Here is a 144179-nt window from a genome sequence, read left to right on the forward strand (position 1 = left end):
CCTCCATGGGCGATTCTGTAAAAGAAAATTAAACAATGTACAAGGATTGATCTCTTGCTTTGATGTCAAAGTGAACTAATGATTTTCACATTTAGGACATTTATTCTGTTTATTCTAGGCTACTGATGAGTAAACACCATACAATACTCTCAAGCTTATTCAATAGTACTGATGAAGTGGAGAAAAAAGGCGCAACGCCTCACTCTTTGTAAATATAATCCAAGGTACGTCACCACTGTAGGGATACTCATCCAAGTGAATGAAAAAAGGAATAGGTGAGACCTCCCTTTAAAGTTTAGGAGGGTGAGTATGCCTTAGAGCTCGTACCCAGCCCAATATGGAGCCACAGTTCTGATCGCTCCAAGACTGTATGGTCACCCAAACACTGGGCGAACGCATGATGGGCAGAGGAAGAGCATCAGGAAGAGACTGATGCAACAGCACTCTTTTTCTCACTATATCATAGTTGGGCAATCAGAAAATTGCAGCTATCACCCTAGGCTACAGCTGGGCTTATAAGTGAACCCACAATGCCGGTAGATAATGTTTTGGTGCTTTTATTGCACATAATGCAGTTTGCACATCCTGCCTCAAGCATTTTAGCCCACTCTGAAAATTCTGGTGAATGCCAATTGTGTTTTGCCTTCCCTGAACTTCATGAGATAATGTGTAGCAGTAGGGAACATATATATATTGCCATATAAAGGTCTTGTTTTTCAAAACATGTACTTCTGCATATTTGAGCAAAAACATTCTTTCCCTGAGGCTGACCCAGCATACTAGATTGTGTTCTCAACCTAGACGCTAAGGATTTCTACATGTATTTCTGTTTCCTGTGGCTTTGGCAGTGTAGTGCAGTTTGAGTTCCTAAGCTCAACAAGCCAAACTGCTCCTTTTGGAGTCATGGCATACTCAGTAGCCTATAGGAGTTTCTCTCTATCGTAATGCTGAGTGATAAAAAAGGGTTTGAACATAGCACAGAGGCTATAACTAAAGTAGCCTAAATGCAAAGCTGGAAGCTTATCCCCTAACAAATTTAGAATGTTCTTATAACCCTAAAAGAGCTGGCAGGTGGATTATTCAGTTGTGGGGCTGTGAGCTTGCTGCCCTTAAGAAATAAATAAACACGAAGGCCAAAGAGGTAAAATTATATTTGGGTTTGTTTGTGCTAGATAGAGGATGAGGACTGAGCTGATCTTTTGTAGGAGGGTCAGTCTTATTTCCATTTGGTTGGTTTTCTGCCTTTAAAGCTGTACCATGTGCCAAATACCTTATAATGCACTGGTTCACAACTTTTGGATTTTGTTTTATTGGCTATCCCTGGCACACAGGATGGCAAGAGTTTTGAATTTGATGCCAGATATTTTGGTTCTGTTGCGTTGTTTACTGACATGGATATGTACTGTCATGGCACAGGATTTAAAAGTAGTTAGATGTTTCCTGGCACAGGATTTATACAGGCTATTTTTCTTCTGGGGCACAGTGCAACAGATAGGGCCTTATTACGATGCCGGTCGGACATGCGTCGACTGACATTGTTTTTAAATAGAAACCGCCCGACTAGTAGTCAGATGTTCCATCCCACAAATTAGGATGCAACCTCACATGAGGCGGTAGAAACATCCATTTTCTACTGCAGTTTGTGTTGTAGTCGGAAAAGGGCTACAGCACAAGCTGCATTGGAAAAGTGGATGTTTTCAGACATGGATGTTTAGGGGTGCACCACAGTTGCCCCCGAGGCCTTATAGCGGAGGCTGTGGGTGGATGGGGGCCCTGCTAGGGGCCCCCGAAGTCCGTTGCTGACAGCCTTTCTATGCAGGTCGGACCGCCAATGGAAGGCTGTCTTAAAGGGACATCGTAATCACTATGGTGGTGCCTGAGCAGACACAGTTCCATTGTAGGGTACTTCATTCCGATTGACGGTCGGACGGGCTGCTTGCGCCCATCGGAAGCGTCGGTTGGTCCCTCCGCCTGCTTCCTCCAACCACAGCACATCATAATACGCCTGTCGGACCGTGCCACCAGTTGTCGGTCGGATCGCAACCGATGGCCTGTCATTTGCAATCCGACCAACATCGCAATGAGGCCCATAGTGTAAGAAATATTCCTCTTTTACATAATCCCTCCCAATTGCTTCATTTTACTGATGCTGTTAATGTTTGGGCTCGGTCTACTGGGACCCAGCTATCTAGGCCCTTGCATGAGCTCTGACACCTGACAATTTGGTGAACTGACTATAAAACTATGATTGGCACATTTAACTTACCTGTAAGTCCCTAATACTTGGTATTCAGTGTACCCAGGGTCACGAGTGAACTGCAGCATCTATTGTGCCACCACAAAAGTGACATTACAGGGTCAGTAGGGCTCGAAGTGGAGGAGGGTCTTTTGGCTTTAACCAGTGGCGTAGCAAGGTCAAGTGGCACCCGGTGCGAAAAATTTATTGTCACCCCCGGCTTGACAAAATGGCAAAAAATATGTGATTAAAACACATATTTTTGCGATTTTGTGACCCCCTCCCCTCAGTGATGACACTTGTCACCCCCGTTTTGACAAAATGGCAAAAATAGCACATATTTTTGCCATTTTGTCACCCCCCTCAGTGATGACAACCGGGGAGGCCCGCACCCACCGCACCCCCCTTCCTATGCCACTGGCTTTAACATGGACATGCTGCAGAATGCTCTCCCACTGGAATTGTGTTCCCTGAAAAATTAGCTGGGCTTCCCAAAATCCCTTAAGACTTGGTTCTTTAGCAATAGATTGACAGATATTGCTTTTTTTCCTGGTGTAGTGGTCTATGTGTCCGCCAGCGCTGAGATGCCTTCGGGTCGCCATGCACTTTATAAATCAGAGCATTGCATGGGATGTCTTCAGGCCTGCCCCTTCAGCCTGTGTGCAGTTTTAAAACTGAAAATTCAGCTGGCAAAGTAAAGCCTTTCCGAGGCCTAACTCTTCCTTTTTAATAATTATAAGTCACCTCTAAGGTAGACCCTGAATGCTCATAGGTCAGGGCGCATGATATTTAAAAGGTAGGGCATGTGTACTTATGTGTTATATCTCCTGCCAGTGAAAAGATAAAAAAAAAAACGTTTTTCGTTGTGTCCCATAAAAAAGCAATGGATTATATTACAACACCTTATTATGCATATCTTCATTTTAGGAATAGCTTGAACAATGATTTAAGGACTCAAAAATTCCTAGTAATTTAAAATCCAACCTAAAGGGCAAGTCAGTTTTTCTTTTTTTTCTTTTACTAAAATGCTGCTTTCAGAAAGTTGGCATTTTCTTGCTCACCCCAAAGGTGCCTTTTTGCCAGTGTTCAGTATCACTTGACAGTTAAAGACTTTCCTTGGATGAGATGTATATTTCTAGTAGACAGTGGGCAAAGACATTGGGTGTGGAGATATGTTTACCCACTGACAGGATGACCATCTGGGCTGCCGCCCAGGAACTTAATTACACTTCAAAAGGTGCCTACCTGTCACAGGCAGATGTAACTCACACCTAGGCCTGCCCCCTGCATCGTCCTGCAAGTGGTCCGGCATCAATTCCAGTGGGAAAATTCCAGTGCGAAAAGGGCTGCCCGAACCTCTTTCAGAGCCCCCAAAGGGGGGTGGTGTGGTTTGCCCATTATCATAGCCAAACCACCAGGTAGGAAGAGGGAAAAAAGGTCTCACCATATTGGTTTTAGGTGGAGAGGGGCATTGTGCCTGTATAAATCCTGTTCCAGTTTACAGTTCATAACACTGGAAGTGCTATAAATGTGGTTGGGGCACCCCTGAGAACTTTTACCCCATTGATTAGGGAGTGGCCAGGAGTTTCCCCCACCCACAGGCTGTCACCGGGCATAAATGTGGCACCCTCTGTACCCCCTTTGGGACACCTCTGGACCTATGGAAGACAGAAGAAAGACTGCACCTGCTATTGAACCCGTGGAGAGAGACCTCAATAGTAGGACCTGCTCCAACATGTTCCCAGTACCCGAGAAGAGAATCCAAGAGTCAGTTTTCTGACCTCTTGTGTGAACTAAAGGGACACTACACGTTTTCAGAGGCCTTTGCTGCTTCCCAGCTGCCCGACCCAACTGTACCTGACCTGATACTTTCTGTTGGCCTCTGCACGAGTGCGTCCTGACACCCAGGTTTTGTCCTCAATGTCCTGGACCTTTGGCTGACTCAGAGTGCAGTTCTCCCTGCCTAACAGATGGTTTCAGCAGAGCGACACAGAACCCCACAGAGCTTTTTCACGCACCTCCTCACTGAAGGCTTTACAGGATCCGATGCTGAGTGATGCAGAGCCACACCACACAGTCCTCACATTGTAGTCAGAAGGTGAACGCAGGACAAACCTGGTCTCCATCGTGGGTGAGCTGAACTTGTGACTCTGTCCTGGTCCGGTGCAACTAGATACCCGCAGTTGGTGCCTTGAGCTTTTTTGTACTTAAACTAAATTCATACTTTAAATAATCGTATCTCCAGTTCCCCTTATTATAGTTGTCATTTTGGTATCCGTTGTTCATTAAAATTTCCTCTATTTTTATAAATTGGAGTGGGATTTTTATTTCCTTTTGTTTTTTACTTTTTAACGGTTTTGGTACTGATAAATGCTTTACACATTAAAAGGTACACTAATAATCCTGAAGAAATGTAGCATAGCTCAAAGGAAGTTCAATGAACGGTTTATTCATGTAGAAAGTGAAAGAAACAGCTCAGCCCCCAAACAGCTCTGACTCAAGACTCGTTTGAAACTCCACATTCTATGACCAGCACAAGCTGGAAAGCATTCTGCAGTCGTTACAAATGGCATCACGGGAAGATCAGAAGAATGTAGATTACCACACTTTTGTTTTTTACTTTTAACTATTATGGTACTGTTAAATGCTGTACACATTTCTTCTCAAATAAGCCTGTCTGCTTTGTGCTACCACTACGAAGGGTTGAGCTCAGGTGTATTATTGAGATCTAACTGAACCTAGAGCAGTATGATGACATTATTACTTAGTAAGGACTCACATCACCTCCAATTCATAATCCACATTATCACATTATCATAGATACTATTTTTGTAGTGGCAAAAAACACACCAGGCAGTGCTGTAGACAATACGCTTGTCTATAAGCTTAGAAATGACTCAAAAAAGTTTCCAACTCCTAACGTTTTTGAACAAAATGCTACGGAAAAGTATTTTACTCTGTCCATTGTGAGCTCCACATATTCCCTGAGGTTTCCTTAAAATGCTTCTGAAGTTAGTTAATATACTAATCAAACCTTGAAAGAACTCCGGTTTACAAGGGACAAGGCACTGTTCTTGTTGATTCTCAATCGAACATTTCGGTGGACCCTCATTTGGAAGGTTCCACAACCCACAATCGAACCAATGCAAGTTATAGTTACAAGGCTGAAGGTCTTAACAATTGACACTCATGCAGAGCCTCTTCCTCTGGAAAAACACACAATCTGCTAATGGCAGCCTACACCCAACTACTTGCTACAGCGCCAAGATTCCAAGGAATTGATGAACCTGTGCTGGACTAAATCTATGTAACATATGGAAAGCATCAACACAGTAAAACATCCTAAAAGTGAAGTTGAGTTCCGAGCTAACCCCTCACCATAGATATCTACTGCAGTTAAGAAGTTTCTGTGTGGCTTGTCTTCAGAAAAATGTGCACACCGACCTAAAATACACAAAATAGTAGTACAATGTAATGACCAAGACTGTGGAGGAAGTGACCAGATTAGGGTCACCCGAGTCACTTGTATCCACCTCTCACCCTCCACAAAATGAAGAGTAGGTCAGTCAGTAGAGAATGCTAACCAAGTATTTTATTAGTATAGTGCTGCAGTGGAGCCCAGTCTGACCAGCCTCTTTCGATGGCTGCAGACAGACTGATCCCCTCCCAACATGACATAAGATATTATACATTTCCAAATCTTCTAAGAACATGCCCAAACTGGAAAATTCCAGTCCAGGCACTAGCAAACAAAGGGGCACAGAAGGATGAGCTACAGTCCCGGGACCAGGTATATGTTATCTTCACTCCATTGCCACCTCACTCATGCTCACCATTAGAGTGAAGGTGGGAACGAGCCTATCTAACAGCTAAGGTATGCAACAATTGAGAGTACATTCATTAGTGCAACTGAAATCAGCCTTGGAAAAACACGAGTAAAAGGGCATGGAGACAGTTTTCTGCTGAGGCAAGCAGCACGAGGCAGGAGCTTAGCTTCAATCATGAAACAGAATGGAGGTTACTAATAAAATGGCGCCATGAACGCTAACTTAACACAGAATAAAACATGAGCAAGGGGACAATAACATTTTCAATTCTAAAAGATCCTCCTTTTAGCATTTGTGCTAAATTTTAGGATTGCCACCAGGTAAGGGTCTTTACAATGCTAAAGATAAGACGAACATTCAATCAGAGGCAATTGTTGCTACCTTAAAGACTATTGATTGAGACTAAAATACTCTGTAAGGCTAGACACATATAATCAATATTCAACAATGCCCTCGTCAATACTCATCAAATCTTAGATGCCCTGCATCATCATGCTTTGCTCTGAGAGTCACGCTCTGGAGGCTTTGGGTGAGGAGTCGGCATTGATAGACAGCAGGCACAACTAGCAGGAAGGCAGTGGATGCACAGACAACATGCCAAGATTATACCAGCGATGGCAATCTGGAAGATGATAATCTTCCACCCCCAAGATGCAAAGGAACCCCAAAATCACTCTGTGAGAGACCATGTGCCATTCGCCTGGTGTTTGTTAGAAGAAAGCTCATGGAGCATCTGTATAGTGGCATATACATTTCTGAGCATGGTACGGTATGTATACACAGCAACTACTTCTGATGATGCGGCAGGCCCCACCCCTATCAGCAAGGATGACGTCTAACACCATCTGGTTTTGAAGGGCAACAAGTCTCGTAGCCTGGACCTTACTGTGATATTGGTCAAAAACCCTGCAGTGGTGTTAATGACCCCTTCTACAACCCTATTGAGTCGCCTAATATTAAGACTATTGGCCATGGGGCCCCAGAAAGGTATTATACCTTTCACAGCATCAGTAAACTGCTGCAAGGTGGTGTTCCTCTGATCTATGTCGTCTGTGCTAATCATTCTCTTAAACCTAAGCGCAAGGGCATTTCAACGCTGTAATTGATGGTCTTTATGGTAATTGGGTGGGGCGAGTAGACATTGGGTGGCGGTATTAGGGGCGGACTATCCACTTGTCTCAAATTATAAGTGACATTGCATCTGCTCTCCCCTACCTCTATTTTCCAAGCCCCCTCGACACTGAAAGCAGCTGTAACATTAACCACTGACAGGGGTATCAGCGTATCTTCAGTAACATTACATGCCTGAAAGGACTAGAATTATTCTGATGTATTGAACGGCAGGAAATGATCTATTTCGGTATTGGACCTTGTTCCGTTTCTCAGTCCCCTATATCCCTGCATACAGGAGCTTAGGAAAAATCTGCCAGACGGTTCTTAGCAAATAGGAGCACCAGGAGGTGCTCTATGCTGGAAACGTACATTTTGTTTTAGGGTGAGAGAATCAGTACTCTTTTGTTCTAATGTAGCAGCCTGGGGAAATGAACCTACCATACTAAGCAATGCAAACTACCCCTCACAGCTTTTAACATATGACAATGGCATGGACAACAAATTATCACTCCTATGAGTCACAGAGGGCAGCAACACACATACCCAGCATTCTGTCGTGTTATAAGCCTTATGGGGCAGATTTACAAGCCCCTTGCGCCACTTTTGCGTCACTTTTAACATGGTAAAAATGGCGCAAAAGTGGCGCAAGGGGCTTGTAAATAAGCCCCTATGTGTTTGTTGCAGAGTCTAGATGAACACATTATCTATATAGGACTGTTGGTCCTCCTCCTTGTGAGGTGCCAAAGTGACAAAAATATGTTCAGGGGAAACAGGCGTAGGACCAATCAAAGAATGCAGATGATATTTCTCCTCAAGGGAATATGCTATTCCAAGTAATATTACTAGAGAGATCTGAATAATAGTTACAAAAACTATTTTGCTTTTCACAGAGCAAGTGGACCAAACAGGCCCGTTCCATTTAGAACTCAGAGAAGCAAAGGGCTGTTCTTCCTCCTGAATGGGGCGACCAAAGGGATAAAAAAAAAGTTTTACTACTATTACCAGAGGAAGACTTATGATTGAAGCCAACTGGAGGGAAAACAAGGAAAGGGGGCAGTGTTCTCAGCGTCCATCTGAGTCTCGCTGACGGACTCCTATTATTCATCAGACATAGGCGCTGTTGAGCATCGGCTGTGGAACTGCTCGTCTAGCTCAGATCCAAAAGACCGAACGAAGATCAGTGACCGATCTTTTACCATCTCAACGGCCAAGCTCTGGAACAGCTTACCCTACCAAATCAAGACCAGCACATCCTTGCTAACCTTTCGCAAACAGCTAAAGACGTGGTTTTTCAATCAATAATCTCAACTTTGCAGGCAATTCTATTCATAAGCGCCGAGACACCTACGGGTATTTGTTGTGCTCAATAAATCTCCCAAATAAATAAATAAATCCCACATTGCAGGGCAAGGTATTTCTGTCTTGAGAATCACAGTCCTTTAGCCCTCATCATTCACTGTCCAAAACAATTCACCAAACTCCCTTTCCCTAAGCTACCATTGGTACCACAAGCAAGGTATTCTTCAGCAATGCAGTCCATCCCTACTAATCTGACTTTTCCTTTGGTGCACTGTTCCTCCGTCGGGGCGTAAATTGTACCTTGTCACTCCAGGCACAGCGGGGTCAGGAAAAAGGGGATCAGGCTCAAACGGACCAAGGGGCAGAGGCTCAACCACTGACGAGCCAGCAGGCTGGGGCTCAACGGGCTGGGACTCAGGCACAGGTGGACCAACAGGCTGGGGCTCGCTGATGGCCTTAATCTCAGGTGGCACCGCCTCATTGCTCTCTTCCTCAGTTGGTGCCCACGTCTGCCGTGCATCCGAAAAGGGAATGAAGCACAGTACCTGCTCCGTCTCATAGTAGACAAACCCATCCAGCACCCACTGGCCGTAAGGCAACGGCAGGGGTACCCTCTTGCAGTTGGTACAGTGTATCCAATTCTTTTGGCCTTCGACCTTCACAGCTGTTCTGGTGGCGAGGAGGACTTGGAGCGGTCCCTTCCAGCGCGGCTCCAAGCTGCTTTTCCTCTAGAAATTGAGCACAAGAACCCAGTCTCTGGGTCGTACCTCGTGGCCTGCCCCCTCGGGAGTTTGTGGTAAGGCTTCAGATATTTGTTGGTGAATAGAACGCAAACCTTTAGTCAAATCAGCAAAAGGTATTCTGTATCAGAAAAACAGCAATGTCGCGGGACGCCCCAGACATTTGCCGGGCGGCCGAACACAATCTCATAGTCCTGTTCTAGAGTGAGCAGTTGTTCTTGTGGACAGCAACGCTAAAGGTAAAGCATCTGGCCACTGGAATCCTGTGCTCTCCTTGATTTTTGCCAGTTTTAGTTTGAGAGTACCATTGTACTTCTCAACTAAACCTGCTGATTGGGGGTGGTTCGCTGCATGAAACTTTTGCTTGATGTGCAACCCATCACACACTAGCTGTCTAACCTTTGAATTTAAATTACTTCCATTGTCACTCCAAATCAAACGTGGCATGCCGAAGTGTGGGAAGAACTCTTTCAATAGTGCCTTCGTCGTTGCCATGGCTGTATTCTCTTTAGTGGGGTAAGCCTCAATCCATTTGCTAAATGCACAGACAACCACTAACACATATTTCAGGTTATTAACTCGTTCCTTTCCCACATCATCCTTAATTGCCTTGTGGGCACTCCACTTCCTTGGGAAATGTCAAGGCTGACAAGAGCCTCTGTATCAATGGGCCATTCTGAATTTTTTACCCATGTGAAGTTAGGAATCCTCTCTCTGCCCTGAGCCGCCCAAAATTATGAGCGACTCCAAAGGCGTACTGGCTGTCAGTATAAATATTGACAGACAGTCCCTCACTCAACCCACAGGCTCGAAGAAGGGCAACTGACTCTGCAGCTTGGGCCGATTGGTAGGAAACCTGTGATGTCTCAACTATTGTGTTTAAAGTTGTTTTGGCATAAGCCGCTGTTGTGGTGCCCGCTGTTGTGGTGCCATCTGGTAATCTGAAACAAGAGCCATCGACATATAGCTCCCCTTGGGGATCAGATAGGGGAACATCAGTCAGGTCTACCCATCCCTTCGTCTCCTCCTCTATATGGAAAATGCAATCATGCACGTCCATGTCCTCACTCTCAGAAGGAAAGGGTAGTAGCGTGACTGGATTCAGAGTGGCCCATCTTTTGATGGTGATGTGTGGTGCAAACAGGGTCAGCTCATAGCCAGTCAGACATGCACTGGTAAGGTGCTGCATTTCGTTCTGATCAAAAGTGTGTCCACAGCACGCGGTACCATGAGTGTCAGGTCAGTATCATGAACGAGCCCTGCCGATTGTTGAATGCAGACGGCCAAGGCTGCGACCACTCTTAGACAGCTCGGGAGGCTCTCTCGACAATGTCAAGAAGCTCAGAAAAATAAGCACAGGACCTCTGCTTACCTCCAAAGGCCTGTGTTAAGACAGAGAGCACGCAGCCAGCTGTCTCGTGTACATACAACACAAACGGCTTCTGGTAGTTAGGCGTGCCAAGCACAGGTGCAGAACAAAGCATGACTTGTAGTTGTTCAAAAGCTTGTTGACATTCATGCGTTCAAGGCAAGGGTTCATGCACATCTTTAGTGGTTAGTTGCAATAAAGGCTTTGTTAGTAGGGAGTAGTTAGGAATCCAGTGGCGACAATACGAGGTAATACCTATAAAAGCATGCACATCCCTTTGAGTCTTAGGTATGGGCATTTTAACAGTGGTGCTAATGCGTTCAGGTGTTAGTCTCCTTCCTTCCTTCGACAGTAGGTGACCTAGGGAGGTGACCTCCTGTCGATAATACTGACATTTTGAGAGGGACACTTTGTGTCCATGTTGGGCAAAATGTAGCAACAATTTAAACGTAGCAGCCTTGCAACCGCCTTCAGTGTCAAAAGCGATCAAGAGATTGTCTACATACTGCAATAACACATTACCGGTGGGAAGTATGAGGGAGTCCAACTGGCTTTTTAAAGCTTGACTATAGATACTTGGGCTTTTAGTATATCCCTGAAGAGCCTGACAGAATTTAAAGCTTCTGCCGGCAAGGGCAAATCCAAACAGATATATATTATCTCGATGTATCGGGATGCTAAAGAATGCATTTTTTAAATCGATGACAGAAAATTAATTGGCAGAGGAAGGAATCAATGTCAGGAGGGCAGTGATGTCGGGGACAACTGGGAACTGACAGACCACAACCTTATTAACCTCACACAAATCAATCACAAAACGATAGACAGCTTAATGATCATCAAAGGAACCCAAGGGTGTCCTCTTAAGAATAGTAAGAATAGGGCTATTACACACATTCGCAGACATCTCTTCAACAACCCCTGATGTAATCAAATCCTATATAATCTGCATAAGCTCTCGCTCCCTTGCTTGCAGTATTTTGTACTGAGGGATATGGGGAAGAGCAACATTATCCTTAACTGTATTAGAGACCGGTGGTATCTGCAAGAGCCCCATGTCTGTATCACTTGTAATCCATAATGTTGTCTGCACATCCTTGAACTCGGCGGGAAGGGGCTCATCCTTTGACAGATATTGCTTAGAATTCACTACATTGGGTCCTATTGTCATATAGACACCATCCGGAGAGCAAGAAATAGTCGCGTGAAACTTCTTGAACAAATCCAAACCCATCAAATTTTCTCCACAATTAAATATCAATAGGAAAGGCTAATCTAAGGCAAAAGGACCAATAGTCGAGGCAAATGGCTCGGAAATTGGGCTCACAACCGGTATACCTGAAAAGCCTACCGACCATTATTTTGGCAGGACAGGGCTGCCCCGGGGACCAGTGAACCAGAAACAGAGCTATTCATTGCACCTGTATCCACCAAGATTTTTTTAGCTGAGCCCAACAAATTAGCTGTAACATAAGGTCCGCGCTGATCCACAGGGATCTGAACTGATCCCTCACCCTGCCCCTAGCTGTCCTAGCCATGCATTAGCCCCGTCACTTTATCCAAATTGTAGTCATCATGGTAATGCTGTCGCCCCCTAGTGTCATCAAAATAGTTCTCATTGGAGCACCCCAGCTGTTCCTCACCTGTCTGGCCTCCATCATGGCTGCCTGCTCCACGACCCATCCTTGAGAACCCCGTCCTCTAGGGACAGCGACTTTCTGTAACAATGCCGGACACGCACTCCGCCAGTGTCCCTCCTCCTTACAGTATGCACACTGGTTTGGCCCCAGAGGCGCATCGTTTCTGCAAGTGCGAGGCAGCTGTCGAGCTGGGGCAATGCCTTGTCCCCTACCGTTCACCCTGAACGCCTGCTGCATCAACACCTTTGTCTTCAACTCTCCATTTTTCTTCTCTACCTTCTCCTTCTCCTCGTTCTCTCTATGCTCATAGTACTGTTTCATGCTCAAAATCACTGATGGGGAGTACGTAGTCCGAATGCTCTCCGAAGCCTGTAACCGAGCTGCGATCTCGGAAAGCAGGTTCGTAACTAATCTGTTAACGAGCAATCGGACACCCTCTTCCATTGACAAATCCTGCCCACTAAAATCCAAAAACATTCCTTCGAACTTAGTAAAAAAATCAGACACACTTTCATCTGTCTTCTGACGACATGCTGCTGACTTGTCCCAATCTACTCTTCTGGGTGGAATAAAAGAGTGCATGTATGTATCAATACGTCCTGGCAAAGCTAGTATCTCCGCCCATGGCTTCTCACCAGGCTTCCTCTCTTTATCCCATGTCCTGATCTCATCCCAAGTGCCACCCAACTCCACAACATGTTTCTGTGTATGCACTTGCCGCCAAATTTCCACGGGCACCATTAACCCCAAAAAATCTTAATGTCTGCCAACGTCATCACTGTCGACAACGCGGCCTCTGTTATTTCTTTATGACATGAAGTGGGATTTTTCCTAGGGTCAGGTAACTGAGTCTTAAGAGACAAAACCTCACTCCTTTTCCAAGGAGTATAAACACATTGCTCCTGGAAACGGTCCTCTGTTCGCTGTCTGACAACAGCATCATGCTGATCTCGCAGCTCCGGTATCTCAGGATGAAAAATAGGGTGCACCTCCCTCATCGGAAACTGGGACGCTGTTGTTGGACTCTTCTGGTGCATCCTACCTTGGTATCCAATCAACGTTGCAACATTACTAAAAACGTCAATAGGGGCCATGCCAGCAGCAAACACACGGTCCTGGATGTCATAAATAATCTGGGGTGCACCACCAATGACACACTGCTCCCACAACCCAATCAGAGTAGCTGACATATTCTTGAGGGCATGCTGCTGTACAAACGGCTCATACTCTTTCAACACACTCCACACATCTTCTACCCTGTAAATTGGATTCCGAGTCCACTGAGCAGCCTAGTAAGCCATATTTTTTCTCTGCATCTCCCACATCAGACCGAATCAACACCCACCCCATTCCCTCCCGTGCAGTCACCCAATCCCCATCATCCAATCCACGCACAGGCATCCCCATGCTCAACGAGGTCAGGGAGAGGAAATGTGAGGCAGGTGCAATAATCGAAGGGGCAGGCACCAGTGTTATTAATGATTGTGTCGTAGGTGTAAGTGATAGGGAGAGGGAAGAAGTTGGAGCCACAGGCATAGCAGAAAGACCTGCAGTCGCTGTAGGTGTGACAGATGAAGCCAAAGAAGACAAAGGAGGCGCTGTAGCCGAGGCAGCCAGATCAATAGCAGGAGAATCAGAGACAGGGGCAGGCGAGGCAGAGGACTGGTGTTGCTGGACATCACAATATACTTTCTATGGGGCATATGGAGGAGGAGGTCGAGTATCTAACAGGTCCTCTACAAAGGCATTGCCTTCCTGTCAAAGCCCAGCTCACCTGAGTTTCTGTTCAGTTCTGATGGAGGTTGAAGACAGTCCGACCCCACCCTGAAACTGCTTGTTCCAGCACACTAGTTTTAAACAGTGCACTAAGAACCAGGAGCTCAAGGAAAGGGGGAAGTGGATAAAATAAAAAATAGAGAGACAACACCGTTCTTGCGTTTCCACTGTTGAAGTGCTGCTAAAATCTGCGTCCCTCTCTGACTTCTGTAGAAACTGGTGCCTAATGAAACATAAACAAAGAACAGATAAGTGCAACCGATCCCTAAATGTGTTCCTGACTAACCCTTAATCTATTAGAAATTCTCTTTTAAAAGTACCTCTTGGATCCTGGTCTCTAGCTTCCTGGTTTGGAATGTGTTACTGTTCTGGGATGTGCTTTCTATTACTGTAAAACTTCTGTAAAATCAAACGAATATCATTATCAGAATTACCAACATCTAACATTCACCTTAATATAACTAAAGCCTAAATTCTTATTAGCAAACTCACTTTTCACACATTTCCAGTCTTTTTATAAAACAAATACTGTATTTTTACATCAAAATACAGCAGGTAATTTGTGCAAGTCCTTGATTTACTGTTTGCCTTGCTGTCAATGGTTTCCTCTGTTCGATTCTTAAAAGTTCCATGTAAAACAATGTTTATTTCACAAAGTTCCACAAAGTATTCTTGTAACAAAGGGTTTGATCCACAAAGTTCGTGGGAGATATCTTGTTCTAAATTGTCTTTACATGAATCCAGAAATCGCCGTCAAAGTTCTTTTAGGTAATAAAAAGTGTTGCACTTACTTGTTGCTGAAAAGGGATACTGATCAGTCTAACCTTGTCCTCTTTCTCTTTTGCAGGTCGATTGCAGTGGACAGAAGAGGGGCGGAGGCAAGAAGGAGCCGGAAACCGGAAGAAGGAACAGCCAGCAGCCGCGCCCGTTGAAGACAATGAAGGTCTGGAGAGAGCAGGAGTGCCAGCGCCGAGGGATCTGTTCTCAGGTAAGTGGGAGGTAGATGACCATAAGCACTGGGTTAGGCTCAGGGGCTGCCTTTTATAGACAGGGCTGGGTGAGGTTCGAAGAGCTGGGTGTGGTTTGAAGAACTGGGTGTGGTTCTCACAAGCAGGTGTGCAGAGCTTCAGTTATTATGCTAATGAGTTGAAGTAACACATGGCCTAGGGAGGAGTGCTCTAAATAAGCCTTGGTAAAAGCAAGGTCCAATGTGTAAACAAGGCAGCAATGTCCAAACTTGTGAATACATTGAGCAACATACACAGAAGTCTTAGGGAGGGGCTGAGATAACAAGAAACGATTCAGAAAAGGGGGGGTGGTGATGAACAGAGTGTCTGAATTAAGCAGACCACTCTTACCCAGTCCAAAGATCAGGGCTTGATCCATCACCGTTATTTATCTCACTGCACCATCCCAGCTCAGAACCTGGCTATATGCAAATCAGTCTGTCCCTGGCCCAGTGCATCATGGGAACAGGGCAGACTAAACTACCAAGCCAATTCTTCACCAGAAAGGAGACAAGCTACCGGGGACCGGTTTCTGGCATTTCAGCCGTCGTCGGCCCGGCTTGCTTGAATCCTGATGGTGCAGTGAGAAAGGGACTCATGTCTGAGTATATCCTGCCACACCTATAGTGGCCAAAAACGATTCAGAAAAGGGGGTGGTGATGAACAGAGTGTCTGAATTAAGCAGACCACTCTTACCCAGTCCAAAGATCAGAGCTTGATCCATCACCGTTATTTATCTCACTGCACCATCCCAGCTCAGAACCTGGCTATATGCAAATCAGTCTGTCCCTGGCCCAGTGCATCATGGGAACAGGGCAGACTAAACTACCAAGCCAATTCTTCACCAGAAAGGAGACAAGCTACCGGGGACCGGTTTCTGGCATTTCAGCCGTCGTCGGCCCGGCTTGCTTGAATCCTGATGGTGCAGTGAGAAAGGGACTCATGTCTGAGCATACCCTGCCACACCTATAGTGGCCAAAAACGATTCAGAAAAGGGGGTGGTGATGAACAGAACCTTAAGTGTGGAAGGGTATACTCAGATGTGAGTCCCTAGCTCATTGCACCATCAGGATTCAAGCAAGCCGGGCCGAAGACGGCTGAAATGCCAGAAACCGGTCCCCGGTAGCTTGTTTCCTTCCCAGCATAAGAATTGGCTTGGTAGTTTGGTCTGCCCTGTTCCCATGATGCACTGGGCCAGGGTCAGACTAATTTGCATATAGCCAAGTTCTGAGCTGGGATGGTGCAGTGAGCTAAAAAACGGTGATGGATCAAGCCCTGATCTTTGGACTGGGTAAGAGTGGTCTGCTTAATTCAGACACTCTGTTCATCACCACCCCCTTTTCTGAATCATTTTTGTCCACCATAAGCGTGGAAGGGTATACTCAGATGTGAGTCCCTAGCTCATTGCACCATCAGGATTCAAGCAAGCCGGGCCGAAGACGGCTGAAATGCCAGAAACCGGTCCCCGGTAGCTTGTTTCCTTCCCAGTATAAGAATTGGCTTGGTAGTTTGGTCTGCCCTGTTCCCATGATGCACTGGACCAGGGTCAGACTAATTTGCATATAGCCAAGTTCTGAGCTGGGATGGTGCAGTGAGCTAAAAAACGGTGATGGATCAAGCCCTGATCTTTGGACTGGGTAAGAGTGGCCTGCTTAATTCAGACACTCTGTTCATCGCCACCCCCTTTTCTGAATCGAGATAACAAGAAAGGCTTTCAATAGTATGTTTAAAGAGAGCTTTTACAGAGACCCCTAGTGCAATGAGAGGGGACATGCTCTTTGCTGTGCACAAACCCTAACACTTCCTCTCGGGCAACATAGGATTTGTCACATTGCAACCTGAACTTCTGGTGAGCACATTCTATGCCCTTCTCTATTTTCTCTCTATCATTCGCTATTGCCTTCTGTGTTATCGTCTGCATCTTTCCCCTCCTAGCCTCCTTTTCTGCTCTAATTTGCCTTTGCTTAGCTTCCTTTCCCCATACCTGAAGATAATCAAACATTGACTGACTACTCCATTTTGCAAACAATTTATCCTGCAAGAAATTAAAGTTCTGTTCATCAAAGGTACATGTTAATGGTCACTGTAACTCTGCATTGCCCCTTGTATATATGTGTCATAAATCATAATGTACTAAATATAATAGGGCCAAGGCTGTGATTAACGTCCATGTCATAGATTGGAGTGCCTTCCGAAGGCGCAGGTTGCCTCTCCTCCAATCGAGCATCAGCAGAATAGCAGTGGCAGCTCAAACAGCACAACTTACTAAAACATGGCATTTTGACAGGGGGAACAAATGTACTATTCATATGAGACAAATAACTAACCAATCAAATATTTTTCAGAAAATCGTTCCTCGGATCGTACAAAGAAAAGACAAACCAAGAGTCAGTCCTCAGACTGCACCAAAATTAAAAAAACAGAAGCAACAGCACAAAAGCCAAAGACTAGTCAAACCCCAGGCGTTGTCAAAAGTAAGCCAAATCCATTACGTTGCCTGAAAGAATATCCGCAGACACTCTGTACCCAAATTGGTCAGCAGACCTACCAAGTGCAATCAAAAGGTCTGCAGACCATACCAAATACTCCTCAAAATTGCACCAAACACACAAAGAACCAAAGCAAACTCACCTGGGGGAACAGGTCGAACAAATGTATTCTCCACTGCCGACCCATTGGACCAAACGGTCAACTCCAAGGGTTTCGCCTTTCAGGACCCCAGCCGGGATGACTACTGGGCAGGGCACTGCACGATCCGTCAGGCGAGGCACCTGCGAGAACTAAGCTCTGTCGTATGGGGATTCCCGATCCGCCCATCCGACCAGGGACCCATCCGACGCGGTCCCGTCCTCCCCACCTGCCTGTGGGCAAGGATGGACCACCCGGTGGGTCCCTGTTCGGGCACCAAACGAAGGAAGTGACCCGATTAGGTGACCACCTCCCACCTTCCACAAAATGAAGAGTCAGTCAGTCAGTAGAGAATGCCAACCAAGTATTTTATTAGTATAGCGTTGCAGCGGAGCCCAGTCTGACCAGGCTCTTGGGATGGCTGCAGAGGGACTGACTCCCCCAACAGGACATAAGATATTATAAATTTCCAAATCTTCTGAGAACACGCTCAAGCTGGAAAATTCCAGTCCAGGCACTAGCAAACAAAGAGGCACAGAAAGATGAGCTACAGTCCTGGGACTGGGTATATGTTATCTTCATTCCAAGGCAACCTCACTCATGCTCACCATTAGAGTGAAGGTGGGAACGAGCCTATCTAACAGCTAAGGTATGCAACAATACAAAGTACATTCATTAGTGCAGCTGAAATCAGCAACGGAAAAGCACGAGCAAAGGGGCATGGAGACAGTTTTCTGCTGAGGCAAGCAGCACGAGGCAGTAGCTTAGCTTCAATCATGAAACAGAATGGCTGTTACTAATAAAATGGTGCCATGAATGCTAACTTAACACAGAATAAAACATGAGCAAAGGGACAATAACATTTTCAATTCTAACAACTGTGAGAACTAGAAATAGTTTTTTTGAAATATTTAGCAGAATAGAAGTTGTTCTCACATGTACAAAATACGTAACAAAATACAATTAATAGTAGTGAATATACATTATGAGATTTTCAAGTAACAGGTACCAAAAGAGTAGAGCAACCTTTTTTTTTTTTTAAGCAATTAAACCAAGTAAAATATACTGGCTAGCAGATGGCACATGCATCTGAACATTGCGGTAAATCTTGTTTTCCTTGTCAGAGTTATTCACATAAAGCTTTTGGAAAATAAAGATGAAATTCAAAACCAGGCTGTCAGACCTGGCTTCTTTTGGCGTGTTTCCTCAGTCTTTTTGCTTTCTGACATCCCGGTTTTGGCTCTGTTTTTGCTGGTTTATTGTCTCTGTGCACTTTCTCACTGCTGTTCATTGTTAAAGTACAAATGCTCCTATTGTAAATTGTGTTATCGATTGGTGTCACCATGATTGGCATATTTGATTTACTAGCAAGTCCTTAGTAAAGTGCACTGAGGGTGCTACGGCCTGTATATCAAATGCTGCTTGTGGGCCTGCAGCACTGGTTGTGCCACTCACACCAACAGCCCAGAAAAGGGTTCTCAGACCTGCCACTGCAGTGTCTGCGCACAGTTTGTAACTGCCATGTCAACCTGGCAAGTGCACCCACTTGCCTGGCCCTAATCTTTCATTTGTTTACATATAAGTCACTCCTAAGGTAGGCCAAAGGTACATCTGTGGGCAGGGTGCCGGTATATTAAAGGTAGGACATGTACTGGTGTGTATGACATGTCCTGATAGTGAATTACAGCGTAATTCATTTTTAACTATAGAAAGACCCATAGGATTCAACGGGAGTTCATTTATAACATCTTACAAGCATACCTTCCCACTGGGACAAGATTGAGAAATGGGATTTAGTATGCCTGAACTCCGAATTTTAAAATGTATCTTTTAGTAAAGATGATTTTTGTGTTCTGTGTTTGAAAATACCACTTTTAGAAAGTAGGTATTTTCTTGCTTAGCCATCCTGCGTGCCTCTGCTGGGTTGTGGACTGACTGATTTGGAGTGACAGGGGCTGGGGATGTGTATTCTCTTCAGACAACCACTGGGAGGGTTGAAGTGCATCCTGCCTTTCCTGGATGAGTTAGGGCTGGGCTGAATAGACCCGGGCTGCCTTTAGAGTAGTGGGAGGAGATTTCCTTGCACCTGAATGGGCCTGTTATGTTATGTTGTTATGTTAGTTAAATTTGTAAGGCGCTAACAGCTACCCAAAAGGTTTCCTGGTGCCAGCCTGAAAGGAACAGAAAGGGAGAGGAGAAATGATTGGTTAAACAGCCAAGTTTTTAGGCATTTGCGGAAGTTCTCATAACAGTTTTGTTGCGGAGCGGCATGGGAAGAGAGTTCCATAAAGAGGGACCTAAGCAGGGAAAAGATCGACCACCCATACATGACAGTCTTATTCTAGGGACCGAGAATTTCGCCTGAGTGGCAGACCGAAGGCAAGTAAGGGTGGACCAGAACTTGCAGGTATTGAGGAGCCACTCCAGATTTAATCTTAAACATATAGCCCAGGGCTTTGAATTTAATTTGGTTTTCTACCCTGAGCCAATGAAGGTCACGCAGTGACAGAGATAGAAGCACCTCTGGGGACCTGACAGAGCACTCTGGCGGTGGAGTTCTCCAACACCCGCAGCTTGCGTGTCACATTCTTGTTAGTCCCCAGATAAAGAACGTTGCCGTAATCCAGTCTGGAGGTGACAAGAGCCTGGACTACGGTTCTCTGAGTAGGCTGGGCAACATCCATAAAATCTTTTTAAGCCATTTCAGGATGGTGAAACAGATTGCAACTATCTTCATGGCTTGTTGTCTCATAGATAAGAAAGTCACCAATGATGAAGCCTAAATTGCGAACTTGGCGTGAGGGCAGAGGAAGAACACCCATTTCAGTAGCCCAGTGTTGGGGACCCTAAAGATCTTTATTCTTCCCCAGAATCAGAACCTCAGTTTTCTCACCACTGAGTTTGAGAAAATTGGCCTCCATCCAGGAAGTAATTTTACTCAATCCCAACTGGAGAGCAGATGTCTCAGGCACCCTCTCAGTAGAGAGAGAGAAGATAATCTGGGTATCATCGGCATAGAAGAACAGGGACAAACCAGCCTTCTCTGTAATATCAGCCAGAGGCCTGATATACAAATTGAATAGCAAAGGGCTAAGAATGGAGCCTTGGGTTACCCCTTTGGGACTGCCTTAGACAATGCTGTCTCTATCTCCTGCTGGGAATCTGGGTCGGAGAGGACCAAACTGGTTTGGACTAAGTACAGACACTCTGCCTGAGAGAACAAAGAGAAATACAGTATAAATGTTGGGGCCCAGACCCAAGAACTTTAGAATTCGCTGGAATCAAGGAACCTGCCAAGTGGAAGAGCTAGAATAACTGCCAGGTGGAGTACTGCCCCTTTGCTGTGTTGTTGCTTTGCTGGGTTGGCCTGCAGTTGCTACTTCTCCCTTGGACAGTGAAAGGACTGGACTGAACTTTCTCAACTTGTTGCTGAGTATCTCCAAGGGCTTGAAGTAGAGCTTGCCTCCTGTTCTGAAGTCTCAGGGGCAGCAAAGTGAAAAGAAGTACGAATTTGTAAGTAGGGCACTTTATTTATTCTGTCCCATCTACACAGCTCCCCGGCAGCAACTGCCGTAACCCCACGTTCTGTGTTCCACGCGGGGAACAACCACGAGCAGGCAACAACCTGATGTGGAACATTCCAGATCCTCAACACTCCCCCCCTTCCTTCACAAGGAAAAGAAAACATAACAATGTAAAGTAACAAACAAAAAGATGAGCAACAGAGCAAACAAAACAAACAATGCATGACATAATCTCGAAACTTGACAGGAGCAACTCTTACCCTGGTGGGAATCGTCCTGGAAGTGGTGCGATCCAGACAGACACCTCTTCCGGAATGAAATGCATCAGCGGTAGTGTAACCAGAATGAACACCCATCTTCTCACCAACATACACAACTTTGGATTGATGTGCCACGGAGACAGCACAGTTGTTCACTGTTTTCCCATTCTCTAGTACCACCACTTGGTCTTTCACCTCAATCATTTTTACCGGAGCTGAGAACCGAGAGGTCATATTGCGAACAAAACCGTGCCTCTTGATTCTCACCCAGTCACCAACACAGACAGGGGAAACTCTCATTGAAACAGTTGCATACTTAGATTGCACTGCCGCTCTCACATCAGCTGCTTTGCATAATTTACACTGATCAACCTCCTTTCTAGACATCCAGTCTTTGTTTAACTTGGAACCCGCAACTCTCCCCCTGAGAAGAGGGAAAGGGGACATGCCAGTACTGATATGACGGGTAGTCCTCACTGCCCACAGCATGGCAGCAATGGCCATTTTCCAGTGCAAACCATTCACCAAAGCCAACTCAATTGGTCTTTAATAACACAGTTCAGGCGCTCAACAAGACCATTGCTGCAGGGGTGATAAAGAGAAGTCAAAACAGGTTTGATACCATGTTCCCTAAGAAAGTTTTGCATTTACAAGGAAATCAACTGGGTGCCATTGTCAGTCACCAGTTCCTCCAGAAACCCTTCACGAAGGAACACTTATTTGAAAGAATTGATGATGGACGAAGAATTGACACACTCCACAAACCTCACCTCGGGCCATTTGGACATGTGATTACACCAAGACTAATACATACAAAGAAGAATTCCCAGTGATTCCAAAAGGACCAGCCACATAAAAAGCTAGTTTGCACCTAGGTCAATCCTTCACAACAATAGGATTAATCGAAGAGGGATATGTTACTTGAGTTTTGTCACTCAGGACACATGCACAACACTCCCAACCATAATGCTCAATGTATCTGTCCAACCCAGCCCACCAGAAGTCCTCCCTAACCCTGGGTTTCATGGCATGGATACCTAAATGACCCTCGTGGGCCAGGTCTAAAATCTTCTTGCGCATGCATACTGGAACAACTAAAAGACCACCCATGAATAAAATTCCATCCAATAAAGACAACTCTTCATGACCTCTTTTAAACGGAATTAATTCAGGGGCCAACCATGTGCCACAAAATCAACCACCATCTTGATCTCATCATCCTCGGATAGAGCTTGCAACTACTCCTGCTCGGAAAGTGCACCCTTCACAGTGTCCACAACAGCACCAACAGCACACACTATGTCAAGATCATCTACAGGAGAATCTCTAACGTTCTCAATGAGGGGTAGCCACGATAAACAGTCAGCTATATGGTTCTTTACACCTGCCACATACACCAAACGATAACTACATTCTTGTAATCTGTACTGCCATTTAGCTATGCATGGAGTAGCCCTACTGCCACCCTTGGTGGGAAAAAGGTCAACTAAGGGCTTATGATCAGTTCTAAGGATAAATGTGTTCCCCCACAGAAAATTCCAAAAGTACTGAACACCCCACCACAAAGCTATGGCCTCTTTCTCAATGGTTGAGTAAGTGTTTTCAGCACCTCGATGAGTCCTGGAGGCAAATGCAATTGTCTCCTCACAACTGTCACCTCTCTTTTTCAAAAGGACAGCACCCAAACCAACATTGCTAGCATCTGTAGAAACAATGCACAGGTCATTGATGTTGTGTAACTTAAGAGGGCGTGGTTGCACAATTTCCTTTTTTAGAAGTATAAAATGATCATCACACTCATCACACCACACATACCTGGCGTTTTTCCTAAGGAGTTTGCTCAAACAGGCAGTTTTGTCAGCAAAATTGCTCACAAATTTGACATAGTATTCCACTAACCCTAGAAAGGAGCAAAGCTGATCTTTGTAGGTGCAGGCGCATTCTGAATAGCATCTAAAATTTTCACCTTGGGTTCCACTCCTTTGCTGGAAATGTGGTGACCCAGGTAATCCACACTCTCCTGAAAGAACTTACACTTGTACTTCCTTAAAGGCAAGCCAAGCGATTTCACAATCTCCAATACGTGTTTGACCCTGCAGTAATGCTCTGACTCCCGTAGATGAGAATGCCATCTTGAAAGAACATGACGCCCACAGTGTTCTTAAATAAATTGCCCATTATGCGTTGAAACACTGTGGAGGCCCACGCCAAACCAAACGGCATGCGTTTGTAACAGAAAGCACCTTCAGGTGTCACGAATGAGGAGAGGTGTCAGGAGTCTTTGCTCAACTCAACTTGGCGATAGTCTGAGGAAATGTCAAATGAAGAAAAATACCTGGCTCCCTCTAATTTTGCAAGCATCTCATTGATGTTAGGTAGAGGCTGGAGATCCACCCAGATGTTAGAATTAAGATCATGCAAGTCCACACACATCCTAAGGGATTTATCAGACGTGCATGCCAAACCTATAGGGGCCAACCATTCAGACCCCTCAATGGGCTCAACCACATCCATGACACACAAACGTTCCAGTTCTTGCTTTAGCTCACTACGCAAACTCAGGGGTACCTTTCGCACCTAATGTGTAACTGCCTTTGCACCATTTTTAAGGATGATACAGTGCTGAAAACCCTTCAGCGGGTAACATGTCCTTTCTTAACATATTTAAAACAAGTTTGGTTTAAGGCACAACAAAACTCAGTGTTTCCTAAATGGGATTTGCTCACATAGTGAAAACATGAGAGTTGTATCCTCTCAGTCTTGGGCAACACAGGTGCGGATGTGGAACTCCACGTGAAATTATAATTGGTAACCTTGGCAGGCTTGGGATTGTGCTTTGCAGATAGCAGTTTGACTTCACCAGGTTGCACAGGTCCAATCATTTCCTTCATGTAGAATTGGGAATGTTAGATACTTCAGGCAAGAGTGAGAGCTGTTTCTAGGTCAGGATCTTCCGATGATAGAAGTTTTTCTTGGATTTTCTTATTGCATGTGCGTTCAATAAGCTGATCACGAATAAATTTGTCTCTGAATTCTCTGTAATTACAAGTGGTGGCAAGAGTTCTGAGTGCAGCTACAAAATCATCGATGAATTCACCAGGAACTTGAGCACGTTGCAAAAATTTGTGGCCGTCTAGCACTACATTTTTCTTGGGATTAAATCTTTTGTCCAAAGTTTTGATGACAGATGCATAGTCATCGACAATTAAAGAATCACCCTCATCACCACCACCTACATGGGTACCTACGAGTTCAGGAGGTAACGTTTTCAAAATGTTTCTACCTTCGGCCCCTAAATTGTTAATTAAGAGTGCTTTCTTTTTCTTTGAAGTGTAAGTATCACCATCGATGGCTTCAAGATAGTCTTCAAATTTGTCCTTTCACTATTTGCCAAATAAGTGGAGGAGTGCCGGGAGATTGTAAAAAGGGTGGTGGAGCTAAAAACTCGATCCATAGTGTGCGTGCGTGGGTGAGCTGCTGCCCACACAAATGTGATAAATGTAACTAAGCTGAGTGTAAGATCAGAAATTACGGTACAAGCTATGATTCCTGTAGCAAAAAGATTTGTACAAAACACAGCTGTGAACACAAAAAAAATTGTGCCACCAAAAAATGCCTGCAAAGGGAATGAGTTGAAGTAGACAAAATGCTTTTATAGCAATTGATAGGATGAAATCATAAATAAAGTGTATATAAATATGAGTTCTTGTGTAAGGTGTGCACGTCACTGTGTATGCAGCGTTATGCACAATCAGAAGGCCAAAATTAATCACAGAAAAATGGAATTCAATTTGCTATAATTGTGAGTGCATCACAGAAAATGTGGGCTCCCTTAGTGCGCACCGCCAATTGTGAGCGCACCACAGAAGATGAGTAGAGCGTGTTGCTTAAGGAATTCATTAAAGCTGATGTGCGCGTCACAATTGTGAGCGCATCACAGAGGAGTCAAAAGTGCGCATCACATTTAAGAAATTGACCAGAAGAGTCAAAGTGTGTGTCGCGTTTAAGCAATTGAAAACAGTGCAGTGCATCTCTTGCGGGATGACGTCACTAGCAGGGCAAAGCGCGAATAGGGAAACTGCCACAGGAATCGCACGAGGTGTCTCCCCCAAATGACAAAACAACCAAAATTCACTTGAGTAGGGGGAAAAGCTCTCCTTCTGAGAGTCGTCGGGTGACTCCAGCGATGATCCTGAACTGACTGTAAACAGCTCCATCAAGCACAAGGGCCACGGTCGAAGGTTCAACCCGCCCACACAGGAAACTCCATATTCGGCAAGTCAAGATGCAGACTGACTGGCAGCATGGATCTTTGCAATGGTGGGGAAGCTGGAGATGGGACAACTCGTCGCCAATGAATGAATGAATGAATCAATCAATCAGAGTACTTGTAAAGCGCGCTACTTACCCGTGAGGGTCTCAAGGCGCTGAGGGGAGGGAGTGCCGCTACTGCTTGAAGAGCCAGGTCTTGAGGAGTCTTCTGAAGGCGAGTAGGTATTGGGTCTGCCGTAGCTGGGTAGGGAGGGTGTTCCAAGTCTTGGCGGCGAGGTAGGAGAAGGATCTGCTGCCGGAGGTTGTTCGTTGGATGCGGGGAACAGCGGCGAGGGTGAGGCTGGTGGATCGGATCTGGCGGGTGGGGGTGTAGAAGCTGAGTCTGCTGTTCAGGTAGGCTGGTCCGGCGTTGTGGAGTGCTTTGTGTACGTGGGTGAGGAGCTTGAAGGTGATCCTCTTGTCGACGGGGAGCCAGTGTACATCTCTCAGGTGGGGGGTGATGTGGGTGCGGTGGGAGACGTTGCCGATCAGTCGGGCAGAGGCGTTTTGGATGCGTTGTAGTTGTCGTAGGTGTTTGGCTGGGATTCCTGCGTAGAATGCGTTGCCGTAGTCCAGTCTGCTGCTGACGAGGGCCTGTGTCACCGTTCTTCTTGTTTCCGTCAGGATCCACTTGTAGATCCTGCGGAGCATGCAGAGGGTGTTGTAGCAGGAGGAGGAGACGGTGTTGACCTGTTTAGACATGGAGAGGGAGGCGTCGAGGATGAATCCTAGGTTGCGTGCATGGTCGGTGGGTGTTGGTGCTGTTCCCAGTGTGGTTGGCCACGACGGCCACCAGGAGTCGTCCCAGGCTGAGGGGATGGGTCCGAGGATGAGTACCTCCGTCTTGTCCGAGTTCAGCGTCAGACGGCTGTTCCTCACCCAGTTGGAGACGGCCTTCATTCCCTCGTGGAGGTTGGTTTTGGCGGTGTGCCGGTCCTTGGTGAGGGAGAGGATGAGCGGGGTTTCGTCAGCATAGGAGATGATATTGAGGTCATGTTGGCGGGCCACTTGTGTGAGGGGGGCCATGTAGACGTTGAACAGCGTTGGGCTGATGGATGAGCCCTGCGGGATGCCGCAGATGATGTCGGTGGCCTCAGATCGGAAGGGCGGGAGGCGGGCGCTCTGGGTTCTGCCGGAGAGGAAGGACACGGTCCAGTCAAGGGCCTTCTCTTGGATTCCGGCTTCTAGGAGGAGTGTCTTTAGAGTGCGATGGCAGACCGTGTCGAAGGTGGCTGACAGGTCCAGGAGGATGAGGGCTGATGTTTCGCCGTTGTCTAGTTGGCGCCTGATGTCGTCTGTGACGGCGAAGAGGGCTGTCTCGGTGCTGTGGTTTCGTCTGAACCCGGTCTGGGACAGGTCCAAGATGTTGTTGTCTTCCAGGTGGCGGGCCAGTTGCATGTTGATGATTTTCCCGATGACCTTCGCCGGGAACGGGAGCAGGGAGATGGGCTGGAAGTTCTTGAGGTCCTTGGGGTCCGGCTTGGGCTTCTTGAGGAGGGCGTTGATTTTGGCGAGTTTCCAGCTTTCCGGGAATGTCGCTGTTTCGAAGGAGATGTTGATGACCTTCCGTAGTTGGGGTGCCATGACAGCGTCTGCTTTGTTGAATACGTGGTGTCGGCACGGGTCTGACGGAGATCCTGAGTGAATGAAGTTCATGACCTTGCGTGTCTCATCGTTATTGACGTTGGACCAGGAGGTCAGGCAGTTGGCGCTGGTGGTGTTCACAGGGGAGGTGGGGTCTGGTGTAGTCGGGCGGTCATGGTGTTGAAGCTGTCATGGATGTCAGCGATCTTGCGGTGGAAGAAGATGGCCAGTGAGTTGCACAGTTCTTGTGAGGGCGGTATGTCGTTGGCGTTGGCGCTGGGGTTGGAGAGTTCCTTTACGATGCTGAAAAGGTCTTTGCTGTCGTGTGCATTGTTATCCAGGCGTTCTTTGAAGGAGGATCTCTTGGCTAATCTGATGAGGTGGTGATGTCTGCGGGTGGTGTCCTTGTGGGCTGCGTGGTTGTCCGGAGTGCGTTTGTGGAGCCAAATCTTCTCCAGTTTCCGGCATGGGCGTTTGGAGGTCTGCAGCTGGTCGGTGATCCAGGTGGATCTCTTGCTGGCGTGGTTGTTGGAGGGTTTCTTGAGTGGGGCGAGGGTGTTGGCGCAGTCGTCGATCCACTGTCTGAGGTTGCGGGCTGCGGTGTCTGGGTTGGTGGAGTCGGTGGGTGGGCGGGCTTTGGGTGAGGGTGGTGATCAGCTGGTCTTCGGTGACTTTGCTCCAGCAGCGGCGAGGTAGCTGTTGGGTGCGGTGGTGCTTGGTTGGTTTATTGAAGGTGAAATGGATGCATCAGTGGCCCAGTGGTGTTTGGTGGTGTGGTCGAAGGTGACGTGGGTGCCTGTGGAGAAGACGGGGTCCAGCGTGTGGCCAGCGGCGTGGCTGGGTGCGGTGACGAGCTGTGTGAGGCCGAGGTTGGCGAGGTTGTCGATCAGGGTGGCTGAGTTGGCGTCGTTTTTGTTCTTGAGGTGTAAATTCAGGTCCCCGAGGAGGATGTAGTCTGTGGAGGCGAGTGCGTAGGTGCTGGCGAAGTCCGCGATGGAGTCACTAAATTGAGCTCGGGGTCCGGGGGGGTCTGTAGATGAGTGTTCCTCTGAGGGTGGTGTTGGGGTCGGTGTGGATCCGGAAGTGCAGGTGTTCAACGGTGTTGAGGGTGTCGTCTGCGTGGGTGGCGACCTTGAGGGTGGACTTGTGGACGATGGCTATTCCTACTCCGATTCCGCTGGCGCGATCCCTGCAGGTGATCTTGTAGCCGTCCGGGATGGCTATGGCGATGTCGGGCGCAGAGGAGTCGTTCCACCAGGTCTCGTTCAGGAAGGCCATGTCTGGGGCGGAGGTGTCGAGCAGATCCCAGAGCTCGATGGCGTGGGTGTTGAGGAGTATGCAGCTCTGTCGCAGGTGAAGGTTTGGTGGCTCTGTCGCAGGTGAAGCTGCAGGTGTGGCAGGAGAAAGGTCCGTGAGTCCCTTTCGGGGCGATTTGGAAGCAGGTGTGGTTTCAGCCGGCGTTGAGTGAGTGGAGGGTGCTGGTGTCGTAGCGGAGTCTAGTGTTGTGGCATTCGCAGGGTCCAGGGGTTCTGGCACTGGGCGCGGTCCAGGCGCGGACGGGTTTGCCTTTGGCGCGCCAGCGGTGCACCGCTATGCGCAGCCACTGCACGGCCTCCATAAGAGGGGGATAGGGAGGGAGGAGCAGCTGGGAGGCGGGAGCGAAGTGTCCAAAGGGGAGCAGGGGGGCAGCGCCGCAGGGACGCAGCAGCGGGAAGGAGCGGGAAATGGCGGGAAAACAGGCGGGTGGCAGGGAGCAGGCACGAGGCAGCTGGCGGCCGTGTGGTGGCGTGGAGAGCGACCTGCCTGCGAGCAGGGTCAGAAGTAAGTAAGTACAAAGTCGTAAGTAGGGCAATTTGTTTATTCCCATCTACACAGTTCCCCGGCAGCAACTGCCGTAACCCCACGTTCTGTGTTCCACGCAGGGAGCAACCATGAGCAGGGAACAACCGGAGGCGGTACATTCCAGATACCCAATACAAAGACTTCACCGACCTCTGGTACCGTCACTGGAACAGTGGTTTCATTTGCCATAGAGAGGGGAATGCAACTGACTCCTTTGCTGTCTCCGTGTTCACAAGGCACCACAGAGGGCACCACCGCATCTCGCACCGCAACCCTGGTCTCACTGACAATGACAACTGCTGCCACGGAGCTACTGCTTGCACAGTGACTTGTGGGTACCACACTCCGCAACACCTCGCTTCACTTCGCCGCCCTGGTCTCACCAATGCCGTCGCTGCCCGCTGACTTTGACACCCATGACTGCTCCTTGGCTTGGGGGCACTGCTCGTAAGTCTCACGACGCACCACCCCATCCCACACTGCAGTCCAGACCGGCCGACGCCAGCTCCCCGCAGCCCACACTGTCACCTGCACCGTGATCTGTCAGCACATGCAAAACAAACAATTGATGGACAGAATGTAGAAAAATGTCATACATTCACCCCAGTACAGAGATCTAAGCCTAAATCCATTGTTTGTTTGCTCACCATGCCATTCCAGTTTGGACCCAGCCATAGGCAAATCAGTCTTGACCCTGCTTCCAATGGGAACAGTCCTCCCTGAACTGGAAACAAGCATCATAGGAACCTGGCCCTCATCAGCCAGGATAGCTTGACTCCAGTGGCATGGAGAGCACAGGATCCTTGTGACTGGGGGTGAATGTTTGCATTGTCCAGCATTCTGTCCATCAATTGTTTCTTTTACTTATGTCACCCTAAGTGGGAAGGGTATACTGAGACGTGGGTCCCGTGTTCACTACACCACTGTATTCAATCTAGCCTGGCTGATAAAGGGTGATGGCCTGAAACCAGTCCCAGGATGACCCTGTTCCCATAAGAAACAGGGTCAAAACTGATTTGCATATGGCTAGGTTCAAACTGGGGTGGTGTGGTGAGCAAAAGAATGATGGATTAAACCCAGATCCTTGAGACTGGGGGTGAATGTTTGCATTGCATTGTTCAGCATTCCGTCCATCAATTGCCTCTTTTGCTTATGTCACCCTAAGTGGAAAGGGTATGCCCAGACGTGTGTCCCATGCTCACTACACCACTGGATTCAAGCTAGCCTGGTTGATGAAGGGTGATGCCTTGAAACCGGTCCCAGGATGCTTGTTTTCGGTCCATGGAGGATCTAGCTTGGCAATTCGGGCTGGACTGTTCCCATAAGGAACCGGGTCAAGACTGATTTGCATATGGCTGGGTCCAAACTGGGGTGGTGAGCAAAAGATCGATGGATTAAACCCAGATCCTTGTGACTGGGGGTGAATGTTTGCATTGTCCAGCATTCCGTCCATCAATTGTTTCTTTTGCTTATGTCACCCTAAGTGGGAAGGGTATGTCCAGACATGGGTCCCGTGCTCACTACACCACTGGATTCAAGATAGCCTGGCTGATGAAGGGTGAAGCCCTGACACCGGTCCCAGGATGCTTGTTTCCTGTCCAGGGAGAATCTGGCTTGGCAGTTTGGGCTGGACTGTTCCCATAAGGAACAGGGTCAAGACTGATTTGCATATGGCTGGGTCCAAACTGGGGTGGTGTGGTGAGCAAAAGAATGATGGATTAAACCCAGATCCTTTTGACTGGGGTGAATGTTTGCATTGTCCAACATTCCGTCCATCAATCGTTTCTTTTGCTTGTGATCTGTCAGCACAGCAATGAGCACTGCCTTCACTACGCACCGCAGCCCTGGTCTCACCGATGTCGCTGGATGACTGTCACCGATCCACTGCCTGCACGTGACTTGAGGGTACCGCTCCGCTTCACCTCGCAACCGCAACGGTTGCCACAACCAGTCCACACCAACGTGATCGGCCGCAACGAAAAGGTTCTGTTTACTGGGCTGCTGACACTACAACTGATGCGGTCGGGCGGAACTGTTGGAGTGTGGTGTTCTCAGCACCGCGGTAGCACCGGATGGAGCTACCGACTTCAAGGAACTGCATTTTTAAGGTTATTCTTGCAAAGTGCATATTTTTTAAGTACTGTATGTTGGATTTCAATAGTTTTGGTCTTGCTTTGAATATATAAGTTATTGGATATTTTTCTAAACTGGTGTGGTGTCCTTTTGTAGTGTTTACACTGTTTTACTCTTGGTTATGTGCAAATGTTTTACACACTGCCTCTGAGATAAACCTGACTGCTCGTGCCAAGCTATCAAAGGGGTGAGTAGGGATTATTTCAGTAGTGTATTCCCTTTATCTTGACCAGGAAGAAGGGTCCCTACTTTGACAAAGGTGCAAACTATTGCCAACTAGAGACCTCCATTTCTAACACAGGCACACTTGGTTTATCCAGGCCCCTGGTCCTGTCCATGCAGCTATCTACCTTTTTTTTCTCAGGGCATAAGTGCGCAGTGATTTGTGGGCTACAAAAGGCCTGACTTGCATACTAACCATGTTGTGTGGAACAAATTCAATTAATAAATGTGGTTTAAATTACTGCTTCCAGTCACTAATGCTGGAAGCCTAAAAAAGTTGTAGAGATTTTTACAAAACTTGGTTAAAATATTTCCGCAGAGAATTTGTCTATCCAAGGCTTCCTTTCTTTTTGGGGTTAATTTTATGATTTTTATTAATCGAAATAAAGTGCTATTGACTTGACTTGACTTGAATTCACCCTTTCTGGTAAAAGGACCTTGCAGACTGTGGCTGAAAAACGTGTACATTTGTTCATTTGTATTTAGTTGTGGACATATGTTGTTTTTGGGGCTGTTGTTCTTTTGTGTTGAATAACTGCATTGAGCTGTGCTGAGCCTGTTGTGTTCTGATTTGACTATTTCGCTGCATTGTACACGGTTTGTGTTACGTCACTGTGTCTTGTTCTGTTTGTTACTGTAGAGATGTCGACAAATGTTGCTCCATGACCCTATTGTCAGGCAACTGTTTCCAAGAAGCTGAATGGAGTCTGATTGTAGGAGGATGATCCAATACACAATGGAACCACTTGGTGGCAGTAACTAGTAATTTAAGAAAATGACTTAAAATGTATTTATATTTATGGCTCTATAGGCATGGCCTTTATTTGTGAGACACCTGTCTGATTTATCCTTATTTACGTTTTTTTCATACTAATCACATGTATTGCCATTTGTCTTGTTTTGTGGAGAATATAAGTTCAGCGTGTATATTTCAACTTTGGTTTATCCCATAGATGAACGCTTACGCTTGGATACTTGAAGCATTTAAATGCTACAAGTAGACTTGTACAAAAAAACACACCAGCACATGTCATATCTTTTACATATACTACACTCTGCCCATGAGGGTAACTTACATGTGAGAAAAAGGAAGGTGGGGGCTTTTCAAATGGGTGCACTTGCCGGGTCAACATGGCAGTTACAAACAGTGCGTGCAGACACTACAGTGGTAGGTCTGATATAGATTTAAAGGGATACTCTTGTGGGTGGAACAACCAGTCATGCTGGGCCATTAGTAGGATTTGATTTACAGGCCTGGCATACTCATTGCACTTTACTAGGGACTTGCCTGCAAATTAAATATGCCAATCATAGACAACCAATTATAATAAAAATGTACAGAGAGTGTGTGCACTTTTGCACTGATTAACAGTGGCAAAGTGTTTATAACTACTTATACCTCGGCACTCCAAAGTTTAATATTATACAAGCATTCGCTTTCTGGGGAGTCAATTCCCAAGCATGCCCTGTTTAGAGTGTCCTGATTACAGAACTATAGAGCAAAACACTACCTAGGTCTATGAGTAGAAAGAGAACATCAAAATATTGCATTCGTTCAGTGATTTAATGTCCCATTTGAAAAAAGTTCCTCTCAATACAATTCTTATTAATAAGACATAGTACACTGTGGGAGCGCGGGCCGGATAAACATAAGAGGAGGCTGTATATAGTGTGCCAGTTTGACTGTTTTATTTAACAATTTAAACAAGGGTATTAATCTTGGGGTTCCGCGGCTTGGATCCTGTGTGCTCTTCTTTGGGGGGGTTGGCTTCGGGTCTCCTCGGTGGTCAAAATGGAGTAGCCTACAAGCTGGGTGGTCCTTCCCCAGGAGGCTCAGAAGAGAAAAGAAGAACAAGGAGCCATCAGTTCCAGGGTTCCCTTCCTTATATAATTGTCACTGTCACCACACCCAGTAGGTGATATGTACACAAAGGGATTGAGAGAGTGAAAGGACGGGCTGGTAATGTGAGGGGTATCGGTGCAGGGTTTGGCTAGGTCGGGGAAGTGAACAAGATTTAGAAAAGTGAAAGGTGGCAAAAACGTGGATGTTCTAGTAATTTGAGCAACCTGCCTACAGTTTGTCAGGATTCGTTTTACTAACACGGATAATAAGGAGAATATAAACGCTAGATTCCCAAAGAGAAAAGAACCATTTTAAGCAACCCTCTCTTTATCAGAAACCTCTCACCACCCTCCTGTACACCTGCGCACCTCACGCTACCCTACTCCCCTCTTCCCAGGTACCCAACACTCACCGGCTCTGCTACAACTCTCCTGAGTTGCGGCCACTCTTCAGCCACCTCCTGTGGGGACCACCAGTCATCGCACCAAGTCTCGTCTTCTTCTTCTCGTTCTCCTACGTCGCCTCCTTTCACGACTCCTCTCTCCTCGGCTTCTTCTTGCTGCTCCCGATCGTCTCGGCGTTCCACCTTCCTTCCGGTTTCTTTGCGCCTGTTGTTTGTTTCCTTCCCCTTTTTCATTTCCTTCGTGGGCCTACTTCCGAGGTTAGCCCTGCCCTCTTCTTCTTTGCTGTGTGAGAGTTCCGGACGCTGCACAAACAAAGGACATGGGGGCGTTACTGTTGTCCTTCTATCTTGGAGCCGCGTTACATCCCCGCCAGGTAAGGCATGGTGCTGGTGAATGCGCTCCGGTCGTGGCACTCGGCATGACGGGCTCGGCAACCCCTCACATACACTATATGGACAGTGTTGTTGCAGGTTCTTCTTTTCTTTAATCCCGAAGAACTGATGCGATGCAGGCATCCGACACGTGTTTCGTTACTGAGCCTAACTTCCTCAAGGCTTATTTTTCTTGTAATTGATAGACATCTGCGGCGTCTCGTGAAGGTTCTCAGAACATATATGTTCCTAGACCTGGTTTTAAAAGAACACGTGGTTTCCTTATTCTTATTATTGGTAGACATCTATAGAGTGTCGTAAAAATTCGTAGAGCGACTGAGTTTTTGGACCTTATTTTGAAAGACACTTATTTTCTAAATTGACGAAAACGGCTGATTGTACCCCCAAGGCCAGAAAGTATAATTCTTTCTTGGAGATTTAAGTATCTGAGCAATATTTATTTCTTCAGATATATTTAATTTGGAAGAGAGGTACATTTCAGGTCCTCTCAAAGCGGCAGCATGCTTATTTGGCAGTTATCTCAGAGATGTCTCTTCGGATCTGCGGTTTACGTGACAACTCCCCAAGAACCTATCAAAGTTCCCTGTATGTTGACTTAAGGACCCCTACCTTAGGCATGGACCAACCACGACTTTAGACTTGTTTTCCATGCCCGATCGCCGCGTGCTGCAATCATTGGACCTAATATTGTCCTGATCTCAGAGATAACTGCCAACTTATAATTGTAGAGATGAAGAGCACTTTTGCCTACTGGTATAGAGAATCCGAGGAAGCAGTAATGGACTGTGGGGGCGCTAAAAATTATTTTGGCACTGGGCGCCACCAGCGATAAAGTCGGCCCTGTCCAGGAGTGAGGGGAGTCAGAAAGCCCAAGAACATCAGCCTAATATTTCGAACTCCTTCACCCCTTCTTTGAATGAAAGTCTGGTTAGGCCTGCTCCACCTCAGTCCCTGTCTCAATGTGTCTGTTAAGGGTGCAGGGTGCCCTTAGTTATAAGCTGGCATCAAAAACTATTTGTCCCACTTGTGTCTCTTTATTATTTTTACTATAATTCTTTACTGAAGAATTATAGTAATAATAGAAATTTTTCTCTCTCTTTTTCTGTAATGTAGTCTTGACTATATTGCGAATTTGTCGACAATATTTTATTTGTTGTAAAGGATTGCTTATGAGTTTTTATTGAAGAACAAGAGAATTTTTAATAAAGGAATAAGATATTTTTGCAAGAAACAGGTCTCACAACATGATTGATAGTATGGATGATAATGGATTACATGATAGAAAATGGATAAGGAAGGAGACACAAGTGGGACAAATAGTTTTTGTTGATAGGTTCTGTAACCCTGTCCCTTTGTTGTTTAAAGGGTTGCTCTCTTATTTTTTATAAAAGCCCTTACTGATAAGGCCTGTGACAAGGAAGAGTAAGATTCAGGGTAACGGAGATTATGGGTAAGCGCTCAGGACGTGTCTTGTTCACCTGCCTTAGCCTCTGAACTCCAAAGAATTCAGGGGCATATTAGCAACAACTAGTGATATTTATTGCTAAATAAGCTTAGCGAAAAAAATTTTATCACCGCGCATCGCCGGATTTTATCGCAGAGATAACGTGCTATTAGCAACATTTATCTCCAATGCGATAACATTTCCGGCGATAGCTGCGAAATGCGTGAATATCGCTGGAAATCCAGCGATATTCAGGCATTAACGCCAATAGGTTCTTAACCTGAATATCCACCTTCCATTGGATATACAGGTTAAGAACTGGTCTGAGCAGGCGTTCGTTTTCAGCGATATTCGCGCTTAGCGCGAATATTTTAATCGCTACGCCTGCGTTGATAATAGGCGATAGCGATGTTAGCGACTGCTTTCAGTCGCTAACAGGTTGGGTACGCCCACTTTGCATGTCATTAGCGATAAATATCGCTGAAATGCAAAAGTGGGACGCAAACCGCTCGCTATCACCTAAAAGCTGTTGCTAACTGATGTTAGCGACAGCTTGCTAATAGGGCGATGAAATTATCGCCGCTTTACGGCCGAAACCAGCTGCAAAAGCGGCGATAATTTCATCCCGCCTGCTTTGGTAATACGCCCCTCAGTCACTCCTTGGAAGAGAGCTTTGCACCTCCAATTCCTTGCATGACACATCTACTCATCATGCTGACCATATGTTCCACTTAAAGAAAGAGGAGGTCCTCTCCTGGCTCTCTGCATGCAACCCAGGATGTGGTACAGCAATGAAGGAACTTTTCCTTGGCATTTCCTGACAGTCCGTGTCCATCTGGAGAAGTCCAGGGTCCCAAGGTGAAGAATAACTCATTCAGAGCAACAGGACAGGAAACGAGCAACCTGAGAGTCAGCACAGCTATTATTAACTGCCAACAAGAGAAGAAAAAAAACATGGCTGTGCTTCAATGCGATCGAAACACATTCCGTTTACATGTTCGCTCTTTTATTTTACAAATAGAATTGAAAAAAAACAAGAGATACTTCAGGCGAGGTATCCTACATTTCATTTGTAGCATTTAAAAACATCCAGCTGTGGTGTAGCAAGGGAGCCGTGGGCTCTAATATAAGAAAGGGAATTATCCCACTAAAGGTTTTATTGCAAAAAACTGCCACTAATTGGGTGAGGAGGGTGTTTCACACCTCTGGGCCATGGTACCACTGCACCTGCTGCGCAATTGTTAGCCCCGACCCTGATATCCAGTGCTGAAAATTAACTAGCCCAAGAGTCTCAGCAGGCAAAAGAGCATTTTTTTCAGAATATAGATAAATGAGAAAATAACATACTTTCTTTTTCATTTCTCCACATTGTGCAAAAGATGCTCCAAAGTGCAAGGAATTTCCTCTTTAAGGTTTAGCTAGTAGCCCAAGTATAATTAGACTAGCATCCTCCTTTGTTCACAATGCTTGACTACTAACTGGCCTCCTCTTAGGCTGGTAAATTGACATTTATCAGTTACTGTGTCAGTTTCACTCGTCCAATCTCAGTAATGGTATCATTTTTTAAAAAAATGCAAGGTATCCAATACTGTATCCCGGAAGCCGTCCTTGTTTCACCTTCATATTTGTTTCACTCCTAAGTAACAGGGGAGCGCAGCAGTCTGACGCATGTTTTTTTCTGGACTGTGTACACAAGATGTAGAATTGAGATACATTTTACAAACTAACAATAGCATCCATTCAGCATTCTTTCAAACCCGCCGATTTTCATGATTAAAAAATATAAACAAGGGGCCAATTAGTATGACAGACAAAAGGGCAAGTTATTGTTTTCGGGAACTCGGAAGTGAATTTGCTGTAAGCAGCAATTAAGCATATCCGGGTGGTGTGAACAACATCTCCTGTCCACGGACATGTTTTTACGCACATGCACTTCCTACATTTGTGTCTTTTAAGGCTGCACAGCACACAGAGGTGGGCACGGCCGCCCTCACTCAGTCAGCACCACGTTTTCCAACTGCCTACGCATACGTAGCGGAACAGTTTTACAACATGAACGTCAATTCACGATAAAGCCAGGGACAGAGGAAGTGACATCGCTCACCTTTTCATCTTGACATATAGCAGGTGTGACCTCTTTTTCCACCCCTTAGCTCACCAATACCAGCCCATTTGGAGCCAAGGGGCTTGAGCACAGAATACAAATTATAGGACGTAAATCGCTCAACAAAACGTGTCTGTTTTCTATTCCTACTGCTACGTAGCCCCTGAATGACGAGGAATAACAAGGGCAGCGTATATGGTGGCAAAGGGCAAGAATTGTAGTAACCGCTACCCCTGGGCACTCTCAGTTGATGTTCAGGGGTTACAAGGTCATTTGATCTTAGCTTTTTAGCCCTCCCCCCAAGCCCCCACGAGAACCTTCTCCACCTCTAGATACAGAGTAAAAAGAGAAGAGAGCCGTATTATCCGTCTGAATAAGAGTTATGCACACTTAGGCCCTCAGTGTGAGTTGCCTGGAGCTGCACCCCAGGGAATACTACTTCGGTCAACTGCAGATTTAGCGGTGTATCCGGGCCCGAAATCATAGGACTTTTCAGCTCTAGGCTCGACAATTACGGGCCCGGATACAACGGACCCTGGATCCATCAGTGGAGCTGGGGGCTTGAGGGACGTGCTGCTGTGCCAGCTCCTGCCAACCTACATATTTCAGCACGAAGTAGAAGAAACTCCTTCCAGCTGAATACAAATAATCAAATCAAATTTCAAAGCTTTATTCGACAGCATGTCATAAAAGCAATTATTCATCATAAGACTACACTATAAATACTACAAAGTTAAATTCATCATTTTTAAAAACTCATCAAACCATGGTGCTGTCGCTTACAAGGATTAAGAACAATTTATACAAAATGGATTAAAACAATTCAATTAAACATTGGTTAAAAAATTGATCGTACATTACTCGATGTGATAAAATTCATTGGCTAGCCTCTAGGGACTGCAAGGAGCGGGTGCGTATTATCCAGGCCCACCCTAGGAATTTTGCAACGGCTATCGCCATGGAGGGTGTGCAATCTGATGCGAGTATTCTTAAAGCCTCTACAAAACTGCGTGTCCCCAGGTTTGTACACACAGGTTTTATCCACTTACGATGAGGGCTTATATAAAGGGGACATACAAACAACAGGTGGGGTACATTCTCAATCATATGTTTACAATAATGTCATTTGTCATTCTGGTTTATCGACCATTTATAAGTAAACGCTTTTACTGGAAGGGTCCCAATTCTGAATTGAAAATACAATTTTCTTTCATAGGGCCTTTCTATAATGTCCCAGTAAGACTCACACAATGGTAGGGATTTAATATCAAGAAAACAACCAGTTAACTAACTCTGTGTTAGATCCAGTACTAAGGGCAGACAACCAAACCATGTTCCAGTAAATTTTTTTCAGGGTTATCTTTGACGGGAAACTTGAAGCATTTGGATCGACCCATAGGTGATCTAGTTCCAACTTTGTTAATAAGCCCCTTATTTCTTTGAGCCACGGGATAGAATGAAATCGATCTGCCCTAGTGATGTCCTTCAGGGCAGTGGCATAGTGAACTAGTTCAGGAGTTGTCATGATCCGTCTCCAATATAATAAGGGAAGTAACCGTGCCAAATCCTCTATTTTTTTCCTGCCAAGATCATATACAAGCGGTACAGTGGGGGTACTTTGGGGGACCCCAACTAGACGACGTAGAAACCTATTCTCCGCTAATTTTAATTGATTCGAATTGGAAAATCCCTACAGTTCCGAACCGTACAAAGAGGCACTTATCACCTTCATGTTATATATTTCTAGGGCTGGGGTGATTGGCTTGGTCAGAGAAGCTTTATATTTAAGGGCTATTACACCCGCCAGCTGGTGAAATTTTAAAACGGCAATATCAATGTGGTTTTTCCAGCTCATGTTACTCTGAAGGGATATTCCTAAATACGTAAAAGCCTCAACCTGTTCCAGTGGAATACCATTAAAATAAATGATGCCTTTGAATGTTTTCCGCTGATTCAGGGACATGAACTTGGTTTTGGAGGTGTTTATCTCAAGTCCACGCATCTGGCAGAACTCTCCAAATGCATTTACTGCCTTCTGGAGCCCACTGGGAGTCCGAGAAACTATCAGCGTGTCGTCCGCAAACATGAGAACTGGCACGCGTGCCCTGGCCAATACAGGAGCATCGGTGGGGGAGCGGCTTAGATGGTCTACTATGCGGTTGATGTATAGGGAAAACAGTGTGGGCGCCAGGACACATCCCTGCCGAACACCACGTTCAACAGGGAATGAGTCGTTCACCTCACCCTGTGCCCCCCATCTAATTCTTGCATAGTTGTTCTCATGCAAGCGGACAAGTAACGCTAACAGTTCCGGGGCCATCCCTGCTTCAGCTAGAACACTCCGAAGTTTGGGACGGGGAACTAAATCAAAAGCTGATTTCAGGTCTATGAACACCGCATAGAGTGTCCCGTTGGTTAAGGTCACATTCCTCCAATAGAAAGCTATGAAAAAAAAGACCTGGTCAACTGAACTAGTACAGGGTCGAATCCCAGCTTGGTAAGGGGACAAAATATCTTTTTCTTCTATCCAATATTGCAATTTGTTTTGCACTAAACGACCTATTATTTTTTGGGCCGAGTCAATAAGACTGATAGGTCTATAATTACTAGGTAGTGATTTGTCACCCTTTTTAAAAACCAGAATTATTTCCGCTCTCCATGAAGTGGGGATTGGCGCACCCCTAGCCACAGAATTGGCTAACCACTCAAAATACTGACACCAAGATGAACGATCACTTAAAAACACATCGGCAGGGATGCCATCCATTCCAGGGGCTCTGCCCCCCGACACACAGTCTAGCGCTAAACTGACATCTTTAATTGTGAATAGCTGACACTGATAAAAGACTGTAGGGGGTAGTGAGCACTCTCCTTCGGCAAGTTTACAGGCATATTGCGGTCTGGAGAATTCTACCCATTGGTGTTTGGCAACATTATTTTGCGGGGTTTGAGCTGTCCTTCCTCTATCCCACTTAACTATAGCCCAGAATTGCTTTTGATCCTTTGCTGTACAAGCAGTTTTCAGATCGCGCCACTGATCCTCATCCCACTGTTTTTTGGCTGCTTTCTGGGCTTTCCTATATATCTCCCTAGCCTTTCTCACGCCTAGGATATTCCTGGATCTGAGTTCAACACTTAGGTTCTGGCGGGCTAATTTACAAGATTGGTTGTACCACCCCACGTCAGGTAGATTTTTACCGACCTTATCTGATTTTGTGGTCTTCCTAAAGAACCCCTGGAGCTTAGTAAAGAAATGGGTATGAGCCTCTAGCATAATTTGGGGAAAATTTTGCTTGCTACTGTGGGTATTTATATTTCCCACTTCTTCGATTACCACTTTTTTAAGGTCCTCCAGCTTCTCTGGACTCTCAATTAATCTGCCCCCATTTAATATGGCGCAGGTTATACGAGGCAACAATATCTAGGGTGACTTAGCCTCCCCCCATGTTGGGATCTCTAGACCCCTTTTGTGCTTTGAATTCCATACAGAGTGGGTTGTGGTCGCTTTCCAACCTGTTTTTTACTGTCATATCGATCAATCGATCCCATCCTCTGACGTCCACCAGGAAGTAATCTATTCGACTGGAAGACCTGCCGTTGTCAAATGTTTTTTCCCCCTGGCGATCTGACTGGGTACCCCCATTGGCTGCTCTGAGTCCTCTCGCTAGGCATAAAGCCTTAAGTTGGATAGCTACAGCTGTCCACCTTCTAATTACAGGTAGATCAAGCTGAGGGACACCCCATTTACTGTCCTCCTCAGCAGCAAGAATTTGATCCTCCTGTCCAAGTGGTTCAAAGGTTGGTTGACATCACCTCCCACAATAATGGACAGCTGGGTTGGAAGCGCCTCAAGTTGGAGGTCAAGAGCAGATATTACTTCTGATGTTTGACCTCCCGCTACCCCCCTAGCATAAATGTCAAAGATTGCCACCCCATGGCCATTAGCCCATGTAATATTAACTGACAGTATGTCGTTTGACGGGGAATTAATTTGCTGAATTTTACAACATAGTGATTGGCGAATCCAAATTATCAGGCCCCCAGATGGGCGACCTTTGTTTTTTTTTGTAGCAAGTGCGTGAAAGTTAAGGAACCCCAAACGGTGTACTGGGATCACTGACCATGATTCCTGGAAAAGAATGATGTCAAACTGGTCAATAAAACGACACCATTCTGGAGATGTTAGCTTATTACTAATTCCTGCAAGGTTCCAGGAGAGAAAGGTCACCCCTGCCTCGACTGCCGAAAAGCGGAGAGGATCCTGTGGTGTTAAGATGCTTTGGGTAGTCTGGTGTGTCTGGTGGTGATACCTCACGTCCCGGGCTGTCACATATCTCTATTGAATTAGGGCAGATCAGTTGTTCAGGGTCAATGTTCTCTATCAACCTCACTGGGAACTTGGAGCCTCCCACCCTTTTTATTCGGGGCGTTGGAATGACATTGGTGAGAGGAATCCCCTGAATTATAGAAGCACACATTCTACCAGGCCCGGCTAGTTCCTTATACACAATGCTATCGGCCCACTCAAGTCAATCACATTCATTCAGGTCTGACAAAACCCCAAACCTATTTTCCAAGCTAATTCCCCAATCACTGGTTTGGGCACTAGTTTGGACATCCCTACCCCATTTATTTAACACTGGGTTCCACTTTGGCCTTAGTATGCTAGAATTCGCTGCACTTCCTTTTCTACAGTAGAAAAATTTAAGCGTAAGTGGAACTATGGTGCTACTCCTACGTTGCGGGGGGAATATGTTTGCCAGAACATTAGGGAATACATCTGAACTAGAGAAGTTCAAGACTACACAATCTCCCTTGAACTTTTTCGGATTGTTCCCTATCCAGGCTACCCTTCTTGCCATGTTAATTTCCCCAGCTAGCTGCTGTTTACCCCATGGGGACATCAACATATTGTTCGACAACCAATGCAGAGCTTTGCTAATCAAAGAGGTTGGAGATTCCACCTGGCCAGGCGCCAAAGGTGGTACGTTGGCCAGGACCAAGACCAGGGGAGAAGCTTCTACAATAAACTGGAATGAGCCTTTCTCTAGGCAAGATGCATTGGGTCTAGGTGGGGGATAGTCTTTGGCCACTACCTGGCCATCTTCACCTACTGGGTGTTGAGTGGTGGGAAGATTCAATGCTACTTTCACCCCATCCCCCACCACACTCCCAGGGTGCTACTCAATTGTTTCTGCTCTACTTGAAACTAGGGTTGATATATTGCCCACCTCCTCCACTGTCTTGTTTAGAAGTCCACCCAGTCTTTTTACCTCTGCCGTAAGCTGGTCGATTTTAGCCACCAGTGGTTTAATAATACCCTTGATCTTAGAGTCAACCATGCTAACTATTTTATTAATTTGCTCCTCCTCCATGACCACATTACCACCTTCCACCCCATCTACCTCATCATTGTCCACGATTTTGGGTGGAGAGGCTATCCTCTTTCTACTGGAGCGTGACCCACCATGTTTGGTCTGTGCTTTTCTGCATGTTCTAACTGCTCTGGTTACAGGCACAGGTGACAGGGTTTTGTCTGCTATGGTAACTACCTGAACCTCAGGATCAATTGCTAAGTCGACAGTTGGGGGTATGCTATGTTCAGTGATGTCTATTAAAGGGGGATCGATATCAGGGGCATCACTACTGATGACATGCAACGGGGGTTCTAACAGGGGGGATCTAACATAGGGCTCAACATAGGGCTTGACACGGGGGACGTGGGAGAGGGGCTCAATCCCAGTGACTGCCTTCTCTCGCTGTTGATTTTGCTCACAACCTGCACTAGGTAATTGTCTATGGTGTTAGACACAGAGGGAACCTTTTGTTTGGGCATGGCGCACCCAGTTGCTAGTGACACAATGGCAATCGATAGCGCTCAGCTAACCTTAAGCCAGATAGTGAATATCAATTTTAGCTGGCGCAGATAAGTCACAAGGTCGCAAGTAACCACGTTGCTAACAAGGAATAACTGGTCTTACTGCATAAATGTCACGGAAGTCCCACAGAACAAGGAGCAGAGTCCCTGGCCCAGTCCAGTCACGGACAGTCCCGGACTGTCTCAGACTGTCCGCCCTTTGTCCGGGCTTCGTCCGGGCGCTCCCGCGACGCGGGGCTGGACTTCAATTTAAAGCGCCTCCTGGCGCGTAGTGGTGGGCGGTGGCTTCCTGCCGCAGGTGTAGCTGGTCCTGGTGGTCCCCTCCCGTACTGCGGCCGTGCAGGATGACACAAGGCAACGGCGGCAGGGGGAGACCACAGGGCCGACAATTGCAGGAGCAGGAGGCAGGATTGCAGGGGCCCAAGAGTCTTCACAGCGTGTCCGGGAAAGGCAGCACCCGGTAAGTTTAGAAAAAGAAACACCCGCTCCACCAGGCTGGACTTCAATTTAAAGCGCCTCCTGGCGCGTAGTGGTGGGCGGCTGCTTCCTGCCGCAGGTGTAGCTGGTCCTGGTGGTCCCCTCCCGTACTGTGGCCGTGCAGGATGACACAAGGCAACGGCGGCAGGGGGAGACCACAGGGCCGACAATTGCAGGAGCAGGAGGCAGGATTGCAGGGGCCCAAGAGTCTTCACAGCGTGTCCGGGAAAGGCAGCACCCGGTAAGTTTAGAAAAAGAAACACCCGCTCCACCAGGCTGGACTTCAATTTAAAGCGCCTCCTGGCGCGTAGTGGTGGGCGGCTGCTTCCTGCCGCAGGTGTAGCTGGTCCTGGTAGTCCCCTCCCGTACTGCGGCTGTGCAGGATGACACAAGGCAACGGCGGCAGGTAGAGACCACAGGGCCGACAATTGCAGGAGCAGGAGGCGGGATTGCAGGGGCCCAAGAATCTTCACAGCGTGTCCGCGAAAGGCAGCACCCGGTAAGTTTAGAAAAAGAAACACCCGCTTCACCGGGCTGAACTTCAATCTAACCACTTGGATGCTAATGACAAGGGTAACTTGTCATGCACTGCCCATTCATTTCAATGGAAATCTCATTATATGGGCCTGATTCCGGTAGCGTCCAAGTGGTTAAAGCGCCTCCTGGCGCGTAGTGGTGGGCGGCGGCTTCCTGCCGCAGGTGTAGCTGGTCCTGGTGGTCCCCTCCCGTACTGCGGCCGTGCAGGATGACACAAGGCAACGGCGGCAGGGGTAGACCACAGGGCCGACAATTACAGGAGCAGGAGGCGGGATTGCAGGGGCCCAAGAGTCTTCACAGCGTGTCCGGGAAAGGCAGCACCCGGTAAGTTTAGAAAAAGAAACACCCGCTCCACCAGGCTGGACTTCAATTTAAAGCGCCTCGTGGCGCGTAGTGGTGGGCGGCGGCTTCCTGCCGCAGGTGTAGCTGGTCCTGGTGGTCCCCTCCCGTAATGCGGCCGTGCAGGATGACACAAGGCATCGGCGGCAGGGGGAGACCAAAGGGCCGACAATTGCAGGAGCAGGAGGCGGATTGCAGGGGCCGAAGAGTCTTCACAGCGTGTCCGGGAAACGCAGCACCCGGTAAGTTTAGAAAAAGAAACACCCGCTCCACCGGGCTGGACCTCAATTTAAAGCGCCTCCTGGCGCGTAGTGGTGGGCGGCAGCTTCCTGCCGCAGGTGTAGCTGGTCCTGGTGGTCCCCTCCTGTACTGCGGCCGTGCAGGATGACACAAGGCAACGGCGGCAGGGGGAGACCACAGGGCCGACAATTGCAGGAGAAGGAGGCGGGATTGCAGGGGCCCAAGAGTCTTCACAGCGTGTCCGGGAAAGGCAGCACCCAGTAAGTTTAGAAAAAGAAACACATAATACATTCCCTCCTGTCCGCCCAGACTCGTTTTGCCTGCCCCTGACATTTACCACCTCCTCAAAGCAGGTGGTAAATGCTCCCATATTTGGGCCTGTTGCTGGCTGTCAGCGTTTCACCCACATGATGAGCTTTGAATCACTTTGCCATTTTAAAAATCAAATCACGTGCAAGATTTTGTTCAAGTTATAATATGTTTTTGAAATCAGTTTTGTGGTAAAAGAGAATATTTACTTATGAAACAAATCAAAATGTTCTAATTTAAGATAGCTGTCTCCCTCAAAGTAGGCAGAAACAGACTCTCCTTTCAGACTACTTGTGTTTCCCCAGGTTAATGGTGAAGAACCTGGTGAGTGGAGTTGGCGGTTAGTACCCCAGCCCTGGGGTTTAAACGAATCTCCTGGTTGCTGCTAGTGTAGGATCCTATTTTTATGGTCAGAAAATCATGGCATATTAAGTGGAAGTTGCTGTCCCATCTTTATACCCTAATTACAGAATATCCTTGTGTATTCCAGTAGTTAACTTCTGTGGCTTGTTCTAGGCAGCTCTGGCCTTTTGCTATTTCCACTCAGACTGGTCAAGCCAGTGATTTTGTTACAAGTGTGAGCAGGGAGGCAATGAAGCTTAGATTAACTTCTCAGGAGCAACTCAAAGCAAGAGAAGAATGGCAAGGGGAGCTTCCCCACACCTATTAATGTTTGTGGGGTACCCTCATCCAGAGACAGTGGTCCAGGAAGGGGCAGAGGAGAACTCCATAGCCTCAAAGGGCCCCCCTGTCTCCCTACTGAACACTCCTCAGTCTGACTGTTAGACTTGGCATCTTTTGGTGTGTTTTTTCCCCGAGTTTTTGCTTTCTGCCCTCCCGGTTTTTACTCTGTTTTTGCTGGTATAACGTTTCTGCGTGCTTTTTGCACCGCTGATCAATGGTAAAGCACTGGTGCTCCTGTGGTAAATTGTGTTATGATTGGATGTGAGACTAACTTGTCAGCCCCCACTAACAGGCACTGCGAGTGCCGGGGCTTGTGAGTTAACCGCTGCTCGTGGGCCTGCAGCACGGATTGTGCCACCCACGTAAGTAGCCCGAAAAATATATAAGTGAATGAACTTTGGTACGCCTGAACTCAGCGTCTAAAGACGCAACCTTTAGCAAGTGTGCCCTTTTCATTCTGAGTTTATAAAGGCCACTTTTAGAAAGTGAGTATTATTTTGCTCGGTCATCCCGTGTGCCTCTATTGGAATGTAGATTGCCTGTCTGGTTTTTGGGACGACAGATGGCTGGGGAGCGGAGTGGCTCCTGATAGTCTAGGTAGATCAGGAAAGGGCTAACCAAACCTGGGTTACGAAGGGTGAAGAGGGAGGGAATCTCCTTGCACCTCAAAGGGCCTGGTCTGCCTCTGGCAAAGCCGTCTCCACCTCCTGCCAGGAATTCACGCCAGAGACGGTCCAACTGGTTCTGGCCGGACCCAGACTTTGTCTGCCCGAAAGATCAAAGGATTTTTGGATACAAATGCTGGGTCCCAGGCCCCTGAACTTTAGAACTCATCTGGAACAAGTACACTGCCAAGAAGAAGTGCCGGAGAAGCTGTGAAAGGAACAACTGCTTTGCTGGGTGCTTGGCTGGGCTTGGCTGACCTGCAGTGGCTGCTTCCGTCTTGGGCAGTGAAAGGCCTGGACTGGACTTTCTGCAACCGAATTGGTGAGACTCTCCAAGGGCTTGAGATAGAGCTTGCCCCCTGTTCACGAAGTCTCAGGAACAGCAAAGACTTCAGGTTCTTCAACCCGCAGCAGTGGGGACTGTGTGTTTTGTGGTGCAACCCGAAGAATGCCCCTCGACGACATCTACAACAACCCTGCCGAACCCATGTGAGGAACTGGCATCGATTTTCGACTATACAGTGTCTATAATCTATATTTCTGAATTTAGCATGATGTATCTAAATATTTTAGCATATGCACGCAAACATTAGCATAACTCCATTTGTCACATTTTAGAACTCTGGCTTGCACCACTCTCTGCATTTTACACTCCCTTGGCCTGACCGGAGCCAATTTGTGTCCTCATTCGGAGCCCTGCATTAACAGACCCCGTTCATTCCCTTTTTGCTAAAAGCGTTCTCCTGAGAAATAACCCAACTGTTGCAGAATTGCTGTTTCAGCTCGTTAGGCCTGTCAAGGTTGTAGGTAGCAGAAGGAGGCCAGATAAGCACATTCCAGGAGGGGAGCGGGCGGGTTGTCTCGAAGTTGGCAGAAGGGAGTCACCCGTCCGACCTTGCTAATCTGGGATGAGCTAAACCAAGAGTTCTTTGTGTGCCATATATGGCCTTTCCTTTCTGTACCAACCTGTACCAGTTTGTATTTTTCCATGTTAGGCCATGTTTTAGCAAATGCAACTGTATATATATGATGTCCTGACAGTGTGCCAGCAGTCTTCTTGGCAGACCTCGTGGGGTTAGGTCGCAAGGAGCTCCTCTGGCAGAGTTTGTTTTGTCTAATAAATGCTTGGACCTTCTACACTGCCAACTGACTGATTATTGGTAATGGGAATGGGATTGGTTGTGGATCTAACTATAATTGGGAAGTGATAAATACATTTTCGGTACTTCAGTTGGCGACTCCGCGTTGGGGTCGTCCCTCTGTAATTCAGAAATAATCGGGACATTGAAAGGGGTGCTCCAGATCGGGGGGTTGCAGAATAAACCAACGAGAATTTGGGGTTTTGCTTTACCCTCCCGGTTGCGAGGACCTCAGCTGCTAGTGGCCCCACGCCGGAGTCCTTCGGGTGTGACCCGAGACCCAGCCACATTGGCCCTATTGAGAGTTGGCAGTGGAGAACGTGCAACCAGACCTGTGTGCACCAGGTGAGTGTGTTGTCCTGTCTTGTGTTGGATTCTGGACTTGGTACTTGGTATTTGGTGACCTGTGGTCACGGAGATACTCTGAATAGGGGGTCTGACGGGGCAACATTGAAATTGCACGTGCAGACGCCCCTGGTTTGATTTTTTTGTGGAAACACTGGAGATAGCGACTATACGCCTTTCGTGGGAACTGCGTTCACTTGGCCGGATTGTTCTCGGGAACGCCGACAGTTGAGATTGGGTAGCACTCAGACAGATCTGGAGCGACGCTTGAAAAAGCGGGCTTAGCCAGCATAGTCCGGGAGGTGAACCATGAATACTGTCGGATGGCCTGTAGGTTGGTCTGTGGTTTAGAAACCTGTGTAAACTATCTCCAGGCAGTCTAAGGACAAGACTGTTGTTGAAAGGTGATCTTTGCAACTTTGGATATTTGGATAAAGGGTTCTCCATAGGTGGGAGTCGACGGGCTCCACCTTCTGTTTGCAGATTATTGATATTTCTTTCATTTTCGTCGTGTATAGAAACATTGTGTTTTGTTTTATGTCCAATTGAGAGTTTTGTTTCGCAAAACGTGTGTATGTCTATTGAATGAAAAACATGGCCATGTGTTTGAGAAGATTGTGACTGATGTAACCTGATTCTGTTGTTTTGCATAATAATACTTGATTCCTTTTCAGCTTACGTAGAATAGAGAAGGAAAATGCCGTGCTTTAGTAAATTATGCTTTGGTTGTATCCACCGAGAGAGCGTGAGGTTAGACGAAAGTCAACCTGCCCCTCCAGAAGGAACACCTAGCCATGATATGTATTGCAAACACGGTATTGGCCCCCTTCTCTTTAATTCCTTGTGGCATAAATACACCAAGGATAACGTAGAATTACAGTGGCCAAAAACTGGATCCTTCAATGAGAAAAAGATTCAGTATTTACAAGAGCGCCTCTTTGTTAAGCGTAGCCGACAGGCCATGTTTGACACGCTTAACAAATGGCAGAAAGAGGCAAAGAGAAGACGTATTCGGTCAGAAAAATTACTCAAGATACAGCAAGGGAAAACACTAACTCAGAAGGCCATTGCGCACGACAAAAATAGAACAGAAAAGAATATTGAAAAAGAAGATAGACGATTTAGGTTGCAAGTGGATAAGAGCTATGTAACACGAAATGAAGCTGAGGATGAGATTGAGGATCTGCTAGACAAAAGACCTCCTCCGCCATATGCCCCGCAGCGCATATATCCAGCGGTCCCTGTTCAAACGGCGGCTGCGCCCCAAGCATCCGCGCCGGAGGAACGAGGTTCTGTCACCCCTAGGCATGATGCCGGCATCCCATTCCCCTCCCCGGGGGACCTGGTTACCCTTGTCCCTGACCCTAGACAGACCCTACCATTTCCTCGCGTACAATTGAGCGTCCCGAGCCCCGTGGGGGTCTCCCATTCGGCCAGCACTACACCCGGTATGGCAGATCAGACCCCGAGAGGGGCAGCAGGAGGGTTGGATAGTAAACAACTATTCACTAGATCGTCTCTGGCATATGGTCAGAAGGAAGTGTTAGCATATCAGGCCGTCAAATGGATAAGGAGTGATGTATATACCGTGGAAGACGGATGTATAACTAAACAACTACCTCCTAAACCACGACTTCCTGAACCACGAAAGATAAACAACGAGCTATGCTAAACAACTACTGTTTTTTTCAACGACTTCCTAAACCACGGTAGTGCATTGTAAACATTACTTTTTTTTTTATACTGTGTTGGAAAGCGATAATAAATTATTAGATAAAGTGTCAATTTAAGCAGCACCACAGTTCCTAGTCTGATAAAGTTTACTCGCAAGGTACAGTTAAACACACTTTTGTGATGTAACAGAGTTCCTATCCCTCCTGAGTCTGGAACCCGAATGGTGTCTCTCTTGGATTCCTCATATAACGATATTAAAATGTATGTCATTTCAGAGATCCGGGCACACAAGGAATTTGCCATTATGTTTTGTAATAATATCGTACATAAATAAATGCTATTTTTTGTTAAACAATACTATATTTTATTTTATAGAAATGTCCACAAGGTAGAACCAGTGTACCAAATTTCCACAAGTGCACTTGCAAGATGCATTAAAGCATCGCTAGTGTGTTGTGAAAACATACCTGCACTATTGAGCACGGAACCCGAATATTGCCTCACATGGATTCCCCATGAAACTATAATGGAATACATTATGTTTGAAAAGTCCGTAGGGTCATAATCACGAGCCGTCTATTTACATTGAAATGTGGAGAGGGAGTGTTGCGAAGAATATATCTAAAAAAATGCGTAATAGGCTCTGTGCTTACTATGTTACTCGCCTGTTGCCGCTGACATTTCCTGCGTCTGTCCGTGTAGGGTTTCACACCCTCACCAATTGTACCCCATTAAAGTGCGCAATCACAGTGTTTGGGGTCATATTTGAAATTCCCTTAAAGTCACTTCGCCGAGATAAAAAATACAAAAACTTTATTTACACATTGTCCATTTATTTTCTTATTTGTCCTTTCTCTGTCGTGTCCCTATATATTATATTTTATTTATTATATTTATTTTATTTTGACCTGTGATGTCTTCGAACGCTCGAATGTGAAGTGAGCAGTGTGTGTTTGGCGGGAGGGGCTAGATTAATGTCCGGGGTGCAGCCAAGTCGTGGTTTAGTACTTCGTTGTTCAGGACTTCGTTGATCAGGATTTGTCGTTGTACGGACTTCGTTGTTCAGGTAAGTCGTAATTAAAACCTCGTTGTTTAGGATGTTTCCCGTGGAAGACATATGGAGTACAGTGAAAGATTTAGAACCGGTGATGCAGCAGCACGTGCTATTCCAAATGTCTAATTCCCTCATTTGGGCCTGGGAGGTGAGCTTCAATAACGGAAGGGCTCCTCAGATACTGTACGAGATTCGAGACTGGACTCATAGATTTAATTTGACCCCACAGGAAGTGTACAAAAACGTAGTCACCTTGGTCCAGTATCGAGGCAGACTGTTCCTAAAGAGCCCTCAATGGACTTTAGAGCATCCACTGTCTCAGTGGACTTCGCAGCACCCCATGCGTGAGGTCCATCCCATTTATCATCCCGAGGTCGCTGAACTGCGCGATGATAACCAACAGATCACCCGGGCACGGATAGACGCCCGATTCCAGGAACAATGGGTGTACACTCCATGGAAAAGAAGCGAGGTCCTTTCCCTAAAATCCCAACTGCCCGACCCCCGAAAGAACCCTACCGCCTATTACAAAGAGCTGACCGAAGCTGCAGCCTCTGCCGTAATGACGTTAGCAGATGTCGAGCTATTCTTTGGATTGCTTGTGCCTGTTGATATATGGCGGCAGGTGCATGATTCAGATCATGCGGAACTGGGAGGGACATGGGACGAGTTACGAGGGTGGGATCGGGACCGCAAACCGGGAGACAAGCCTAGAAATGACATAACATCCTTGCCCGCAAAAATTATTGCCTTTATGCACACCTTGATACCTCCGAGGAAGGTTGATTGGGACAAACTGACTGCGTGCCGACAGAAGAAGGATGAAAGTGTGTCCGACTTCTTCACTAGGTTTGAAGGAGTCTTTATTGACTTTAGTGGGCAGGATTAGGCTACGGAAGGTGGTATTAGGCTATTTGTGAATAGATTCGTTACAAACTTGGCTCCGGAAATCTCTGCACGTTTGCAAGCGGCAGAGAGTACTTGGACTACCTCCACCCCTTCTGTGATCTTAAGCATGGCGCAGTATTATGAACATAGAGAGAATGAATGTAAGGAGAAAGTAGAAAAGAAGGCAAAAGACCTTAAAACACGGGTATTGCTGCAACAGGTAGTCCGGGGACAAGGAGGGGGAAGAGGAGTTAGAGGGCACATGTCCAGAGGGGCGGGTACAGGCCGAGGCACGGGCGGGGCTCCGACTGTGGGTTTGAACCAGTGCTCCTATTGTAGAGAGGAGGGGCACTGGAAAGCACAGTGTCCGCTGTTGCTTGCCCAGAACGGAGCAGTCCGAGGGCGAGGACGTGGACGGGGAGGCCCCGACCAGAATAATATGCGCAGAGAAGAAGGATCAGGCAAGTCTGATTGTAATCATTTCGATAATCATCAGAGCAAACAGTACTATCACGATGACTACGAATACGAAGATCAGGATACATATGTGCAAGCATAGGACAGCCAGGGACAGAGTAGGGGCCAAGTGTCGATCCCGGTCAATCAAAAGGGACCCTATGTAAAAGGGGAAGTGATGGGGACTTCTGAGAATTTCCTAATTGACACGGGAGCAATGAATAGTTCTGTTGCTCGATCATTGGTTCCAGGGGCGGCTCTGTCCGGGCAAAATAATGTCTCAGTGGGATTCTCGGGAGTCCCGGTTGTCAGTCCCATCTCCAGACCTCTCCCCTTCTCGATCGGTCCCGCCACTATTGACACTCCTCTTTTACTGACCTCACATTGTGGAGAGAACTTGCTGGGTTTGGACATGGTGAAAGATTTAAATGCAACAATACATTGTTCTGCTGATGGCGTTTATTTGACAATTCGACCTTGCACTGCACACATGAAACAATGTTTTGCCAAAAATGAACCCCTTCCCCCGGAGTTCGATGGCATCCCAGCCACGCTTTGGGCGACAGGGGATGCTGATGTGGGTAAGTTGGATATTCCCCCGGTTCATATTACGCTGAAACAAGGTGCAAAAATGCCGCGCATCCCGCAGTATAAAATTGCACCTGCAGGGGAACGGGCTTTGCTGTCGATTATTCAAGATTTGATCGACAAGGGAGTAGTGGAGGAAACAGCTTGTAACGTTTGTAATAGCCCGATTCTTCCAGTCTTGAAAAGAAGTTCTGATTCTAGTGAACCGGGGCAGGATGCTGCTTATCGTTTTGTGATTGACCTTAGAGCTGTCAACAAAATTGTGGTGCCGCAGTATCCTGTGGTCACAGACATCACTACGATCCTTACCATGATTCCACCAACTGCCCAGTACTTTTCGGTCATTGATCTGAAGAACGCCTTCTTCAGTATTCCCATTCACCCTGATAGCAGGCAGATCTTCGGATTCTCGTTATCTGGACGCAGCTTCCGCTTCTGTCGCGCACCCCAAGGCTATACCGAAAGCCCGAGCATATATAGGCAAGCCCTTAAGGCTCTATTAGACTATTTGGACTTGCCGGAGGGTAATGTCCTACTGCAATACGTGAATGACTTACTGATTGCCTCGGACACGGAAGAAGGTTGCAAAACTGCGACCGTTAAACTGCTGCACCATTTGGCTGCTAGGGGGAACAAGGTGTCTCTGTCCAAATTTCAATACTGTCGACAGGAGGTGACCTACCTCGGTCATCTACTATCGAAGGAGGGTAGACGACTAACACCTGAACAAATTACTACCATTGCTAAAATGTCTGTTCCTTGCATGCAACGCGAAGTTCGCGCTTTTCTTGGCATAACCTCTTACTGTCGCCAATGGATACCTAACTTTTCCCTTCTCGCTAAACCTTTGCTGCATCTGACTACTAAGGACGTGCATGAACCCCTCCCCTGGACGGATGAATGTCAGCACTCTTTTGATTCCTTAAAAACTGCTTTATGTTCCGCTCCTGTCTTGGGCACTCCTGACTACCGTAAACCTTTTGTACTATACGTACATGAGGTCGACGGTTGCTCACTTTCGGTGTTAACGCAGGACTTTGGTGGTAAGCAAAGACCTTGCGCTTATCTGTCAGCCACATTGGATAATGTCGCAAGAGCACTTCCTAGCTGTCTGAGGGCCACGGCAGCTGTTGCGGTGGCAATCCGGCAGTCGGAAGGACTCGTCCTAAATTCTAATCTAACAGTGATGGTGCCGCATACTGTAGACACATTACTGAACAAAACAAAAACACAGCATCTTACAAGTGCACGCCTCACTGGATATGAACTTACATTGTTTGCACCACATATCACGATCACCCGATGTGCAACACTGAATCCTGCCACATTGTTACCACTCCCTATGAGTGAACTTACTGATGACATACATGATTGCATTTATCGCACTGAAGAAGAAACTAAGGGCAGGATCAACTTGACAGACACTCCTCTAGCTGAACCCCAAGGGGAGTTATATGTGGATGGGTCCTGTTTTAAACTAGCAGATGGAACAACAACAGCTGCATATGCAATTATGACTTTGAAGACAGTGGTCGAAACATTCCGAGTCCCTCACCGGTCAGCCCAAGCTGCTGAACTTATGGCCCTATTGCGAGCCTGTGAGCTGAGTGAGGGACTTGAAGTCAACATATACACAGACAGCCAATACGCCTTTGGCGTGGCCCAATGCTTTGGGCGGCTGTGGAGGGAGCGGGGTTTTCTTACTTCCCATGGTCAAAAGATACAAAACGGTCCCCTGGTTTTGCGGCTGCTAGATGCCCTCACCTTACCCAAGAAACTAGCCATCATCAAATGCAGTGCGCACAAAGTAATAGTGGACGAGGTGGGGGAGGGAAATGCCTTCGCAAACCAGGTGGCCAAACAGACAGCACAGTCCCCAATGTCAACGATGTTTGTGAACTCTTCCGCAAGGTGGGTGGAGGAATCTGAATTGTTTGATAACACCATGGAAAGTGTGCGAGTATTACAGAAGGAAGCTACACCCGCAGAATTAGAGAGATGCGAAAAGGAGGTAGGAAGATTGGATGAGAATAATTGTTGGGTTGATCTGACAGAGAAGCAAAGATGGTTACTGCCCAATGCACTAGTACAGGCCGTTGTGACTATGGCGCACGGCCCTGCACACATAGGAGCAAAAGGTATCTGTGGGCTTTTGGATCCCGTTTGGAACAACCCTAATATTCAAAGGACGGCTGTCCGGTTGGTCCAATACTGCATGGTTTGTTTGCAACACAATCCGGGGAAGGGAGAGAATGTCTTGAGTGGGAATTTGCACCCCGACGCTGCCTTTTGAAGTACTCCAAATGGATTACATTCATATGGAGCGTGTCAACAACTTGAAATACGTTTTGGTGGTAGTTTGTGCTTTTAGCAAATGGGTTGAGGCCTACCCCACTAAAGAAAATACCACCATGGCAACAGCTAAAGCCCTTCTTAAGGAGTTTGTGCCCTGCTTCGGTTTGCCCCGCTTGGTCTGGTCGGACAACGGGGGACACTTCCATGGGGCCCTCGTTAAGCATATCTGCGAGGGCCTACAGATTAAGCAAAAGTTCCACGCTGCCCGGCATCCACAATCGGCAGGGCTCCTGGAAAAATATAACGGTATTCTCAAACTAAAGATGGCCAAAATACAGGAAAGCACAGGATTGAAATGGCCTGACACCCTACCTCTAGCCCTTATGTCGCTATGTGTTACCCCACATTCCCGATCTGGCCTTTCTCCATATGAGATTATCTTCGGTAGGCCAGCTAATGTATGGGGGGTACCCAGGCCACGGTCCTTTTCTGATATTGAATATCCTATGTTGATTGATTACCTCTATGCTTTGACTAAAGACCTTCGTTCTGTTCATCAGCAGGTAGCCTCCGTACTGCAGCCGCTGCCAGAGGGCCCCGGACATCGGCTACAACCCGGCCAGTGGGTACTGGTGAAGAAATTCGAGCGAGACACCAGCCTGGCTCCAAGGTGGTCGGAGCCCCGGCAGATCCTCCTGGCTACCCGGACGGCAGTTAAAGTGGATGGGAGAAAGCATTGGATTCATGTCTCCCATCTGAAGAGGCTGCCGTTTCCACTTCCCTATGATCAGCAACGTTCAGGGGGAATTCTGACACAGGAAAGTGAGAGAGCTGCTGCATTTGTACCCTTTTCTGACGCCTGTGAGATCGAAACAAGGCTAGAGGAGGGAGTGACGAGACAAGACGACTTGGTCTCTACTGAATCTGCAAGCGCTTTGAATCCTGTTCTCAGTACCCCGGCAAACGAAAAGTCTCATGTGCAAGAAGTACCTGGTGTACTATTCCCTGACCAGGAAGTGCCGGGTAATGTGCGATACAACCTGCGGCCAAGGAAGCAGAAAAACGGTGCCTCAGACCCCAACATCAGGAGATAAGGAAAGACTCGATTGAATAGTCAGGGTTTGCTAGCTTGTCGGTCTGAGGTACTGAACGAGACACTGGACTGAACACGTTGAGAGCTGGAACTTTGACCACTGTGCTCTGTTCAGAAAGAAGACCAGCTAGCGAAAAAGGCCAGGTTGTACAGCGGAGTAAAAATTTGATTGCCACTCTTTTGTTACTTGGATGAACGATAGGAGTCTGCCTGTGAGACTCTGACGGACACAGGGAGAAGAACCCTCTGGCAGGACGGACTGCTAGACCCGAGTTTATTTTTGGACTTTTAGCTAGGAATGTACTCTTTTGGCCGCATTATTCTAGAAGAAGAAATTCCAATTGCCCCACGCTATATACCGTTTTATGAGCCAATGTTTTCCACATGGACCACCAGGGTCAAAGTAGCATTTGTAGTAGTTATAGCTGTCATTATAGCTGTATTTATGGGCTTATTTGTCTATTTAGAGCATAAGTGCCCTTTGCAGGATCTCTTACCAACCACTGCTGTCCCATCTGAGCATCTGTTGTACACTTTAGCCCCCCACAAAGAACGACATCGCCAGACTTATGCCAAGAACGTGTTCGTTGAAATGCTTCATCAAACGCACAGTGTTGCCAATGTTACTGATTGCTGGGTTTGTGGGCTTTTGCCATCCGTAGTGCACAACCATGACTTGTTTCTCTCATTGCCTATGTCTTATCTAGGGAGCTGTGAGGCCTGGTTCAGACTGTTTTCAGCTATATACCGTCATTGGGGTGAAAATCGTAGAGATTTCGATATTAATGAACATAATATGGTTATGGATTATATTGATGCACACTATGGTTTCAAGAGAAAGGGTAATGAGGGACGAGGAACAATAGACCCACAGGCCTGTATGCAACGGTATCTAGCGGCTAGGGATGATGCTTGGTTGCTGGACGAACTTTATGACTTTAGAAATTTCAATGCTTCTCAATATTTCCAACTTTTTATTGAACGAAATGTTACAAGAGACCGTGTTGTACCAATTCCTATTTTGAATGTTTCCTCAGTATTCTGTGTGCAAGGGATATGACGTATACAGGTTGGAGATAGTATCTGCAATTACACCTATCGTCTACAGAAACGCATCAGCCCTCCGTTAGTCACCCCACCCAATGTCTATTTTGTTTGTGGTGAAAATGCATACACCTGGTTACCACGTAATTGGGCGGGACGATGTTACATGTCCTTCCTATATCCACCTGTATACATAGCACCTTCCGATTATCACAGGACGCACCAATTATGCCCCATGGGTCCAGTGCCCTCAGCGGCACCCCAAAGACCACGTAGACAGCTTATCAAGACCGAAGTTGATCAAACCGACACCTCCTTACAGCAATTCACAGATTTCAGTAAAGGTTTAGTGCCGTTCTGGGGCCCCATCTTTAATAGCCGAGAAATAAGGAGATTGTCCAGGATAGTGGAAAATGTCATTAACATAACTACTGACATTCTAACGAACCTCACTGTTGAGCTTCAGGCGACGAGGCTCGTTGCGCTCCAAAACCGTATAATTTTAGACGTCATCTTAGCTGATCGAGGTGGAGCATGCCACGTGATTGGCAGCTCTTGCTGCGTGTATATTCCAGACTCCGCCCCCTCTGTTCATCTGGCCATTCAGAAATTACACCGCATTGCCTCTGAAATGCATACTGATAATGGGTCCTGGTCACTGTCTGGGTAGTTCTGGGGGCTCCTGTCCACCTGGGGATGGAAGATGTTGTTGATTCTGGGCGGAGCAGCCGGTATCATATTTACCTGTTGTGTTTTGATACAATGCGGCCCGGCTTGTTGTTCCTATTGTGCCTCCCGGATCACTACCCTATGCGTGCCGGCCCAAGACCCATCTAAAGCTCAGATGCTGCAGAAAGAGATCCATGAGTTGATGGCCATTAACGAAGATGTTTTTGAAGATTAGCCTGCCTGAATGTATTTAGCTACACCACGCTAAAAGGAGGGTTTGAGGAACTGGCATTGATTTTCGACTATACAGTGTCTATAATCGATATTTCTGAATTTAGCATGATGTATCTAAATATTTTAGCATATGCACGCAAACATTAGCATAACTCCATTTGTCACGTTTTAGAACTCTGGCTTGCACCACTCTCTGCATTTTACACTCCCTTGGCCTGACCGGAGCCATTTTGTGTCCTCATTCGGAGCCCTGCATTAACAGACCCCGTTCATTCCCTTTTTGCTAAAAGCGTTCTCCTGAGAAATAACCCAACTGTTGCAGAATTGCTGTTTCAGCTCGTTAGGCCTGTCAAGGTTGTAGGTAGTAGAAGAAGGCCAGATAAGCACATTCCAGGAGGGAAGCGGGGCGGGTTGTCTCGAAGTTGGCAGAAGGGAGTCACCCGTCCGACCTTGCTAATCTGGGATGAGCTAAACCAAGAGTTCTTTGTGTGCCATATATGGCCTTTCCTTTCTGTACCAACCTGTACCAGTTTGTATTTTTCCATGTTAGGCCATGTTTTAGCAAATGCAACGGTATATATATGATGTCCTGACAGTGTGCCAGCAGTCTTCTTGGCGGACCTCGTAGGGTTAGTCGCAAGGAGCTCCTCTGGCAGAGTTTGTTTTGTCTAATAAATGCTTGGACCTTCTACACTGCCAACTGACTGATTATTGGTAATGGGAATGGGATTGGTTGTGGATCTAACTATAATTGGGAAGTGATAAATACATTTTCGGTACTTCAATGTCCTGAAGGCACCGCAGAGGGCACCGCCGCAATGCCGCACCGCGACCCTGGTCTCATCGCCGTCGCCTGCTGACGCTCTCACCGAGCCACTGCTCGCACCGTGACCTGTGGGCACCGCACTCCGCACTGCCTTGCTTCACGTCGGAGCTTTGGCACCGCAGAGGACACCGCCGCACTGCGACCCTGGTCTCACTGACGACGTCTGCTGTTGCCATCACTGAGCCGCTGCTCGCACCGCGACTTGTAGGCACCGCACTCTCCACCGCCTTGCTTTACGCCAACGCTTTGGCACTGCAGAGGGCACTGACACAACGGCGCACCGCGACCCTGGTCTCACCGACGACGCCTGTTGATGCCACCACCGAGCCGCTGCTTGCACCGTGTCCTGTGGGCACCGCACTCTGCACCGTCTCGCTACACGACGATGCCGTGGCCTTCATGACACCTCCACTTCCCGCCAAAATCGACACCACTGCCTGCACCGTGGTTCGGGGGCACCGCTCGTGAGTTACACGGTGCACCGCCCTCATCCCACACCGCAGCCTTGGCCTGCCGGCACCATCGACTCCAGCTCGCCTGCCGACGACAGCGCTTCAGCAATGACAACGCCGCTGCTTGCACACTCACCTGCTAGCACCTTGACGAGCATTGCCTACATCTCGCACCGCGACCCTGGTCTCACCGACGACGCCATCTGATGCCGCCACCGAGCCGCTGCTCACACCACAAACCTGGGGGCACCACACGTCGCACCGCTGCACTTCACACCGCAGCACCCGATGCCTGTTGGCTCCAGCGCTCCGGATCCCATCAGATAGGAGCTCAACCTGCAACGCGATCACCCTGCATCTCTGAAAGGTACTGTTTGGGGGTTTTCCTGACACCGTAGTCGGCCGAGCCCCCGCTGTCAGCCAGAACTGTTTTTGGATTTGTTGTTCACGACGCTGTGATAGCCCCGGATGGAGCTATCGACATTAAGGAACTATTTTTAAAAGCATATTTTGATAAGTGAAGATTTTGAAGCATGGTATTGTGGATTTTTATCGTATTTGGTCTTGTATAAAGTATATAAAAATTTGATATTTTTCTAAACTGGTGTGGAGTCCTTTTGTAGTGTGTACACTGTATTAGTGTTGGTTATGTGCAAATGCTTTAAACGCTACCTCTAAGATAAGCCTGACTGCTCGTGCCAGGCTACCAAGGGGGTGAACAGGGGTTATTTTAGAAGTGTAACTCCCTTATCCTGAATAGAGTGGTGGTTTCTGCCTCGCTTTGGTGCAAGTCTCAGCTAGCCAGAAATCCCATTTCTAACACTGACCCACTGCAAAGTAGCTCTGGAATGTTTTGGGGAAGCCCTGCTGGCTCCCCCTCAAAGATCCATCATAGACAACACTACAATATGCCTTAAAGAAAATGGATCCCAGTGTGACCACAGCCATGTGCGTCACAGGCTCTCTTACAAAAACAAGAGGAATCCCCCTGATGGTATTTGCAAGTGTTCCTCACAATGGCGAGGAACACTTGCAAATACCATCAGGGGGATTTCTCTTGTTTTTGTAACATTGCCTTGGGAGTACGAATCCTTCTATGATAATCTCCCTCCCCTCCAATGTAATTTCACGTCACAGGCTCTCCTCATGCATCTTTTTCGAACCTCATCATTCATGTTCCACGTGGAAGTGCGAAGCACCCAGGTAACTGGCAGAACAATTTAAAAATACAGGAGAGGCTATGCCTCTTAGCATGCAGCAGGTAAAAAGTCCTGCCTTACTGCTATAATCATTTCACCACTGTCAGTTCTCTACAGCCTAGAGAGTGATAGCAGTCACACTCACCAAAAGAAGAGTGGTCTTGATGAGCCCCCTCTGAACACAGATCCCTGCTCTGGGTCTCACCTATTTCATGGAAAAGCATCAGTGCACATGCATGTTCATTATGTTTGCTAAGGTGGGGGTCATAACACTACAGCTTGCTATGAAGGAATTTGAGGCAGAGGCACAGGCTCTCCAGAGCTATGCAAGGTACATTTTCCATCCTAAAACAGGTGTATTAATAATGGTCAATGGTTGTGCTGTGGTTTGTGAATCTCCAAGAGGACTGCTGACTCCACCAAGGAATAGATTCAGAGCAAATCCTACAGAGAGCCCAATTTCATCTCAGTGTAGCCATCACTTCCCAGCCAGAGCTTTTTCCCCACTATGGGTACCCAAATATTCAGATGAGCTCTTGGAACTCCTTTTGCACTACCCACATGAAGATCAGTGACTGAGGAGATCCGAGCTCCATCAAAGCATGACAAGGGGAAATGCACGGAACACCGCAGTATCAGATCCACATTACCAGCATCTAGGTAGCACTGGCGCCCAGTACCAGCCACCTTTCACCTGATTCACCTAGTGCCACTCCCCCATTATTGTCCTCTGCAATCCCTAATACCATTTCCCGATCCCAGGCTTTGTGCACTCCAACCACCTCAAGTAGCTTTCTGTAGGCACCCACCACCCCTGAGATTAGTACTCCACTATCCTTTTCAATTCAAATAACAGACTAACATGTCCACCGCTCAAATTAATTTCATATTTCCCTTTACTAATTCACCACTAATCCTTTTTGGGTTCCGGAGTAGCGTGCTACTCGCCGAAAAATCACTTTGACGCGTCGTCAGGGGCAGTCAGCCTCATTTATTGTAATGAATGCAGTTACAATTACAATAAACCCCTAGTACCAGTTGTCCTGCCAGCCCCTTTCAATACCAGTTTCTGTGCAACCCCTACGTTCTCTATTACCAGTAGCCAATTACGAGTTTCGCTGGAGGCCTCAGGTCGTGGGGTACAAATAAAACCTATCAGAGCCCTATAAGTCTATTCTTCAGCTAAGAATTTACAAATTTACCTTTTTATATGCATAATAAGGGCTTGCAAAACTCTAATAAAAATCATAATTCATTTCAAAGCATTTGTTTTCTCTATTTCTCTCTTTGTACACAGCCCTATTTACTCTGCGCCTGGAAACTTAATATTCACCCTGACGTGGTAAAGATGCGACTGGTAAACAGCAGAGTCCATGAGAGCGGCTTTTTCCATTTCATTTTACAGATTGCTTTTATTTTCTGACATGAGGCAATTCTTGCCCTTTATCAACACAAGCTGTGCAGAAGTGATTCAAGTGGTATTTGATGACAGATGAACAGCGTTCCTCAGATCTAGGAGGAAGCAGCTACCCAGTTATTTCTTTGACCTCTGCTGTGTGTCCCCTACATCGCCTTTGTACTCCCTGACTCCAGGCAGGGAGGCTCTGCGCTGGAAGTGAAGAACTGTAGCTGCATGCTTTATGTGAAGTAAGTGTTGGTTTTATATCAGATTTCTTGAAGAAACAATCGCATCTGAAGTACTTATACATAAATAAACGTCAAATGCGACTTCCTGACCTTTCACCCCATTCCGCTCCACCAATCCTTCTCAATTTGCCTCGCTGGTAACCGGAAATGAACCGGGGGTGTTGTATTTTTAAGCCTTGCCTGGAGATAGATTTAGCTGTGTGCTCGGCCTCATATATTCCCAAAAAAATCATAATAAAAAGACATGCATATATGCAAAGACACAGGGACTATCAGTTAGCCCTCTTCATCTACTATTTATTTTATTTTTGTTTTGAAGGTTTTATCCTGGCTGATATCAGAGCACTTTACTCTGTTCAAGTGTCATTCACGTGTTGGATACATCCACCACAGTAAAGAACATGGGGCAACTGGTCAACCCACTTCACCCACCAGCTGCCTGGCACTGTGGGTGACGGCATGGTTTCTAATCACATGCTTCCAACCCCTAGAAAAGGAGTCCTCATCATGTTTGCTGCTTCTTTTTTTTAATTTTTATATTTTTGTCATTTTTTTTTGTGCCTATAGCATATTTTTAAAGAAAGATGTTAGAATAAATTACACACTTGCCAAGGGTAAACCTATTGACAGTGGGCCCGATTCACAGAACTAACTTAAGACAAAATCCTAAACTTACTACTTTTGGTATTCACATAAGTTAGGATTTTGTCTTAAGACAGACTTAAGACAGACTTAAGACAGGATTTTGTCTTAAGTCTGTCTTAAGACAAAATCCTAACTTCTGTGAATACCTAAAGTAGTAAGTTTAGGATTTTGTCTTAAGTTAGTTCTGTGAATCGGCCCCTTTGTCAATGCCTACTGTAAGCAGAGCATAAAAGGGGAACAACGGCCAGCAAAGTATGAGGCCGAGCCGCCTAACAGTGCAGTGCATCTTATACGTTTAAATAAAGTGCTGACAATTGGAAACTTGAGGCACTTCCAAAGGTCACCTAGAAAATAAACAAGGTGACCACTTCCCTCCAGGTCATTACGGGCATCGTCTGCAGTCCTGTACTTTCCACCTACACATGATTATTTCCGGTGTATTTGTCTGATTAGTTCGAACAGAGTAAAGCAAGACAACAACATTCAGAAGGCATTTGGCTATCATGCAAAAGTGCGATACTGATCACCCTACTTACAAAGTCTATTAAAAAATGGACTGATTTCTGGTGCAGGTGACACGGTTCTGTCTTACTGTTAAAAAAACCTATCACGAGGCTCATGGAGCTTGACACAGTGAGACATTTATGGCCTCAAAAACTGGGTTGAGTGCTAGCTTTACACTGAAGGGAGATAGGAGCCAGCAGAAAAGCCTCCCTGTGTCTGACCCTCTGACACATTCATGGACAAGGACAGAATAAAAGAACACATTTTGGATCATTTTGACATGCAACTGGTCTTTTCTTGTTGTTATAGTATGTTAGGCCCAGTGATTAGTGAACTAAATTAAAACTAGCATACACATTATGTTGCACATTCACAGAAAGTGTCTACGTGTTATAGATCACATCATAATATGTGAATAATTGTTGTGCTATCTACCTATAATAAAGCAGCAAGTTATACGATATAGATGCCATAATGTTCCTTATTGAAATATGCCTTTATATTCATACATGTACGTATATACATGAATGAATGAATGAAATGCAATTGGGGGCAGCTAAGCAGAGAAGCACAAAGCTCAGCCCACTCCATGGAAGTTCATGTTTTCTTTAAATCTCCCCATGTGCGGCTTCCCCCGCACACAGTGGCGGCTCCTCTACCTAGTCAGCGGAGTGTCCCCCCACTGTTTTGCACCAGTGAAAGAAAGGAAAAATAGAATGATAATAACTCGAGGTTATTATCATTTTATTTTTTCCGCCTTCCAGTAGCTTTGCAGACGGGGCTGCTGCAAAGACAAAGGAGCAGGGAAGAAGTGGTTTGCCCACCCCAAGTGTGCATGACTGCTTGGCCAGCACTCTTGGGCCGGCCAAACTGTCATGCGCACTTTGCATGTTTTCCATGCACGCTGCATTACAGCCTGTGTGGAGAACATGCCCAGGCCCACAGCCCCTGTCTAAGCGCTCAACCACTGCGCTCAGAACGACCACAAGGCTGCATTGCAGCACTGTGATTGGCTCAGGGGAGCCTCAGCTTGGGTACTTCCTGTTTGGAAGACTGCCCAGGATAGAAGACGGCTGGACGACGGCGGAGTGGCATAGCAAGGGAGTGAGTTACTTTTTTTCTTTTTTTACTCCCACTTACCCACCCACCCATGATCGGTGCCAAACGCTCCTGCCCTCACATCCCTGCTTCCACCAGTATTCCCCATATTGCTTCACACCTTGACCGTCAGTGCACATCAGCAGGTATATTTTTACCATCTATGACTAAATGTCAGACTTTGTAATGCTGGTTTTGTTTTATCTCCCACTTTCCACATGGTGCATCAAAGCCAATCACATTGCAAAGAAAGGCAGCATTTATGCTGTCGGGGGAGGGCCAGGCTGCTGCTCTTATTCAGCTTAATTCAAGGCAATAGAGTTACTATAGAAATGTTTTCTCCCAGAGGTCCATACATCTGTTTTTTAGGCTGTTGCAGAGCACTAAATGGCTAGAGCATTTGTTTCAAGTCCTAGTCGGTTGAAAAGTTACTGGCAAGTATTCCTTTAAAGTCTGACTCTTCCTTTATGCAGCGGTTATGTTCTTTTAACTACCATGAGCAAATCTATCTGTTATTTTGAAGCTGGACCACTTGCAATAGCATTTTTAAGTTGCATTCAGAGTTTTCTGTGCGAAATTCGAAAAATAAACCCTGCTTTTTTTATAAAGTTTAAAAATATTGAATTCAATGTTGTTTTGAGATACCTTAAGATAGGAATTCGCTTTTCCTCCATTATTCAATGTATTTCTTACTTTTTTTTAAAGCTATGCTCCACAAATTGAGGCCTAGTAACTTTGCCAATGCTTATTAATGATGAGACAGCAAACCGGCTAATACCACTGGATGGTGCCCGAAGCTGGATGTGTTTGTATTTGTTCTTTCACTGTAGCACATGTTTTAAAAAATTGTAATCCTAGTCCTGAGGGCTTTGCTTCAGTTTGCTTACCCACCCCAATAAAACACCTGATGGAGGTGTTTTGTTAGCATTGTTTTGGGAAGATTCCTACACATGAAGAAGTCGTAACTGCACTAAGTCACACTCAGAAATGGTAGCCCACTTCTATTGTGCTAGCACAGTTTGTGCACTTAATTCACTATCTTATTTGAGACTGGGAATTTTTCCCAGCCATTTGGCCTTCATTGCACTTAAGGATCCAGAAAATATCAAGCACAACAATTGGTTTACATGTAATTGTTCTTCAAAATCTCATCCACAATTTCCACAGCTTCATCTGTTATTACAAAAAGTTGGTCAGTAAGTGTCAAGGTTTTATTCCAAACTCCCAGGATCGGTTCGATGCTCTAATGGGTCCACCTCTCAGTCTCCCCAACTTCTGAAGCTGTGATAGCACAGACGGTTGGAGGGATTAAGCAAGGGAAGGAAAGGATGGGGACTGTGGGGATGGAGGCCCATAAACAACAAACACATAACAAACCAACATACGAGGAAGTAATCAATACCACTATGCTCATTAATACCATCTAACACGTGTTGCTATTTTGTAGATCTGCAAATACCTGTAAAGGAAAATAATGCTGAGCTGTATCTCACTCCAATAGGCGAGTGCCTTCCATTATCTGAAAGCTCTCTAACTTTTCTCAAACTTTGACCAAGAATAAATAACACATTTAGTTATATGGCTTACACAATCTTGAAACCATTCACACATACACACGCCTGTTTACCCACCACAAATACCAAACGATCTTGCATCACAGGGGGGTTGAGTCAAGTCACACACCACATTCCCATACTAAGAAAAGGAAACAAAAAGCATTATGCTGCATTGATAACCACATTAAGGTTATTCCTTTTGGACAGCATTAATGTACTCCTGCTCTTTGTGGTTCATAGGTAATAGCAAGACACTGTTGTTAAATTTCGCAATGGTGAATTCAACTGACTAATACTCCGATATGTAAGAGAGAAACATATCAAGACTATGTCACTCATAAATCGATGAGGTAATTGATATCAAGAATGTTATTTGTACACAATCACGTTGTTCATTCCGCTTCATGGTGTGTTGAAATTAATCTTCTTTGTAGCCTCCAAAACGTGCCTCTAAATTGAGCTAGATTCAATAGGACTGATCGGTAGTGTTTTGGGCAAGCCCCCACCTCAAGTTAGTAACTTTTCCTTCTCCCAGGCACCCTCTGAATGAGATAGGGTTCCGGGGTTTGTACGAAGTAAGGTTTAATTGCTCCTATCCAATAAATAATGGAAACGGTGACAGCTTCACCCTTAACGCCCACTTGCTGACTCCTGAATAGGTTTCACTCTGCTCTGGCATGTCTATCTCGGCACAAAATACGCAGCAAGTGACGATCACCTGAGCAGTTCCGGTACAAGGTGTTCTCACTTATGCGTCTGCTAGGATTGCCCAGGGCCGCTGGGAGTTGTAGTTCATCGTGAAGATTGTAGTGTTCTCCGACGCGGGGTAGCTGTGCAATCTACCCGCGTCGGAGATGATACCCTAGCGCTGGCGCGTGTCGTCACATGGCAGCTATAAATAAAAGAGGCGTGGCCTGGGGGAGTCAGCCGGGACTATGTAGTAATTATATCAAGGTGTCCCGAGTGATTATTGCGGCCGCAGCGCTGGCAGCACGTGTGCGAGTGACACCTCCCCCACCACACTGGCGATGAGGGGCAGAAACGACGCCATGCAGTGCAGGTCAATCAACCTAATTAGCTGGTGATTAGTGTAATCAGTGAGCCTTTGATCACGGCCTTATGCCCACGGAGTGGAACCTGATCTTTGCTGACCTGCTGTGTGCCCCCAGGCGAGTCTGCTGCATCCGAGGCAGTGCCTGTAGCCCTTGAATGTGCCTGGATGAAAGGGAGGCCCTCCTGCTCACCCGCTGGAGCCCTTGCATGAGTGTGCCCCAGCAACCTGGAAAGGGAGAAAACTACGCTGAGGCCTAGGACATACAGGCCATAGGAGAGGACCCTGACAGCATCACCATCACCCTCTGCCAGGCGGCTGCTAGTGCGCCCAGGAGGTAAACAGTCCACGTGTCGCGAGGTGTGACTGCGTCTGCGCCAAGATGGCGTCGATCCCCGCCATTGAGCCCTTCGTGGTGGACGGGGCACCCCGCGATGGAAAGACTGGACCGATCGCCTCCTGATCTACTTTGAAGGGGCGGGCATAGCCCGGGAAAGGCGCAGAGCCCTTCTTCTCCATCTCAGAGCCAAAAATGTCCACTGCATCTACAAAACCCTGGTAGAAGCCACACCCAAAACATATGTCACGCTTCTCAACGCCCTGAATGCGCACTTCAAGCCAATGGCGAACAGGGACTTTGAAAGATTCATTTTTAGCCAGGCCAAGCAAGAAGCGGAAGAATCGTTAGACGCGTTCCACAGGCGCTTAAAAGAACTGGCCAGCACGTACAGATTACGCGACAAACAGGAAGAAATCCGAGGTCAGATAATACAAGGGTGCTACTTGTCCAAACTCAGAGTAAACATTCTTCAGGAGGATGGCAAGCCTCTAGCGGACATCCTCACCCTGGGACGGTCAAAGGAACTGTCGCAAGCCAGAGCATCCCACATGGAAGCGGCCCTCTACCGACCCATCAAGACGGAACAAGTCAACGTGGTGGAAAAGGCGAACGTGGTGAGGCCCAAAGTGCGCCAAAACGCAGGGAGAAGACAGCAAGACAAGAAGAGGAAATGCGTTTACTGTGGAAGCACACCCCATCGCATGCAAGACTGCCCAGCGAAAGGGAAAAAGTGCAATGGATCCGGGTGGATGAACCACTTCGCAGTGGTATGCCGGTCAGCGAAATCAAGGAAGGAAGCAGCACAGACAGTAGCTGAAGAGCGAGACAGTGAGGACATGGATGACGACGCGGGAGACTACCCGGTCTACTTTGTGTTCGCAGTTGATCAGCCACGACGGAAGAGACAACGACTTCCAAGGTGCAGAATTAAGATCCACAACCAGGAGGTGAGAGCCACTATTGACACTGGGGCCTCGATTGAACTAATGGCTGCCAATGTAAATAATCAACTAAGTCCACGCCCACCTCTACGCGAGGCAAGGATCAGAGTATTTGCGTACGGCCAGAAGACACCCATCCCACTCCTGGGATGCTTCAAGACTGAACTGCAACACCAGGACCTCAAGACCCCCACCACAGTGTACGTGACCAAGGAAGGAAGCGGTATGCTGATAAGTGGACAATCAGCAGAAGAACTGAGGCTAAAATCATTTGCAATGGCGGTACAGGAGGAGGAACTAGAGCCCATCATGGAGGAATTTGAAGATGTTTTCAAAGGTATTGGATGCCTGAAAGGGAAAGAAATCTCTCTCCATATCGACCCGTCAGTCCAACCGGTAGCGCTGAGGCACAGGCGCATTGCGTTCCACCTGTGAAAGAAGGTTGAAGAAGAGTTGGAGGCGCTGGAGAAGCAAGGGATTTTCGAAAATGTCAACGGGCCCACCCCGTGGGTGTCCCCGATCATAGTGTCACAGAAACTGAAACAGCCGGGACAAGTCTGCATCTGCATTGACATGTGCCTCCCAAACGCAGCAGTGAAAAGGGAACGTCACCTAATGCACACCATCGACGACATATTGGGAAAACTGAATGGCGCAAGGTGGTTCTCGAAGATGGACCTCCGGTCCGGCTATCATCAACTACCACTACACCCAGACTCCCGATACATCACCACCTTCTCTATGCACGTCAGTCTCAGGAGATACCGACGCCTCAATTTCGGGATCTCGAGTGTCGCAGAGGAGTTTCAAAACACCATCCGTAAAGTCCTCAGCGGGCTTCCAGGGGTCTTAAATGTTAGTGACGACCTACTCATCTACGCATCGTCGATAGAAGATCACCATCGGAGACTTTGTGGGGTTCTCCAGAGGATCAAAGAATCCTGACTGACTCTACACAGAGAAAAGTGCTAATTCTTAAAGAACAAGGTCAGTTTCTTTGGCTACACATTCTCGGACCAAGGAGTGGCCCCAGACCCCGACAAGGTGCGAGACGTTCAAGAAGCCCCTGCACCATTCAACATCTCAGATTAAATAATCCACCTCCCCTTCCTAAGCGCCTTGAAACCCTCTGGGTATGTAGTGCGCTATATAAATGTTATGACTGACTGACTGACTCAGGGAACTGACAAAATCCTCCACCACATGGCAGTGGGGCCCCGAACAGGAGCAAGCCTTCAAGGATACTAAATCAGCCCTGTCGGCGGGTACGACACTGTCATACTTCAATCCGACCCGATCCACCATCGACGCTGTGGACGCCAGCCCATATGGGCTCGGAGCCGTGCTCACACAGTTGCAAGGGAATGGAAAGTAGGCCCGATAGCATACGCGAGCCGCTCCCTGATGGACACAGAACAGAGATGCTTGCAAATAGAACGAGAAGCGATCGCACTCTACTGGGACTGTCGGCACTTCCACGTCTACGTGTACGGCCATCCATTCCCAGTGTCCACAGACCACAAACCCCTTATCCCCCTGTTTCAAGGGTCAGCGTCCAAACCTCCACTGAGGATTGAAAAATGGATCCTTTAACTACAGGGATATGACTATTGAGTGGAATACAAACCGGGCTTGTCCAATCGAGCGTACTATCTCTCAAGGCATCCCAGGGTGGCCACCAAAGCGGAAGAAGAGGATGCCGAAGACACTGAAGAATACGTTCGGTTTGTATCTGAAAGATCCCAACCACTGCCTATGAGTCTCGAGACCACTGTAGAAGTCACCCGGAGTGATGAATGGCCGTAAGCGCAATCCAATCGAATGACTGGCGCCCCATTCAGTCCACCATGACCAAACAGACGCCGCAAGCAAAGACCGTCCTGGAGTCAATTGTGCGGGTCAAGGATGAACTTTCGGTCGACAGCAGTGGTTGTCTGCTCCGAGGGTTGCAATAGGTGATACCATCGAGTCTGGCTCAACAAGCAGTAGACCTCGCACACCGGGGGCATCAAGGCATGGTAAAGACCAAGAGCCGGCTGAGAGCCAAGGTGTGGTTCCCAGGGAAGGACCCACTGGTTGAACAAACAGTCAGAACATGCTCATGGTGCCAAGCAGCGGGCCAACCGGATCGCCCTCACCCAGTCTTCACAGAAGAAAGCCCCCAACGACCATGGGAGTGCGTGAGCGTAGACTTTGGACACCTCCCATCCTTTCACTCATTCACTCACTCATCCATCCATCCACCTCCCTTTCACTCATCCCATCCATCCATCCATCCTTTCACTCACTCACTCATCCAGCCATCCTTTCTCTCATCATCCACCCATTCACTCATCCATCTGTCCACCCTTTCATTCATCCAGTGAGCCACCCTCACTTTAGCTCATCCATCCATTCTTTCTCTCATCCATCCTTTCATTCTTTTATCCATCCATCCACCTTCCCTTTCACTCGTCCATGCATTCTTTCACTCATCCATCTTTATATCCATCCTTTTATTCATTCATCCTTATATCTATCCTTCCTTCCACTCACACATTCATTCACCTTTTCAGTCACAACCATCATATAATTTACTCACCGTTATCTGCCAAGTTGCAGACAGAAGAGGCCCGTCAAGAACTTTACCCCTGCTGTAGCTGCTAAAGTTGGGGGTTCATGATGCCCAAGCATTTTTCCCTTTATTCATCCATCTATCCTTTTGCTCACCCGTCTATCCACCCTTTCACTTCGTCCATCCATCCACCCTGTTACTCCATCTATTCACCCTTTAACTCACCCATTCACGCTTTTATCCATCCATCCTCCCTTTAATTCATCCATCCAATCTTTCACTTATCCATCGATTACCCTTTTATCTTTCCATCCATCCTCTTTCACTCACCCATCCTTTTTGACATCCATCTATCCTTACATCCATCCTTTTACTCCTTCATCCATCCTCCCATTCATCCTTTCACTTACCCATTTATCCACCTTTTCACTCACTTACACACCCATCCATCCATCCATCCTTTCACTCATCACGCACCCATCCACTCTTTCATGTTATTTATGAGCCTTTGCCTGCTGACTTACAGACAGAAGGCAGAAGAGGCTCATCAAGAACGCCACACCCACTGTAGCTGCTAAATCTGGGGTTCAGGATGCCCCTGATTATTAGAAAAGGCAGGCTTTGCTCGGACGCGCAGCTGGTAGGATACATGCTGCGGCGGCAGGTTAAGAACTGCAAACTTTTAGCATTTTAAATCTTTTTATAGGCACAGGAGCATACCTTACGCTTCGGTTTAAAAATTGCACTGTGTTTGGTTATGATTTGTTTTTAAAGTACCCACCATTCTTGCACATTAAACCCTTACCTTTCACCACACTTTTGAACTGGGGAAGATGTAGGGCAACTCTCCGGTCCACCGCGGTCTGCTTTAGGCAGCCGTTTGAGCCGAGAGAGGCTGCCAAGGAGGGAAGGGGAAGCCGGACTGCGGTGGCCATCTTAGAAGTTAGCGCTCTAGTGGCTAACCTTGGGGGCATAAAAGGCAGGCTTTGCTTGGACGCGCAGCGGACGTGCCTAAGGCAAGCCCGTCTGCGCCTGACCGCGCCTGGACACTGCCGGCTGCCGGGCCACGCTGCCCCCTGTAGCTGATACAATGAAGTGGCTAAAGTACTCCAAAGAAAAGGTGCTACTGCCATGGGACACCCCCATAAGTAAGTGCCATAAAATAGAGCCCTCTCTCTGAGCACTAGCGGGAAGATGCTAACACTGTGAATGGGTTGTGACTCAACCCAAGCAAACAGACCCTCCCCAGATCGCAGGAGATATAGGGGAAAAGTGCAGAAAAATTACAAACTCTGGGTCTTTTCACCAGGGGGGGAGTAGGACAGGAGCGCATTTAGCCCCTCTATAGTAATGCAAGATCCATCCCTAAACATTTTGCTGAATTATGGGATTTATTAGAAGATCAGAAGCCTGACATATGCCTTATATCAGAATCCTGGCTGCAATGCCACACTACCCCATTTGTATCCCTCGCTTTCAAGGCAGAATAATCCATCACGCGACTAGATAGGATAAATGAGGAAATAGACATTTTCAGGTATCCAGCGTGTCCCCCACTCGCACCCTATCCATGCACCTATGTTCCATGTATGTCATGTAACTCCCTTCCCGTGCCTGCCATGAAGACGCATATGCATTTGCGTCCAATGTTAACATGTCAGTTATTCAGCCCTCCAAAAAAACCACGTTAATCCGGCTTTTAGGCCTATGGTGCCAACGTCTTTACATGGTGCACTTTTAAATAACGCGAAGTACACGTTTTTCCACGTTTTTCTGGCTCAGTCGAGCCAGGCCCTTAATTGAGGCTCTGAGTCTCTTCTGTCTCTGAAGCTGTAGTTTAGGTATGAATCCCTGACCTCTGCCTTACTTCCTGCCCAGCAAAGCGGTGCCCGGCTCGGCCTGGCCTGCCTGCCAAGACAGTATTTTGCCTACAGTTATCTGCTCAGCCCCCTCGAAAACACATTCCAGTCTAGTGAAATAGGTAAACATGTTTCCGGCTGCAGAGCAAAGGGCCTTGCCTTCCTGTCTCCTTGCAAGTGATTTACAGCACCCGTTACCATGGTAGGCCCATGGCCCCCGCGCATTGCGCATTACACCAAGACACGTATGCACCCACTAACGTTCAGTATTGAACGGCCTCTGCCCGAGAGACCTTTTACTTCAGATAATACATCCTCCAAACATAAGATACCAGATATGTTATAGGTGCAGGTCGTTCTGACATCCCAGACACCAAGACTCTTCTACTAGAGCTAAAGTCAAGTCTTCCAGCTCTCCCCAGTTACACATCTTTACCACGTCATGCCCAGTTGCGCACGCACTCAGGGTAAAGGTTTCTGCTGACCCTGCAGAATCTTTCTATGCATCCACCCATCTATGACACTTCTGTGACGTTTCCAGTACACACCTCCGTGTATGCCCCTGTACACGCCTTCTTTCACGCCCATGTGTTCTTATCTCTTCTCTTTTCACTTGTTACGCCTACTGTATTCATTTCAACTGTACAGTTTTACTATATATAATGTGTGATGTTAATAAAATGTTGAATATCCCTTCCTGAACCTTAGTGGTGATGGAACTCGATGTCCAGCGTCTCGAGATGCTTAATTAAAGCCCGTATGACTCAGATACCACGGACTCTGCCTCTCATTTTATTGAGCTATCCTTATTGTCATTTAATGTATAGAAAAATAGTCCCGGTAATTATATTTACCACATAATCTGGCGCCCGATTAGGTACCCCTCCCCTTCATCACGCGCCAGCGATGTAACGCAGGCCCTGACCCCTTCTACAGCCGTGACGGACCCCTTTCTGTGCACACCTGCAGGTTTTCCTGCTAGCTCCCTCAGGCACACGGAGGAGACGGAGACTGCGGTCCGGCATCCAGACGAGGCGGTGAGGAATGCGGAGAGTCCCGACCAGAGCCCAAGCCGAGAGAGCAAGGTCCGAGGTATCCGGAGGCCCACCTGTTCCGAAGCGCATGCGTAGTGCGTAGTAGCAGCCAGACGTCGTAGCAGTCCAGTCCAGTCCAGTATCAAGTTTCCGAGGCCTTCAGTTTTGCTTCCCGGTGAGTACCGTTGTTGGGAACGCATCTAGACGGGTTCATTAATTTGTGCCCGGTCAAGACGGGTCTGGGTACACAGACCCGGTCCAGACGTGTTCACTTAGGTGGATACGGTATGACGTGTCTCTTTATGGGACCGGTATGTCTGTACTGTTTTAGCAGTGCATCTAGTGATCCAGTATTCTAGTATTGTTTCTCGAGATTTTCAGAACTGTGTTTTTCTATGTACCAGGTAGTATCAGTCTGGAATGTGTTAATGTGTTTTTTGTCGTGGTATGAATGATTGTTTGCTATACATTACTGTGTTTATTGTGTTCAAGTTCAAGAAAATTTCAAATATGCCGCTGTTTTCGAAATTACGTCAGATAGGAACTAGGAAAGGGATACTCGAAGAAGCAGTTCCCGTCCCGCCTAGGGACACTCCCGGACATTTTATGTACCATAAACATGGCTTAGATGCCATACTGTACTTAGACTTATGGGTTGATTATACAAAGGATCTGGAAGAGAAATATAGATGGCCTGTCTCAGGGACATGGGATGCTGAATGCATCATGAGAGTAGAGGAAGCACTATGGAAAAAGAAAGCCAGACAATCCCAGAAAGATGCTATAGAACTGTGGCGTAAAGAAGCGCATAGATCAACAGAGAAAGAAATTAGGAAAGCAGAGAAAAGTAGAGAAGAATCAGAAAAAGCCCAAGAAAGAGAACTACTAGAAGAAGGTGAACGAGTTAGAGCAGAACAATTAGACCGACAAAGAAATGCCCTTATTCAAGGCATGTATCCTCTTCTCGCCGAGGGCCTACCAAAGGCGACCCCGGAAGTACCCAGTAATTTACCGCCATCACTGGTTCCAACTAAACTCCGTCATAAACAGACCGCAGCGGATATTTTCCTTTCATCTTACTTAGATGACACTGTCCCAGATTATACAAACAGAACCCCAAATATTAATCCTCACATCCCTGTTCAAGACACGATTCCCCCCACTGTTTCTCCTGCCACTGGTCCTGCCACTGGTCCTGGCAATCCTTTTACTCCACCTGCAACCCAGGGCCAACCGACATTACCTACACCTACTTTTCCAGCTACATTACCACCTGCGACAGCACAGCCAGTATTAGTTGACGATCACACTTCAAGAGGGGCAGTAGGAGGTCTCCCTATCACCCCGCCTCAAGTTAAACGAACCACACTCAGAGAAGCAGCATTACAGCGCACACCGAAAGTAACTACATGCGCAGCCCTTAAACAGTACCTTACTGATTGCAGATATGATCCAATACCAGGCGAAGACCAGATGATATTATATTCAATACGTATACGATGTGTTACGAACTATTTGACTATTCTACCAGAAATGAAGGAACATCTAGACAACATATATCGTTTTATTAGAACAGGAGAGAGACCAGAAAGTATTCACGAGGCCATGGCACACAGGAAGGTGGAGATTCAAAATATGATCTTACAGTTTTTGATAAATTGTTTGATAAGGGAACAAGACCAGCCAGGTAAAGATAAAGAAGAGATGAAAATTCTGATAAAATGGAGTGACAACATAGCTGATGGTAAACATAGTAAACAAGGTTGTATAGAATCCATGTACAGAAAGATTCGTAAAGAAATTCTAGACATACACGCAAGGGAAAAAGCAGCAAGAGAAGCCGAGAAAGCGGATGATGAGGTCTCAGAAGACGATGATATAGAAACTGCGAGTGCAGATAGAATAGCGTATGTAGGTAGGGCGAACCCCTTTGACAGACCCATACGCCCAGAATGCAAGAAACGTTTTCTTTCTCCCATACCAGAACAATGTTCTCTTGAACATCTATTCCAAGCCACCGATAAAGTATTGAAACAACGAATAGGTTACAGTGAACTTAGTACCATGCATGAACAGGAACTAACCCGGTCAGCAGTCCAATGGGCTGGCAATACCAGCGTATATAAAGATGACTCAGTAGCGCAAACATTTTTGAATCTTTCCCCAGACGAACAGCGATTAGCTGGTATGTACATGATTCAACACCTCATTACATTGTATGAAAGTCAGCATTCTGATCCAGGTCCCCTATATAATGTATTGGAAGAGTTGCTCCTAAAGAGATGGAGAGGCCTAGGTACCGATTTAATTAATGTCATTCTAGAACAGCGACACAAATACAGAACTTTCCTGACTCCACATTTCGTTCCTGTTCCACCCCCAGTAAGGAAAACATTTTACATAGACAGACAGAATCCCTTACGAGAAGTTCATCCCGTACGGACAACAGGTGGTGAGCTTGAACGAGTATTTGTTTACACCCCCTTAACAAAAATGGAATTATTAGAAATGAAAAAATTAGTGCCCTGTCATGATAAAGATCCAGCAGGGTTTCACCGTGAATTAAAAGACATGCTCCGCATGGGGGAGTATATGTATCCCGATATACTTAAAATGTTAAAGGTACTGTTGCCAGCCGGCATTTACGAAAAACTGAAAGAAAAAGAATGGGAGGTGGGAGAGAAAAAGATTGATTGGGCAGAATTAGAAAACGAAGAAAATACACGAATCCCTGGTACTGGTCTTGGAGAAAAAGCTAAAGGATTACCAGAATTATTAGTACAGGTCTTGCCGAGGTTATTGACAACTAAAAAGGAAGACTGGGATGCAATCTCAGCCTGCAAACAGAAACAAGACGAAGACACCAGTGATTTTTATTCCAGATTCGAGAAATGTTTCATTATTAATAGCGGCCTGAAAACAAGTAGTGAATCATACCCACATCTTTTTGTGACCAAATTAGTAGAGAATTCTTTACCACAGGTTAAAAATAGAGTACTGAAAGTCGAGAGTACATGGCAAGCTAATACCCCTTCCCAAATGTTACAAATGTTACAGTACCACCAGAACCGAATTAGAGAAGAACACGAACATGAACAGAGACGTATTAAAGATACGAAAATGAAAGTACTAGTTGCCCAGTCCGTCCCAGCTGATGGGCAGAAGAGGGGTACGACACAGACTAGTCATACTGCAGCTCCTGTTAAAGGGACGTGCAATTACTGTAAGCAGCCAGGTCACTATATAAATGAATGTGCCGTTCTAAAATACAATATTGCTACAGGCAGGACGAAAGAAAGACCGCGTCCACCTAGACAAGAACAAGTTCCGCAAAATATTCCGCAGAACACGCGATCTCCTCAGAACACACAACAGACAGTAGCAGTACCCCAACCCCAACCCATTGCTGCCACGCAACATGTTACACAGCAAATGTACCAGTATGCTCAGTCAGATTATCCCGATTATCAGCAGTACTCATGAAACAGCCTAGAGAGGGAGGTTGGCTTGCCCCTTAGTGAGGTTCCTGTAGATCAAGAGGGTCCCTATGTACATAGTCAGGTATTAGGGGAAGACAGAAAATTTTTGATTGACACAGGGGCGAGCAGAACTACCATCTGTCATGACGAGGTTCCAGGGGCACCCCTCTCAGGCTCACAGAATGTTTCCCTGGGATTTTCAGGAAAGCCTATTGTTAACGAAGTGTCAAAGCCAGTTTCCCTAGAAGTTGGTCCACTATCGCGTACTACAGACTTGTTACTTACGAAATCATGTCCAGAAAACTTGCTTGGTATAAAAACATTGAAAGCGCTAGGAGCAGTGATTTGTTGTTCTCCGGAAGGAGTGAGATTGTTCTTACGTGATTTTAAAGGACATTATGTGTTAAGAGATTTTGATCCACGATTACAGAATGTACCACAGCACTTATGGGCACAAGGTCCAACTGATGTAGGTTGCATGCATATTACACCATATCGTGTTACTCTCAAGCAAGGAGTTGTACTACCCCGAATTCGACAATACAAGTTACCGCCTGAGGCTGTAGTGGCCTTACTGGAAATTATTGACAAGCTCATTGTTCAAGGAGTGGTTGTAGAAACTGACTCCAATGTATGTAATTCTCCTATCATCCCGATTCTTAAACGAACTGACCCAAATGCACCACCGGTCTACAGACTGGTGATTGACCTTCGAGAATTAAACAAATGCATCATACCCCAGTACCCAGTGGTCCCAGACATTTCCTCCCTATTGACTGCCATTGATTCTGAAGCTGCGTTCTTTACTGTAATCGATCTCAAGAACGCCTTCTTTAGTGTCCCCATTCATCCGGAAAGCCAGTATCTCTTCGGATTCTGTTTAAATGGCCGAAGCTTCAAATTTGCACGTGCTCCTCAAGGGTTCACAGAAAGCCCTAGTATTTACAGCCAAGCACTGAAACGACAACTAGACTATATTCACATGCCTACTGACACTGCCCTGCTCCGGTATGTTGATGATCTATTGATCACAGCACGAACAGAACGAGATTGCGAACGTGCATCACTGACAGTCTTGTACTATCTGGCCGAAAAGGGGCATAAAGTGTCCCCTTCGAAACTACAATTCTGTGCCCAGCAAGTGGTTTACTTAGGACACTTGCTGTCCAAGAGGGGTAGACAGTTGACACCAGACCACATTCAGTTAATTGCACATCTTCCACAGCCCAAGACACAAAAGGAAGTACGGGCCTTCATTGGCCTCACTTCTTACTGCAGACAATGGATTCCCCAGTATGCATATCTAGCCAAACCACTCATACAGTTGACAACACAGGAGGCAGCAACTTCGACTGTCCTCCCTTGGACTCAGGAACATACACTTGCTTTTGATGAACTGAAGAAAGCTCTATGTCAAGCACCTGTTTTAGCGACACCATGTTACAGCAAACCTTTTACACTCTTTGTCACTGAACGCGATGGCACAGCATTATCTGTTCTCACACAAGATCGAGCAGGAAAACACAAGCCTTGTGCTTATTTTTCTAGTACATTGGATCCGGTAGCCCAGGCTCTGCCTGCGTGCCTAAAATCAGTTGCAGCAACAGCTCTAGCTATCAGACAAAGCGATTCCATAGTATTAGGACATCCTCTGACAGTACAGGTTCCACACTCCGTGGAAGTCCTCCTAAACAGGACACAGACTCAACACTTGACCATAGCACGATTGACAGGACATGAACTGACACTGTTTCAGCCACACATAGAGATCAGACGTTGCAAAATACTGAACCCCGCTACACTGTTACCCTCAATCACAGCAGATCCCGTACCACATGACTGTGTGGACGTCATTAATACCGTAACAAAGCCAAGACAAGACTTGACCGACATTGCATTGCCTGACCCAGACCTGACACTTTATGTGGATGGTTCATGTATGAGAACAAGTACAGGAGAGTTAGTAGCCGCATATGCAGTGACTACTGCTACTGAAGTCATAGAAACACATTGTATTGACACACTGTCTGCTCAAGCAGCAGAGCTCATCGCTCTGACCCAAGCCTGCATACGAGCCAAGAACATGAAAGTAAACATATACACGGATTCACAGTACGCATTCGGAGTCGTACACGACTTCGGCGTTCTCTGGCAAGAGAGAGGTTTTCTGACCTCCCACGGAGCCAAGATACAACATGGTCCCCTTATTCAAGCTCTGTTAGAAGCAATACATTTGCCTATAGCCATTGCCATCATGAAGTGTAAAGCACATACTAAAGTCACTGACACCATTTCCCAGGGTAACGACCTGGCAGATCGAACAGCTAAGCTTACAGCTCAGACTCATACAGACATATCGACTGACACGACAAAGACTGAAGTAACCCCACTGACACATTGTATGACGGTCAGGGATCCCACACAAGATGTACTCGACATACAGTCACATGCCACTCCAGACGAAATAAAGAAATGGACGGAACAAGGAGGGGTCCAGACAGAGCAGGGATGGATGACGAAGGGAAAAGCCACATGGTTTCTCCCCGACTCAATGGTTCAAGTTATCATTAATACAGCACATAGTCCAGCGCACTTAGGAGAGAAAGCCATGTTAGACAGCATTCAGAATATATGGTTCAACAAGCATTTACGTGCAGCAGCAAAACAGAAAGTACGTACCTGTATGATCTGTTGTCAGTTCAATCCAGGCAAAGGCATTCCCGTGGAACAAGGTGGATTTCATCCTCCTGACCATCCTTTTGAAGTCCTCCAGATGGATTATATCCAGATGGACAGATGTCGTGGATTTAAGTATGTCCTCGTAGTTGTATGTGCCCTTTCCAGATGGACAGAAGCTTACCCAGTCCCAGATTACACTGCCGTGACCACTGCCAAACAGTTGGTTCGTGAATTTTTCCCGCGATATGGTTTGCCCCGTGTCGTGTACTCAGATAATGGACAGCCATTCTCGTCCGAACTCATGAAACAGGTATCACTCCTGTTAGGATACCAGTGGAAATTCCACTGTGTACGACACCCCGAAGCAGCTGGTCTCGTTGAGAGACATAATCAGACTCTGAAAACCAGGTTAGCGAAGGTCTGTGCAGAAAAAGGTGTAGATTGGATGGTAGCCCTGCCGGTTGCCCTCTTTTACATGCGTATGGTAGCCCATTCCAGAACCGGACTGTCTCCTTATGAGATTGTTTTCGGTCGTCCCCCCAATATGTGGGGTACGCCTATGCCTCGTAAAATTACAGATGTCGACAGTAATATGCTGACAGATTACCTGGCTTCCTTGATGTCTGCACTACTCTCTTGTCGTTCACAGGTCGCGGCTGCCTTCCCGGACAATACCCAAGTGAAACTGCATGAAATTGTTCCAGGAGACCTGGTGTTGGTCCGCAACTTTGACCGCTCAAGCCCTTTGGAGCCCAGGTGGAAGGAACCGAAACTGGTGTTGATGACCACGAGGACCGCTGTGAAGATTGAAGGAAGAAAAGGGTGGCTCCACTCCAGCCACATCAAGCGATTTCATGGACTGTGTCCAAAGACATTTCCCAAGGACTGCCCCGATACAGACTCTAAACTCCCCCTGTTAGAAAAAACTCCGCAACAGGAGTACAAAACAAAGTTGAGGTCTAGTAAGTCAGACAGCGTTTAATTGTTTAACTCCCCCTCGGGTGAAGCGGTTAGACAGGTTTCTGACATGTATAAGATAGACCCAAATAGTCAGAGAGATAGGCGAATCGAAAAGAGAGAAAAATATTGCAAAAACCTGCACAGCAGATGCGTCATTGCTTTAATTTTTATGTTTGTTCTGAGTATATCGATTGTATGCATAAGCTTAATGCTACATGTTTTCTTTCCTCCTCATGGTTCACAGGTACATACTTCTTTCAATAACACCGTAGAGCACACTTTCCGTGACCTGCCCCCTCACGAACTATCCTATCGTCTAGCACTGCGCAACAACACTTTTATCCGTATGTTACACCATTCTCACCAGACCAGCAATGTCACGAATTGCTGGGTATGTGGCCGACTCCCTCCCTATCAGAAATACAAGGGAGCTCTGCCTCTCTTTCCTTACCCGTTTACACATAATGGTTCGTGCGGAGCATGGTTTACTTTAATGTCCTCATTAGACAGTGAGTCCAAAGTTTCCCAAGGCAATTGGATGTGGGGAAACTTGAATACAGTTATGAATAAAGCATGTTTCCCAGACAAGGAAGGTTTTCCCCGAAGGACAGGAACCGATCTAGAAAATGAAGTGTATGGATTAGGAAATTTTACACTTAACCTCATGATTCTGAACGTTCAGTCCGAGACTAATTCGGACTTACTGTTTATAACAGTTTTACCAGTGAAAGGTGAATTATGCGTCAGAAGGAATGGTTCAGTACACCTAGGACACAGTGATTGTAATACTGTGGTCGAATTCAGTGATAAAGGAAAGTCTACTTTCAAAGCTTCCCGCCATTCCTATTTCATTTGTGGTCAGACAGCTTATGTACGTCTGCCATTAGATTGGGATGGAACGTGTTACATTGCGTTCCTACTGCCACCTGTTTTTCTAGCCCCACCTGATTATCATCGAAATTCCCATCTTGTGCATGTAAGACATAAGAGAGACCTTCCTCCTGTTATCGATTACTCCGAGTCAGCATGGGACCAGTATAAAGATTACATTAAAGGATATTTCTGGTTCATAGGTCCCGTCCAAAATAGTAAGATAATACGTAGGTTAACACGAACTCTTGAAGCAGTAGTGAATGAGACTACTTCTGCTTTGGGTAACCTGACCGAAGAGCAGTCTGCTATGAGACTTGTCGTTCTTCAAAACCGCCTTGTCCATGACGTCATCCTGGCCGATAGGGGCGGGGCTTGTAGAGTGATCGGATCTAGTTGTTGTATTTTCATTCCTAATAACGCACCGTCCGTGTATAAAGCGATCACAAGGCTTCATTAGATAGCTCACCTGATACATCAGAATCCAGGCACCTGGACTTGGTCCGGTTGGCTCTGGAGTGTGATATCCGCCTGGGGATGGAAAGTACTGTCGTTCCTAGGACTAGTATTCCTTATAGTATTCAGTTGTTGTCTCTGTCTACAATGTGGGCCAGCGATTTGCGGCTTGTGCGCCACAGCTTGTATTCCCCGTCCAAGTTCACGTTCCCGTCCCCGAATGAAGAAAGATGAGCAAATGATGTTATATGAACAGATAGATGGTCTCATGAAAATAGATATATCCTAAAGGGTGTAGTAGGGGCCAAGGAAGGAATGAGGAAATAGAAATTTTCAGGTATCCAGCGTGTCCCCCACTCGCACCCTATCCATGCACCTATGTTCCATGTATGTCATGTAACTCCCTTCCCGTGCCTGCCATGAAGACGCATATGCATTTGCGTCCAATGTTAACATGTCAGTTATTCAGCCCTCCAAGAAAACCACGTTAATCCGGCTTTTAGGCCTATGGTGCCAACGTCTTTACATGGTGCACTTTTAAATAACGCGAAGTACACGTTTTTCCACGTTTTTCTGGCTCAGTCGAGCCAGGCCCTTAATTGAGGCTCCGAGTCTCTTCTGTCTCTGAAGCTGTAGTTTAGGTATGAATCCCTGACCTCTGCCTTACTTCCTGCCCAGCAAAGCGGTGCCCGGCTCGGCCTGGCCTGCCTGCCAAGACAGTATTTTGCCTACAGTTATCTGCTCAGCCCCCTCGAAAACACATTCCAGTCTAGTGAAATAGGTAAACATGTTTCCGGCTGCAGAGCAAAGGGCCTTGCCTTCCTGTCTCCTTGCAAGTGATTTACAGCACCCGTTACCATGGTAGGCCCATGGCCCCCGCGCATTGCGCATTACACCAAGACACGTATGCACCCACTAACATTCAGTATTGAACGGCCTCTGCCCGAGAGACCTTTTACTTCAGATAATACATCCTCCAAACATAAGATACCAGATATGTTATAGGTGCAGGTCGTTCTGACATCCCAGACACCAAGACTCTTCTACTAGAGCTAAAGTCAAGTCTTCCAGCTCTCCCCAGTTACACATCTTTACCACGTCATGCCCAGTTGCGCACGCACTCAGGGTAAAGGTTTCTGCTGACCCTGCAGAATCTTTCTATGCATCCACCCACCTATGACACTTCTGTGACGTTTCCAGTACACACCTCCGTGTATGCCCCTGTACACGCCTTCTTTCACGCCCATGTGTTCTTATCTCTTCTCTTTTCACTTGTTACGCCTACTGTATTCATTTCAACTGTACAGTTTTACTATATATAATGTGTGATGTTAATAAAATGTTGAATATCCCTTCCTGAACCTTAGTGGTGATGGAACTCGATGTCCAGCGTCTCGAGATGCTTAATTAAAGCCCGTATGACTCAGATACCACGGACTCTGCCTCTCATTTTATTGAGCTATCCTTATTGTCATTTAATGTATAGAAAAATAGTCCCGGTAATTATATTTACCACATAAATAAGAGGGGGGAGGCCTGGTTATAGCCTCTCCGGACCCTCTTCATATCAAAGTACTGGATACAGTGCTGACGGATGGCATGGAATTGATCGTGTTTCAGTTTCACCTTCATAGCAGAGCCAGTGGGAAGGGTGCAGTAGTGTATCACCCCCCAGGAGAAAATAATAAAACTTTCTGCACCTTACTACTGGAGTCCCTTGCCCCTTATATTTCACAATCTAAGCCTTTTTTTCTGGCGGGCGATTTTAATCATCATTTTGTTGAGCCTGAAAACTCAGACACTAAGGGTCTGTTATCCGCAATGGAATCTTTAGGGCTCTCACAGAGGATTCATGAGCCCACGCACAAAGCAGGCCACATCCTGCATAATATCTTTGCCAACTATGGCCTAACAACAGATCCCCCTTGGGCACTGACTTGGACTGACCACTGTGCCCTCACGTTTACTTGGAAGGCAACAGGCAGTGGCAACAAGCCCCATGGTAGAGTCATCCCACGGAGAGCATGGAGGAAAGTCACCCGGGACTCGTTTAGTCAAGCTGTCAGGCCCCCTTCTTTTGAGAAAGTTAAGACTAGTGACATGGCCTTAGACCAATGGGAGACCTCTATTGTAGACACTTTAAACATTATTGCACCTCTTAGAGCAATACGAATGAGGGATAGAGAGAACTCAGCCCCCTGGTACTCCGAGACTCTTAAAAGGAAAAAGCCCATTGCAGAGGGAAAGAAAGGAAATGGAGGAAAACCAAACGGCGTGAGGATAAACAGGCTTTTTCAGCGGCGCATAAAGTCTATTAAAGAATTGCAATACGGCAAGGAAGATAATTTAGGGGTGCGAATACGTGAGGCGAACAACTCCTCCAAGGAGCTCTTTAAAATACTTCAGGAGTTCACAAATCCCATAGTAAACCCACTATCCATTACCCCTACTCAAACATTGTGTAATGATCTAGCAAACTATTTTAAGGAAAAAATAGACAAGATATATTGCTCTTTAGAAGGAGGAAAGGTATCTAGCAGGTCATCCCCTTTGGGGAGACATCCCACATTACCTAGATTAGACTCCTTCCCAATCATTACAATAGAGCAACTCTGCTGGCACAAACTAAATCAGGTGCTCCAACAGACCCGGTGTTACCATTTAAAATGGCTGAACTAGCATCTATCCTAGTTCCCTCTCTAACTAAGGTCTGTAATATCTCCCTGGATACAGCCTCTTTCCCAAGAAATTGGAAAAAGGTTCATGTAAAACCTCTGCTAAAAAAAATGCTGGCCGACCCAATGGAACTGCAAAATTACAGGACAATCTCCCTTCTCCCGAGTAGTTCAAAGGTATGGGAGACTTTGGTGAATAAGCACCTGATGCTATATTTAGAGATCATCTGGGGATGATTCGTTTGCACGATATTAGTCTTAAAATAAAATAAAAATAAATGAAGAGCTAAGTTGCAAAATACTCACCTCATAACCAAAGTTAATATTACTAGAGTATAGAAGCGACAGGACAGAGCTGACAGGAAATTTCCAGCCTTACCAATTTTCCCAGGTCCATGCACAACTAACTGCTCTAGTCTGGGTGTTTTACTGTGTATTCTAGGACCTCTAGTACTTGTTTAGCCATCAATAATCGAAACTACAAGTCCCAGAATTTAAAGGAAAAAGTACACCCTGGGCTGGAGTAGCTAGTCAAGCCTGAACAAGGGAACCTTGGTATCCATGAGAAAATGGTAGGGTGATAAGGGCCTTAGAAGCCTGGGAGGGCAGAAAAACCCAATTTCAGGCTTCAGCAGCTTGTCTTTCTAATTTCATAAAGTGCTAAAGACCCAGGGCCATACCACAAAAGTTTGCACTTGTGTAAATAAACACAATCCAGGGCAAATGTCTGCTTCTTTTCTGCAGTGTTGGCAAACAATATTTGCACCCGAACAAAACATGTGTTAAAGGGATTCTATACAATTGTTCCTGTTGTTTTAAATTACAACATACATTCTGACAACCTTTCAAATGTCAAATATGGGAGTATGTTTCAGATGAAGTCATTGTATTCTTTCATTTATTGCATGATTATCAAAATAGTGCAGAAATAGTTTATTTTGCCAGAAAGGCCATTTATGGATTACGACCAGCTGAGTTTTCTATTACACTTTTAAAATGATATATAAACAATACATATGTTAAATATGGTATTGCAATGCTTTTATAATATGAACACTGCATCAACATGCACTGGCAAAATCAATAAGTCGGGTTGTAATGTGGTAAAATGGGAAAAAAGATGAAAAAGTGGGATCTGGCAGGCAAGACCGGTGGTGTCAAGGTGAGCTAGCCAGACATGACTAGGAAGGATGGAGGAGACGTCAATGTGGTGAGTAGCAGGTGGGTTACATGATTGTCATGGATCCATTTTAGTTTAGAGATTGGACACATCAGTTACTGAGGAGGAGCTATCAGTTACTGAGGAGGAGCTATAGGTGGTGTGAAATGAGGATGGATCTTAGGCACCGATTGCTCAAGGACAACAACAAATCATGCAGGTAGGGCCAAAGCAATACTCAGCCATATGGTTCACCTCCATCCACTGGTATTCTCTGTCACCTACCCTTTCTCTCCCAGAAACATGATAGAAGTGGTTCAAAGTAGCATGACTGCACCTCTGAAGCATACAAGGTATGCCATCAGGCGCGACCAGTACAGATAAGAGCGGAGGAGCGTTGGGGCAGTGGGGCAGGGGGGAGTCAACATTTGACGGGATAGGAAAAATAAATAAATAAAACCACTTACCTTGCGCTCGCTGTTATGTTGGTTGGGCCAATAAGGGGGTCAGCACAGATCACAGGCCGCTTTATTGGAAATAGGTGCACCTTACATACAAGTTCCCTTGGCCTGTGCCATACAAAACTAAACCTCACTAAATATTGTCTTCCTACTTTACCCCCAACCCCTCCCCTAAACATGTTCCCCCTGCAACAATTAAAAACACAACTTGCAATTTCCTAACCTTTCCACAACTACCTAAGTAGGTAAACGTCTTATGTTCTTTCATAACTGTCACTATACATCATTATACCACAACTGACCTAGGAAAAACGCCCCAAAGAAACATAGCGCACCACACCAGTACCTGTTCCTGCGACAACCCCAATACAAAATTCCCCCCTGATGCACCTGCTCCCAAGAAAACTACCTAGCTGAAAAAGTAATAAGCTATCCAACAACAAACCCCGCAAAAACCAGCCGGAAGCTCGTTCCCTAGAGAGGGAGGGCGGGACAAAGCTAAACTGCCCAGTGTCCTCCTTGACCGGCTGTTGTGTCACAAACACCAAAATGGTGGCTTGTGACACAAGATTGTCGGCTATAAAACCCCAAAGCCCAAAACTAGCCCAAACCAAGCCCAGCAAGCCCAACGCCAGCCCAATGTAGCCCAACCAGCCCAATGGGCCCTGTCTGCCAAGCCCAAAACTAGCCCAACCCAAGCCCAACAAGCCCAACACCAGCCCAATGGAGGCCAACCAGCCCAATGGGCTCTGGCTGCCCCGGCCCAAAACCCCCTGGGGGGGCAGGCCTCCCGCTGGTCGACCGCCCCCCAAAGCCCTATTCCCCCCTCCCCAGCACCGCCCCTCCACTCTTACCTGTACTGACCATACCTGTATGCCATGCCACAGTGAGTGCGCTGAAAACACAAAAAATAACATTATAGACAGACTCAGTCAAAGTATTGCGCAACTCTCCATACACACATTGCCTCCCAGCCCGCAACAAAATATGTATTTTCACCAGTATGCAGCCTCCCTCATTGGCTGTACATAAGCTGACATAGAATGACAGACTCCCATTGTTCCAGAATCCACTTTAGACTTTATAAAGTATGGAACATTTCAGAATCCACTATAGACTGCATGGCATGAGATAAACTTGTACAATGCAAGCAGATTTTGTACAACAAAAGCATTCCTTTGACTGCTTCACTGAGGAGGTCAGTAGATGAAAATGCAAGCGATGAAAGATCCTATTGCTGTACAAACTTCACCACATAATTACAAGCTCACATCGAAACTTATGACATCCTTGACACTCAGGATTGGAGAATGGGTCTCTTCCTTGAGGGCAATGAAAGTACCACTCTCAGGCAGCTGTAATTGTTCATAGGATGCTTAACCCTCTTTGTCTTATTTGTCACCATTTGAAATGATCATTCTGATGCACAACCATTATTTTCAGGTGCAATTACTCTAAGAGGGAAAATGACCTCATTCCGTTTTTGGGGATTCATTAATGCACCAGGCTCTTGCACAAAATGTGACAGTAAAATCTGAAAACTTTTCCTAGTATTTAAAACTATGAGAAATGCATTTTCCCATGTTAAAAATGTGAATACTGCCATAAATGTGGAACAGAAACCGCACCAGTAAATATCTGAGCCAGCTTGTGAGATTCAGCTAACTAAGGCTCCTTAAGCATGGTTCAATTTTATTTCAGTTTTATTTGTCATATCAAATTTACATGAATTCATCCACAAAAACAGTACAAAAATACATATAATAAAAACATAAGACAGGATTTAAAATGATGAAAAGGACTAGAAACGTATTAGGTATTGGAAACAGGACATACAATCATGAAAAAGTAAGCAACAGATGGCACAAGTGATTCTAGCCTGTTTACACCAAGGCAACATTTGTCAAGAGTGTGGTAAAGAACACACTAGCCAATACAAACTGGATAAAAACTATACATTAGTTAAAAAAGCAACTCGAAAACTCTAATTGGTTAAGACAATGAGTAACAGAGAATAGTCCCACTTTGAGCATTCCCCCGCTCTAAACAGTGAGTTGTGTTTGGTCCAGGGCTCAGGTTTTCATTATTCAAGCATTTCCTTCTTATGAACCAGACTGCTTTTAAAAATCTGGACAGAGGGAGCTCTATCATTGGATTGGTGTCAGTTTTACACACTTTTGGGGCCTCCTGGTAGTGCCTGATCCCCATATTTAGACAGAGTGGTTTGATCCATTTGGCTTGCAGGATTTTACACGCGGGACACAAGAAAAGTACATGCTGGCCTTTGTCGCGACCAGCATTGTACTAAGGGCATATATGTCTTTGCTAGTCAAACGGATGGAACAAATACTCGCGAAATACTCCTTAGCCGAATATAAAGCTTTCTTGTAAGCAGATGTTTCAGGAAATCAAGAAATTGATCTTGCTGCTTGTCTTCAGTAAGGAGTGCCAGAATTACTTTTTGTAGGCAAAACTATGCTAAGGGTGAATATACAAGGTTCAAACCAAAACATATTGAAACCTACATTAGATTATGAGCTCTGTGTATATTTTCGCCAAGAAATATTTAGCGCCTGTGGTCTGCTAATTATATTGCTTAAGGCTGCTCTACAGTTGGCCAGTTCTTCAGTTGACCAAAGCCAACGCCAACACAAGATGGGTTTCAGTCTGGCACTGTCACTTATCTTATGCAGGTTTAAATCCAAGTGCAGTGGATGCAAGGGGGAGCTCTGCAAACTGCATTGAAGGGTTAACGCTGGGAAAAGAGAGGTTGGCTGAAAAATTTAGGCTTAGATCTGATCGTATGCTAAAAACAAACAGGGATTAAGAGAGGGGTAGCAATTCTTATGAAACGGGGTTTAGGGGGTTGCTTAAAAACACTGGAAGATAAATGGGGGAGGTGGGGTATGGGAGAGTTTAAGATCGATGAAAATAGATTTACTATATGTACTGTATATGGTCCGAATTTTGATGATCCTGAGCTCATGAATTTTATCAGTACGGAATTGGCTTTATGGACTCAACCAGTAATTATGTGTGGGGACTTGAATATTCATATGGACGCGGATTTTGATATTAGGAAAAATGGGAGGTATCCGGGTAGAAAATATCTGACTTTTAGGGCTCTTCGTGAATTAGTTTTAGAAAATGGGCCTATTGATGTCTGGAATATGCTCCGTCCAAAAGAATTAGGATATAGCTGTTTTTCAGCCCCATACAAAAAATTTGTTCAACTAGATTCTTTTTTTATTTCTCAGCAATTTACAGGAAAAACTAATATTGAGATTTTGCCAAACTCATATCAGACCATAACCCATTAATACTTGTATTAATTCTGGATTCACACGTAAGAAAGATAAGAGAAAACTGGTCCTTTCAAAGGAACTTATTACTGGAGGATGATTATTGTCAATACATGGTCAAAGTCATAGAGGATTTTTATAAAATTAATAAAAAACACTGCATCTAGTAAAATTGCCTGGGACGCTTTTAAGGCGACAGTCAGGGGTGAAACTCTTAGCTATTTGAATTTTCAATGTAAAACAAGATGGAGCAAATTTAAGAATGAAACTGACATGGTTATGCAGGCAAAAATTAAGTTAGCTGATAATATTAGATTGGGTCAGGATATTGAAGCTGCACAACGAGATTTAACAATTAAGAGGGCTACAGTCTATTCTAATATAGCTGATCAAATCGCACTCAAATATAGACAATATAAAGCTGAATGCTACGAATTCAGCGAACAAACTGGAAGAGTTTTGGCAAAAAGACTACGGCAAAAGGCTGTCTCTAACGATATTCCAAAGATTCTTGACGTGAATGGGGTTGTGCAAGAATCTAAAATTGGGGTATTAAAAGCTTTTCAAGACTTTTATCAATTGTTATATAGCGAATCAATGGATGGGGTGTGTGCTGAGCATGATGTCTTGGAGTACTTTGAGAATCTGGGTACTGTAGAACTTACAGAATTACAGAAAATATTGCTAGCTGCCCCCATTACGTGGGAAGAAATTGAAACAGCTTTATTAGATTTAGCTTCAGGGAAAGCCATGGGACCAGAAAACATACCCCTCAAATTTTATCGTACTTTTCTAAGAATATGAAGTGAAGTGAAATAACTTTATTCGGTAAAAATGTCACCATAAAAGTATACAAATTATACCATACATATTTAAAATTGAAAATACATTAGTAGATACCTCATTCAATAAAATCCATCAAGAGAGTGCATATTGTACAGTATACATAGTATGGTAAGGCCCAACAACCAAATATGCCTATGATCTCACATAACTGTCCCCTTGCATACTGGTAGGGTACATTTAAACCAATACAAAAAATACCATCAAGTATCCTACAAGAGGGCCAGCTGGGTGTTAAGCGGGGTGGGACGGGGCTTCATCCTCCTCATACGTGTCAGCCATGCACTACCCAGATATTTAGCTACCCCGCATACCATAAGGGTGGAGGACGTATCTGTGCAAAGTACTCGTAGGGCCATTTTGTGGCATCTAAGACCCAACCCCCTACATAATGGTTTTAGCCAAACCTTCCTGGCAACTTTATATGCGGGGCAGGCAAAGAGGAAATGCGCCACAGATTCATTCGGGGCAGCACAACAGGGGCAGGGGTTCAACAAACCGCCAACGTTGGTCCACCCCGAGGTGAAGTCATGCACCGGGAGGGTCCCATACCTAAGTTTTAAATAAAGTGCTCTATCCAGAGGCTTTGATATAAGGTCTAGGAAAGATTCCAATTTTCTTGACCATTTAAACTCTAAGAACCGCTCCGTGAGCAAGCCCCCTACGCCACTACGCATTGCCTCTGCCTGAACCCAATCCCAGTAGAGTTTCTTCATCACTAGTTTAGGGGGTGGCATTTGACTAGTCCATACATCGCTCAAGCCCAGATGCACAACCAGCTGCCTCAGATTGCTCAGCCATCTCATCTTATCACTGGTATTGAGCAAAATGAGTTCATCTAAAACAGCAGCATAGTTTGTAAGCTCCCTGGTCCTTCTCAGCCGTACCCAAAATAATAATGGGCGCAGTCGCACTAAGTCTTTAAAGGAGCGCCTGCCTAAATCTAGCCGTAAAGGGATTAGCGGCGTAGAGACTGGAAGAGCCACCAGGTCCCTCAAAAATTTATTTTCAGCTGAGACTTACTCCGAGACATTCTCAAACCCCCACAGCTCGGAGACGTATTGGGCGGCCGGTAAAATCTGTCCCTCATAGATTGCCAGAGCCGGTGCCACAGGTTTGCTCATCGACTCCCGATGTTCTCTCAAGGTCACCCCTGACACTCTTTTGTGGCTGAGTAACATTTTGGCCAGGTGGTCCTTCCAATTCATCCGACTATTAACCCGAACCCCCAAATAGTCGAAGGAATCTACCAGCTTCAGAGGTGTCCCGTTGAGCGTGAAGTTGTTCCTAAATCTTTTGGAGGGAGAGAGGGCCATAAGCTTAGTTTTAGAGGTATTGATGGTAAGACCTCTATCCGTACAAAAGGTGCTAAAACGGTGCAAAAGCTTTTGGAGTCCCACGGGGATTTGGAGATCAGTATGGTATCATCCGCGTAGAGCAGAGGGGGTGTTTTTTCCCCCGCCAGGGTTGGCGCGTCTGCCTCTTCCTCTCTCAAGTGGTCCACCACACCGTTCACAAAGAGAGAGAAGAGGGTCGGCGCCATAACACAACCCTGGCGGACTCCACTCCTCACGGGTACCCTGTCTGTCAGTTGTCCCTGGGTGCCCCATCTAATCCTCGCAAAGTTCCCCTCGTGAAGCCTTACAATCAAGCCCAAAAGGGGCCCAGGAAAGCCCATCTTCTCTAGCGTGTCCCACAGCCTTGCTCGAGGGACCAGGTCGAATGCCGTCTTGAGATCTATGAAAGCGAGGTAGAGACTACCCTTATTGATGTTCACACACTTCCAATAGATGGCAAAAAAACAAAAGACCTGGTCCATCGTGCCTACCTTTTGGCGGAATCCTGCTTGAAAATGGGACAGGACATGTTCCTCCTCCATACAGGTTCCCACCCTAGAGATAATGACCCTGCCAACCACCTTCTGAATCACATCTAAGAATATTAAAAACAGAATTGATAGAATTATTTCATCAAGCTTTTTTGGGTTACCCTCCAGATTCTTGGTCTATTGCAACTATCGTAGCTTTTAAGAAGGGTAAGGCCGGCATTGAGATGGGCTCATAAAGACTCATCTAGCTCATTAATGCGGACAGTAAGATTTTTTCAAAAATACTGGCCAACAGACTGAACGACTTAATGCCAATGTTAGTTTCAACGAGACAGCATGGATTTATTCTAAATAGGGATACAACAGACCATGTGAAAAGGATCATCTCGCTTTTGGATTGGCACAAGCCACAAGATCCCATGTTGCGGTGGCCCTGTTAGATGCTGAAAAAGCATTTGACAGAGTTGGGGTTATCACAGATCCAGGAGAGCAATGAAATGATGTATACTCCCTAGAGTCAGGGGAGGGTGGGAGATCCCAAATTTCCAGCTGTATCATTGTGCTGTATTGTTGAAATACATGGGTGTCCTAATTTTCCAGGATGCAAGCATAGAAGAATTCGCTAGCCCTTCAATTTATGAAATGGTACTGGGCAAAGAGGCCAGACAATGTTTAGTAATAATAATCGAGCCCAGTTATTACAAAAAAACGGTGAACAACCTTTACAACGCAACTTTTACAACGCACTACCATTACAACTAAACTTTTACAACGCAAGTGTATTTACAACGCATGTTTTTACAACGCATGATTTTACAACGCAAAGACTTTTACAACGCAAGTACCTTTACATCGTAAGTATTATATTATTTCATATATTAATGAAAATTGTTATTTTAAATAATATTTTATATTTTAATTGTTTTTAATTTATGGTTAAATTTTTTTTTTATAGTACTTAATAATTTTTATTTGTGAAAAATGTTATTTATATATTTTAATATGAGTATTTTTTATAATTTTTAAAATATTAATTAAATTAAAAAAATACTCTAGTATTTTGTTTTAATTTTTGTTAAACAATTATTTAGAAAAATATTTACTTTTATAGTACTTAAATATTTATTTATAATTAAAAAAAAATTGTATTAATTAAATATATTAAGAGTATTTTTTATAATATATAAATATTAATTAAATATAATAAATACTCTAGTATTTTTATTAATTAATAATGATTTATTTAAAAAAAATATGTAACATTTTTATTTAGAACTTTTATTTGATCAATTTGATGAATGAATTATGTTTTTGAATTTTATTGTTAATTTTGGAGAAAATAAATGTAATAAAACAAATAATACTTTAAAACATTGGAAAACATTTAATTTAATTATTTGAAATGATAATACATGTTAGTAGTATATTAGAAATTTCATAAAGGTGACATATAATTTTACATTACTTTTTGAAAAAAAGTTCCCACGGTTTTGCATTGCTTCTAATGGAAGTAATTGTCCTTCATTTATTTACATAGTTGAAGCTGGTCATCCCGCGGAAAAGAAATGGAAGGTGTGAAAGAAGAAGAAGCGAAAGAATTGAAAGAAAAATAAATAAGGATGAAGGTAAGGATAAATAATCATTAATTTACAAGTAAATAAATGTTATAAAGATGACAATTTAAATTAAATACATAAATAAAAAACATGAAACAAAGTTGCATTTGTGTTTTTTTTAATTCAAAATATATATATAAATCGCAACATTTTTATTACATTTTTTAAAATATTTGTCATTTTTATTACATGTAATATATTATTTAATTACAATTAATACTTAAATCAATATTATTAAGTATTAAATAGTCCTTTTTCAATCTTTGTAGCTTTCGATGACGTATTCACGTAAACGTAAACTTAAGCGGCCATTTTGAAGAGCATCGATGCAGGAAGCAGCTGGAAGCTGATCTACGTCCAGGTAGGAAACATTTTTAACATTAAATAAACATGTTTAAAGTTAAATTGAATACATTTATTGTAAAGAAAGGGTAAGGAGAGGTTGCCGTTTTCATATGTAATTTAAAACATGAAAAACAACATGTCGACTATCTTGTTACTAGTATATGCCTATGTCAGGTCGGAAAAAGAATAAGAGGTTCAAAAATCATGTTTAGTTGTTGTTTGAAAAATATGAAAGATAATGATCTTACATTGTTTTACAAAAATATTTGAAAAGTGAAAACATTAATGGAAAATGCATTTTGATATATATCTAATCGATTTCCTTTCAACTAAAAATGTGATAAATGTTGTTAGTTTATTAAAGAAAAATGCTTCTTCATTTTATTACTGTAATTTTGGTTAGGAAAACGATCAAGAAATAATTGTGAAAATATGAAATGTTTTTAAAATGTGTTAATTATGACATTGTTTCCATTTTGAAAAGGATGGAGAGAATCTTGGTATAATTACACTTGGTTGTTTTGTTGGTTTTTAGAAAAAATATTCTTCTGTTAAAAAATATATTGCAGATATTTTTGTACGGTGAATATCTTTGGTTTGGATGGTTTTTTTAGGTAATGGCTTGTTATTTTACCATCACATTTAGGAATTAGGTAGGGTTGTATAGTGAGAAATTGTTCTGGTAGGAGATAGAAAAAATATTTAGGATGTTATTATTGTACAGTCGTATTTAACAAGAAAAAGAAGCATTAATTAATAATGCAATTTATTTGGATTATTTTGTTTCCAAGTGTTTAAATTGATTCTTTTAAGTTCAAAAAGGTATACATTTTAAATGTTGAATTCATAGATAAATTCCTTCGAAAATTATGGAGAAAATATTTCAATATTTGTTAAAAATATTTTGTTTTGCTAACCAAAAATGTTTAGGTTTAATTTCATATACAAATAAGAAGGCATTTTAGAAATATTTGTTTAGTTGAAAGGTTTGAAAAAATAGTTTATTTTAAAAATGCATTTATACAAAAAGAATATGTATAAAGATGTTAGTAACTTTGGAATAGATTTATTTAATTTTGAAAAAAATATATTTTTTTTCTCATTTCCAATTTTGAATATTTGGGGATAATAGAAGTAAAAAATGAATGGATTTCTTATGGCAGGAAAAAATAGAAAAAAAAATGAAAAAAAACAATAGGCTGAACCGACTAATCATTTTGGAAAATAATTTAGAAAAATATTAAAGCCAAATGCAATTAGGGTTTTGTTAAATTTAGGGCAAAGCAGGAAAGTAAGGTCAAATATTTATTTTAAAAACTTAGAATGTTAGCCACATTTTCGAGGTAGTCTAGAGCCACACACAACGAAAACTGTTGTATTATACCCAATAGTCTTTCAGACATCTCTATTTGTTTTTTTGGTAACTCGTGGGTTTAGACTACCACTTCATGCTTGGGAAAGTCTCATTTCTTGGAAACTTTGCTCCTTCTTCAAAGTTTCCAAAAATGAGTAGAAATTAGGGTGAGGTTTACCAATTGTACGGTTGAAGGAGTTATGCAATCCCTCAATGGCATTATTTGTTTTAGCTTCTCCCTCTAAACAGTTCCACCAGTCCACATGAAAACGTGGCTTCCTCCTGCGACCCGATCTGCTTAGGTGCCCAATCCATGTGTCTTCAAAATAATTTAGGATGGGTGCCAATTTGTCTTCATTTTGGTTGTAATATTCTGATTCAGTAATGGCAGTGTAGTACTCATCTACACTTTCTGGAGGAACAAAACAAATTGCTGTTAATTTTTTTAATTCTACTTGGAGTTTGCTGTCTGAGGAGTATTCTGTAACCAGGGATGTTTTCTGTAATTTACGCTAGAATGCCTGGGAAAAATGAAAAAAACACACCTGAATTTGGGTATCTGTGCACGTTTTACTGATCACATTGATCATGGTCAATTCAAAATCAACTATAATTTTCCTAGGACTTTTTGTTGTTGTATTTTTAATAACTGATAAAAGTTCAGTGTAGGTTGTAGAAGTCTTATCAGGCAGCAAACGATATACTAAGAGGATAACATTAAGGTTAATTTTAGCGTGTACAGTGTAAATTTGGAAGAATGGATGGGGTGTACTTTTAAACGTCCCATCCATCATCCAAATTTCACTATTTTCTAACTTTACAAGGTTACGGGGAGTACTAAAAATTAGAATACGTTTTTTAGGGTTTTCGTTGTCATGGAGAAGGAAGGGTTCATTAGCAAAAGAATTAGTTAATTCTGGTGGAATAGTAATATCAGAAAAAGTATGAGGTGTGGTGGTTTGAGTGTTACTTGCCTGCTTTTGTTTTTGAATAATTCGTCTCAAATTAGGAATAATAGGCATATTACTAGCAACATGAGAGGGGACATGTTGTGCAACCTCTCTTAAAATGTTTCCTGTAGAATCATTGGAGGTGCTTGCAAGTTGTTTCATTTCGTTGATGGTTTCCCTTACATCAATCTCCATTGCAGAGGCAGAGTGGTTGTGATCAGTAGTTTTTACAATGAAATCATCATGGGTAACCGCTCTGCCGCTGCAATGGGATGTGTAGTATTGCACGCACCTCCAATGATTTCTAGGAAAACTTACCCTTTCTTTACAATAAATATATCCTGCATGGTTTAGTAGGTTGTTTCCTTTCTTTGACTTGATGTAGGAAGCTCTTTCCTGTGTAGACATTTTCTGTTGGGAGAAATTTTTTGTATTAAATATGTGTTTGTAAATACTAAGAAATAGAATTATATCTAACAGTTTGTTAGCTTCTGAATATTTCTTAACATTAAATTATTGATCTGCATTTATTTTATTTTTGTATTTTATTAATGTTTTTCCACTTTGTAGTTAAAAATTTGCATTTTGCTTTTATATACTATCCCACACTTTCTAAAATGATACACCTTCCTGGAGTTTGAATATAAATTGATACCCCTACACCATCCCGCACTTTCCCTACTGCAGCACCTATCTGGAGTTAGAATAGAAAATAACACACTTTTACCATCCAACACTTACCCCCCTGCTGCACCAACCTGGCGTTTGAATAGAAATTTATACCCCAACACCATCCCACACTTTCCCTACTGCAGCACCTATCTGGAGTTAGAATAGAAAATAACACCCTTTTACCATCCAACACTTACCCTACTACTGCACCTACCTTGAGTTTCAATAGAAATTGTTACCCTTACAACATCCCACACTTTCCCTACTGCAGCACCTATCTGGAGTTAGAATAGAAAATAACACCCTTTTACCATCCAACACTTACCCTACTACTGCACCTACCTGGAGTTTCAATAGAAATTGTTACCCTTACACCATCCCACACTTTCCCTACTGCAGCACGTACCTGGAGATAGAATAGAAATAATACCCTTTTACCATCCAACACTTACCCTACTGCTGCACCAACCTGGAGTTTCAATAGAAATTGATACCCCTACACCATCCCACACTTTCCCTACTGCAGCACCTATCTGGAGTTAGAATAGAAAATAACACCCTTTTACCATCCAGCACTTACCCTACTGCTGCACCAACCTGGAGTTTGAATAGAAATTGATAACCCCACACCATCCCACACTTTCCCTACTGCAGCACCTATCTGGAGTTAGAATAGAAAATAACACCCTTTTACCATCCCGCACTTACCCTACTGCTGCACCAACCTGGAGTTTGAATAGAAAGTGATACCCCTACACCATCCTACCCTTTCCTTACTGCAGCACCTACCTGGAGTTACAATTGAAAATAACACCCTTTTATTATTCTACACACTTGCTCTACTGCTCTATGTATCTGGAGGTAGAAAAGTCTATAATTTTCATGCATCATAAAACTTTTTCTCTTGCAGTTTGAATTTTATTTACCTTTGTGTTTTGTTTCTCTCTTTGTCGTCTGGTTTCTGCTTTGATGGTGTGTTGGTTGGTTTTGGAGTTGTTGCTCTCTTTCAAAAAGAATAGTTGTTTGATGATCTGAAGATGATTGTTATTTTTTTTTTTTAAATGAAAAAGGAAAAGGTAATGTTATTTATATGTGAAAAGTTTCTGATGTAGAAGAAAATGTCAACAATTCTGGTTATAATAGTCTTTTACCATGCTACAATTTATATTCTGCTGTATATACCTTGAGTTTGTATTTAAATTGATACCCCTACACCATCCCACACTTTCCCTACTGCAGCACCTATCTGGAGTTAGAATAGAAAATAACACGCTTTTACCATCCAGCACTTACCCTACTGCTGCACCAACCTGGAGTTTGAATAGAAATTGATAACCCTACACCATCCGACACTTTCCCTACTGCAGCACCTATTTGGAGTTAGAATAGAAAATAACACCCTTTTACCATCCAGCACTTAACCTACTGCTGCACCAAACAGGAGTTTGAATAGAAAGTGATACTCCTACACCATCCTACCCTTTCCCTACTGCAGCACGTACCTGGAGTAAGAATAGAAAATAACACCTTTTTACCATCCAGCACTTACCCTACTGCTGCACCAACCTGGAGTTTGAATAGAAAGTGATACCCCTACACCATCCTACCCTTTCCCTACTGCAGCACCTACCTGGAGTTAGAATAGAAAATAACACCTTTTTACCATCCAGCACTTACCCTACTGCTGCACCAACCTGGAGTTTGAATAGAAATTGATACCCCTACACCATCCTACCCTTTCCCTACTGCAGCACCTACCTTGAGTTAGAATAGAAAATAACACCCTTTTACCATCCCGCACTTACCCTACTGCTGCACCAACCTGGAGTTTGAATAGAAAGTGATACCCCTACACTATCCTACCCTTTCCCTATTGCAGCACCTACCTGGAGTAAGAATTTAAAATAATAACGTTTAATTATTCTACACATTTGCTCTACTGCTGTACGTATCTGGAGGTAGAAAAGTCTATAATTTTCATGCATTATAGAACAATTTGTCTTGGAGTTTGAATTTTATTTACCTTTGGGTTTTGTTTCTCTCTTTGTCGTCTGGTTTCTGCTTTGATGGTGTGTTGGTTGGTTTTGGAGTTGTTGCTCTCTTTCAAAAAGAATAGTTGTTTGATGATCTGAAGATGATTGTTATTTTTAAAAAAAAGGAAAAGGTAATGTTATTTATATGTGAAATGTTTCTGATGTAGAAAAAAATGTCAACAATTCTGTTTATAATGGTCTTTTACCATGCTACAATTTATATTCTGCTGTATATACCTTGAGTTTGTATTTCAATTGATATCTCTACACCATCATAAACTTACCCTACTGCAGCACCTACTTGGAGTTAGAATAGAAAATAATACCCTTTTACCATTCAACACTTACCCTACTGCTGCACCAACCTGGAGTTTGAATAGAAATCGATACCCCTACACCATCCCACACTTTCCCTACTGCAGCACCTATCTGGAGTTAGAATAGAAAATAACACCCTTTTACCATCCAGCACTTACCCTACTGCTGCACCAAACTGGAGTTTGAATAGAAAGTGATACCCCTTAAGCATCCCACACTTTTCCTACTGCAGCACCTACCTGGAGTTAGAATAGAAAATAATACCCTTTTACCATCCAACACTTACCCTACTGCTGCACCAACCTGGAGTTTGAATAGAAAGTGATACCCCTACAGTATCCCACATTTTCCCTACTGCAGCACCTACCTGGAGTAAGAATAGAAAATAATACCCTTTTATCATCTAGCACTTTCTATACTGCTGCACCAACCTGGAGAATAGAAAGTAATACTCCTACACCATCCCACCCTTTCCCTACTGCAGTACTTATCTGGAGTAAGAATATAAAATATTACCCTTTTATCAAGAGGGGGCCCCCCCTCGCTCTTCCTTGGTCCGACCATTCATTGATTATGGCTAGTTGGGAGGTAAAGTGTGATGACACTCTCCCACCCAGGAAATTTAGAATAGACAGGGCATGGTCAAGGCTCCCTGTAGAGGCCTGGAATGCCCGCTTGGAGGACACTCAGCCTGAGAAGGGTCGGGATCCGGTGACTGCAGATGCCACGGTGAGGAACTGGCTGACCAACGCAGTGGACCATGTGCTTCCACTCAAGAAGATGCTTATTAGGGATAAGAGAGTGGGGTCTGCCCCATGGTATACCCTAGAGCTCAGAACCCTGAGAAAGAACTGTAAACGGGCTGAGAGGTTATGGAGGAGGAATTTGGAGACAGATAGCAGGGAAAAATATCGCATGGAACTAAGGACATACAAACTTGCAATACGTGCTGCAAAGGCCTCCTTTTATGGGGAGAGAGTTAAGCACGCTGCGTCCTCATCCAGGGAAGCTTTTCTAGTGATGAAGGAGATTCTTAAACCGCCTGATCCCATACTTGTCCACGACAGACCACAGGAAAAATGTCTGGAATTGGCCACTTACTTTAAGAATAAAATTGATACCATTGTTAGCTCTCTTCCCCCGGTGATGGGGACTCCGGCCTTTTTTGAGAACTTGAGCATCTCGGAAAAACTATTAACGTCATTTGGCCCGGTAACCTCAGGCGAAGTACTGAAGGTCCTCGGGAGCTTGAAAAGTGGCTCACCTCGGGACCCCGTCCCAATGCGGTATTTAAAGCAGGCCGCCTTGTCGATAGGAGAGCCCTTGACCGATCTGGTCAATCTCTCCTTCGCTCACGGGACTGTGCCACCTGACTGGAAAAGTGCGGTCGTCAAAGCGCTTCTGAAAAAGCCCAGCTTGGACCCGCTGAACCTGGCCAATTTCAGGCCCATTTCCTTGCTACCAGGGGTTAGTAAGGTTGCCGAGAGGTTGGTAAACCGACAACTATCCAACTTTCTCGAGGAGAATGGCCGGTTGAGGGACTCCCAGACGGGATTCCGACCGGGTCATGGAACTGACACGGCTCTGCTAGCAGTGGTAGAGGAGGCCAGAAGCACTTTGGACACAGGGGGGTCAGTGGCAGTGATCCTCCTGGACCTTAGTGCGGCCTTCGATACCGTTAATCATGGAGTGCTGATACAACGTCTAGCAGAGTCAGGTGTCACAGGAGTGGCCCTGGAATGGTTGGCCTCCTTTCTGGAGGGGCGTACCTTCGAGGTTTGGGAAGGAAACGCAAAATCTCCTCCCCTCCCACTTCATTGCGGGGTGCTGCAGGGCTCATCCCTGAGCCCCACGTTATTCAACGTGTATATGGCACCCCTGGAGGGTGTGGTGTCTCCGTTTGGCTTTAAGACCATAAGCTATGCGGATGACACCCAGCTAGTGGTGGGTCTGACACAGCTGGAGAAACAGCCTGAGACGCTCCATTCATGCTTGAGAGAGGTGTTTGATTGGATGTCCAGGTCATCGCTCAAATTGAATGGCTCAAAAACAGAGCTGATGATCTTGGGCCAGTCAAGTTTTGCCCTCTCGCCGTGCAGCTGGCCCAACTGCATGGGCACCCCGCCTGACCCAAAGAAGGAGATCAAGAGCCTGGGGGTCTGGCTGGAGCCGGATTTGTCCTTTAGGACACACGCCAAGAAGACCGCTGGCGTGTGTTATGGAATGCTCCGGTCGGCCCGTAAGGTTCTCCCCCTGTTACCAGAACTCTCCCGGAAGCCGTTAGTCCAAGGTCTAATCATCTCGCGCCTGGACTACAGTAATGCGCTCCTCCTCAGAGCACCGGAGTCAACGTTCAAGATCCTGCAACAAGTGCAGAACGCGGCAGCAAGGTTGCTGCTGAACGTTCCGGTCAGGCAGTCAGCCAGGCCCGCTTTAAAAGCACTCCACTGGCTCCCTATCCGAGAGAGAGTTACCTTTAAGGCCCTCTGTATTGCCCATAAGAGCATACAGGGGACAGGACCAGCCATTCTGAAGGATATGATCCGGCCCTACAAGCCTACAAGAGCGCTACGCTCTGACAACAAACACCTCCTTCAGACAAAGAGAGTTAGGAGAGCCCGTTCAGGTGGCAGGAGCTTTTCCATCCATACAGCGCGGGCCTGGAACTCCCTCCCATTCTCACTACGTTCTGAACCAAATCTTCTCAGGTTCCGGAAACATTTGAAAACCTATCTATTTCCAGAATAATTTTTAGCTCTTTCTGCTCTGTAATGGCAGCTTGCTCTAGGTCTCTATAAGCGCTGGGATGCCCCTGGGTAACCGTGCGCGGTACAAAATTCGTTAATAATAATAATAATAATAATCATTCTAGACACTTACTCTACTGCTGTATGTATCTGGAGGTAGAACACTCTATAATTTTAATGCTTCATAAAACACTTTCTCTTGCAGTATGAATTTTATATACCTTTGGTTTTTTTTCTCTGTTTGTCTTCTGGTTTTTGCTTTGATTGTGTGTTTATTGGTTGTTTTTTGGGTTGTTGCACTCTTTGAAAAACAATACTTGTTTGATGATCTGGAGATTATCCTGATTTTGTAAGAAAATGAAAAAGGAAAAGGTAATGTTATTTAAATGTGAAATGTTTGTGATGTAGAAAATAATGTCAACAATTCTGTTTATAATAGCTTTTTTAAATGCTACAATTTCTATTTTGCTGTATTTACCTTGAGTGTGAATATAAATAGATACCTCTACACTATCCCACACTTTCCCTACTGCAGCACCTACCTGGAGTAAGAATAGAAAATAATACCCTTTTACCATCCGACACTTACACTACTGCTGCACCAACTTGGTGTTTGAATTGAAATTGATACTCCTACACTATCCAACATTTACCCTACTGCAGCACCTACCTGGAGTAAGAATAGAAAATAATACCCCCTTACCATCCTACACTTTCTATACTGCTGCACCTACCTGGAGTTTGAATAGAAATTGTTACCCCTACACCATCCCGCACTTTCCCTACTGTAGTATCTACCTGGTGTAAGAATAGAAAATAATACCCTTTTACTTTCCTACACTTTCTCTCATGCTGCATCTACCTGGAGTCTGAATAGAATTATTTATTTGTAACCCTACACTATTTAACTCTTTCGTTACTGCTGTACCTTTATTGACTACTATAAATTATTTTTATCTCTAAAGTTTTTATTAATAATAAATCAATACAGTATTATTAATTATATTTAAACATACAGTTTTGTAAATAATAATATAATTACCTTTTTAACAATTTCACGTTTCAATTTTCAAAGTAGAAATTATTTAATAATTTTCTCGAAAATTAATTTCTCTGTAAAAATTAGAATAAATATATGTAAATTATTAAATGTATTTGCGTTTCGTGTGTTTAGAATTGTCAATTAAAATATCGAAAAGTACCTTCAAATTATTATTGAAGAGGAGTGTTGCCTCTGCAGCAAAATTCAATTTTTTTAAACTGGTCTTTTGCGGCGTTGTTTTTAGTAGTTAGACTAATAAAAAAAAGCAATATTAAGAAATGTTTGAAAAATATTTTATTAATATTTATTTGAAATCATTTTTAAATAATAAATAACATTTATTACATGTTTTTCTCAGCTTTTAAAATGTAGGGTTTTGTATATATGGATATATGTATACATAATTATAGTAATTTCTTGGTGGTATAATATTTTCTTTAAATAGAAAAAACAAACGTATTAGGTGCAGCGTTGTAATTATTTCAGAATATTTTGTTTAAAATAATTTAACTAACTCACTTGTATTCCGAAAAATAATACTCTTGAGATCCAATCTGGTTTTTGTTTAGGTGAAGAGGTCAAAGGGGCAGCTTTTGGCGTCTGGTCACTCTGGGAGTTGAGAATCAACTGTTTTAAAAATGGTGTCTGCCTCGTATTTATAAGTTTAGGTCAGTGTAACTGTTTTTTTTTAAACACAGCGTTGGTATTATTATTTTACATACGTTTTATTTCTGTGGAAAGTTATAATTTAAAAGTTTGTTAAAAGATATGTTATTTTCGATTTCCGTGCCGTTTTGGCATCCATTTTGAAAGTAGTGTTGTGGTATTATTTAATGAAAAGAGTTATAGGACTAACGTTTGAAGTACATATTTTAAAATGGCGACTATGTGTATGTATAATTTTGTTCGTTTCAAATAATTATTTTCTTTATTCTAATGTTTTTTTAGTATACTTTATTTTTAATTTTCGTTGCGTGTGTAAAATTTTCTATACTTTAGATTACATGAGTATTATTTTTTAATACTCGAGTATTAATTTTAATACTTGAGTATTAATTTTTTTTAAATGGTAGCATTTCTTTTCCTTTACGTTTAGTTTTTCTTATCATTTTAAGACACTTCCCCACCCAAAACCCCTAGTTTCCCTGCATCCCGTTCAGGTTTTATTTTACAAAATAAAAAATATATATTATATTTGCGTTGTAAAGGTATGCGTTGTAAATGTTTTCGTTGTAATAGCACTTTACTATTATTAACACTATCTTGCATTGTAATAATATTCGTTGTAAAAGCATGCGTTGTAAAAGTATTTGCGTTGTAAAAAATGCGTTGAAAAGTACTGCGTTGTAATAGCATGCGTTGTAACGTCATACATCCCAAAAAAATGAAATTTAAAATCCTGGTGACGGCTTTTCAAATCTGGAAACAACTAAAAAAAAGATTTGGTCTGTGCTCTGATTTGAATTATTACACACCTTTAAATAATTGTAGGGTTTTACCAGATGTTTTTAGGGATCAGGTGATGAATAGATGGCACTCTGCCGGGGTTTGTATATTAGGAGCCTTATATCAGGGGGATCAAATTGTCTCTTTTATCTATCTGCAGCATAAATATAATTTGGCTAGGACAGATTTTTTCAAATACGTCGTTTTTTGGATCAAAGAAGGTTTCAAGATCAATTAATGATGGATAGAATTGATATACTGGAAGCTATAAGAGTTAAAAGGAAAATTGGCCCAGTTTACCAACTTTTGGTAAACAGATTGCAAGATGATTTATGTTTTTTTGAAGATAATTGGCAAAGAAAGTTGGAAATCGACAAAATAGACATGTTCAGAGTAATTGAATTATCAATCAAAGTCTTGTTTAATGGCTAATTGAAAAGTCAACATTTTATGTCTATATTGATCTATATTACACCCCTGCCAAATTGGCAAAATGGGAATCAAAAAAAGGTGATAAATGTAATCGATGTGGATGTATTGCTGCCGATTCTATTAATATGTTTTATTATCATAAAAAACTGCTTCAGTTTGTAAATATGTTTTCTGTGCACAGGGCTGAAGCTTTAAGGTGAGGTAAGAAAGTCTGATGGTGCCATCTAATGGGGGTGTAAAAGTACTGAATAAAGAATGAAAATTGTCTTTTTGGGAGTGTGTGGGGAGTGATCTAGCAAAACATCTTTACTGTTTGTGCTGAAAACTCAGACTGTTTCTTTCTACACAGAGAACCATAATGGAGAAGTGGAACATAAAAGCAACCTTGGGAAAAACCATGTGAAAGAGAGGTGGTTTCTGGCCACTTAGAATCATAGTATAAGGATGAAGCACCCAGGCCAGACTAAAAAGGATGGAGATTAATGTGGCGACGGTGGGTGGTTTGGAAGTTGGACCAAGGAGTTATAACCTGTTCTGGGTGCAGGGGAAGGGTTTCTTTGATTGACCTATCGTTACCTTATAGAAAAAATGCTGGGAGGAGTTAGAATTAAGAACATTAATGATCTAGGACATTCCTTTACATTGAAACATTAAAATATTAAAACCCATTCTAAACCCACTGATTTCCTCTCACTTATGCTTTGACTTCTGCTAGAATAAGGTATGAGGCTTTTGCTATGTTCCATTCCCAGTGTGACAGTTCTGGATTGTTGCTGTGAAGACACAAAAAAACCATCAGGCAAGATCCAGTCCAAGGACCATCCCCTCAATCCACACATGTGTCTCTTCCCACATTGAAAGATCTTTTGCTTTTCACTGATGTGCAACCTTACAGGTGATAATCTAAGTAAGGAAATAGCTTAAGTTTAAGTATGTTCATTTTGTAAGATGGTTGCTTTTCACTGATGTGCAGCCTTACAGGTGATTTTCTAAGTTTGGAAACGGCTTATGTTTAAGTGTGTCCAAATTTTAAGGTGTTGGACGATTACTTTTGCAAATCTGGTACTGTGCCTAAAAAATTTGATTTTGGTAATATGCAACCTAATTAGTTTGTGTCCTATGAATAGTTTCAAAATGGAAATGAGATTGATGGTATATGAGGAGAAATATTTCAAGAGAAGACACGTTAGCAACTGTTCATCCAGACATAAAGGGAAAGACAAGGAAAAGGAGTTCCTGGTCAGCGATACTCATGTAGCGTGGCCATGAGCCTCGACCCCACTGTTGCTGATGAGCTGGTGCACATCAGAAAGTGGTTCTGGGGCTGCATGGTCCAGCAGCAGAGGATGACAGTTTCCCTACCCCTCAGAACAGATTCAATCTGGTCAAGTTCTCCCCCTTTGCCCTGTGCTCTATGAGGCTTTGGCTGGGTGCAGCTTTCTGGTACTTTACCATTAGCTTCCCACCTATCCGCAGTCAAACCATGCCCCAGAACACTGCAGTGATGTATCACAGTCATGCTAACCCCACACACACGATCATCTGCCTCTTCATCCATTCATGTGCTTTTCCTTTCATCTAGCCATACAATCCACGGACTCAGTTACTCTACAACCACCCAAGCACTCACTCCTCCATCTAGGCATCTTTTAAGTGCGATCATCAGCAGTCTAGCGGTAAAGCACAGGATCCATTTTAGAACGAAGTATTTAAGTATCTGGCAAGATTGGTACCCATATTAACACACCCACCCCATCCACACAGACCCCTCTATTTTCACCAGTCTGTAGTTTCTTACTCTTTGACTTCTGCAAGCATCAGGATTGAGACCCATCTCCGTCTCATTTCAAGTGCACCAGGGTGGGATGGCTGCTGTGAAGACATCAAAAAAGAAAAAAGAGCATCAGGTGGGATCCTGTCCAAGAACCATCCACTCTACGGTACATATATTTTGTCTCTGCCTACAATGTGTGATCTTTTGCTTTTCACAAGAATGCAGTCTATAGGTGATACTCTAAACATAGAGCTGGATCATGTTTAAGTGCGCCCACTTTATCAGATGATGGAGGATTATTTCTAGCCAATCTGATATTGTGTTTAAAAATGTGTTTAGTGTAATGTGCAGCCTAATCAATTTTTTTACTGTGAATAGGGTTATAATGGAAATTTGATTGATTGTATGCAAGAAGAAGCCCTGCAGGGAGAGGAAACATAATCAACCATTTATCCAGACATAAAGCTAAAGACAAGGAATGGGTTCCTGGGCAGAAAAAATCATGCTGTAAGGAAGAAGAACTCAGGCCGCACAGGAGGATGGAGGGGCTGAGGGTGTACTATGCAGTTTTTTTCCTTTTGCGAATAATGCATTTTTCCTTTGCAATGCATGGATGGTAAGGCAACCATGTGGTGCAACGCAGTTGCTCAATTGCCTTTTCAGCCCCTAGCAACATTTGCACTTTTTCTGCCACCAACCATAGGACAGTGATACCAACCATTCACCTGGGCTGAATGCCATTTTTCTCAGAGGACTGACCACCTTAGATGTAAAAAACACACAAATGATGGACAAAAGCAGAACTAACTTAACATTCACCCCCAGTCAGAGATCTGGGTTAAATCCATTCTTCTTTTGCTCACCATGCCACCCCAGTTTCGACCCAGACATTTACAAATCAGTCGTGACCCTGCTCCTCGTGGAATCAGTCCAGCCAAACTGCCAAACCACGTCCTCCCTCAACCAGAAACAAGTATCCTGGGACCGGATTTAGGGTATCACCCCATATCAGCCAGGCTGACTTGAATCTAGTGGCACAGTGTGCCCGGGACCCATGCCTGGGCATACTCAGTGCACTTAGGGTGACAGGGTAAAAGACACACAAACGATGGACGGAATGTGGAACAAATCAAATATTCACCCATGGTCAAGAGTTAAATCGATTGTTGTTTTGCTCACCATGCCCCCCCAGTTTAGACCCAGCCATATGCAAATCAGTCTTGACCCTGCTCCTCATGGGAACAGTCCAGCCCAAACTGCCAACCAGGTCCTCCCTGGACTAGAAACAATCGTGGGACCAGTTTCGGGGTATCACCGCTCATCAGTGGGTCGGACCCTTGGCACAGACCTCACAGCATGTTTCCTTATCAGAACCGTTTCCAGCGCGACACATCCCCAGCACAGGCCCTCGCATCCCTCGTCGACAGCAGCCTCAAGGATGAAACAAACCTCTGCATCGCTGCCTCGCAGCTCCTCGGAACTGACGCATTGAGCCAACTGCGCGATGTACCTCGACGCATCGCAAGCCTTCATCAATGAGATCCTTAACCGCATCGCTGCGGCGGCTTTTCCCGCTGTGCGCGGCAAATTCGAAATTACCGCGTTACGTGACGAGCTGGCCTTGTCATCCGCGCAGGACAGGTAAGCGCGATGACGAGCCCAGCTCGTCAATAGCCTCGAAGGGGTTAATGATGATGCGGGTTCATGCACTGCAGTCTTACACCTTCTTGTAAATTACGCATTACTTTGGATGTGCAACACATCTTCGACACAGACCCTCACAATGCTTCGCAAACCAGATTTTAAGGGACTTTGTTCAGTGGGCCTAACTTGGTTCCTGTAGTGGGCTAGTGTGTCCATGTTCCATCGCAGTCAGACTAAACGTGTCACTTTCTCCTGGTCCAGCATGACCAGACATCCAAAGTTGGAGTTTTGTGCCTTTTGCCATTATTTGTACTGAAATCTGTAAAATTGCTATATCCGGTTCTACTGATTGGATTTTTGTTGTTTTAGTCTTGGTTTATTTATTAAAAATACTCTATTTTTCTAATCTGGTGTGGAATCTCTTCTGTAGTATGTTATCACTGTGTTTCTGTTTGAAGTTTTGCACAAATATTTTACACATGAACTGCAGGTTAAGCCTGGCTGCTCTGTGCCAAGCTACCAGATGGTTGAGCACAGGTTAATTTGGAGTTTGCTTGTGACTTCGCCCTGACAAGAATTGTGGTTGCTGCTGGAAAAGTGTTTCAACTTCCCCTCAACCAACAAAATAATTTCTTACACTCACAGCCTATTAGAACTAACCCAATGGGAGGGTTCCTAACCTGAATTTGATCAATGCCGTCCATAGAGAGCTTTATTACAGTCTATCCGTGAAGCTATATCAGTCTATTGATACTTTGGGAAAAATAATTGATATTCAGAAGGCCTATTGCCCCATTCTCTATTTTGGCTCAGTAAAAAAAGCGTTTAAACTCCTAATGATCCTCCTATTAAGGATATGAGGATTAGTCTATATTTTTACGCAATTGAGACAAATCAGAGTTAGCTTAAAATGGGAAAGCCTTGTAATCTGACAATTTTTTTAGATTTAGCATATCGGCCTTGGTTTGATTTGATTATTGTAGCATGAAGTTCATCTAGATTTAAATCCACAGAAACACTGGCCAAGGACTGCACAATGATTAATAGCTCTGAAACCACCTCCTTCAATCCTTAAAATACTTTTCCTGCAGACAGTGCAAGGTTAATGTAAAAATCTGTTTTTGAATTATTGATAGCATATCAGTTTTTGAATTACTCCAATACTGAGCATTATCAAGTACCAGTGGGTGTGATTCACCTCTGAAGACGCCTAGTGGAATGCCTTGGGAACACTGCCAATTTCATATGACTTCACTTTTTTAATACTTAGTGAACCCAGAATCGTCCCCGGCATCTACTATTCAAAAAGTGTACACCAAGGTAGTCAAGAACAGGCACAGTATCAAATCGGATACTTTTGAGAGAGAATGGGAAACCCCAATCAATTCATTGAATGAAAACACTATGAATTCATAAAGTTATCTGGTTGGTGGGAGAAGTGGCTTTGTACCGAAACAACTGCAAAAATGCTCCTCTGCGCTACAAATGTCTTTATCACCAGACTGGCTGGAGGATACCAACAATTAAACAGGACCAAACATATAATTTGGTGGTGCACAATAGAGGGAAAATAACTTGCTAGTCCATGGTTTGGGGTTTCATTCCTTTGGGGGCGGGGTGTAGCGTCTTTGCTCCACAAATGTCAGGATCACAGTTTGGTTGGTTTTACCAACAATAAACATGACCCAAAAAAAACTTTAAAGTATGAGAAATAGCTAGGTAGGAAGTCCAAAAGCATTGTCTTTGTACTAGTGAGGGCAAAATTCAAATTGCTCACGTTTGAAGATAAACCAATCAACATGCAGAGGTGCAGAAGAAACTCAAGTAACAGAAGTAAAATACTTGTGAACAATTTAAGGAGAGCACATTTCTCCCGCCTTTGTGATATATTCAACTCTTCTAATGTTGCTGATTATGAGCTGGAGATCCACATGGCATCGCTGTGGAAATTCAAGGAATGCAGGTGCCTTTTCTCCCACTGAGGTAAGACCCAACAATAAGGAGTGAAGATTGAGCATAAAGTGGAGCTCAACAAGAAGCAGTGGCATGCGGGCTCCTCTGTCCTTGAAGGTGATTATCGGGAAAGTGGTGAAGGCTGTCTGAAAATTGTGCTTCAGCAGAAAACCGTAAGGAGACACACAATTGCTGAAGTACTGCTTTGTCTTGAGTAAACGCTCAGACCTATTTTTTTGTGGCCAAACAAGCATACAAATTAATCCACAGTTGGAGCTTTTTTAGTAATCGTTTTTTTCATTTTAAACAGTACAGTAAGCACCTTAATGGAAGTAATACATGTTATTTCCAGTCAATTTATAAATCCGTTCAGCCACAATGATAAATCCTTAAACAGCAAACTCAAATGCCACTTATTCATTAGTTGTGATGTCATCAGGGCTAAGGTCAATGAACCACTTTCTAGGAATATTCATGGTCAAAGGTCATATGATGTCACTTCATATGATGTCATTAAAGTCAAATGGTATGTGAGGCCACCAGCTGCGTTCTGTGCAGGTAACAGCGGTGGGGCGGTAGGGCCGGGTGGGAGGGGGGCGGGGGTTGATTTTGAGGGACGATGCAGAGGGAACATTAATTATTTATTAAATTTTCCCTCTGCATCGTCCCTCGAAATCAATCCCCACCCTTCCCCTACCGCACCACCACTGTTCACGGACCACAGCTGATGCCACTTCTCCTACCCCTGGCATTTTGTTGAATCGACTTCAATGACATACACAATCCCACTTTCTATCAAACAATATCCGCTCACTTCTTACTGTTACTGGTGAGAATCAGATATCACAAGGGCGATCAAAAGGTGAGCTCGAAATCCGTGCTTAGACGTGCTTTCCAGCTCGTGTTTAGGGCCTCAATCCGAGCAATACCTGTGCGGTCGCATTTTGCACAGTTTGCAATATCTGGGCATCTCCTATAGGAGATCCCAAATACAATGAGTTACCGTAGTCCAACTGTGAAAAGGCAAGTAACTGAACTACCACCCGTCTAGAAGTCTGAGACGGCAAGGGTAAAATCCTGCATAGCATCCTCAGTATTCCAAATTAGCTGGCTGTGGTTTTCGTAGCCTGGACTTCCATAGTCAGGGTATCTTCCAACCACATCCCCAGGCTCTTTATAACAGCCTTAAGGGTCAGTGGAGGGCCAAGGCCAGTGGGCCAACCTTAACATTGTCGGGTCAAAGTATTATTCCCCAGAATCATTAGTTCCATTTTAGCTCCCTTGAGCTTCAGAAATGACTCGTTCATACAGCTAGCTACTTGCTCCAAGCAGGGCCTTAAAGTCGATGTTATAGGGTCTGAGCCTGGGCAAAGGATATCCCCAGCTGGGTGCTGTCTGCATACGATACTATAGAGACCCCAAAGGGGGCTACAATGTCTGCCACGAGTTGAATGTATATATTGAACAATGTGGGGCTAAGTGAGGATCAACGTGGGACCCCACAAGTCACTGGCACACTTTCGAAGGAACAATCCCTGTCAAAAACCTGGAATGTCTGTTCCATTAAGAAAAAATTAACCAATTCATGGGCTTACCCTGCAATTCCAGCCCTACCAACTCTATCCAAAAGTATTGAGTGGTTGACCGTGTCGAAGGCCGCACTAAGATCGAGTAGCACAATGGCCACTGTTGCCACCTGATCCATTCTCCTTTTTGCTTCCTTGACCACCGCCAATAAGGCGGTTTCTGTGCTGTGCTTAGGCCAGAAGCCACTCTGTGTATTGCTCAGAATTGAGTTAGATTCCAAGGAATCTGATAGACATCTATCCACATGTTTTTCAGCCACCTTACTTTGACCTGGAAGAAGGGAGATGTGGCAGATGGTTTCTAGACTGGCGGGGTCAAGATTAGTCTTCTTTAATTCATCTATAATCATTGTGTGTTTCCATGACTAAGAAACCATGCCTGTTTCCAGGGACAGATTCATCAATTCCAATAGGGAGGGGAAAATTATTTCCGGCTCTAGAGTGACGATTTCAGAGTTACTGGGTCAAGAGGGGTTCCAGATCTAATTTTATTAAAGAGGACTGACAATTCCTGCAGCGAAAGAGGGCAACTTGGAAAGAATAGGTGTGCTTCCTTTCTCTGTGGAAATCGGTGAGATGGAGCTACCCCTTTTATTGGTCTCTTGAAATGATTGGTAGATATTCCGAATTTTAGTATTAAAATAGTTAGCCAAGGCATTGCAACTATCTGTGGAGGCTTGATGGTAGGCTCCAACAAGGACTTTGTAATTCTGAATAACTCTCTCTGTGAATTCGCAGCATTATGGATTTTTGTCTCATAGAAGGAGGCCAGGGCATTTCGAATTTCCATGTTATTTAGCCTCTCCTTTTCTCGATATAATAGTATCTGTTTTCCTCATAATCCTTTAATACGTTCTTTTTGCAATTTTACTGTTTTTTTTGTATTCCCAGGTGTAGGGAGTACCATGGGGCCAGCATTTCTAGGTTTCTGAGTCAAGGTCTGCATAGGAATGGTTTGATCTGAAGAATATTCCAGCCAGTCCGAGACCATGTTGTTAGCTGTTTGTGGGTCTCCGGCCAGGTGAGGGGATGACACACTCGAAATGTTTCTCCAGCTGTTACGATTGAGCTAGGACTAAAGCCGGTCTTTGACTACCTTATATTTCTGGTGTACCGGATGTATGACATTACAACGCATGCTGTTACAACGCATAGCGCTTAGGGGTGCTGGATAGTGAATAGTTTAATTTACTATTCCAACTCCAGTCCCCGTGGATAGCAGGGAAGGTGTTGGATAGTAAATTAAATCTATTCCCTATCCTATAGCGCCCCTCAGCGCAATGCATTGTAATGACATGCGTTGTAATAGTTACGTCGTAAAGGCACTGCGTGGTAAAAGTTGCGTTGTAAAGGATGTTTCCCGTCTAGCATGGGGTTATTTGTAAATTTTGGGTCCAACAATTTGTCTCCTACATGTGTGGGTCCGTGAACTATTTGTTCCAGTTGGATTGCTTTTAGGTCAAGCACAAATGATTGCTGCTCGAATATCACTCACATCCCAGCACAGTTTGCCCCATTGCATTATAGTAAACGTGGTACTAAGTTAGCGCTTACTTAAAAATTAACTGTCATTTTTCTTCAAGGTTGGTGCAGAGAGTTCTGTATATCTCTAGACGCGTATGTGTTTCTGGATTTTGTCCTTCACCAATAGAGAGCACCAAAATCTAATCTGTGGTTATTGGAAATGCTACCAAAATCTTCACAGGTCATAGTACCATTCACAGGCACACAGGTGCATATCCAAAGCTCTTCAGCTTGCTGGCTCAAGGGAGCCTTTTAAACAGAAGGGGGGTTGGGAGCACGCTGCTTCACATCCCAGCACAGTTCTCCTCATGGCATTATGGGAAATGCGGTACAGAATTAGCACTTACTTTAAACTTAACTGTATGTTTTCACCAAAGTTGGTGAAGATTGTGCTGTATAACTTTAGACTCTTGTATGTGTTTATGGATTTCGTCCTGCATCAGTAGAGTGCAGCAGCATTTCATCTGGGATTGCTGTAAATGCTGCCAAAATCTTCACAGGCCACAGCACCTCTCAGAGGCACACAGGTGCATCGCCAAAGCTTTCAGCTTGCTGGCTCAAGGGGGCCTTTTAAAAAGAAGGGGGGTTTGGAGCACACTGCCTCACATTCCAGCACAGTTCACCCTATTGCATTATGGTAAATGCAGTGCAACTTTTACCACTTACTTCAAATATCACCTGTAGTTTTTTCACTAAGATTGGTGTAGATTGTGCTGTATATCTCTATACACAGGTATGTGTTTCTGGACTTCGTCCTTCATCAGCAGAGAGCATCAAGATTTCATCTGGGGTTGCTGGAAATGCTGCCAAAATCGTCACAGGTCACAGTACTACTCACAGGCATACCTTCATGGGCTGACTAAGCTTGTCCATCAGATCCCCTTGTCTAGGATTCTTTATTTTTACCCAATCTTCAACACTCATCTTCGTGTTGTTGACAGCCATGCGCTTATCAAACATTTCCTTCCTTTTTCTCATTATCTCATTTTCCCATTCATTCTACTCCACATTTTCTTTGGTCCCCCATGGTCTCCATGCATTTTCATCTGATTCACCCACGCTGAACCCATTAAGTTATTGTGAGATCTTTTCCTAAACAACAGGAAAGATGTAATACCCGTTGAGGAGTGTGAGGTTATCCTGTAAATGCACACCTTCGTTTTGAGTTCTCCACCGACATAGCTTATTGGTCAATGAGTGCTGAATACTGTCTTTAATAACTTTATAAAGTGCTCAATTATGCCATTTGCCCCTGGCTGATATACTGATTTGTTATTTTAATGTTTTATACCTTTTTCCTCCAAAAACTTCTCCACAGCCTTGGATGTTAATTGTGACCCGTTATCTGTTAGTAATGAGTCAGGGAATCCTTTTCTCCCAAATATCTCTTCTAAAAACCGTATGACATCACGTGTCTCAACTGAGTTCACAATTTTCACCTCAGGCCAACGAGAGTACATATCGATGAATGTGATTATGAACTTATCTGTACTAGAAATTCGGAGAAGTCCAATTATATCTAATGCTGCCTCCGCACAAGAATTAGATGCCATTTACCTGATGACCATGGGTTAGGTTCTACATTCCAAAATCTTATCACTCCTATTCTCTATACACTCTCTCATGACTCTTACAATCATCAGATCCATTCAAGGCCGCCAGTAACTTTCACAGACTCTTTCTTTTGTTTTATATATACCTGGATAACTCTCATGAGCATATTCCATTAGTCACATCCTTATATTAACAGATGGCACCAATTTACTTCCCCTCTTACAAAAACCATTATCCAAGAATAGTTCATCACTTGCAATCCAATACCCTTCGTATCAACACTAACTTTATCTATTGCTGACCAACCATGCTTCATTCTACCCACAACCTACCGCAGTACCACATCCTTGTCCTGCTCCCTTCACCATTCTTCCTCCTGCATAATACCTCTAGCTATCATACACACTTTCACTCCGCCACAACTATAACACCTTCATTCACCAATGCACTTCTTTTTTGTCTCACAGATGCGGTTTCATTGGGATCAGGATACACAGTCAAATCTTTCTGACCGTACCAACTGATCAGAAAATCACCTTTGATTGATACCTATATTTTCAGTGGAATCATCCTGTCCGCCAACCAGCAATGGCTGGAATCTATGGGAAATGGTGGGGCTGGCAAATGGGTAATGGGTAGTTGTGAACCATCACACACGCGCTGCAAATAAAATCATAAAACATTACATCCACTTACCTAACACAGATGAGCCGGCCTCCTCCTCCTAGCACATCCTCCTCCTGCTGCACTCTGATGTTCAGTGCAGGCCCAGTATGAGAGAAGCTCCAGGATTGGAGGGAACGGCCTCTCTCACCACTCCCGAGGACACTGGAGCCCTGCACTTGCTCTAAACCAGCTGTCTTAAGACACCTGGGCTAAAGCTTTCAAAGTGTGCATGTCTGGCTGTCCGTCTCCAGACAGCTGGCCAAAGAGACACGCGCACTTTGAAAGTGCCCAGGCTGCCCACCTTCCTGCCTGCAGCTACCACGCAACAAGCCCTTTCCCTTCCTGACATTCAGTTCGAGACAGGGAGAATGAAAAATAAAATGGTAATAAATTTACTTTATTGCCATTTTTTTTTTATCGAGGGGCTTTTGGGGGCATTTTACATGGCGTGGCGAAGCACCTCCGCTCGAACGGAGGAGCCGCCCCTGCCGTGAACTCAATCAGACCCCAAAAGTAGCCCATCAGCTTAACTGCCTTCCCTCCATATTTTTTCTATCTTATGTCAGGTTTAATTATTCTCACAGGTTTTCTCAAATTCTCTTCAAAGAACATTTTGGGAACCAGTGTTATTTGTACCCCAGAATCAAGCAACATCTTTACAGGCAACATCGCTTGTCCCCTTCCCTAATCTGTAATACAATCTCTTCACATTCCTGATCAGAGTCATACATCACCTATCTAACTTTTTGATGTGTCGTGTGGAGCTATAACTAGATATAAAATACACCTTTCTTCCATAAGTCTTACATGTGGCTTTCCGTCCTGTGTATTCATTGAAATTAGCCATATGTGCACAATACCGCACTTGAAACACTTTCCTTGGACTTTCTTAGTACCCATTACATCTTGCCTTCCACCTGAAATTGGTCTTGCCCCTGTTTTCACTACCTGTATGTAAAGATGACTTCCACACAGTAGGTGAATGAAGGTGAAGTTTATTCATGAAGCTTCCAACACATGTACAATTTAGGTCAGCGAGGAGAGACTGAGAGGAGCGTCCGGTCTCTTCAGTCATCAACTGTCATCTGTCAACATTCCAGAACGTACAGCTGATGACAGGGAGCAAAGAGGGTACGGAGAGGAGGAGGGAACAAATTAGTGAAGAACATAACAGTATATACTTTTTAAAAAAATGTATTCTTCATGTTTTTTCGAATTACCTCAACAAATGCTTGGGAGTGTTCATAAAACTTCGCCATGGTTAGGATTTGACATCATGAGGGATTGTCTTTCAACCACATGGCCTTTCTTGCTTTGCATAATGCAGAGCCTAACGTGAATTGATCACGTAACATTTCATTGGTTGCTACGCAAAAATTGCAAGTAGAAGACAGTTTCCTCAACACTGTAATATACTCTTCAACTGACTCCCCCACATGTTGCATCCTCCTCCCAAAATTATATTGTTTAAGAATGGTACTTAGTTTTGGTGAATAATGCAGATCCAGTTTATTTTTTCTTATACTCATTCAAACCATTAGCATCTTCTGAGGTCAAATCCAGTAAGTGTTCAAAAACCTCCTGTGCTCTTGGCCCAGACAATGCATCAGCATTGATATTTTCCTCTCTGCACTTAGGAAAATGCCACACACCCTGGCATAATGATCAAAAACATTCTTCCACTTCTCTCACGCTATGACAGGTCTTTTCCAATCAGTTTGAAGTAGACTGTGCGGATTTCCCCATAAATTCAATATGTAGCAAATCCTCTTTTTTTAATTTATTTTCCTCTTAAGTATTTCAAGAAGAACCAACACTCATCATGAGCTTTCGTAAGCTTCCTTGTCCGTAATCTGGATATTTTCAATGAACCGTATTGTTACCATTAGCTTGTTACACTGATAGTAGCTGATCGATGCAACACAATGCGAATCAAAATGGTGGCACATCACACAGCCGTACAACGGCAGGTGCCCAGTTGCCGGAAGCACAGCTTCACTTAGCCAAATCCAATATGTCTGCATGGTCAAAGACTTTAGACATTACATCATCATGTGCACCTCCCCATCATCCACTCATCATGTGCCCGCAAGGAAGCCTGTAGTATGTTAGTTTATTATTTATTATTTATTTAGTGTGTTAGATTATAGCTTTTAGTAAGTATCTCTTTAAGACTTGTGTATTCTTTGAATGCTGTCATGTTCCACATTCTAGTCATGCTGTCTATACTTTACTGTTGGTTAGTTTCCTGTTGGTTGTGGATCTAACCAGACGTGCTTTTCTACTGGGAATAAATCTTCTGGAAACTATACATTACTTGATTCTTCTCATCTTTACAATACTACATTTTATTGGCGACGATCGGGATCCTAAGAAGCTTCTTCATTTCTCCAGATTTTTTTGGGGGGGATTTCTTCAAACAACGAACCTACGTTTCATGAATTTAACTTTCACCGGAATGGATAAAGCGGCGCATTCTGAGTGCTTTAAATCCTAAAACTGTGAGTTTGCTGTCAAATTTTATCTTTCTCGTAATTGTTCCTACGCGCACAAGGTGTTTACCTTTGAACGCGTCTTCCGTTGCTCCCGCGTGCATGCGCTCGCTTCAACTCTCCTCGAGCCTAACGCTTAGCAACGCTTCAGGAACAGCGTTTGTTGAACGTATTGTTTACACGCGTTACCACGTCATAGGTCAATCAACGTGACCCGGCGTAGCGCGTACGTGCCGCCATCTTAGAATTCCAGATTGAGCACGTCTGGCTTCGGTATTTCTTCCGAGTCTCCTCGCAAAGGAAATTTTCTCCTCGCAAAGCGAATTTCTTCAGAAGTAAGATTTTATTTATCTTGTATTTAATTTTGACATTATCGATGTACTTCGTTTTTCATTTCTGACATTACCTTATTTCAAGACTTTATTTTTTTTTGTGTCAATTTCGTTTTCTTATTTAACATGAGTATTGAGCAATCTACTTCTAGCAATGCTTCCTCAGCAACATCTTCATGTATTAACATTAACATCAGTACTCCTAAGGAGTTTTTAGTTTCTCCAGGTGATCCTATAATTAAGTGGGATGAATGGAAAAATTACTTCTTGAATTACATTGCCACTTTGGAGGATAATGTTGGTGCTTTGTCATCTGATAGAAAAATGCGAATGCTACTTCACAGTCTTGGTCCTGAGGGTCTCAGGGTATATGATCAAATGCAAAAACCCGAAAGTTCAGGTGATTTTGACAAATTTAAAGCAGCAATTTCAGATTTAACTGAACACTATTCACCTACTGTTTGCATTGGTGTAACAAGACGCGCCTTTTTCAAACGCAAACAACTCCAGAACAAAACTGTTGAAGAGTATGTTTCTCAACTGAAAATTTTAGCTGCACAGTGCAAATTCGGTGTTTTACATGATGAATTGATCAGAGATCAAGTTGTTGTTTGTACTAAAAACAAGAGTATACAAGACAGGCTTTGGATTGAAGGAGAATCTAGTCTCAAGGATGTCATCACCTTGTTAAAAAAAGCTGAACTTTCGGATAGGAGTTCTAAAGCACTATCTAATCAATCAGAATCTTCTTCCACACCTACTGTGAACAATATCTCTGACAACAAGAAGAAAAATGTTTATGCAAAAAAAAGTGTCAACAAGAAATTTCAAACCAACAAGAATTCTTCTTCTTCAAAATCACCCAGCAAAAAAACTTTCAACAAGAACAAACCCAACCAGGGTAGTTCGTTTTCTTTTGCATGTTACTGTTGTGGTGATAAAAATCATAACGCAAGCTCTGAAAATTGTCCTGCTAGATCCGCAAAGTGCTCCAATTGTGGTATAATTGGTCATTATGCTAAAGTATGCAACAAAAAGTCCTATCAACATGCCAAAGTAGCTTGTATCACTGATACTTCTTCTGATTATGACTCTGATATAAGCATATCATCTCCCAATTCTTCTACAAATGCACAATGTAATATTGTTTTAGTTGTTGGGGAGGATGAGAGAAGCAAACCCTTATGTATTGTGAAATTTGGGGGTATTCCTGTACAGGTTGCTGCCGATTCTGGGTCCCCCTACATTATTGTCAAGAAAAAAGTTTGGGAGAAAGAATTGGTGAGTGAGTTGGGTCCTCATTTAGAGCCCAGTGATATTCTTACTGAAAGCTTTACTGGTAATACTATAGAAATGTTGGGTTTTCGTTCTTTGATTTTTGAATTCAAACATCGTACAGCATTTTGTAAGTTATACATCGCCATAGATGGTCCTTCTGTTCTAGGCTGGAAAGATCAAAGATCTTTTCACATTATTCTTGATCCCAACAGCATTGAACAGGTTCTGGTTACTGGTGTAAGTGAAGATACTAAGAATTGGGTTCTTAAAGAATTTCCGAACGTATTTTCAGGTAAGATCAGAAAGTTCAAAGGTTTTTCTCACCGCATAAGATTAAAGAGCAATGCTGTACCAATGGTTCATAAGGTACGGAACATACCACTTATTGTTAGAGACAAAGTAAAAAATGAATTGTTAAAGTTACAAGAGGGTGGTATCATAGAACCCATCGAATCGTCTGAGTGGATTTCTCCATTGGTTGTCGCTAGACGAGCCAATGGAAAAATCCGCTTATGTGTTGATTTAAGAAACTTGAATAATAATATAATTGTGGATCAGTATCCTTTACCTAGGATTGATGAAATGTTGTCTTTAACTCGTGGTGTTAAATTTTTCTCTACGCTTGATTTATCTTCAGTGTATCACCAGATCACTTTACATCATTCCAGCCGTGATCTCACTGCCTTTTGTACTCCTTTTGGTTGTTTCCGCTTTCGCCGTATGCCATTTGGTTTGGCTTCTGCGGCTGCAGTTTTTCAGCACCTTATGTCACAATTATTTGGTGATATGTCTGGTATCATTTTCTTCCAAGATGATATCCTCGTTTTAGGTAAGGATGCACCACAACATGACTCCAGGTTGAGAAAAGTTATGAACGTTCTTGATGAAAGATGTCTCACTGCTGAAATTTCTAAGTGTACTTTTTCAGAAGATACCGTTGTGTATCTGGGCCATGAGATTAGTGCTCAGGGAATAAGACCTAAAACCAAGCTTGTAAGAGCTATTTTAGACGCTCCTGCTCCTAAATCCAAGGATGACTTAAGGTCATTTTTTGGTTTAGCAGAGTTTTACTCTAAATTTGTTTCTAACTTTAGTGAGAAAACTTTTCCTATGCGTTGTCTTTTGAAGAATAAGATTCCCTTCGTTTGGTCCCAGAAATGTCAACAAGCCTTTGAAATTATAAAAAAAGCTGTTTGTTGTGCTCCCAACCTGCAAGGTTTTGATCCCACTGCTGCTACATTCGTTACTACTGATGCTAGTTCTAAAGGCTTAGGGGCAGTCTTGACTCAACTATCTGAGTTTAATCAGGAAGTGGTAATTGCTTTTGCCTCAAGATCCCTTACGCCTACTGAAGAAAAATACTCGGTAATCGAGAGGGAAACCCTTGCTGTTGTGTGGGGGTTAGAACATTTCAGGAAGTTCATTTGGGGAAAGTCATTTTGTGTGAGAACTGATCATACACCCCTTACAAAATTATTGACCACACAAGGTTTGTACAAAGCCACTGCTAGAATTGCAAGACTGTCCATGCTCTTGCAAGATTTCTTATTCATTATAAACTATGTTCCTGGTGCAAAAAATATTATTGCAGATATTTTGAGCAGATTTTCTTTACCAATTTTTGTGGCTGACCGTAATTCTTGGAATGATTTTTACGTGGCTAATGTTGATCTATTTGCAACATTTTTGATAGTTTTTCTAAAGACCAATAGCTCAAAGCTGATTCCGATGATAAAGTTCTGACTGAAGTTAAGTCTAGAGTTGTGGTGGGTTGGAAAGATTTTTGTAAAAAAGATCTTAATGATTCTTTGAGAGGTTTTTGGGAAGTTTGTGACGAACTTTCTATCTCTGATATATTTCTGCTTAGAAGTGATAAAATAATTCCACCTGTGTCTGTTAGAGCTCACATTATGCAATTGTCCCATGAAGGTCATCCAGGCATTTCTCGAACTAAGTCAAGGGTAAGAGACCAGTATTGGTGGCCAGGGATGGATAATGATATTGAAAAGCTTGTTAGATCTTGCATAAATTGTGAAGTTTCAGACAAATCAAAAAAAAACTTCAATCCACCTTTGGGAAATGTTACTGCTCCTAATTTTCCTTGGGAAGAATTAGCCATGGACATTATGGGTACTGTCAATTGGTTTGATGATAATGTCAAATTTATCATTGTTATTGTTGATTTATTTTCTAAATGGTTCGAAATGAAAGTTGTTGAGAAGGCTAACTCTGTTATTATTATTGAATTCTTGGAGTGTGTATTTATCCAAGAAGGTTGTCCTTCATCTGTTCTAACTGACAATGGTTCTCAATTTAAATCCAAGGAAATGCAATTATTTTTTACTTCAAAAGGAATTAATCATAAGTTGACACCCTTATACCATCCTTCCTGTAATGGTGTTGTAGAAAGACTTAACAGGGTCATCAAAAATACTATACAGTTGTGTGTCAAGTCAAGACTTGTGTGGGAGAGTGAGTGTAAGAAGATGTTGTGGGCGTATAGAGTAACTCCACATCCCTCTTCTGGAAAGTGTCCATTTTCTTTGATGAGATGTCGTGTTCCTTTTTCAAAAACGAATCCAGGTTGGATGAAAAGGAATGATATGATATTCTACGATACTGATGCAATTAAATCTAAATTGTCTTCTTCTCAAGCTAAAAACAGAATATACCATGACAGTAAACATGGTTCAAAACCTGTCAAACTACAAATAGGAGATTTTGTTTGTATTAAGAGTGCCAGAAAAGTACCTAAAGGTCAAAGCAAGTTTAGTTCTCCTAAAAAAGTTGTGAAAATTCATGAAAATTCTGTTACTTTAGAGAATGGTGAAAAATGGCATTTAAGTCGTTTAGCTTCGGCACAGCATCAGCATGAACAGGTTTCTTTGGAAAACACAAAGAAATCTTATGGGCATTTTTGGTGTTTTGATGATACTCAACCTGATATCTCAGATTCTGTTCAAAATCCTATTGATCTTAATTCTAATATAGATAGTAATTGTATTCATGATGAACCTTCTCCTGCAAATGTTTGTGATAATTGCATTCCAGTTGACCAAGATCAAGAATCTGTCTCTGTTCAGAAATCTTCTTTTGGTAGATCTGTCAAAAGACCAGTGAAGTACAAAGAATTTTTTGTGCATAAATAACTTTTTGTTGTTGTTGTTGTTGTTTTTGTTTAAAAAAAAAAACAAAGAGGGGAAGATATGTAGTATGTTAGTTTATTATTTATTATTTATTTAGTGTGTTAGATTATAGCTTTTAGTAAGTATCTCTTTAAGACTTGTGTATTCTTTGAATGCTGTCATGTTCCACATTCTAGTCATGCTGTCATTGAATGTTCTTGTTCTATACTTTACTGTTGGTTAGTTTCCTGTTGGTTGTGGATCTAACCAGACGTGCTTTTCTACTGGGAATAAATCTTCTGGAAACTATACATTACTTGATTCTTCTCATCATTACAATACTACAAAGCCGTGCATAGTGAAACTGCACTGCACGCTGGTGAAGCATCTTTAGTGCGTGCACCTGCGGTCACTATGCCCTTCACATGGACCATGACAGGTACGCCTTTCGGTGACCTGGAGCCAGAGGTCTTGCTTTTAAAATGGCCAAAACATCCCCAAAATTGTTTCCATCTACCACTTTCAAGTGGTTACCGTGGTTTCCTTCAGTTCGGAGAAGATCAGCACACTACAGGTTGAACATGGATAATAGCTCTTCCGGCACCCCTTTACTTCCGAAATATGTCATCAGATGTTGAGGCCTGCTGGGTTGGGTTATTCCACTTGTAGCCAGTGTGAAAGTTATAGTACCACAAGGAGATGATTGGTTATCCACGTTTATAAAGCATAGTACAATATAGACCCCCCCCCATCAATAACGACTGCCTCCTTCCAGATCCTTTCAACATCTCCACTCCTGAGTTCAAATCTACACATTCTAATCCCTTAGCAACTCAAGAAACACATTCCAGAACTATATTACAACATAGAGTACGTCCTCAAGACAAGAGAACATGCATAGGATACCACAAAGTACCTCAAAAGCAGCGTTTGGCACCGAGCACTGCCCCTCTGTTACCCTGCATCCTCCTCTCACAAAGTGAGCATATTTAGAAATTGGCAGATCTGCAGGAGGTCATGGTAGAGGAGAGCCTAAACTGCAGAGGTGACTTCCCAGTGTAGGCCAAGCCTAGGGTTGCCAGCTGACCAGCTTTTTATCAGTACAGCCAATGATTTAATGTCACAGCCACTATAAAAAAAATTGCAAAATTGCTCAAAGTCTGTGTTTTTCCCCTTATCAGTGCTTACTTTAAACAGTAATTATAAGAAGAAATACCTAAAAAATGTTATAGCGCTGACTCGATGATACCTAAATGATAACTACGGTAAATAAAGATAGGGGAGCCATGTTAAAAATAAATACAGACAATTTTATATAAAGGTATATTTAAGTATCATATCCGGGTCTTTGCTGGATCATAAAATGCAAACATATGGCTGGTATTTTTCTCTGGGATAGGTTGTAACGCTGGAAGCCAGTAAGATAAGATGGGTTACTGCATGTCACCAGCAAGTGGAATTGTTAGAGCCACTCATATGGTCGCTGTCCGGTATACAGGCCAGCGCACCCGGGTGCAGTGGAAAGAAGACACAGGGAATATGCTTTCACTATCAGAAAGACCTTCCTCTTCCACAGACTGCAATCAGGGAAGCACACAATTATAGCAACAGGTTGCAACATGCAGACCTATTTAATCTCATTTTACAGACCTGGGGGCATATTTATCATACGTTCATGCAGGGCAACAAAGCAAGTTCCCTTGCTACACATCACGAAAGGGCAGGAATGTGCCGAATTTAACATCATACAGCCCATTCCTGCCTTTCTTTTACTGGTGCACATTTGGCTGCCTTTCGCCAACGCAGGCACCCTTGCACCATGGTTCAAGGGGGTTTGCGTTGTATGTTTTTGTGCAGGAAAGGACACCTTCCTGCACAAAAACAATCCTGCAGCACACATAGAAAGAGGAAAATGCCTCTCAGGATTGTTTTTGCAGAATGCAGCACACATAGAAAGCGGAAAGAACGAGGAGAAATAAAGATATTCCCCCTTGTTACTCTTCCATTGGGGAGGCGTAGCATTTTGATACATTCACATGTCTACCACTAATAGTAAATCTGGAAATGTGCTAAAATCCATGGGTGAAAATATGCGAACACCATTGCTCCACTCATGGAACGCCTCTCTGGGGCAGAGTAACGCAAGGCAGCGATTTGCGCTGCCTTGCGTTACTCCAGATTTATCAAGCCGTGTCGGGCCCCGTTTTGTGGCCATGCGTGGCTTGATAAATCTGACTTTAGTGTTGCATCGCCCTTGCACCCCGTTTCGTGGCTAAAGGGTAATGCAACACTGTGATAAATATGGTCTCTGTGTTATGGACAACAGAGAAATTAAAGAGTTGTTTTTCCATTTAATGCATCGGTATTTAAAAGAAGGCTGTGAAGAACAAATCAATTATGTACCTTTCTATAAGTAGTATAAAAAGCGTTTAACCCAGAAGAATGTATTTATGGTCTAACAAGGTGCCTGGACTTTTCCTTCTCCTCTCTACCTGCCATTGTGAAAAAGCTTCAAATAGGGCACTCGCCCCTCTCATTATTTTGGAATAAGTGACTATGGGATACCCCAATTTCTTCCTTCTCGAAAGAGCTGAACATTCTGTATGCAGAGAATCAAACTGAACCCTGATCTATATATTGGCTGCCACATCAATACGAAGGGGCATATTTACTAGAAAGTGACTCAGTGCGAACGCAAGCCATTTGGCTGCGCCGCACTGATGCACTTTCAAAGCACAGGGATGCAACATATTTACAACAATATGTTGCATCTCTGTGCTTCCCCATGCGCTGGCGCACAAACGGCTGCCATGTGCCGGCGCAGGCACCCTTGCACCATGGTGCAAGGATGCCTGCGTCATGAGGAGATTGTTTTTGTGCAGGAAGGGGCAACTTCCTGCACAAAAACAATCACTACAGGCATTTTCCTCTTGCAATGTGTGCTGTAGAATGCAGCACACATTAAAAGAGGAAAGAACGAGGAGAAATTAAAACATTTCTCCTCGTTGCGCCTCCCTATGCCTCCCCTGGGGAGGCGTAGCATTCATACGCATTTCCAGATTTACGAGGAATCGTAAATCTGGAAAAGTGTTCGGTTCCATGGGTGTTGCGGTGTAACACCCACAGCAACACCCATGGAACGCCCCTTTTATGCAAAATGCTGCGTGTAAAGGGGCCATATTCACAAGGACAGGAAAAGCCACACAAGGTGGCTTTTCCTGTCCTTGTAAATATGGAGCAGTTAAATACGCCACCAGTACGTCACAAAAAATGACGTATTGGTGGCGCAGGGGGCTTGCAAATCTGCCCCAGGATCTTTAGGATTACTTGACAACAAAGCCAGACTCCCCTGATTAAGCAAGCTTTAATAGGTGGGCAATTTATTTTGTTTAGCATGAATAGATTCGCTGAATTGAAAGGAGAACAAAGAAAAATCAAACAATTATAAAGGTTTCTTTAAACCCAACATTTTATGTATACAATTTGTCAAAAGTAGCTTTAGTAAACCTTTTCTTTGTTTAGAAAATATTGTTTTACTTATTAGTTTCAAAATAATTAAATTACTGTTGTAAGTCTAGAGCAAAATATTATTTATTAAATTATCATCCAATGTCCAGAGATGCTCTCTTTTTTTTGCCAATCACTAATTCAGTGTGACCACTGCAAAATATAATTATAAGCCAAAGGACCACATGGTGCAAAAACCCATGAAGCTAAAGGCTGCAGTCCTGGGTAGAAATGCAGCTCTTGCTTCGAAGCCAGAAATAAATGATGGTTCTAAAACACGAATGACAGACCAACAGCAAGGGAGTAGATGTGGCCCAGTTGTCAGTAAGCTGATGTATGGGTACAAGAAGTGTGAATATGTTTCATTGAACTATGTAAATCAGTGGTTCTTTACCTGTGACCCACAGGCCCCAAGGGGTCGACTGTACATGATTTTCATGGATTATATTTCTGTGCATTATTAACAATGAGCAAAACCAATTTTAGGCTTTCTTTCACATGTACAGATTGTTGTAGTATGATTGTTTTTCAAACGAGTTTCCTATGATGTGTAGAAGTGTGTTTTTCTCATTTAAGTTAAATAGGGCACATTTTAATTCAAAACGGGATCTTGTCCGAGAAGGAATGCATGTCCCTCGGTCATTGTCTGATGTCCCCCTCCCACAGCACACCCTCTTCCCAGAAGCTCTGCAGCGATCAGTCACGCTGAAATATATTTGTTAATTTCCATTGTTTCTGTTCTATTCATGATGAACCTTCCTCAGTTCAGCCACAACTTGCAACATGTTGCACGGTCTTCCGCTTGTTCACTAGACCTATTCATTCATGTAACACGTTATTGTTAATGTATCTGGTTCTGTCATGGCATCTCTGAATGATATCAGCATAGAGGGTACTGATTAATTGTTCATGAAGTGAGTTAGTGCTTAGGTATTAAGGAAATATGACATGTATTTCTCATGTGCTCTGATTTGTTGAAGAAAGGATACATTTGCTCACACCACGATGAATGTGCAGATATACTTTTTTATATACGCAACAATTGTCTCTAAAAACCCTGATTTGGGGGTGAACCAGAAGAATTTCCTATTCTACTAGAGAACTTGTCCGATTCTTTCCTGATTTTCTCCTCATTGAGGCTTAGAGATTATTTGCATTCAGGTTTTTACATATCTGTATAACTTTGCATTTGAGAGCCTTCATGGCATTGACTCTCTACCGCTTATTTTTATATTTCGTAATAAAACCCTTTAAATTCCATTGATCTAGAACTCAATTTTTGAGTGAGTCCAATATCATTTAATTTTTTTATTGCATTTCTGATTTTTGATGTATGGAAGGTGCATTAACACGGGACACGTTGCCTCATGAAATTGAGGTTTAACACTGTCTCCGATCCAATACATTGTGGGCAATCCGATTTAGGAAAATGTTGGGGTGTCTCAGTTTTGGGGTACCTTTTTGTTACAACACTACGGCACATACTGAGGGGTCTATGGCTGCTTATAAAATTACATTTCATTATCAGATTAATGAAGTACATATGAATAAAGCCACACACAAAATTGAAAGTGTTAAAATGCTCTGTAACTGTGAAAGACTTTGAAACTGAAGGTTAAAACTTACGTTGGTATTCTTTACTTGATTCGTGGGATCAGCACAAGCATTAAAATACAGAATCTATTATGAACAATTGGTGGCCTCAATTGAAGCACCGGTACGCTACCAAAAAGAGCAAAAAAGTGATATGATAGAGTCTAAGTTATAGCTTCATCTTTTAGAAGTAAAAACACATTTGGAAAACCTTCCACCTTCCCAATAAAATTGGAATTGTGACTTTTGTATATTTTTATGTTTGCGGATTAAATAAAATACTTCAGTATTTGTTGATTTGTTCCATGTATACTTGTTACTGTATTGCAGTGTTTTTCTGTGTATTGTTTTGAGGTTCCAGGAATAGAAATTGCTTAGGTGGGGTTCCCCAGCTTCCATAAATGATTCACTGGGGGTCCACAAAAGTCCAAAGGTTAAGAACCGCTGGCCTAGGGCCCAGGATGCATCCTTTAACATCAAATCGGCCGGGTGGTTGCAGTGTGCTGTTGAGCAGTAGGCCACTCAGGAACACACACACAGCAAAGGATGTCTACAATTGAAGAGAATGCACAGGCCAGCCTCTTTGAAGAGCTACTGTTTAGAGTGCAGCTTTTCAACAGTGGCCTGAAGGAGACCTGAGGGGGCATTGAGGAGCAACAGTATCCATCTTTGTTTTTCTGGGGTCCAACCGTGCTGTACAGACAAGAAGCAGAGGTCTGTGGTTGAGTATAATTGGTTTAGGATTACTTTGAGCGATTTGGCATCGACTTCCATTTCTACTTCATGATGGGGCACCAATTCATAAAGGAGCTGTAATGTTTGTGTACATGTGAGCCTGTTTGAGTGTGTGTTGGTGCGGGGGTTAACTGCTGCTGCTTTCCATGCAAGCTTTGCTGTTTTTGTTGCGTGTTAGTAAAGGTTGTCAAAATATTTTCAAATGTTTTCTTTTTTTTAGTTTAATATAGCGCAAACTTGACCGCATCAGAGCGCTCTATACGAGCACCAGTTGCGTTACAGGCTGACAAATTAATTTTGCTACGCACGGGGAAATTAAGGGGCTTATTTATGAGCCCTTGCGTCACTTTTGCGCTGCCGGTGCAGCACTTTTTGTGACGCACCAGCAGGATAAAAAATGAGCCATGTTGCATCATATTTACAAAGTGACACATCTAGGTAGATGCCTCACTTTGTAAACCCCTGCGCCACATTATACCTGCGCCAGGTAAAATATATGCAGGGTTGGCGTTCTGACTCAAGTAAGCCTCGTAGATGTGAAGCAGGGAAATCTATGAGATTTCACAGCGTCTTTTCTAGGACGAAAATGTTTCAATATCTTAGGCCTACCTCACAGCAGATGTAAGACTGACGCAGGCACATTTGAAATGGGACTTACCCATGTGAAATGACCCATTGATGGAGTTGTGTCACTTTCGTGACAGACTCCAGCAATGCGTCATTTTTGCGCCTACAGATACGTCAGAAATACTAACGTATCTGTACCTTCTTGCGACATGATGCGTCATACTGTAAATATGACGCATCCAGCATGCCGCGAGGAGGGCGCAATGAAAAGTGACGCATCGCTGTTTTCACGCAGCGATACGTCACTTTTCATAAATTAGGCCCTAAGTGATTTGCTCAGAATCAGAGGATGTTGAGCGCCCCTGCCAAGACTCGAACGTGGTTCCTCAGCTTTGAGGTCGACCGCTCCAGCCGTTAGGCCACATCCTCTGCCAGAGACTATGGGCCCGATTCACAGAACTAACTTAAGACAAAATCCTAAACTTACTACCATTTTGGTATTCACAGAAGGCACTTACTCATTTTGGTATTCACAGAAGTCACTTACTCATTTCCGTATTCACAGAAGTTAGGAGTCCTAACTTTACGACTCCTAAATACCTTCTGTGAATACCGAAAGTCTTAATGTTAGGATTTTTCTCAGTTTAGGAGTCATAAAGTTAGGATTCTTAACTTTACTACTAGTAAACTGAGATAAGTCCTAATTTTAAGACTTTCGGTATTCACAGAAGGCATTTAGGAGTCCTAAAGTTAGGAGTCCTAACTTTACTACTACTAAACTGAGAAAAATCCTAATTTTAAGACTTTCAGTATTCGCAGAAGGCATTTAGGAGTCCTAAAGTTAAGAGTCCTAACTTTACTACTACTAAATTGAGAAAAATACAAATTTTAAGACTTTCGGTATTCACAGAAGGCTTTTAGGAGTCCTAAAGTTAGGAGTCCTAACTTCTGTGAATACCAAAATGAGTAAGTGCCTTCTGTGAATACCAAAATGAGTAAGTGCCTTCTGTGAATACCAAAATGAGTAATTGCCTTCTGTGAATACCAAAATGGTAGTAAGTTTAGGATTTTGTCTTAAGTTAGTTCTGTGAATCGGGCCCCTAGTTGCTGCTTTTTTTCAGTGAGCTATTGAAAGACAGATCTGTCCCCCCCCCCCCCCCCCCCCAAGACAGATGACAAAACCTCTCTCGCTGTGATGTAGTTAACCTTTCAATAAGAACAAATGAGGGAGGCAGAAGCCACCAACAGACTTTGATTGCTGCCACGACTCAACCTATCGTCATCTATATGAGTGTTATCCTTTTAAAGGAAATGCTTAACCTTTGGCTAATCTTCGTGTGTGGTTGCCTTTGTGTTCACTTTTTAGCGCAAGCCGTGGACACTCATTTCCTCTGCACTTACAAGAACAGTGCATAATCACCACTTACTGTAGGCCTCAAAAGCCCAAAATAGGCTTGGTTGATGCTTGCAACCTCTTCGTGCCCGAATGGAAGCGGTCCCCCATAGATATTTCGGTGACATAGTGCTTTGTACTCAGCAGTTGTCGGTGCCCTCTGTCACACACAAACCTCTGCTATTTCTAGACCTTTGAACATATTTTCCATCAGCAGGGTGCCGAAAATCTCCCGGTGAACCGAACTTGAAAAGGCTTCCCTATGAAAATGTTTTTCATGGGAACATCTGTTCAGTCTCAGCGTGTGCCCCTTCGGGAAAGCCAGATTCCTGCGCTGCTGCTACTTATGCTGCACACGGCAACGCTAGGAGTGTTCTGAAAATGGAGGAGGGAGGGATTTTGTTAAATTTTCCCTTATAATGGATTGAAGGGGTTAATATTTTGGTATCATAGTGCACTGAAGCGAGTCATTTAAACGATGCCAGTTAGGGATAGTCAGGGGTTGCTGCTACTCCCTGCATGCCCACTGGTGCCCAGGGCACTGCCTTTACTAGCCCAGAAGTTGTATATCCACACCTTGTACTTCCCTTGGCATCTGAGTTGCAAACAAGGCTGTTTGACAAGCTAAACGAGACACAATGAGCTACTTATGTGATTTCGTCAGGGGGCAAATTAATGTGCGATGTCACTTCTGTATTTATTACATTTTGGTGAACTGAAAAGGATAATTTTTTGTACCGCGGTTTAGCAAGGGTGCTATGCATGGATGGTATTGCAAGCGAGCAAAATGCCTACAGATCTTAAACCTAGGGTGCAGACGCAGCTTTGTTGGACTACTAGGCCCCGGTGCACTGCAACTGTTACATTCAGTGCAGCTATCACATAGTGTTCCCCCAAGTAACTGATGACTATTCCGCTATCCTTCTGCACCTTTGAGCAGAATGCAGCATCCACTTCGGGGGTGGGGTGGGGGGTATGTGGCTAGCAGGCTTTCATGGCTTCGCCTAAATTCACAGATCCGTGCTGCGCCCATTTAATCCAGCACCATCCTAGCCTGCCTTGTCTCACAGACGCCAGCATTGCACATCCCTCCCGCCTGCTGCGCACTGCATATCCCTGCCGCCTGCTGCGCACTGGGGGCCTGGATTGGGCTGCTCCTGAGGTAAATGTAAATGTAAATGTAAATGTACAGGAATTTATATAGCGCAAATCACCGAGCGGTTTCTAAGCGCTTGCTTAGGGAACCCGTCCTGGTATTCCCCTGTGAGATAACCCCAGCAGGGTATCCGCAAGGTGAAAGCCAGGCATCCCGCCGCGAGGGGCCGTTGTGGAGATTAAGCAAGCTATTGCCCAGAGTCGCAGAGTGGAACCCGTGGATCAAGTAGGCACCGGAGCGAGAATTGTCGAGTCCATGGACATTTTTTAGGACTCAAGACCCCGAGCCGGGAATTGAACCCTGGTCCCGGGCTGACCTCTGCTTCCAGGTCTGCCTCCTCTAACCAGTGAGCCACACTTCAACAGGTAGCCCCGACGACTGTTGCATGGCGGCGGGCACTCCCCGCTGTGGTGAGCTGGATGCATCCATTTTGGAACGGTACCTTTGCTGGGGTTCCTGAGGTTTCATGCCTCAGAATTCCACTCGGGGTATCTGGTTTACCGCTGGCCCTGGAGTCCCTGGCGCTTGGAACATGTCTGGCCGTTGCCCCCAAATGCAGGCACTATGGAAGGCGGTAGTGCCTGTGGGGTCCCTACACGCTGTAGAGACCCTGTGAAGACATCCTGAGCAAGTAATGGCCGGCCTTCACTTGGCTGCACAATTGTGCTGTGGTACTGCAGAGTGGCTGAGTGTTAGAAATGGAGTCTCTAGTTGCCACTGGCTTGCACCCTCTCCATGTAGCGACCCACTCTCATGCTAGTCAGGGTAAGGGACTCACACAGCTAAGATAACCCCTGCTCACCCCCTTGGTAGCTTGGCAAAAGCAGTCAGGCTTATCTCAGAGGCAATGTGCAATGTATTTGTACATGCACGCATAGTAACACAGTGAAAAGACTCCAAAAGGAAAAATAGTCAATATTTTTTTGAATCAAACAAGACCAAAACGATTAAAATCCAACATACACAAGTCAAAATATTACTTTTAAAAGATTAAGCAAGTTTGCTCCATCGAAATCAATGTTTGCATTTGTTTTAGGGTAAAGTACCTTAGATCCGTCAAACATCAAAGACAAAGCAAGGCGCAAGTGAGGTGAGGTGCCAGAAAAGCAAAATACTGCATTGGTTCCTTACTATGCAGGGGAGGTGATGCATCAGTTTCTTACTGGCAGGGGAGGTGATGCTTTGGCTCCTTACCGACAGGGGAGGTGATGCGTCAGTTCCTTATTGCCAGTGGAGGTGATATGTTGGATTCCTGGCACGCTGCTTTGGTTCCTTACTGCGGAGTCGATGAAGAATCAGCATCCAGGGACGATGACTCTAAAATCCAGACACTCTGAGTCGATCCAACAATGGCGAGCAGGCGCTGCATCGATTCTACAGCCGTGAAGCAAGCACTGCATAAGACTTGGAGCGGGCGTCATGGACGTTGGTGACATGTCTTGAAAGTCATTCTGCGGCTATTCTTCTGAGGCACTCTGACGGCAAGATAGGGTCTGCGGTGAAAGCCATGGTCGATGCGTCAAGCGCTAACCACACTTAGGGCAGGCAGCAGTGATGCATCAATTAAACAGACACAGGAAGTTGATGGGTTGAGGTTGTCAGAGGTCCAGTACTTACACCAATTTCTGCCTTTGAAATAGGCAAACTTTGAAGGAAAGTCCTTGTAGTGCACAAGACTCTGCCTTTCCCTGACCTGGCTCCAGGTACAATACAGGGGGATGGAGACAGCTTTGTGTGAGGACAGGTACAGCCCTATTCAGGTGTTTGTGACAACTACTCCCACCATTCCAGCTCAGGAAGGCCCATCAGCCTGGTAATGGGCCATCAGAGTATACAAGGCATACCGCAGCTCACTTTGTGTGACCATCTAGAGTGAATTTGGCAGTTCGGGCTGGACTGTTCCCATGAGGCACAGGGTCAGACTGATTTGCATATGGCCATGTCTGAACTGGGGTGGCAGAGTGGGCTAAAGAACGGTGATGGATTAAACCCAGATCTTTTGACTGGGTGTGAGTGTTTGATTGATTCAGATGCTCCGTCCATCACCACCCCCTTTTGTACCGCTTTTGGCCGCCATAAGTGTGGCAGGGTATGCTCAGACGTGAGTCCCTTGCTCACTTTGCCACTGGATTCAAGCAAGCCTGGCTGAAGACGGCTGGAATGCCAGAAACCGGTCCTCGGAAGCTTGTTTCCGGTCCAGGGAAGACATGGCTTGGCAGTTCGGGCTGGACTGTTCCCATGAGGCACAGGGTCAGACTGATTTGCATATGGCCATGTCTGAACTGGGGTGGCAGAGTGGGCTAAAGAACGGTGATGTATTAAACCCAGATCTTTTGACTGGGTGTGAGTGTTTAATTGATTCAGATGCTCCGTCCATCACCACCCCCTTTTGTACCGCTTTTGGCCGCCATAAGTGTGGCAAGGTATGCTCAGACGTGAGTCCCTTGCTCACTTTGCCACTGGATTCAAGCAAGCCGGGCTGAAGACGGCTGGAATGCCAGACACCGGTCCTCGAAGCTTGTTTTCGGTCCAGGGAAGACATGGCTTGGCAGTTCGGGCTGGACTGTTCCCATGAGGCACAGGGTCAGACTGATTTGCATATGGCCATGTCTGAACTGGGGTGGCAGAGTGGGCTAAAGAACGGTGATGGATTAAACCCAGATCTTTTGACTGGGTGTGAGTGTTTGATTGGTTCAGATGCTCCGTCCATCACCACCCCCTTTTGTACCGCTTTTGGCTGCCATAAGTGTGGCAGGGTATGCTCAGACGTGAGTCCCTTGCTCACTTTGCCACTGGATTCAAGCAAGCCGGGCAGAAGACGGCTGGAATGCCAGAAACCGGTCCTCGGAAGCTTGTTTCCAGTCAAGGGAAGACATGGCTTGGCAGTTCAGACTGGACTGTTCCCATGAGGCACAGGGTCAGACTGATTTGCATATGGCCATGTCTGAACTGGGGTGGCAGAGTGGGCTAAAGAACGGTGATGGATTAAACCCAGATCTTTTGACTGGGTGTGAGTGTTTGATTGATTCAGATGCTCCGTCCATCACCACCCCCTTTTGTACCGCTTTTGGCCTCCATAAGTGTGGCAGGGTATGCTCAGACGTGAGTCCCTTGAAGACGGCTGTAATGCCAGACACCGGTCCTCGTAGCTTGTTTCCGGTCCAGGGAAGACATGACTTGGCAGTTTGGGCTGGACTGTTCCCATGAGGCACAGGGTCAGACTGATTTGCATATGGCCATGTCTGAACTGGGGTGGCAGAGTGGGCTAAAGAACGGTGATGGATTAAACCCAGATCTTTTGACTGGGTGTGAGTGTTTGATTGATTCAGATGCTCTGTCCATCACCACCCCCTTTTGTACCACTTTTGGCCGCCATAAGTGTGGCAGGGTATGCTCAGACGTGAGTCCCTTGAAGACGGCTGTAATGCCAGACACCGGTCCTCGTAGCTTGTTTCCGGTCCAGGGAAGACATGACTTGGCAGTTTGGGCTGGACTGTTCCCATGAGGCACAGGGTCAGACTGATTTGCATATGGCCATGTCTGAACAGGGGTGGCAGAGTGGGCTAAAGAACGGTGATGGATTAAACCCAGATCTTTTGACTGGGTGTGAGTGTTTGATTGATTCAGATGCTCTGTCCATCACCACCCCCTTTTGTACCACTTTTGGCCGCCATAAGTGTGGCAGGGTATGCTCAGACGTGAGTCCCTTGCTCTCTTTGCCACTGGATTCAAGCCAGCCGGGCTGAAGACGGCTGGAATGCCAGAAACCGGTCCTCGGAAGCTTGTTTCCGGTCCAGGGAAAACATGGCTTGGCAGTTCGGACTGGACTGTTCCAATGAGGCACAGGGTCAGACTGATTTGCATATGGCCATGTCTGAACTGGGGTGGCAGAGTGGGCTAAAGAACGGTGATGGATTAAACCCAGATCTTTTGACTGGGTGTGAGTGTTTGATTGATTCAGATGCTGCGTCCATCACCACCCCCTTTTGTACCGCTTTTGGCCGCCATAAGTGTGGCAGGGTATGCTCAGACGTGAGTCCCTTGCTCACTTTGCCACTGGATTCAAGCAAGCCGGGCTGAAGACGGCTGGAATGCCAGAAACCGGTCCTCGGAAGCTTGTTTCCGGTCCAGGGAAGACATGGCTTGGCAGTTCGGGCTGGATTGTTCCCATGAGGCACAGGGTCAGACTGATTTGCATATGGCCATGTCTGAACTGGGGTGGCAGAGTGGGCTAAAGAACGGTGATGTATTAAACCCAGATCTTTTGACTGGGTGTGAGTATTTGATTGATTCAGATGCTCCGTCCATCACCCCCCCTTTTGTACCGCTTTTGTCCGCCATAAGTGTGGCAGGGTATGCTCAGACGTGAGTCCCTTGCTCACTTTGTCACTGGATTCAAGCAAGCCGGGCTGAAGACGGCTGGAATGCCAGACACCGGTCCTCGAAGCTTGTTTCCGGTCCAGGGAAGACATGGCTTGGCAGTTCGGGCTGGACTGTTCCCATGAGGCACAGGGTCAGACTGATTTGCATATGGCCATGTCTGAACTTGGGTGGCAGAGTGGGCTAAAGAACGGTGATGGATTAAACCCAGAACTTTTGACTGGGTGTGAGTGTTTGATTGATTCAGATGCTCCATCCATCACCACCCCCTTTTGTACCGCTTTTGGCGCCATAAGTGTGGCACGGTATGATCAGACGTGAGTCCCTTGCTCACTTTGCCACTGGATTCAAGCAAGCCGGGCTGAAGACGGCTGGAATGCCAGAAACCGGTCCTCGGAAGCTTGTTTCCGGTCCAGGGAAGACATGGCTTGGGAGTTCGGAATGGACTGTTCCCATGAGGTACAGGGTCAGACTGATTTGCATATGGCCATGTCTGAACTGGGGTGGCAGAGTGGGCTAAAGAACAATGATGGATTAAACCCAGATCTTTTGACTGGGTGTGAGTGTTTGATTGATTCAGATGCTCCGTCCATCACCACCCCCTTTTGTACCGCTTTTGGCCGCCATAAGTGTGGCAGGGTATGCTCAGACGTGAGTCCCTTGCTCACTTTGCCACTGGATTCAAGCAAGCCGGGCAGAAGACGGCTGGAATGCCAGAAACCGGTCCTCGGAAGCTTGTTTCCAGTCAAGGGAAGACATGGCTTGGCAGTTCAGACTGGACTGTTCCCATGAGGCACAGGGTCAGACTGATTTGTATATGGCCATGTCTGAACTGGGGTGGCAGAGTGGGCTAAAGAACGGTGATGGATTAAACCCAGATCTTTTGACTGGGTGTGAGTGTTTGATTGATTCACATGCTCCGTCCATCACCACCCCCTTTTGTACCGCTTTTGGCCTCCATAAGTGTGGCAGGGTATGCTCAGACGTGAGTCCCTTGAAGACGGCTGTAATGCCAGACACCGGTCCTCGTAGCTTGTTTCCGGTCCAGGGAAGACATGACTTGGCAGTTTGGGCTGGACTGTTCCCATGAGGCACAGGGTCAGACTGATTTGCATATGGCCATGTCTGAACTGGGGTGGCAGAGTGGGCTAAAGAACGGTGATGGATTAAACCCAGATCTTTTGACTGGGTGTGAGTGTTTGATTGATTCAGATGCTCTGTCCATCACCACCCCCTTTTGTACCACTTTTGGCCGCCATAAGTGTGGCAGGGTATGCTCAGACGTGAGTCCCTTGAAGACGGCTGTAATGCCAGACACCGGTCCTCGTAGCTTGTTTCCGGTCCAGGGAAGACATGACTTGGCAGTTTGGGCTGGACTTTTCCCATGAGGCACAGGGTCAGACTGATTTGCATATGGCCATGTCTGAACAGGGGTGGCAGAGTGGGCTAAAGAACGGTAATGGATTAAACCCAGATCTTTTGACTGGGTGTGAGTGTTTGATTGATTCAGATGCTCTGTCCATCACCACCCCCTTTGGTACCACTTTTGGCCGCCATAAGTGTGGCAGGGTATGCTCAGACGTGAGTCCCTTGCTCTCTTTGCCACTGGATTCAAGCCAGCCGGGCTGAAGACGGCTGGAATGCCAGAAACCGGTCCTCGGAAGCTTGTTTCCGGTCCAGGGAAAACATGGCTTGGCAGTTCGGACTGGACTGTTCCAATGAGGCACAGGGTCAGACTGATTTGCATATGGCCATGTCTGAACTGGGGTGGCGGAGTGGGCTAAAGAACAGTGATGGATTAAACCCAGATCTTTTGACTGGGTGTGAGTGTTTGATTGATTCAGATGCTCTGTCCATCACCACCCCCTTTTGTACAGCTTTTGGCCGCCATAAGTGTGGCAGGGTATGCTCAGACGTGAGTCCCTTGTTCACTTTGCCACTGGATTCAAGCAAGCCGGGCTGAAGACGGCTGGAATGCCAGAAACCGGTCCTCGGAAGCTTATTTCCGGTCCAGGGAAGACATGGCTTGGCAGTTCGGGCTGGACTGTTCCCATGGCATGAGGCACAGAGTCAGACTGATTTGCATATGGCCATGTCTGAACTGGGGTGGCAGAGTGGGCTAAAGAACGGTGATGGATTAAACCCAGATCTTTTGACTGGGTGTGAGTGTTTGATTGATTCAGATGCTGCGTCCATCACCACCCCCTTTTGTACCGCTTTTGGCCGCCATAAGTGTGGCAGGGTATGCTCAGACGTGAGTCCCTTGCTCACTTTGCCACTGGATTCAAGCAAGCCGGGCTGAAGACGGCTGGAATGCCAGAAACCGGTCCTCGGAAGCTTGTTTCCGGTCCAGGGAAGACATGGCTTGGCAGTTCGGGCTGGATTGTTCCCATGAGGCACAGGGTCAGACTGATTTGCATATGGCCATGTCTGAACTTGGTTGGCAGAGTGGGCTAAAGAACGGTGATGGATTAAACCCAGAACTTTTGACTGGGTGTGAGTGTTTGATTGATTCAGATGCTCCATCCATCACCACCCCCTTTTGTACCGCTTTTGGCGCCATAAGTGTGGCACGGTATGCTCAGACGTGAGTCCCTTGCTCACTTTGCCACTGGATTCAAGCAAGCCGGGCTGAAGACGGCTGGAATGCCAGAAACCGGTCCTCGGAAGCTTGTTTCCGGTCCAGGGAAGACATGGCTTGGGAGTTCGGAATGGACTGTTCCCATGAGGTACAGGGTCAGACTGATTTGCATATGGCCATGTCTGAACTGGGGTGGCAGAGTGGGCTAAAGAACGGTGATGGATTAAACCCAGATCTTTTGACTGGATGTGAGTGTTTGATTGATTCAGATGCTCTGTCCATCACCACCCCCTTTTGTACCGCTTTTGGCCGCCATAAGTGTGGCAGGGTATGCTCAGACGTGAGTCCCTTGCTCACTTTGCCACTGGATTCAAGCAAGCCGGGCTGAAGACGGCTGGAATGCCATAAACCGGTCGTTGGAAGCTTGTTTCCGGTCCAGGGAAGACATGGCTTGGCAGTTCGGACTGGACTGTTCCCATGAGGCACAGGGTCAGACTGATTTGCATATGGCCATGTCTGAACTGGGGTGGCAGAGTGGGCTAAAGAACAATGATGGATTAAACCCAGATCTTTTGACTGGGTGTGAGTGTTTGATTGATTCAGATGCTCCGTCCATCACCACTCCCTTTTGTACCGCTTTTGGCCGCCATAAGTGTGGCAGGGTATGCTCAGACGTGAGTCCCTTGCTCACTTTGCCACTGGATTCAAGCAAGCCGGGCTGAAGACGGCTGGAATGCCAGACACCGGTCCTCGAAGCTTGTTTCCGGTCCAGGGAAGACATGGCTTGGCAGTTCGGGCTGGACTGTTCCCATGAGGCACAGGGTCAGACTGATTTGCATATGGCCATGTCTGAACTTGGGTGGCAGAGTGGGCTAAAGAACGGTGATGGATTAAACCCAGAACTTTTGACTGGGTGTGAGTGTTTGATTGATTCAGATGCTCCATCCATCACCACCCCCTTTTGTACCGCTTTTGGCGCCATAAGTGTGGCACGGTATGCTCAGACGTGAGTCCCTTGCTCACTTTGCCACTGGATTCAAGCAAGCCGGGCTGAAGACGGCTGGAATGCCAGAAACCGGTCCTCGGAAGCTTGTTTCCGGTCCAGGGAAGACATGGCTTGGGAGTTCGGAATGGACTGTTCCCATGAGGTACAGGGTCAGACTGATTTGCATATGGCCATGTCTGAACTGGGGTGGCAGAGTGGGCTAAAGAACGGTGATGGATTAAACCCAGATCTTTTGACTGGATGTGAGTGTTTGATTGATTCAGATGCTCTGTCCATCACCACCCCCTTTTGTACCGCTTTTGGCCGCCATAAGTGTGGCAGGGTATGCTCAGACGTGAGTCCCTTGCTCACTTTGCCACTGGATTCAAGCAAGCCGGGCTGAAGACGGCTGGAATGCCATAAACCGGTCGTTGGAAGCTTGTTTCCGGTCCAGGGAAGACATGGCTTGGCAGTTCGGACTGGACTGTTCCCATGAGGCACAGGGTCAGACTGATTTGCATATGGCCATGTCTGAACTGGGGTGGCAGAGTGGGCTAAAGAACAATGATGGATTAAACCCAGATCTTTTGACTGGGTGTGAGTGTTTGATTGATTCAGATGCTCCGTCCATCACCACTCCCTTTTGTACCGCTTTTGGCCGCCATAAGTGTGGCAGGGTATGCTCAGACATGAGTCCCTTGCTCACTTTGCCACTGGATTCAAGCAAGCCGGGCTGAAGACGGCTGGAATGCCAGAAACCGGTCCTCGGAAGCTTGTTTCCGGTCCAGGGAAGACATGGCTTGGCAGTTCGGGCTGGACTGTTCCCATGAGGCACAGGGTCAGACTGATTTGCATATGGCCATGTCTGAACTGGGGTGGCAGAGTGGGCTAAAGAACGGTGATGGATTAAACCCAGATCTTTTGACTGGGTGTGAGTGTTTGATTGATTCAGATGCTCCGTCCATCACCACCCCCTTTTGTACCGCTTTTGGCCTCCATAAGTGTGGCAGGGTATGCTCAGACGTGAGTCCCTTGCTCACTTTGCCACTGGATTCAAGCAAGCCGGGCTGAAGACGGCTGGAATGCCAGAAACCGGTCCTCGGAAACTTGTTTCCGGTCCAGGGAAGACATGGCTTGGCCGTTCGGGCTGGACTGTTCCCATGAGGCACAGGGTCAGACTGATTTGCATATGGCCATGTCTGAACTGGGGTGGCAGAGTGGGCTAAAGAACAGTATTGGATTAAACCCAGATCTTTTGATTGGGTGTGAGTGTTTGATTGATTCAGATGCTCCGTCCTTCACCACACCCTTTTGTACTGCTTTTGGCCGCCATAAGTGTGGCAGGGTATGCTCAGACGTGAGTCCCTTGCTCACTTTGCCACTGTATTCAAGCAAGCCGGGCTGAAGACGGCTGGAATGCCAGAAACCGGTCCTCGGAAGCTTGTTTCCGGTCCAGGGAAGACGTGGTTTGGTAGTTCGGGCTGGACTGTTCCCATGAGGCACAGGGTCAGACTGATTTGCATATGGCCATGTCTGAACTGGGGTGGCAGAGTGGGCTAAAGAACGGTGATGGATTAAACCCAGATCTTTTGACTGGGTGTGAGTGTTTGATTGATTCAGATGCTCCGTCCATCACCACCCCCTTTTGTACCACTTCATAAAGGGGCATTTTCAAACTTACAATTCAAAAACAAACTTCACCAAAATATGTATTTTTAAAGACAGAGACACCAAACTTCAAATCTCTATCTCCCAATGAGAAATTACACTTAAAATGTATTTCAAGGCAATCCCAATGTAACCTTTTGGGGGAGATAGGCCTTGCAATAGTGAGAAACTAAATTAGGAGATGTAAAACACACCTGTACAGTACCATACACTGCGCCCCGCCCACAGTGCTACCTTGGGCCTACCTTAGGTGTGACTTACATGTAGTAAATGGGAAGGTTTGGGCCTGCAAAGTCGATACACTTGCCAGGTCGAAATAGCAGTTTAAAACTGCATAAAAAGACACGCAATGGCAGGTCTGAGACATGTTTGCAGGGCTACTCATGTGGGTGGCACAATCAGTGCAGTGCTGCAGGACCACTAGTAGCATTTAATTTACAGACCCTGGGCACACCTGGTGCACTGTACTACAGACTTCATAGTAAATATAAATTGCCAGTCATTGAGAAACTAATTTACCATTACCTTTTAGACAGGAATCACTTGCACTTTAGCACTGATCGGCAGTGATAAAGTGCCCAGAGTCCTAAAACCAGCAAAAACGTAATGCAGCACTTAATCAAAAGCAGGAGCTCAAAGGCAAAAATAGAGGGAAAATCACGGCAAAAGATGCCAGTTCTAACACAGAGGCTGGGCTGCACTGAGAGCCATCCATGCACAAGTTCTTCATGGAGAGGACCGCCTAACGTACCTTTGAGTCACGGCTGCATCCCTATCATCCTTCCTGCTGAACTGAACACTTTTGGCCTTTTCTCTGCCCCACTGGGATCTGGCTCCCCAATAACGACCCTGCTTGGCTGCTCTTGCCTTCCCACCCCTGGGACCTGAATGGCAAATGGGTAGGGAGCAAGGTGGGCTAGCAGTCGTCACCCTACGATGGCCCTATCGTACTGTGGCAGAGTGAGACTGCAGCGATCTCCAGTTTACCAGACATAAATGATACTTGATCCTGCAGGCTCTGGTGTGGTGTCTACTTCCTCATGGGCCGGTCACATAAGACTGCTGGATTCCCTGCTTGCACACCCACTATGACTACAGCAGACCCCCCACATTCCTCTGGTGGGGTCCATGATATAGGCATGTTTGGCCTCTTCTTTGCACCCGAGGGCCTGGATAAATTGGACCATTTTGCTGCAGGCCATCAAGGACACATGCACAGCACTTGAGAACAAAGTTGACGTAGTGATGCAAGATATTTGTATACTGCGTGAGCACCAGCGCAAACTTTCCAAAAAGGTGCATACAGACAGTGCATTGCTCCATGCCATTCATTCCCAAACCACAGACCATACCAAAACTCTGCAGGATTTCTTTGAGTGCATACACCGTTTTGGGGGCAGAGCTGAGGCCCCAGAGGGAATTGTGTGCCGGAATAATTTACAGATAGCTGGGCTGCCTGTGGAGCTGGAGGGAAAGGGCCCCACGAAGTACATTGAGGCCTGGCTTCCGGAGCAGCTCTTCTCTCTCCCCCTTTTTCGCTTTGGAATGTGCCCACAGGTGTCCGGCAGATGACCTCTCCCTGAGAGCGTACCCCATCCAATAGTGCCCCATGTCCTGAAAGACAGAGATTCTCTGTTGCAAGATGCTAGGAACACCGGCCACTTTCTAGTTTCAAACGCACATGATATGATCTTCCCTATCTGATAGAGACTTCTAGCTGCAGATTCCTTACCTTAAAATTATCTCCAGGTGTCAGACTGGATCCATAGCTTTTTCATGAGCTGTACCCCTGCGCATGTGTAGGTGGCTTTGCTCAGCTCCAAAGGGCACCATCTGCACTGGAAGTGACATGTGCGGTGCCTATATGGGCCTTACCCCAGAGTGCTGACATCAGGTATTTTCATTCCGCACCAGTCAGCACAGATCCGGAGAGAGCTACCACAGTCATTTTTTTAACTGATATTTTGGGGTATTTTGTCAAAGTTTTTGCAGTTCCTTATCCTGGTG

Source organism: Lissotriton vulgaris, chromosome 6, assembly GCF_964263255.1.
Source record: "Lissotriton vulgaris chromosome 6, aLisVul1.2, whole genome shotgun sequence".
Taxonomy (NCBI): domain Eukaryota; kingdom Metazoa; phylum Chordata; class Amphibia; order Caudata; family Salamandridae; genus Lissotriton; species Lissotriton vulgaris.